The 121,896-nt window shown below is 50.7% G+C and overlaps 2 protein-coding genes across 10 annotated transcripts in view; both read right to left on the reverse strand.

Annotated features, from left to right (window-relative positions):
- Nucleotides 1–18,442, reverse strand: part of LOC121161396 (RAP1 GTPase activating protein) — a 23,067-nt gene extending 4,625 nt beyond the window's left edge. Inside the window, exons 1-18 of one of the 4 annotated variants that reach the window (XM_040987723.1) lie at nt 18,368–18,442; nt 16,164–16,199; nt 15,289–15,336; nt 14,263–14,301; nt 13,656–13,841; nt 11,477–11,580; nt 11,175–11,253; nt 10,360–10,413; nt 9,418–9,501; nt 9,123–9,223; nt 8,852–8,981; nt 7,788–7,943; nt 6,356–6,427; nt 5,777–5,863; nt 5,296–5,433; nt 3,126–3,257; nt 1,009–1,086; nt 88–197 (exon numbers count right to left, since the gene is read on the reverse strand). In XM_040987723.1, the coding sequence (XP_040843657.1) occupies nt 88–197; nt 1,009–1,086; nt 3,126–3,257; nt 5,296–5,433; nt 5,777–5,863; nt 6,356–6,427; nt 7,788–7,943; nt 8,852–8,981; nt 9,123–9,223; nt 9,418–9,501; nt 10,360–10,413; nt 11,175–11,253; nt 11,477–11,580; nt 13,656–13,841; nt 14,263–14,301; nt 15,289–15,336; nt 16,164–16,199; nt 18,368–18,442 (1,709 nt within the window). Of the gene's footprint in view, nt 1–87; nt 198–1,008; nt 1,087–3,125; nt 3,258–5,295; nt 5,434–5,776; nt 5,864–6,355; nt 6,428–7,787; nt 7,944–8,851; nt 8,982–9,122; nt 9,224–9,417; nt 9,502–10,359; nt 10,414–11,174; nt 11,254–11,476; nt 11,581–13,655; nt 13,842–14,262; nt 14,302–15,288; nt 15,337–16,163; nt 16,200–18,367 lie in introns of those variants that run through there. The other 3 variants (XM_040987724.1, XM_040987727.1, XM_040987726.1) reach the window with 3 other exon arrangements.
- A 45,291-nt stretch (nt 18,443–63,733) lies between these two features.
- USP48 (ubiquitin specific peptidase 48) lies at nt 63,734–121,686 on the reverse strand. 6 transcript variants are annotated; one of them, XM_040988048.1, is made up of 27 exons: nt 121,448–121,686; nt 104,513–104,633; nt 103,449–103,605; nt 100,285–100,412; nt 99,600–99,724; nt 99,041–99,149; nt 97,123–97,256; nt 96,463–96,545; nt 95,700–95,879; nt 94,523–94,648; nt 93,451–93,600; nt 89,197–89,394; nt 88,127–88,241; nt 87,248–87,375; nt 84,471–84,542; nt 81,079–81,203; nt 80,800–80,922; nt 80,466–80,527; nt 80,158–80,268; nt 79,049–79,179; nt 78,659–78,765; nt 76,932–77,036; nt 71,562–71,717; nt 67,834–67,959; nt 65,938–65,986; nt 65,213–65,239; nt 63,734–64,258 (listed from the first exon to the last, which is right to left on the reverse strand). In XM_040988048.1, exons 1-27 carry the CDS (start codon nt 121,579–121,581, stop codon nt 64,236–64,238), a joined length of 3,105 nt encoding a protein of 1,034 aa, XP_040843982.1. In that variant the 5' UTR covers nt 121,582–121,686; the 3' UTR covers nt 63,734–64,235. The 6 variants fall into 6 exon arrangements, with proteins under 6 accessions (XP_040843982.1, XP_040843979.1, XP_040843981.1 ...); XM_040988045.1 differs by having other exon boundaries at nt 87,248–87,378; nt 121,448–121,685; XM_040988047.1 differs by having other exon boundaries at nt 94,523–94,651; nt 121,448–121,685.
- Between the last annotated feature and the right edge of the window lie 210 nt (nt 121,687–121,896).

Consider the following 121,896-nt stretch of genomic DNA (forward strand, 5'->3'; position numbering starts at 1 on the left):
CCCCCACCCAGCACACACACAGCAGGGACCCCACTACAGTGGTCACTGCTCAGGCCAGGGAAGGGGCTGCCCGCACCCACCACCCACCTCTTCTCCTGCACCTCCTGGATGTTCTCAATGCCGATGGCGCTGCTGCGGCGTGAGCCAAACGGCCCTGACTTCTTCCTCGTGGGGCTTTTCCCGGGTACAATCAGCGACTGCAGGAGAGGCCCCGGCTCAGTGCCCACCTGCCCCGGGATCCTGGGTGTCCCCACGCCCTCCCGCGACTGTGCTTAGCCCTGAAACAGAGGCCATAAGCAGGCAAGCACAAGGGAAGATGTGCACCTCCAAGACAGCCCTCCTGCTTCCCAGAAAGGATGGAAGGCCCAGAGAGGGCCAGGGCATGTCCTGAGGTCACACAGAAGGGCTGTAGCCAGGGTCTCAGCCCAGGAAATGGGCAGGAGCTGAGGGCCTGGGGATGGGGGGAGGGGGATGGATGGCACCAGGTGCTCAACATGGCCACCCCTCTTCTCCCCCTGCCTCAGGAAGGGCTGGGGGCAAGAGCCAGGCCTGTCCCTCTGGAATCTTCCAGCTTCCAAGCACACACCACAGTGCATGCCCTGGGTCTGGGAGCAGGCTCAGCAATTGGGGGAGGCTGAAAGGTGGGTCCCCAGGAGGCCTGGAGGGGCAGACTCCAGGCTGGTGCTTGGTGGAGAGGAGTCAGGGAAGAGGGGAAGACGGTGCCCCATGGGAGCCGGCGACACCGGGTACATGCAGCTGGGCATGGGGTCTTGGGGTACCAGATGCTGCCAGAGACTGGGTGAGGGACCCAGAAACCCCTAGAGAGGGATGCCAGCTCTGGTTCAAAGCAGGTGCTGAGTGCCCTCAGGGCTGCCGGCCCCCAACCCCCACCCCCAATCCTGCACTCCTGGTGGGGAGGGGCATTTTCCCCAGTATGGCCTCCATCCTGAGAGCGAGCAGAGTGGCGCATGCAGGCGCCTCCATGGCCGGCGGCCCGCGGACGACAACCTCTTCCACGGTTCCTATGCCTATGGCACTGCCCCGGCGTCCGAATCTACTCGCGCTTTTCCCAGGAATAAGCAATGACTGGCAAGCAGCAAGGGTGGGGCAGAGAAAGAAACAGAGAAAGGGGTTGAGAAGGGGGATGGGATGGGCAGAAACAAAGAAGAGAGTGGTGGGAGCAGGGAAAGACATGGAGCCAGGCAAAGAGAGGGGAGAAGCAGGGGGAGACGGCCCGAGGACAGAGTGGCAGGCAGAACAGGGTCCATGTGCGAGAGCCAGCCAGAGACGGCATGCAAGACATGAGGGGACATGGAGGGGCCCCGATGGTGGGGTCAGGGACACAGACACAGGAAAGGGGCATAGTAGATACAGGGACAGGAGAGTGAGAGGGCAGGGGTGAAAGGGGCAGGGGCAGGGTAGGGAAGCAGAAAGAGGAGGTGATATGGAGAGGGAGAGTTGCGCAAAAACAAAAACAGAAATGGGTCTGGTTACTGCCATGGTGGTGCTGCTGGCCTGGCCCTGTCCCCGGGGCCCCTCTGCGGCCACCCACAGGAGCCTGGGCCACTCCAGTGGGCAGGAGGGGAGTGGCTGATCGTTCTTGGTTGGGGGAAATCAGGTCTGCTCCTCCCAAGACAGTGGGCATGGTGACTGCTGGGTGGCAAAGGCCCTGCTGTGCTCCCCTGGCCAGGCCAGTCCATGGGCAAGGGTGGGGGCTCCCTCCTGCCATATAACTCAGCCTCACAGCACCGAGCACAGGGCATGGCATGCAGCAGACAGTCAACAAGTAGTGAGTGAGCAGGAGGACAGAAGAACAGAGCTGGGTGGGGGATGGAGAGTGGGTTGATGACTGGGAGACAGATGGGTGGAAATGTGAGTGAGTTAACTGGAGGGGTGGATGGATAGGTTGATGGTTGGGGAGAGATAAATGAATGGGTAGCTTGATGAGTGGGGTGGGTGAATGGATGCACGATGCATGGACGAAGAGATGGTGGGGCTGAGGGAATGGGATGGATAGATGGGCTGATGGTTGGGTGGATGAATGAATGGGTGGATGGAGGGTTGGATGGGCAGGTGGGTGGTTGAGTGGGTGGATGGATGGGTGGGTGGGCAAATGGATGAATGGGTGAGTGGATGAGTGAGTGGATGAGTGAGTGGATGGATGGGCGGATGGGTGAATGGATGGGTAGATGGATGGGTGGATGGGTGGATGGGTAGGCGGGTGGGTGGATGGATGGGTTGGTGTGTGGGGATGGATGGATGGGTTTGCAGATGGTGGGGAAAGCAAAGCAGTGGGTGCAGTATCCCAGAGCTCCCACTAGGTGGCGGAAAGCAGCCAGGCCTTACTCCTATTGGCCCAATACTACCAGAGCAACAGAATCCCAGAGACTGGCAGACAGGAACCACTCAGGAGCCGCCCAATCAGAAGCCTGCTTCCCGACACCAGAGGCAGCTAACCACAGAGGCTGTGGCTGCGGCAGACAGCAGTCCAAGGTCCTCACAGAGGAAATGCCCACACAGCAGCTCACTTCCTGACACACAGTAGGTTCTCAGAGCAGCCCAGGGAAGGGCACACAGTAGGTGCTTACAGAGGTGATGCAGCCCAGGTCCTGACACACAGTAGGTTCTTACAGCAGCCCAAGGAAGGGTACACAGTAGGTGCTTACAGAATCGATGGCCACACAGCAGCCCAGGCCCTGACACACAGTAGGTACTGACAGGAACTCAGGCCAGGCCCACAGGAGGCACTCACAGGGTGCAGATCCACACAGCTCCCAGAAACCCAAGATGTGACAGCAGGTGCCCACACAGCAGCCCAAGTCCCAGCACACGACAGACAGGAGGAGATACTCAGTGAGGCTGCTCGAGAGCTGAGCTGTGAGATGCCACCCCCGAAAAAACAGGGGGCCAGAGGAGGGCAGGGCCACACAGTGGGGCAGAGATTACAGCTTTTAGCACCCCGGTGTCCTGGCTTGGGCACTTGACCCCTATGGAGAGCAGTGGCTAGATGGAGTCTGAGCCCAGGATGGGCCTGGGGATGACGGGGCTGTGGGCGGAGACCAGGCCACGCCTCGGGAGCCAGGGGAGAGCTGAGGGCCCCGGGAAAGGCAGGGGAGTGAACTCACTATTCCAGCTGCCTTGGCCAGGTCGGGGTTGTTGGGTGTGAAGCTCCCACTGTGGCTGGTGGACACCGTGCTGGACTTCTTGTTGCTCAGCCCCATGGCATCCATGGACTGGCTGCGGCTCCGGATGACCCGCTGTGAGGGCAGGGGGTGCAGAGGCACAAGTTGTGGAGAGGCCTTTCCCCACCCCGCCCCAGGGAGCCCCAGGAGCCCAGAAGTCACCTGGTTTCACAAAAGGCAGGTACCCATGGTACCCATGGGTGGGCTGAGCCCTGGCGCTGCCACTGCCTTGCTGGGTGGCCCTAGGCAAGCCACATCACCTCTCTGAGCCAGAGCCATTGGCTGCGGGGCCACTCCCAGGTGCAGAGCCATCTTGCTGTGACCATAGCAGAGGGCTGCTCCGGCACAGCCAGTAACTTCACTCCTCCCTTCTAGGGGCACCCGGAGACCTTCTCTCTTCCTTCCTATGTTGTTTCTACTCTCTTTTCCTTTCTTGTTTTTTTGAGACCAATCTATGCCATGAGTATTTGTTACTCAGTCACTTGATCTGCCTATGCTGGGGTTTCTAGTACCATGCCCACTTAACATGTGATGAAACTGAGGCAGAGGTGAGCCCAGAACTTGTATGCCAGGTCCGTGCCCACAACTGTGGCCTCTGCTGCTGCCTCTGAGATATTTAATCCCCAGGCCAGGGCCCCAGTTGGCACTCACAGACATGTGACCACTGACACCTTCCCCAAAGATCACCCTCTTCCTCCCCCCGGGGCAGAGGCAGGGGCTGCCCAGCAGGCTTCTCAGAATCCCTGGCCAATCCAGCTCCCTGCTTGTGGCCTGGGCAAGCAGCAAAGGATGGCCCAAAGCCTTGGGTCCCTGTATCTGTGTAGAAGATGTGGAAGCAGCTCCTTGCTCTTGACTTTGGATCTGCTCAGCTCCAGCCATCACAGCCATTTGGGGAGTGAACCAGCAGGTGGAAAATCCTCTCTCTTCTCTGTCTCTCCTTCTCCCTCTAAATCTGCCTTTGTAATAAAAATACATCTTAAAAAAAAAAAAAGGAACCATTGGGCAGGCCAGCTGGTCAGCTAATCTTCTTACACAAACCCCAGGGCTCCAGCTCAATGGTCTGCCCTGGGGAGGGGAAGCAGCCAACCGTCTGGCTGAGGGTGGGAGGAGGGCTGTCCTGCTTCTGTGGGGCTAAAGAGAGGCCACCACCTGGGGCCCTGCAGCCTGGGGGAAGCCCAGGACCTGGACAAGACACAGTTGCTGAGGCACAGGGGTGGGGGGGCGGGATAAGGAAGGGTGGATTGGTAGGAGGTTAGGAGGGAGGGGGTGGCCAACTGGGGAGGTGGGGGTGGGGAGGTAGGGAGATTTGCTTTCTGACTTGCATGATGCTAACCTCATTGTTTTGCAAATCACAAGCATGGGAGACAAGTCGTCACCACCCTGCTCAACAGACAGGAAGCTGAGACATAGAATGCCCACGCTGGTAGGTGGCAGAGCTGGCATTCTAGGGAGCCGGGGCTCTTAAAGTAAGCTAAACCAAGGCCACCTGCAGCCACACCAGAGGGTCTGAGAGTCTGTCAGTGCCCACTCCCTTTCTGGGATCTTTCCTCCTTTCCATCTGTCAGCATAGCAGTCTCCTCCTTTCTCTGCCCGCTGTCACCCTTGGGACCAGCAGCATCTTGTCACCCAGACAACATAATTCCCAGTGGACTCAGCCCCCACCCCGGCTTAGGTCCTACTTCTGGCCATCAACTTCTCCCCAATTAGAGCTGCACCTCACAACTCTCCCAGTTCCAAATTCTATCCCAGACACAACCCCATCCCCAAATCTAACCTCAACTTAAGGTCTAAAGCCTAGATCCTTCGGAGCCACCTCCCCACTGCCGACTCCACCTCCAACAGTGGCCGTCTCTAGCCACTGGATCCCTATTAGACTGCCTCTAGCTTCTAGCCTCACCATGCCCAAACCCCAGCCCACCCCACGCCCACCGCCAATGTCCACCTCGAGCCACGCCCCCAGCAGTCTCCACCCGCTCCTTGCCCCTCTGGCCACACCTCGGCCCGGGGCTGCGACCACCTCTAGCCACCGCCCCATCCCCAGGCTTTAGCCTCAGTCTCACGTTCCACCCAAGCCCCCGTTCCAATGCTTGCTGCTCAGGCCCCTGCCCTTCACCTTGAAAGACTCAAAGAAGCCACCACCGCCGCCGCCATTCTCCAACTTGTCCTCGTCCCCGCCCAGGCCCATCATGGACTGGCTGTGAATGTGCAGTTCCTCATACAGGGTCTCCAGGAGGGCAGCCCGGGTCCGCTCCTGAGGACCAGGATGGGGTGTCATAAGCAGCCTCCTCATTGGCCCTGCCCCACAGTTCCAATCCTGGCTACCTTCTCTCCTCAGAGGAGGATTGGGCAGGCCTCAGGCCCCAGAGGCTGGCTGGCTTCCCCCAGGTTGCTCAAGGCCCCTTTTAAGATGTAGCTTCACACTCCCACCCACCAGGCAACCCCCTGCCCGGCAACTCAGGTCACTTCCTGGCACTGTCCTCCCTAAGATTCCTCCCTAGGGAGCCCCCAACCAAGACCAAGCGGACCCCACAACCAGGCAACAGGGCAGAAGATCTGGGAGACAGGGGTTGGCTCAGCCACAACAGCTGCCTCACCTCCAGTTTGGCAAACTTCTCTGCCTTGTAGCAGGCGTATTCAGCATTGATCAGCTTTGTCAGCAAAAATTCCTGGAACTCAGGGCCCTGGGAGACCACAGTGGGGATGACACAGGGGGTGGGGGGCGTCAGATGACTCAAAAGCAAGAAGCTGACCCTGACAAGGCTGGGGACTGGGGTCCCCCTCCTCTCTCCCCAGCCTGAGTGCCATGAGAGGCCCCGGTGTCCTTCATGGCCCTGTGTGGGCTGGGGTCTGCTCCTGCCTCTGGGGGAGCTGAGGTCAAGGCCAGCAGAGAGGATAGCGGGACCCCACCCCCACAGTGGAGAAGGAAGACTTGAGCGGCAGACAAGAGGAGAGGCAGCGTTGGCTACAGAAAATAGAAAACAACCATGCAGTTGATTCTGTGATGTGGAAAAACATCCTGTTTTAATCAAGATGGACAGCAAAACCAGGCCCCAGCTATGTGGCTAGTGGGGCCCTGTGGGCTTCAGGACCCAGTGAGGCAGAACCTGTGACCCGTGGCCCCTACCCCGTTGGTCCTGTGTTGCCCACGACTGGGCCTGGGCATAGCCTCTCACCTTCCTAAACACAGCAGGGTCTGGGAGAGGGGGTCCAAAGAAGGGTACATCATCTCTCGCAGTGACAGAGACCTGGAAGACAGAGGGGCAGCTGTTCCTGTGCAGGCCGGGCCTGTTCTGTCCCACACAGCCAGGGCCCCCAGTTCCCTCCAGTCCTGCCCCTCAGAAGGGAGGCACAGCCAAGTGACTGTTGCTGGAGAAAGCCTTTCACCCAGGGGTTCCACTCCGCCACCCTTGCCTTGTGGGTGGTGGGGTGCAGTAGGGTGAGGTGGGGGAGCTTAAGGATCTTAGGGTACAGCAAAGGCAGAGGAGGCAAAGGAGGTCGAGGGGGCTTGTCCTTGGCCATACTGGCACCAGGTTCTAGTCCCACATGCTCCACTTCTGATTTAGCTCTCTGCTAATGTGTCTGGAAAAAGCAGTGGAAGATGGCCTGGGTGCCTGGTTCCCGGCCTCTCGTAGAAGAGACTTGGACAGAGTCCCCGGCTCTTGGCTGCAGCCTTGCCCAACCCCCAGCTGCTGTAGCCATTTGGGGAGTGAACCAATGGATTAAAAACAAATCTTAAAAATAAATAAATAGGACCTGGTGCAGTAGCTTTAGTGGCTAAAGTTCTCGCCTCACATGTGCCAGGATCCCATAGGGGTCCCACTTTGTGTCCTGGCTGTTCCACTTCCCTTCCAGCACCCTGCTTGTGGCCTGGGAAAGCAGTCAAGGATGGCCCAAAGCCTTGGGACCCTGCATCCATGTGGGAGACCCGGAGAAGCTCCTGGCTTTTGGCTTTGGATTGGCTCCACTTTAGCCATTGCAGCCACTTGTGGAATGAATCAGTGGATGGAAGATCTTCCTCTGTGTCTTTCCTCTTCTTTGTACATCTGATTTTCCAGTAAAATAAATAGATTTATTTATTTAATAATAGATTTATTTATTTAATAAATCTATTTATTTTACTGGAAAATCAGATTTACAGAGAGAAGGAGAGACAGAGAGAAAGAACTGTGCCAATCCAAAGCCAGGAGCCAGGAGCTTGTTCTGGGTCTCCCACGTGGATGCAGGGTCCCAAGGCTTTGGGCCATCCTTGACTGCTTTCCCAGGCCACAAGCAGGGAGCTGGATGGGAAGCAGGGCTGCCAGGATTAAAACCAGTGCACATATGGGATCCTGGCGCATACCAGGTGAGAATTTTAGCCGCTAGGCCACTGTGCCAGGCCAGAAAAAGTAAAGAAATCTTTAAGTAAATAAATAAAGGAAGTATAGGAGGTGCTACCAGACTAGGACGCCCAGGAGGGTGACTGCTGCCTTGGAGAGGGTGTACTTTGGGGACCAGAAAGGCATGATGAGAGTTTGCCCTCACCACTGCCCTCCTTGTCCCCTCTTTACAGTTAGAGAAAGTGAGGCTGAAAGGCACTCCAGGGAGCCAGAGCCCCAGCTCACCCACCTTGTAGAGGGGGCCGTCGGGACCACCGCCTTCGGCCTGCACCACCACGTAGGCGTGTAGGAAATTGGAGGCGATCATGTCAGGCACGAAGGGCGTGTTCTCATCCTGGAAGACCACCGCGACGATGTCATTGCCAATGTGCCGCTTCCGCTGCAACTGAGCACAGAGTCACAGGCCTTCACAGGGGGCCTGAGTGTGGCGGGTACCCCTGACACTGCGGGAGGGTTTGAGGCAGGCAGGCAGGCAGCACGGCTGGGGAAAGGCTAGGGAACGGCTCCCTTCCCAAAGGCGGAGTCAGCTGGCTCTCAGGTTATTTCCGTTTCCTTGGAGTAGCTGAGGGAGAAGTGGCTTCCTGGTAGGGCACAGGGCCCAGGTCTCCCGGGCTCACTCCTTTCTAGATGGCTTGAATGAATGAGCTGCGCTCAGAGAATACACCGTAGACACAAGCCGCTCAAAGTAAGCAACAGCTACTCTCACTGTGTTATATCACCCTCTGTCAGCCTGAGGGCCTGGGACAAGGCCACAGCCCCGACAGCCCCACAGGAAGTTCAGAAGAAGGTGACAGGTTTCTGAGTGCAGTTCACACAACATGCCCTGCAACCCCCTCCACCTCGGGCCCTTGCAAGAGCTACAGTCTGCACCGAGAACATTCCCCCATCTTCTCTCACTCCTCTGCAGCCTGAAGTCAGTTTGTCGCAAAAGCCTTTCCTGTTCCCCACTTCTGCCAAGTCCAAGTGCCCCACCTGACCCCACAGTGCCCATGGCTCCCCCGCAACAGCACTGGCTCTCGCTGACTGAGCTCCTGCCCTGCACCCTCCTGCAGGCTCACCTGTCAGGGAGCTGCTGTGAGCATCCCATCACCCCAGTGGGAGCTGAGGCCCTCCCAGCATCATAGCAGCCTGTCTCCCTACCCCAACCAGGACCCACTCCTGGCAGGATGGGATAGTATCCTGTGTCTGTCCCCAGGGCCAAGCACTGAGTCTGGCATGATGGACACTGAACAGGCAGGAAAATGAAAGGACAGGCGGACAGGTGGGAAGCAGGTGGGCGAGTGCCCAGGCTACCTGCTGGGCGTCCCCTTCTGTGTAGGGCAGCTTGGTGGACACGTGAAACATGATCTCCTTGTTGCGGAAGTTGCAGTACACAGACTCGGTCCCCGTCTGCCCATGGGTCACGTCCAGGCCTCCTCGGAACCTGTGCCCAGGCCCGCCCCCCCAGGGCCATGGCTCAGTCTCCAGCCCCAGCCAGGCCTCTGTGGGGCCAGGATGGGGGTTCGCTCCCTGCCCAGGCGCATGGGTCAGCTGGGGCTCTGCTTAGCCCCCCACTCACACTCACCCCTTGAAGTCCTGCAGTTTGACCTTCTGGCCAAGGAATTCCAAGAACTCCACGAAGGCAGGGCTCTCCTCATTGGTGCTGAAGAGCTCTTCCTCGGAGGTCTGGGGACCACACAGAGGTGCCAAGGTCACGTAACTGGAGCTCCCAGCAGCCCATTCTCACCCAGACAGGCAGGCGGCCAAGGGGGCACCTCCAGTGGCCCCTGAGCCCTGGGCAGGGGCTCTGCCCTGCAGAGCTCTGCAGCCCATTGTGAGAGCCAGGTGGGGTGGGGGAAGGGAAGAGGAGGGGAGCACACCTGCCCAAGCTTCTGATAAATGACTCCGAACTTGAAGTTGTTGCTGATGACATGCTCGTCGAAGGTGACGATGAGTCGGGAAGCCTGCAGGAGGCACAGAGGTGCAGATTGCAATGGCCAGGCTCCCACCCCTTCTCCCAGCCCTTACAAAATGCCAGGCACTGGGCTGGTTTCAGAGAGCTCCAGCAACACTGCTACGGGTGGCAGCCTGCTGGGTTCCCAGGCACAGGCTCACTGCTCTGGAGCTTTGCCATGAGCCCCTGCCATGCCGCCACTAGACTCTACTTCACCCTTCTAGAACAACCAAGTCCCACCCATGTGCTGTGGTATCTCACACAAGGTCTCCTTCTCATCGTGGGCCTCTCTGCTGTAACCTAGAGGCGGGACTTGACTTCCCGAAGGTTCTTTAGAACACTTGTCCTAGAGGACACCACCCCCACTCCCCAGGAGATCTCACTCTGAATTCAGCAAGGCCATAGGGCTTGCATGGCCTTCAAAGAAACCCCTGGCTCGTCGGACAGAAGCCCCTGTCTCTATCCCACCTGTCCCAGTCCCTGGCAGCCAGCATCCCTCAGCAGAGCTGGAGTGCAACAGTGTGGACTGGGGGCCATGTTTACAGACGTGTCCATTACTATCTCTCCAGGCCTATTCGAGGGTCAGGAGGAAGAGCCAGTGGATAAGCGAGCCTTCTTGGGTTTCCCCAGGCAGCATGGCGCTCTGCAGACATGACCCTCACTTTAAATGCTGTGCATCCCTTTGTAAAAAAAACACAGAACCTCTCTGTGGTTCCTCCTCCACAAACAGTGGGCCTTGCAGGGTTATTATAAGGATTCAATGAGAGAACTTGGGGAGGATATCTAGTACACAATTAGTGCCCTATAAACCTTCCATGCCCTCCTCACCCACCCACTCTCAGGCAGCAGGGCCGGGATCCAGCCATACCTTGGGGTAGAGCACAGGGTAAAATCGATCCACGTTGACGTCTTCACACACCAGCTGCAGGAGGTGAGGGAGGGGTGTGAGGTGAGGCCAGTGGGGACCGGAGGGACCTCCCGGGCTCACTGGCCAAGGCTGCGGGGGACAGCAGCAGAAAGGAAGAGGGAGGGGGCCATGCAGGGAACTACCAGAGCTATCATGGTACTGGGTGCTGGGTATGCAGTCCTGGAACTCGCTGCTGTCCAGAAGGGGTGAGAGAATTAGAGCCCCCTCGTGTCTGAGAGTGCCATAAAGAGGGCCTAAGGAGGCAGCCATGCGACACAGCGGCTAGGGCGCCTCATAGGAGGCCCGCAGCCCACACGGAGTGCCTGGTTTGTGTCCCAGCTCCCATGTTTCTGAATCAGCTTCCTGTTAATAAGCTCCCTGGGAAAGAGCAAGCATATTTGGTGTCCTGCCGCCCATGTGAGACATTCAGATTGAGTTCCAGGCTGCTGGCTTTGGCCTGGCACAGCCCTGACTGTGGTGAGAATTTGGGGAGTGAACCAGTGTGTGAAGCTGTCTCCATCTCTCTGTATCTTTCTTTCAAATGAAATGAAATGAAACCAAACAAGTGAAAATAGAAAGTAGAGTGCTAGAAGCACACAGGCAGGGGGCAGAAGCCCACCACAGCCTAGGGGGGCAGGTAGACACAGTGGGTCTGGGACAGGTGGATCCACAGAAATGGGCAGCAGTAGACAAGGATGTGCCAGGCCACATGGCACCCAGCCCTGTGCCCAACTGGGCGCTGCACCACAGGAAGCTCAAGGAAGCAGTGGTCTCACCTTGGCCATCTGGACCACATTGGGGAACTCGGTGAGGCAAGAGATGGGGATGACGTCATGGTAAGTCCGGCACTTGGTCCTGGAGGAGAAAGCCTCATGGTGAGGAGCTGGCTGATGGCAGTGAGAGGTCAGGGGAACCAGTCGGCATGACAGAACACTAGGCCTGGCTCAGGCACTGACTTGCGGTGTGACCCTGGGCAAATCCGTGCCTTTCTCTGGTGCTCAGGAGAGTGAGTGAGATTTGAGCCCAGCGGTCAGACTGTAGAACCTTTGCCCTCCCCGCTGTCTGCCATTGCCCTCACCTGAGCAGCAGCCGCAGGTGCTCTTGGTCCCCGATGACATCGTACTTGAGCGAGAAGACAAGGTGGCCGAGGGCAGTGTCCAGCGAGTAGTAATTGAAATGCTCCTGGGGTGGAGTGGGAGGGCAGGGCAGTGGGTGAGGCTGAGCCTGGAGTGGGATCCTCACCAAGCAGTAGGTGTCACAACCAGAAACAGATGCTCCAGCAGAGGGACCCACAATCAGATCCCTGCTCTGCCATCTGCCAGCTGGGCAGCCCGAGAAGGTGACCTCACCACTCTGTGCCTCATTTTCCTGGTCTCTAAAGTGGCAATGAGACCATCTCCCTTGCTGGTGGCAGGGGCTAAAGGAGATGAAGTACCTTCAGTCAGTGTCTGGCAACCTCAACCTCGACTGTCCAGCTTCTCACCCACATGGAAGCCATACCTGCACCTGCATATTCGTTTCCCAGCATCTGCTCTGCACAGGGCTGGGCATATAGCAGGTGCCCAATAAGGAAAAAACCGCCTAGCTTTCTGCCTAACGTGTGGCTCTGTGGGCCCTGAAGCCAGGGCCGTGAGAAACAGGAAGTGAAACACCTCAGTATACACAGGGCGGCTGGCCAGGCAGGTTGCCACCCTTTTGTCCCACATGGAGAAGAGGGTAAAAGGTGGGAGGAGACCAAGGGGGCATGAAGAGGAGCAGCAGCAGCAGAGATGGCAGCCCCAGAACAGATCTGTGCGACAACCCCAGGTGGGAAAGGCCCAAAGCAAGGGCTAGGAACGCAGGGAAACACCATCCTCGCCAGACCCAGCTGCCCCTGGCAGCCCCGGCCCTGGGAGTGGAGCTGGCTCCCCGGCCACACCCACCCCAGGAATCATCCTGGAAGTCAGTCCTGTTCCAACATGAACAACTGTGCTCAGAGGCAGGGCAGATAGAGGGGCGGGGTCAGGGGGGTGAGTCCTGTAAATCTGCAGGTGAGGGGTACCCTGGACCAACTTGGGCCAGAAAATGTCTGCAGCCCTGCTTGGACACAGCGTGATATCTACAGGTGGGGAGGGACAGGCACTCAGCCAGGCCAGGGCCCCCATGGAGTGGATGCCTCCTGAGCCTGGTCAGACCACAGCCCTAGACCCAGCCTGGGGCCATACAGCTTCCCAAGCCCCAAGGAGCTTTCCCTCACCCCCTAGGGACACACAGACACCCGCAGGCAAAGGACACACCCTCTCGCAGTGGGTCTCAAAGGAAGCTGGCTCAGTCCAGGCTCAGGTCCAGGCTCAGGACCGTGTGACCCTGACCGAGTCACGTCATCCCTCTGAGCTCCAGTTTCCTCTCCAGTGAGAACAGGAGCACCTGGCCTCCCAGCAGCTAACGTGGAGAACACACTGAGTGCCAGGCCTGACTCTCCATGCCACAGGTGTCCCTAAACCAAGTCCCAAAAGTTCACAGAAAATGGAATAAAGAGAAACACTCACTTTGGTTCAGATATTTTCTTTAAAAAATCCATGTGTCCTATGTTGCTATCACTCCCCGTTTTTATAGATGGAGAAGTAGTTTCAAGGAAGTTATATCATGCACTTGTCCAAGGTCACACCAGCAGGGAATAAATGGGCCAAGAATCACACCCAGGGCTCCCAGCACCCTCAATACACTCGCCCGTTTTTTGGCTGCAAACTGCCAGACACATTGCCAGTGCACACTCTCTCCTCCAGCTCCCACAACCTGCTCCGGGAATTCCCACAAACACTCCAGGCTGACACTCAGTGGACAGGGTCTCTGCTCTAGGGCTTCCATCAGCCACTACCCAAAGCTTCCTGAGGACAACGCCCAGGTCTGCTGTGTTGGCCGAGTTGTAACTGGTACACAGAAGACGGCCATGCACATAGCTGGTGCTCACTACGCATGACCTGTGAGTTTCCTTTGCTCTGACTCCTTACAAGCGCCTGTCTTTAAAGCCTTGCAACTGCCACAGGAAGTGGGTGTCATGACCATCGCCACATTCACAGAGGAGGAAACTGAGGCACAAATGAGAAGTTAACCATGCCACCAGACTGTCAATCATAATAAGTGTCTGTGAAATGAAGGAATGCTCCCTGCTTCCTAAGACCCAGAGCTGTGGGGTTGTCACCCAGGCCCAGACATGGCTTCTGCTCCCTTGTGCTCCTGGCTCCCCAGCCAGTCCCCCCGAGCAGTCACCCACTCACCTTGCCAAGAAAATGCTTCCGGTAGATGCGGGCTGTGGGGTTGCACTCTAATTTCACCTTGGCTGTGGGTGACTGCAGCGGCTCTGTCTCGGGGATGCTGGTGATTTCATGGTTGGTGCCTTCAATCCAGTAGCCCCCAAACTGGGGCAGCAGGATGAGGGGGAAGGGCCCCTCTCGCCCTAGGACCTGAAGGGGCACTCTGCTGAGAGCCACCCTTGGCAGCAGGGAGAGGCAAGTCTAAGACACCCTCCCAATTCAGACCCAGGGCCACTTTTGGCGGTGGCTAAGGAGGCCTAGGGGACAACATGGAGCCTACATGGCCTCCAGGGTGTGCATCCTGCCAACCTCCATGTAGTGCCTGCCCCAGGCCTTCCCCTGCCCCCCGCCCACCTCCCATGCCACCCCAAACCCAGACAGCCTTGAGCCCTGTGCCCAATCTGAGAAGGGCATCCCAGGCAGGTAGTGCTGGGAGCATGACCTTGGTCCACGTGGCCTAAGGATTCAAGCAGACCTGTAAACCAAGTCTCCCAGCCCCTCGACAAGGTCTGGAGCCAGGTTCCAGGGGTGGGAGAGGGATGCCTGAGATATGCTGAGTCCTGCTGAGTACCTCGTGGACGCTCGGGTAGGGAATGTAGTCCTCTTCCGTCTACAAAACACAGGCAAGGTAGAGGCTCAGTTGGGAGGTGGGGGGGGGGGTTGCCACCTGCATGCCGCCCAGCTGCCATAGCCCATGGAGTCTCATCTGCTCAATCACCCACGATTGGGAGTGTGCACAGCGTATATCCCCTTGCCTTGGCATGACCTCCAAGGCTGGGGCTGGGACCAGCCTAGTTCACTGAGTGCTGGCATCTTCTGGGGCACTTGCAGATTGGGGAGAGGAGGCAAGTTCCCTCTGTGGAAGAAACAGCTGGGCCCCTGGAGGCGGGGGCTGCTGGTCACAGCTGGCTGTGCCATAGCTGCCAGGCTCTGAGGCAGCCTGACCGGATCGGAGCCAAGAGGTGGTATTTGCAGCACGCTCCCCAGAGCCACTACTACCGCTAGGCTGGGGGGTTATGCTCTGGGCACTCGTGTCTTGAATAAATCCTAACCCACCAGCCTTGGCACAGCTGCCAATCTCCTAGTGTTACTGGGGTCCCCAATCACAGAGGACCATGTGCCCATCTGCAGGGACCCTGCCCCCTCGCCAAAAGCTGGGCCCTAAACTGGCAGCCAACAGGCACAGCTCTATCCCTGCCCCAGGGGCATCCTGCAGCAGGAGATGCTGGGTCCTCTCACTCTGCCACCATGACAGCCTTCAGGGAGAGTTTGCTTCTGAGGGTTAAGGACTTGCACTTTGGGGTGGAGCAGACTGCAGAGGCAGGGCCTGAGGTAAGGGAGGAGCTGGCATGAAGGTCCCCAGTCACTGGACGAGGAGGGGTCTTCCATATCACGTAACTCCTGGAGGATGCCCTTCACCACCACCTCCCACACCCCCGACACACCAGCCAAACCCTGGCTCCCATGGAGACTTCACTGGGAGGTGGGGAGGTTCTGGCCTCCACTATGATGGGCGGCTGTGGTCACGACTCCCAGACCCTACCCTAGACACCCTCCCCCACTCCCACCCTGGAAGCAGCTGGCCTAGCCCACCTACTTTGAGGGGTGGTGGGAAGGAGCATCGCTGTTCATCCATCCTGCTTCCCTGCAAGAGAAGAAGCACCTGTCACTCTCCCATGCCCAAGCCAGAGCAGAAAGCCCTCGGAGGGCCCTTGGGCAGGGGGCTGTGCCTTTCCCCGGCCTCCTCGCAGGGTGGCTGCGCTGGTGGTAAGCTGGGATGGTGCAGACTGTGGCTGGGGCAGGGAGCTCAGCATGGGAATGGCATGAATGCTGGCTTGTGCCTTGCTGCTGGGAACGGGGATGGTGAGACACGTGTGCCTGTGTGGGTGTCGGGGGAGGTTACTGCAACACAGAGACGGGGGTGGGGCGAGGGAGTAGAGGCAGGAGAGGGAGGGCAGCATACGGTGACCTGACATCAGGAAACACTCAGACTGGTTGAAGCTACACTGCACCCAGTCACCCCCAGCCCACCTCCTGACCAAATCCATGCAAAGAACAGATGAGGGCCTGTGAGACCAGGGTGGAGGGTAGGCAGGGTTCAGGCACCAAGACAAGGCTGTACTCCAGATACCTCCCATACGTGCAGCTCTGGCCCCTGGCATTTGTCCCCTCCTACCTGCAGGTTCTGCAGAGGATCCCATAGCATCCCTTGGGGCATGCAGGGGTAGACAGGAAACCTACCCAGGGATGGAGCTTGGATGGCTCCTGCAGCCAAGCCTGGGGTTGGGCATTGCTAGGCTCCTCCCTTTGGCCCCCAGAAAAGGGACTCTGGACCAGAGCTGCTACCACCTTCTCCTGGCCTGTCCTCTGGCTAGAGGCAGAGCAAGGGCCCCCACCTTGGCTAGCCCCCCTTCCCGCTCCACCCCAGCCATCTATGCAGCTCCCCAGGATGAGTTAGAGAGCTTGCCTCACCTGCATCTTTTCAATCATTTCAAACAGGTCTGTGTTCTGCAACAGAGACAGGGAGAGCCAGGTCAGTGCGTAGGGCTCTCGCAGAGCCTGCCACGCCCCGAGTCTCCACCCTCCCCCAGCTCTGCCCAACCCCTGCAGCACCTGTCCCAGGAGCAAGAGGGAGCCCAGGAGCCTGCTGGTAGGGGGTTCTGGGCAGGCGACCTGCCACATCTGACCAGGCCAAATGTGGGAAATCCAGAGGTCAGAACTCAACTCCTGGGGGGCCACTGCACTCGCATCTCTTCCTTGGGATAGTGTCTCCATGTCACTGCAGGACTCACAGTGCCAGCTCAGAAAAGGCCGAGATGAGCCCGAGCAGGCTGCACAGGAGCGTCTGGGGTCTCACCCATCTCCCTGAAGGAGGTCAGGCATGGTAAACCCCGACAGCAGGCCACTGCTCAGACTTCCCCCACCCAGGCAGTGTGGACTGGGGGCTCTTGGGGAGAGAAGATGCTGGAACATGCTGTGGTGGCTCAATACTTGCATGTGAGCCCACAGGCACCTGAACCAGGCTAGAGACAGCCTGTCCGGGGGCTAGCGAGGGCACACACAGGGTTAATCCGGCGTCTGCCAGCTGCTGGCAGCCCTGGCCTGTCCAGCATCAACTCCTTACCAGCCTTCCAGGAAGGCGGCATCCTTGCCGGCTGGGGCTGGGGGCTGGGCCTGGGAAGCCCCCAGAGGCTCTGGGATGGTGCCCCTCCCCCAGCACCTCCAAGGCTCAACTCAGGCAGTTCCTGCAACCCAGTGGGGGCACTGCCTGAGCTCATACACATGTGCTGTGGGGTTGTGTATCCGGAAACACACACACTCTACCCCTCCTGCTTGCTGCTCAGTAGACACACACACACACACACACACACACACACACAGTTGGCATGCTCATGCTGAGACTCAGTGCAATATGCTAACACAAAAATACAGATGCTAACACATACTACAGATGCTAGCATCCTGAGTTACACAACAGCACAGACGCACACACTCAGGTCCATGTCCCATGAGGCACAAAGGCAACGCCACACACCAGCACTCACACAGGAAGCCACTCCAACACCACACACTCTCCATGTCAGGCATTCAGAGGTTCAAGAGACACAGAGCCCCTCTCGCAACCACAAGCCCACCGTGCCCTGCGGAACAGCCATACCAGACCCCATCCCACCACAGACATGGGAATTTTGAGAAACCAGACAAGGAAGAAGCATCTGGCAACCGTGCAAATGGTCTACCTGAATGGATGAGGGGGCACAGGCCTAACCTCAACCCCCACACTCAGTGCATACCCAGAGGGGGCCCTGGTAAACCTCACGTGACATGTCGGGTGCCCCACACGTATGCTCTAAGGCACCATCCACATGGGAGCCCCAGACCGACGGGCCCCTACAGCCACACTCGGCACCCCTGTGTTTGGGAGAACCAATTCCAACAGGCACTCAGCAGATGGCCCAGACGCACCTGCAGCCCAGGCCGACCGACACACCTGTCAGCCTAGCACACTGCCTAACAGAACCCCAACAGCTGCTTCTGCGGCAGCCAGCGGCCACCCTCAGACCAGCGTAGTTCCAGCACCCCACAGCCACGGGAACCCCACGATATCCCCCCCCAAGGCACCCCATACGAGCGACCAAACCTGGCCGGGAAAACAATGAGGTACTCCTTGCTGCCCCCGGCATCACATCAACTCTGACACATGGTACTGTCACCCAGCCAGTACACACGGTACAAGCAGCTCCCACAGTTACAGCCTGCTAAGGAGTAGCCAACGCCCTCCCTGACACCCGGTGAGGGCTGTGGGTCGTGTGGGCCAGAGGGAAACATCTTACAAAGTTACTCTCCAACATTCAGTCTCCCGAAAAAGGGCGGGGGGAGGGGCGGAGAGGTCCCCACGCCAGGGCACACACATTGCCACTGTTGTCCGAGCTTCGGCACCCTACGCGTGTTCCGTGGGCAGTTGCGGAGAGAGTCCCGAGGTCCAGGACCCGAAAGCAGGGGTGTGCCCAGGGGCCGCCCAAGAGCCCGGTGTCTGCCCAGAAGCTAACACACCCACTATGACCGACCGAGCCTTGCACACCCGTCCTGGCTCAGGCGCCCAGCTCCACCAAAGTCTCGACAAGTCGGGACCCCGGGAGCCCCTAGGCCAGGCCAACCAGCGTCCGCGTCCTCACCTGCCAGACGGCCCCAACGGGCAACGAGCCCCTTCGCGGACGACCGAGGGGCGCAGGGGGCCGCGGCTGCGCCATCCCGAGCCCGGCCCGGCCCCCGCCCCGGCGGCGCTTCAGCTGGCCCGCAGGCTCCGGCCCGCACGCGCCTCGGCTCGGGCCCCGCAGCGCCGAGCTCCGCGCCCCCGGCTCTCGGCGGCAGCGGCGGCGCTGCCTGCGCTGGGCTCGCCGGGCGGCCGGGCCCGGAGGGGGCGGGACGCCAGGTACGGGCGGCGCGGGGCCGGGGCGGAGCTGCTGCCGGGGGCGGAGCCTCTGCGTCCCCGCCCCGCTGGGCAGCCGGGCCCGGGCCGGGCCTCCGGGCACTGCGCCTGCGCGCCCTGGCCAGCGCGCTGGAACCTGGGCGCGAGGTGCTCCCCCAGGGGTCCCCACCCACCACTCCTCGATCTTCCCAGATTCTGGATACTCTGCCTCGGGGCCTCAAGGACGTAGTTCTTGGGACGGGCTGGGTCCTTTGCAAATTCTCAGGAAGTACAAATGTCACCCTTTATACAGATGGGAAGACTGATTGCAAGAGGTGAAACAGAAGAAGGAAAAGCAGGCATCCAAGGAAAGGGCTGAAGCTGCGCTTCCCCCACTCCTCCCCTCCAGCACACCCCCAATGGCTGCCAGAGGCTGAGCCCAGTGCCTCCCTTCCCTGTGCCAAGGCAGGGTAGCAAGGAGGGCTCCAGCAGACCAGTACATGTGCGTTCACACTCCAGCCTTGCTTCAGCTTGCTTAGGGGCCTTGGGTGAGTGAGTCCCTGCCACTTCTCCGGGCTCCATGTCCCTCCATGTCCACAGATCCTTTAGCTGCCTCTGTGGTGAGCCCCTGGCCTGGCATGGCAGCTGTACACAGGGTCACACTTCCTGAGCTGTGACCCAGTCACCAGCAATTGCTTTGGTTGAGCCAGGGCCTCTCTGCAGCCTCTATGCCCCCGGGGCCAAGGGTTCCTGGAAGGAAGCTCCACACCTTGCTCTCCCCTCCCCAGACCTGGCCCTGGGTCAGGGCAGAGCCTGGAGAGGCGCTGGGAACTCCAGGGATCTGTGTTCCAGACAAGATGCAGCTTTGGCTTTAATAATTAACAGCAGCAAATATTGATTTACACAGCCACTTGCAGGCCTGAGCGTTTCCGGGCACCCATTGAAATGCAGCCAGAGCAACATCCCTTCCCACACCGCCTCTGGAGGAGGCGAGACCTGAGACCTGTCTGCATCAACGGAGGTGCCTGGGTGGGAGGAGCAGAGGGTGTGTGTATGTGTGTGTGTGTACGAGAAAGAGAGAGAGAGAGAGAGAGAGAGAGAGAGAGAGAGAAAGAGAGAGACTCCCAGACAGGAAGTAACTGTACACGGATGTGCTGTGTTCCACGTGAGTGGGAATGCCTAGATATGCATGGTTGTGTGTGCACAAATGTGCAGGTATCAGAGTGCACCGACACATAACATCAGTGTCTTCATAGAGGTGGGTAGCTGCGGTCTGTACAAGGGTACAGATTTCTGAATCCAGAGTGGAAAAGCCCTGGCAGGGGAGGGCTATAACTGGTGGCTCAGTGTCCATGCAAATAGGGATTTCCCAGAGGGAAGGGGACGTCCCCTCTGGGTGCTGGCCCATACAGCACCTGGGAAGACAGTGAAGCCGACAGCCATTTGGTGTCCTAGTTCCCAAAACAGTTTCCTGCCCAAGGGCATGCTGGTGAGGCAGGTAGAAAAGGACTGCTCCCTCTGAATTACAGACAGGAAAACTGAGGCCCAGAAATAGACATGGGCCTGCTAGTTGGCCCAGGAGGGAGGAGGGTCACTGACTCCTCAGAATGGCCCCATCAGCGGCACTGGGGGAGGGGCATCCTGAGCCTGGGTACTCTCAGGCCGCTGCTAACTCCTTGAGGGTCTCTCCGAGCCCCGCATACCTCTCTCATTGGAGGAAGACAGTCTACAGACTATGTCTTGATCCTGTAGTGGGAATGGGTTAGGAGTCTGCCATCTGAGCTGTGTTGGCACAAATAGAGGTTTCTAGCCGGACTGGGTGGCCAGGAAGGGTGAAGGAAAACTGCTAGAAAGCCATCCTCAGGCTGTCTGGGCATGCAGTGGGCTACCCCAAGCTCCACTTCCTGACGGGAAGGTTGAAGTTGAGGTTGTGGGAAGCTATGGTCCAAGGGCACACAGCCCCAGGTGAGCAGTCAGGCCTCCTGTGGGATGCTGTGGTGGGGGTGGGGTGAGAGGAGGAGGGTCCAGGAGCCTCATCCATGGACTTGCTTCTCGAGTGAGCAGTTGCCACCAGTTTCTTCCAGCCAAGCCCTGAGGAAGAAGCCTTGGGATGTTGCCCAGACAGGAAAGCGGGGTGGGGGGGTCTCCCCGGAAATACCCATCTGCTGCTGCCAGCACTTCCACTGGGAACCTTCCTGCTGGTGGCAGTCCCATATCTGGACACCACTGTGCTCCTGGCTGGGGAAAGGTGCCTGACCCTGCCTCCGAGCCAGAGCTCTGAGGGAGGAGCCTGGCATATCCTGTTTCTGCTATGTCCCAACTGTGTGACCTCGGGAAAACCACCTCACCCCTCTGAGCACCTGGGACCTGGGCCTCCGTCCGCAGAATGCCTGCCATCCTGGCTTCAGGAGAGGCCCGAGAGGCCTGACTGTCCATGGCATGTATTCAGAACTGCACAGTGAACTGCCCATGTGCAAGCACACTACCCCCATGCATGACAGATGTCATAAGGCCAGGCCCTCTGGCCATACCACACAGCTGCATCCAGTCCTGGCATTCACCTTATGTGCTTCTGGGGCAAGTCACCTGAGCTCTTTGAGCCTCAGTCTTCCCATCTGTAAAATGAGACTGAACTGCTCCTGCATAGTACTTAGAGCTGGTGGACAGAACCAGCAACAGTCTGGAAGGCACGGAGTACTTACCCAGCACACAGATCTTGATAAATCCGAGGGGCCTTCTCCAGGATTACTATGAAAAACTACACATGGATTTCCAAAATGCTTTGCCTCAAAAGAAACTTGGATTCTGTCCTGACCTTGCACACACTTTTGGAAGCATCCTCAAGCTAGGCTACGACTGGCTCTAAGTTCCTGAGGGCAGGCTTGGGGCAGACTGACTTCCAGCCTTTGGCCCTCAGCACAAGGTTTGGCACAGAGCAGGTGCTGGGCAAACATGTGATTCTGGTGATTAAAGCCTCATCCCCAGGGCTCTGACTTGGTGCCAGTCCCTGGACATGGACTGATTTACTGGCCCTTTTCCCTGTCATCCACACACCAGCCCTGCCAAGTGGGTACTGTCCTTATGCCTGACTTGCAGGTGCAGAGATGGGTGGCAGTGGTGAGTGGGCAGATAAGGAAGATGAACTGTATGGCCAGTTTATCTCCAGCTGCTTGGCTTAGGTCACCCTAAGCTGGGCTGTCTTGGGAAGTATCCAGGCAAGGGAGTGGCGTCCCTTGGGGGCTGAGCCCCTGAACATGCAGGGCTGTTCCCTGGTACCTCCTGGGAGAGGCCCCCAAGTCAGGAGTGCTGGAAGGGCAGGGGACACTTACCTTCAGGTAAGGTGAAGCTGTACGTGAGGGACCCAAGCCCCCTGGTGACAGGTCTAGTGCCTGAGGGAAGCGCTGGTTCTGCCCATCACTCCTCCTGGAAGAGAAAAGGAGTCTGGGGTCAGAGAGGGCCCCAAGTTGGGTGATGCAGAACCTCTGGGAGGAAGGGGTCCTGAATTCCTGGGGTGGGGCCTCCCCAGGTAGGAGTTGCCAATGAGGGTCTCCTTTCCAGAAACCAGAGAGCTGGCAAGTCTCTCTTGGCATCTCACTGGACTCCTGCTAAGAGGAGGCCCCCAGCTCATTCTGAAGCTGGGCAGAGACCGGGGCAGTGAGAGCAACTGCTGAGGGCTGTCTCCTGGGCTGAGCTGGGTGCCCAGGCCCACCCTGGCCCCCCAGGATCAGGCAGGCAGCAACCCTAGAACCATGAGGCCAGCCAAGCTGCCAGGAGCTGGGGTCTGGCTCTTCCTTGTGGGTGGCAGGATCCCAACTACTGAGCCCATCACCTGCTGCTTAGGGTGCACATTAGTGGGAAGCTGGATTGGAAGCAGAGCTTGAACTCAAACCTAGGAACTGAGATACAGGATGCAGCATCCCACGCAACAAATCAACCACTGTAGCCCACGCCAGCCTCCACTGCTGTTATTCATGACAATCACAACAGCTGACGCTCCTGTGCCCGCTCTGTGCCAGGCCCTGCTCAGCCTCTTTCCAGGCCCGAGGGCACGAGTGCCTCACCACACTGGCATTCACTTTATGGATGAGGACCTGCTTATACACAAGGGCCCCATGGTCAGCAGCCAGCAGCCAGCAGCCGTGTGAGCCCCATGCGACTTCACACCCACGCCCCTCCCTAAGGAAGGCAAGCAGGTCCGGTGAGGGTGAAGTCAGCGCTGTCAACCCAGCAAGCCTGCCGAAGCCACCTCATGGGTCAGGCAGAGCAAGTGTCTGGTACAGCCTGGGAGCGGGAGCCCAGGGCCAGGGGAGCAGGCCTGGCTTCTGTTGCTGCTGAGGGCCACATTGGCATGGGCTGGTCTCATGAGAATGAGTCACCCTCCGGATGATCCTCAGTGGCTCACGGTGGTGATGATGGCGGACTTGAGTCAGGTGGAACTGGGAGTGCCACGCCCCAGGATGGGACAGGCAGGACTCTGAGGAACTTCTGGACACTCCTTTCCAACTGCCCCTACGCCCAGAGGAACCACCCACAGTACCTGCTTCAGCCCAGGGATGCTGCCCTTGGAAAACAGGGTCTGTTCTGGGCAGTGCTGGACCCCAAAGGATGACTACAGTAACAGTTACATTGCAAGCCTGTAAGCTTCAGTGTGGAGAGACCTGCTCAAGGACCTACATTGGGTTCGGCACCCCCTCAGCCTGTATCCCTCCAAAATCCATCACTGGGCCTGGGCACCTTGGAGGCACTCACTTAATGAATATTTTCACATTCACTCACACCGGGTAAACTTAGCTGTTTATATATATATCTGTTACCCTGTTACCCTTATATATCTGTTGATTGATTGAATGAATGAAGAGTTGCTGAGGGTTTTCTTTTCCTTAAGATTTATTTTATTTTCCTTGGAAAATCAGATACACAGAGAAGAGGAGAAACAGAGAGGAAGATCTTTCATCCATCGATTTACTCCCCAAATGGTCACAATGGCCGGAGCTGAGCTGATCTGAAACTAGGAGCCAGGTGCCTCTTCCTGGTCTCCCACACAGGTGCAGTGTCCCAAGGCTTTGGGCTGTCCTTGACTACTTTCCCAGGCCACAAGCAGGGAGTCGGATGGGAAGTGGAGCAACCAGGATTAGAACTGGCACTCATATGGGATCCCAGTGTGTGCAAGACGAGGATTTCAGCTGCAAGGCTACCGCGCCAGACGTGAGGGTTTTCAAGCAAGGGACTAGCTCGACACAGTCTGCTGCAGCTTGCAAGGTGTACAGACATGGAGTGAGACCGGGAACTAGAAGAGGCAAGGGCACTGGAGAGGGCTCCAAAGAGAGATGTCCACAGCAGTCCCACTGCAGCTCCAGGGGCACTCTGTTGAGACCGTGTGCCTGGATCTTACCAAGCATGTCACACCCTCACCACAGTGCTAAAAGGTTGGTTTTATTTCTTCCCATTTTACAGTCTAAGAAACTGAGGTGCAGAGAGGTGAAGCCACTTCCCTTATCAAGTGGGTGACTCAGCTAGAATTAAAAATTTATGCTGGGCCTGGCATGATGGCTCAATGGCTAAATCCTCGCCTTGCAAGGTCCAGGATTCCATATGGGTGCTGCTTCGTACCCCAGCTGCTCCACCTCCTCCTCCTCCTATTCACCTCCCTGATGTGGCCTGGGAAAGCAGTTGAAAATGGCCACAGGCCTTGGGACCATGTACCCACATGGGAGATCCAGAAGAAGCTCCTGGCTCCTGGCTTTAGATTGGCTTAGCTCCGGTCACTGTGGCCAATTGGGGAGTGAGACAGTGAATGGAGAATCTTTCTGTCTCTCCTCTATATATATCTGATCTGCCTTTCCAATAAAATAAAAAGAAAAGAAAGTTCCTGCCATGAGTCAGTATTGTAGCATAGCATATACTGCTGCTGCCCGCAAGGCCAGCATCCCATATGGACACTGGTTTGGTTTCCAGCTGCTCCACTCCCAATCCAGCTTCCTGCTTCTGGCCTGAGAAAAGCATGGACAATGGCTCAGGTATTTGGAGCCCTGACACCCATGTGAGGGACCTAGAAGAAGCTTTGGACTTCTGGTTTCAGTCTGGCCCAGTGTCAGTTGTTTGTTAGCTTCTGGGGAGTGAACCCACAGATAGAAGATCTCTGTCTCCCCCTCTCTGTAACCCTGACCTCCAAAGTAAATAAATGCATTTTTGAAGATTTATTTAATTATTTATTTTAAAAATTTATTTATTTTTAATTGGAAAGTCAAATATACAGGGAGGAGGAGAGACAGAGAGGAGGGGTTCTTGCGTCCCAGCAAGAGAGAATCCAGATGTGATCCAGAGGACGGTGGCGAGCAGAGTTTCATGAGCAGGGTGCAACTGACAGACCAGGTGGCCATCTCAGTAAAGAACTGAGAGCTTCTTTAAAAATCCCATATGGGCGAGCCGGTTCTAATCCCAGCAGCCCCATCCAGGTCCCTGCTTGTGGCCTGGGAAAGCAGTGGAGGACGGCCCAAAGCCTTGAGATCCTGCACCTGCGTGGGAGACCCAGAGAGGATCTGGGCTCCTGTCTTTGGATCGGCACAGCACCGGCCATTGCGCTCACTTGGGGAGTGAGTCATTGGACGGAAGATCTTCCTCTCTGTCTCTCCTCTCTGTATATATCTGACTTTGCAATAAAAAATCAATAAACCTTAACAACAACAACAACCACAGCAGCAACAACAAAAGCAAGTAAGCTCATGCCCTTGGTCTAGCAGTGACAGTGCCTGTGAGGGGAAGAGCAGAGGTTGCCCAGGGGTCAGGAAGTCCCAGGATGGAGGCCCAAGTGGGGCTTGGCACTGTCTCTGCAGGCCTGGCTGCCAAGGCAGCTCTCACTCATCATTAGACAATGGCTACTGCAAGTCAACTGCAGCAGCTCCTTGATTCAGGACCCTTCCAGAACTCCCTCAGCCTCCATGTCCCTGTCCATGACCCTCAGGTCTATTCACAAGGAAGGCCTCACAAGGCAGCAGGCTCTGGCTTCCATCAGGACACTGTCCCAGGACCCTGCTACTCCACGTGCTATTAGTCAGTGCTGCCCTTGCCAGGCCACTCCACCTACAAAGCCACTGCTGAGGCCACAGGGCAGGGAAGGCCAGGAAACTGGAGGCCATGGTCTCTGAGGTGAGAGAAGGGCATTAAGGACAATAGGCCAATGTGCCTGCTCCTGGTACCACCTTGCTTCAGACCCACAGCTTCCCTCCCCCCAAGGCAGGTGCATGAGGAAATGGTGGTTTACAAAGATCTACTCTCTTACCCAAGGTCACCCAGTTCATGAGCAGAGTGGTATCTGACCCCACATTTGTCGACTCTAGAGCCAGGATGGAACTTCCTAACCAATCCTGTGCCTAGTGGCCAAGGGCACCGAGCCAGCCAGGTGTGTGTGTGTCTAGCAGGGAGGGGATAGAGAGTGAGTAGCAACCAACCAGCAGCCTCTGTGCTCCCTGCTATCTTATTGCCTCCAAGTGAGGACAGAAGGCCTGGGGGCAGGTTACTTGTCCACAGTCACACACAGCAAGTGGAAGTCTTGGGATCTGGAGCTGTGCCCTTTCCTGGGCCCAAGTGCCATCCCTTGCTGCCACACTGCACTGCACAACAGCTGCCCAGGAAACCCCACCTGCCTCCAACCAAGCCTGAGCTGTCCAGCACCCTGTAGCTCACTCAGGCATTGTCACCTTCAGGTATCAGACTTCTCTCCAGATGAGAGAACTGAGGTTCAGAATTGTTGAGGGACAAGCCCAAGGGCAAGACTGAGGTACAAATCCAGGTCCCCTCCACCACCTACGTTCCAGCTGCCCTTGTCTCTGTCCTTGGTCTCCTACCCACCACAGCCCTGGCTTTTGCAGCCGCTGCCCACGTCTCCTCTGAGTCCAGCTCCAGTTTCTCCTTGCCCATTGCCCTCTTCTACACATGAAAAGGCTCCATAGTGCAACTGCTAACTCGCCCAGGGTCACGCAGCAAACTGAAGCTTCCTGGAGTCTGCACCTGGGGTCACCTTCAGACCCTGCAGCTGCAGCCACCAGCCACCTAGCCTCACTCTCTCCCAGCAGAGCAAGCACTGATGCTTCCCAGAGCAATGGCAAAGCATGGGGAACAGGGGTTGGGGCCCGCTCCTGGGTAGGATGGGCCAGGCCAGAAGCTGCTGCTGCTGACAGCTCCCGGGTTTCCTGGCAACTGTCACATGGCACTGTCTCCCCCTCCCTTATCTGTGTATCAGGTAACAATCATCATCACACAGCAGGTGTTGGGAACACAGCTCGGTACTTCTCAAAAGCCTCTTTATCTGCTCTGGGGCTCTCCCGGAACTGGAGTCGGAGATAAGGCGGTCCCTATCTATGATCCCCAATTCCCAGCAGGGCAAACTGAGGCTTGGTTACGCAGCAAGGAGGGGAGTAGATCAGGGATGCAAAGGCAGGCCTTCCACTGGCCCAAGATTCCTGATCCCCCTCCAGGGCTCAGGGGATGAGATCCAGCCTGGGAGGGGACAGGTGGCCAGGTGCCTCCCACCTGTGCACCAGATGGTGGGAAGGTCCTGCCTCCTCTCCATCCCCAGCTTACACCATGGAGATGCCATTGCTCCTGGAAGAACCCAGCCCGGCAGGGCACCAGAAAAGAGCCAGTGTGTGTGTGTGTGTGTGTGTGTGTGTGTGTGTGTGTGTGTGTGTGTGAGAGAGAGAGAGAGAGAGAGAGAGAGAGAGAGAGAGAGATGTCCCTTCTGTCAACCAAAGGTGGAGGAAAAGTGCCCTGGAGGAAAAGTGTCAGGGGGTCTGGATCCTGCAGACCCTCCCCTTCCTGTCCCACCCCAGGCACCCTGTCCAAGCATTGTTCTGGCCTCTGATGTGGGCCCTTTTCCAGCCAAGCCTGGCTGCTTCGCACATGTGGTCCCCAGCTCCCTCTGCCTCCTTCTGTGCCTGGTGAACCATGCAGCAGTAAAATTACATCAAACAGGTGAGTCTCTGCTGGCTGCAGCAGGTGACCTGTGACCAGCAAGGAAGGCAGGGCTTGGTGACAGGGAGCAAAAGGGCTGGACTCGCGCACACCTGCAGGGAATCCAGGTGTGGCGGCCAAGAGGGAGGAGGAGGGCTGTGCCGGACAGCAAATACAGAGTCAAGGAGGCTTGGCAGGGGGTTAGCCCAGGATGGGGCCGGGAGGAAGGGGGTCTCAAGTGCATTGGAGGTTAGGGGAGGGAGACTTGGACCCAGGTACCTGGTCTCTCTGGCCTTCATGAGACCACTGGGATCCTATCTGCCTGGCCACTCATGGGACAGAACAGAGAACTCTGAGAAAGGGGTTGTGAAGCTCACCCATAGCCTGCCCACCTCCAAGGCTGCTAGAACCTGGGTCTTTGGCCACTGTGGGTGGGCATCAGGTGTGAGGCCAACTCTCATCAAAAGTCAGAGCCCAGCAGTGGCACTGGAACTGCCCCTTCCAGGGGGCCACAGAGGGCCTTTGTTTTCTGAGCTCACCCAGCTGGCACCGGCTCCCCAAGGCTTGACCCTGCCCCTGCTAAAGTGCCAGGGCAGGTGGCCAGGGTGAGCCAGGTGAGCAGGTTTCTGAACCAAGGCCTGGCTGCCTAGTCCCCTTCTCCCCAGACCCACATGGGGCTGGAGAGCTGAATTCAGACCCAGGCAGTTCATGGCTCGGACTTGGGGGGGCCATAGTGTAAGGAGTGAGAGTGGCTGCTGATGTCATAAAACCAGCTGCTACCGCCTTCACCCTATTTCAGATACGGAAGCTAAAGCCAGGGTGGGTAGCGGGGGTGATTCAAGATGGGCCAGGGCTCTCACAGCCACCAAGGGGCATTGCTGGCCACAGAGAGGAAGAGGCCACAGGCCCCACACTACATGTGTAGCGGAAGCAAGAAGGTGGCCACTGAGGCCCTCGCCCCAGCCCCACCCTGGCTGGGTGCCAAGATACCCGGATCCCGGAGCTGGGCCAGGCAGCGGCCTCCTGAGCAAACAAGGAGTTGGCAGCCCTGAGAGGAGGCCATAGGACGGACCCCGCCCGAGGCCCAGGACCCACCTGCTGCCAGGTCAGTGCCTCCCTACCCAGGTGGCCCAAGCCTGACCTAACTCCATGCCCTGTGCACTTCACTGCAACTGACTCCTAGCCTACAGCCAGGGCAGGAGGGGGTGAATCAGTGGATCCAGCCCTGGTCCTCTACCCACTGGGGAACGGCCAACTCCCGCTCCCTCGAGTGCGCATCGCAGCTAGCAGACCGCCTTCATCACAAACTCCTCAACAGTCACCCAAGGGGCACAAGGCAGGCAAAGAGCTTGCCCTGCTTCCTGGAAGATTGGAGCACACACAGAGGGTAGCAGGCCTGTGGCTCCACCCCCAGCTCCAACCCAATTGCCCGGCACCCATCCATGGCGGCACAGGACACAAGCCCCACAGCAGGGCACACCACTCACAGCCCCACCCTCAGCATCGGGGGCCCTTGGGCCCAACGGGGGACAGCATGACCCTCCCTGACCCCTGCAACCCAGGGGGTCTGCTTCTTGAGCGCCACACATTCCTCTGCTCACTCACTCGCGCCATCCCCCTCCCTCACAGCCCCCCACCTTGGCCTTCATTCCTATGCCCAGTCACTCATTCAGGACACATCTCCAGCCTGACCACGGAGCTGGGTGTTGGCATCAGAGTGGGGAGAGCCTGGATCATGAGAGCAGAGCCCCATGACAGCACTTGTCTATTCTTCCAGAAATCCAGGCTCCTCGGGCTGCATGGCCAGGAGCCTGGGTCTACCTGTGCTGGTCCCTCATGAATGCAGCCCCAGGCTATGGCCAGGTCACCGAGCACAGACCACCTGAGCCCATGCAAGAGTCCCACAGGGATGGCCAGGCCACTGTTCCTTTAGCATGGGAAACACAGCAAGGCCTGACAGGCCTAAGCCACCATAACCTGTTCAAGTCTGTTTCTCCACTGGTAATTGGGTCTTGGCCCTGACATCCTCTGCAGGGCAATGAGAGGATGCGGGAGTGAGGAGTCAGTCCTCCAGGAACCAGCCTACAGTGGAACCCTGGGGTGAGCTTCTCCCTGGGGAAGGGACCTGAGCCACCTCCTAGTGGCTAGGCTTTTCTAAGCTTTAGTCTCCTCCTCTGTGAAATGGGATGAGAAAACCTACTTTGCAGCGTTGTTGTCTGGAATGTTAGATACCTCATAAATTAGGTATACTCTGCTACACCCAGAGCTAATTATGCAGTGGGTGCTCAATAAATCACTTGCTCCAGTCTGGAGAGTAAGCCCTAGCACACAGCCAAGCTGCTCAGGTCTGAAGCCTAACTGTGCTGCTAAATAGCTCTGCGACTTGGGGTATGTTATGTAACCTTTCTCAGCCTTGGTTTTTCCTTCCAAGAGATGGATTAAGCACAAGCATTTGGCCTCCCATGAAAAAGTGCCCAAGTCAAACTTCATGCCAAGGCAAGTCCTGGGACGCAAAAGTGAGGGCCCACACCGTGGGGTCCCTTCTGCCTACAGGACAGACCCTGGTTGAATTCCCAGTGCTTCAATCACAGCTGGGAGCTCTCAAGGGCATCTGGGGAGTAACCCAGCAGGTGCAAGAACTCATATGCATGCATTCTCACTCACTTGTTCTTTTTTTCCCAGAAAAATGAGGCCAACCGCACTGCAGCTGATAGGACTGCTGCGAGGATTAAATGAGTCCAAACACAGAGCCTGGGATAAACATTAACCATGGCCATTGCCTGGCCTGGCCTTCCCTTCTTCCTTCTGGCCTTCCCCTGGAGGCTCTGGAGGACTGAGGCAGGTGGAGGTGACAATAGGGAAGATCGTGGTCCAACACAGAAGCAATGGGATCTGCAGGAGGAAGCCAGGCTACCTTATCAGGTGCTGGGCCTCCCACAGGACAGAGCTGAGCAAGCCTCCAGGGTGCAGCCAGAGAGACCCCAAGGTGTGGGAGCAGGAGCTGTGGCTGGGTGACCCCACATGGGGAGTCTGACGCCCCTGGGGCAATGTCAGGATCTCCATGGTGGAGGCAGTGGGCAAATGCCCATGCATGCAGGAAAGGGCCTCTTCCAGCCCTGCTGGTGAGCAGGGACTGCTGCCAGGCCCTTAGCCAATTGTTTGGCTACTCCTTTTCAGCATTAACATGTGCACACTCTTTGGCCAAGCAATGCCACTTCTAGGCATTAATTGTCCGGAAGTGCTTACACAAAAGCACAAAGAGATGGGCCGGGGACAGTCAGTGCAGCAGGGTTGGTGACAGCGGCCATCTGGAAGCCACCTGAGGTCCAAACACATGGAGGCACGCGCGGCCCATGGAACACGATGCAGCCAGGACAAAGAAGGACTTTCACGGGATGCGAAAGGTGGCTTACGGCAAATGGCAAGATGAACAAAGCAAGGCGCCCGCAGGCAAACCTGTTTTGTGAAAGTGAAATGTGACATGCCAAGGCGCACTTGGCCCATCTCTAAGAAGCACGGGCTTTGACGGCACTGTTTCTCTGCAGAGTTTGGACTAACATATTGATAATTCATTATTTTTAGAACTGAAAAAAGTTGAAGATGCTTAAAAAGCTGAGAGCTTGCACCCCTTGGCCTTTCCTGGTGGGGTAGCAGGAGGCCTTAGTCACCCCTTATTCCAAGGGGGAGCAGCCATGGGGTGTTGGAGCTGGGCTGACATTCTTAATCCTCGTGGCTTCTGAAGCCATAGTCTTTCCCCCTTGTTAGGTAGAAAGCAACCTGTTTCAAGGGTCAGGGAAGAGCAGGGCACAACAGCAGGGGCCCTGCGGGGTGATGGGAGACGCAGGCTGTGCCCTGCCAGCTGGGTTGTCGTGGCCCAGCAGCCAGGCCAGCCGGAGTTCACCGCACAGGAACACAGCTGTGTAGCTCATTTGTAAATGCAAACGTAGACTCTGGTCCCAGCACCGGCTTGGCCCCAAGTTGCCTCAAGCTGATACGTGCCCAGCTCCAGCTCTGCCCTCCTTCCCTGCGGACTTGGGGGTCTCCAGGCATGTGGGCATGTGCTGGTCCAGACCCCTCCCTGGCTCTCAGCATAATTTCTTGTGTGGTTCAACCTGTTTCTGGAAGAATTTGGCCTTGAGCACTGTTCATCACCTTCTCTGGACATCTGTAGGTGCTGAGTCTGGCCAGGGGACCAATGAACAGACCCCTAACTGTGTCATGTTCCACTCTGGCTGTAGGGCCCTGAGTCCCCCTCCTCGGCTTCCTCTGCTCTCAGCGGTGTTGACAGTTCCACCCTACAGTGCTCCTGGGGGAATTCGGCAAGATAAAGCATTCCCCGCGCTAGGCGCCACCTGGCACGTGGACCAGAGAGGGAGGCTCTTGCACGTGACTGCACACGCACATGAGCGTCTGCCAGTGTGGAGGCAGCCAGGGCAGGCTTGGCTGGGCTGGGGGCTGGGCCCCATGGAAGCGGCAGGTGGGGGCAGGGGTGGGTGTCTGACACTCCGGGGAGCGGCTGCGGGTGAGGATGTGGATGAGGTCTGACAGGAGCGTGAAAGGGATGTGGGAGAAGCTCGTGTCTCGGCGTGCATGCGTGCCGTGTTCACATCTGAAGGCAGCACCCACCTACCTTAAGGCTCGCACCTCCTGCAGGATGGGACAGCGACCGCCTCACATCGCCCCCCAAGGCCGAACGCTCTCTGACCTCACGGCAGCCTCCTTCCCGCTGCCCGCATCTGCAGCCCCTTGCACAGCGTCTCCTCTGTCCTGCCTCCTCCCTGCACCTCCAGAGCTGCAGGGGGACCTCTGCTGCCACCCTCACCCTGAGCGGCCTTCTAGGGTCTGTCCTGGGCTCTCAGAGATTTTGCAGTTTGATTTCACTGTGTGATTAAACCTGACCAGAACCTCCCCAGAGAAAAGACAGCTTCTTCCAGTGGGGCCTGGGGGCCTAGCCCGGACCTCCCTTAGGACTCCATCTCAGAACGAAACAAATGGGTATGTGGCTAACATGTGAGAGGTCATCTCAAAGGCTCTCTGGCCTTGGGGCTGGCACTGTGGCACAGCACGTTAAGCTGCCACCTGCGACACCCATGTCCCATATCAGAGCACCAGTTCGAGTCCTGGTTGCTCTGCTTCCAATCCAGCTCGTTGCTAAGGTGCCTGGGAAGGCAATGGGTAACGGTCCAAGTGCTTTGTCCCTGACAACCACACAGGAGATCTGGTTGGAATTCCTGGCTACTGCCTTCTGCCTGGCCCAGCTGTGGCTGTTGTAGCCATTTTGGAAGTGAACCAGTACATGCAAGGCCCTCTTTCTCTGTCTCCCTGCTTCCCTGATGCTTTGCTTTCAAATCAATAGGTAAGTAAATACTTTTCTTGGTAAAGATTTATTTATTTTTTCGAACGGTAGACTTATAGAGAGAAGGAAAGAAAGATCTTTTGTCTGCTGGTTCACTCCACAAGTGGCCACAATGGCTGGAGCTGAGCTGATCCAAAGGCAGGAGCCAGAAGCTTCTTCTGGGTCTCCGTGTGGGTGCAGGATGCCAAGGCTTTGGGCCATCCTCTGCTGCTTTCTGAGGCCACATCAGGGAGCTGGATGGGAAGTAGAGCAGCCAGGACACAGACTGACACCCATAGGGACCCTGGTAGTTGCAAGGGGAGGAGTTAACCACTGACCCATTGTGCTGGGCCCATGAATTAATCTTGATTTTTTACACTTGATCTTAGCCAAAAGGCCAAGAAGCAATTAAATCTTGATTTAAAAAAAAAAAAAGATTTATTTTGGGCCCGGCATGATAGCGTAGTGGTTAAAGTCCTCGCCTTGCACATACTGGGATCCCATATGGTTGCCGGTTCTAATCTTGGCGGCCCTTTTTTCCCTTCCAGCTCCCTGCTTGTGGCCTGGGAAAGCAGTCGAGGACAGCCTAAAGCCTTGGGATCCTGCACCCACGTGGGAGACCTGGAGGAGCTTCTGGCTCCTGGTTTTGGATTGGCACAGCTCCAGCCATTGCAGTCACTTGGGGGGATTGCAGTCACTTCCATCGGATGGAAGATCTTCCTCTCTGTCTCTCCTTCTCAGCGTATATCTGCCTTTCCAATAAAAATAAATGATAAATCTTAAAAAAAAAAAAAGTAGCAGCTCTGGGCCATGAATGGGCTGGGAGAGGCTGAGGCATTCTGGGGTTAGTACCAGGCTGGCTAGGGTAAGAGGCAGAGTGTATATAATAAGCCCCCCCCATCCATGCCCTTCCTGAGACATGCTCAGGATCTCCATGCCAGACCCAGCACACCACACCTCCACAGCACACCTCTGGGCAGCAGGGCCAGGCAGGCTAGCCAGGTGAGCTGTGTGGGTTCCACCCCTGCCCACACCAGCAGCCTGGAGGCCCCGCCTCCCGCTCATATCAGCTGGCTCCTGCAATACCTGCCCCAGCCTGGTCTCACGCGCCTGCCCACAATGGCCTCTCTGCCAGGTCTGCCCCCTGGGCAGCGGGGCCTGAGCACAGGAAAGACAAGCTTCTACCCTCACCTTCTCAGCCACCTCCAGCTGTGCTGTGAAAATGATCTGGAAAATTCCAGGCTTATGAGGGGAAGAAGGTATCTTATTCCTGCTCCAAATCCTGGACACAGCTGTGCTATGCCCAGACTGCCCTGTCCCTACACTCTCCCCCACACCACTTTAGCACAGGCAGCTCCTTGCTCCTCCCCGTCACCCTCTACCTGTCACCCACCTGCCCATTGGTTTATTCATCTGTTAACTTCCTGCACGTGTCACTTGACCATGACCGTCAGGCTCCCTGGTGCACCCCAGTTCCTGGACTAGCACTTGGTCATGGTAGGCAAATTCTGCTGCATGGACAAGCACATACGGAAGCCTCCGCAGGGACCCTGTGAGGTGAGTGCTGCCCCTCTTTGCAGGTAAGCACACCAAAGTTACAAGATAAGTATCTAGTTCAAGGTCACACAGCAAAGAGCTGGACTGTGTTAGTGTAATCAGGATCTGCCTCCACCAGACCCACAGTGCCTTAGGGGGTGTCAGGGCTGAACTTCCCACTTGACTGTCAGAACGTGAGCCTGGAGGAGGGAGACGGACATTCCCCGAGGCGTCATGGCACAGCGTGCCTCTTCCAGCCAGCCGTGCACAGCCGAGACACCAAGGCTGCCTCTTCAGAAGCACCTCCTCTGGCCTCTCAGTCACCCGAGCAGGGGGCCGCTGCACCCGGAAGGTACAAAGGCCGAAAATGAGGCTCAGCTGGGCAAGGACTTCCCAAGGTCACGCTCCAGCCAGCTGGTGCCAACGTCAAGGCCAGTGCCACAGCTGGGTGTGCGTGTCAGCGGAGGCCAGTCTCACCTCCTGCCAGGCAGCAGGGCCACTGGGCACCGCTACAACTCCGGTCTGTGAAAGTGGCAGTGATGACACAGAATTACAATAGCTGACACCTGGGTTGAGGCCCTGGCACTCACGACCTCATTGATTCCCCACAACCATCTGAGAGGCAGCAGCATCTCTGCCCTTGTTTTACTGGCTAGGAACGTGTGCCAGTCGCCCAGCCAGCTGTGGCCCAGGCAGCACCGCAGCGCAAGGCCGGGGGGCTCAGCAGCAGCAGGGCAGCGCAGGCTGGGTCATGCTCAACCTCTGCCTCAGGGCCACAGCACAGCTCCCAGAGCTGGGAGGAGCAACAGCGATTGCTTAGGGGCCCGTGGAGGCCGGGGTCCAGGGCTCCCTAGGGCTAACAAGGATGTGCCCTGGTGATTTCTGCATTTTCCTTCACCTGCCATGCCTAACTTAGTCTGGCAGCTGCCAACAACTGCTTTCTTCCTCCACGTCGCAAATCTTCCATATTCTCTCTGCGGGACATTCTCTTTCACTGCACACACACACACACATTTACCACTTGGCCTACTTCAGCTTCTGGGTCACCTCTTCCAGGAAGCCCTCTCTGACTTCCAGGTGGATCTCGGTAACCCTCAGATCTTCCCAATCTGTACTTGCCACCCTCATTATCACTGCCTGTTCCCTGAGTTCCCCTTCAGACTGAGTGCCCAGTGACAGGAGTGGCCTGGTCCACCATCCTCACCACTACTCTGTATTCAATACAGGGTTTGATCCTCAGAGGCCCTCCCCAAACTAAATGTCCACTGAATTATTTTTTTTCTAAAAAAGATTTACCTATTTATTTGAAAGGCAGTGTTGCAGAGAAAGAGGAACAGAGAGAGGATCTTTCCAGCTGCTGGTTCACAGCCCAAATGACTGCCATGATTGGTACGGGGCCAGGCTGAGCCGGGAGCTGGGCTTTTCTTCTGGGTCCCCCCAAAGATACAGGGGTCCAATGTGTTTTCCTTAGGCACATGAGCAGGGAGCTGGATCGGAAGTAGAACCTACAGCATAGCGCTGCCCCCACCACTGACCAATATGCTGGATGAGTTGGTGCCTGCCTTGGAGAAGACGCTGAGCTCAGAAAAGTCTTACAGGATCTTGGATAGCAGCCGCGTGAAGATCTCCAGCACAGACCAGTCCTTCTCAATGTAAGCACCCAGAGAGGGAGCCAGCTGCTGACACACACCCTCAATGCTTCCCTCTCAGCAGCTTTGCTCCCATGGTTACAGACGCGTGATGTTCAGAAAGCCATGGCAGCTTGGCAGGGCCACACAGCAGCTTGGGGAAAGACAGCAGGATTCCCAAACTCAGGTCTACTTTGCCACAATCCCCACATCTTTCCTTGTACCCCAAAGGGACCAGACTCTGAGCACCCCTGGGATGGGGAGGCCAGCAGGGCCACCTGATCCGGGATCTCAGGGTGGTAAGAAACCTCTCTGTGGTGCTGAGAACAGCAGCTGAGCACCAAGGGTGCGGTGTGAGTGACACGGGGGTCACTGGGTCCAAAGCCCACCCGCAGGGGTTCCTCCCTTCTTCTGAAGCTACCCAGGACCCTCCCTGAAAGAGGGAGGTCTCAGTTGAGGGTCCCATGCAGGGGGCTTCACACCCAAGGAGGGTAACCATTCCCAGAATGGGATGTCGCCTGGATGTCACCAGAGAAAGACAGGTGGAGACAACTAGAGAGGCTGGGGTGTCAGCTGGGAGGAGGTAGAAGGGGGACGGCCTGGCTATCACCATTAGGATCAGTAGGAGCAGAGCTACAGGGACACAGCCCTGTGCTTAGCCCACTGGAGGGCCACTGCAGGCGGCTCAGAGGGAGCACCTGGCTCAGGCAGGAAGGCTCTAGCCCCCAGCCCCTAGCAGCCCGAAGTGTGACTTCCATGTAGTAAGGCTCCTATTACTGGGAGTGTGCAAGGAAGCCAAGGGTCACAGCAGGATCAGTCTAGGCAAGCTGGACTTCAAGAGATCCAGGAAGCTGCTGAACATGGAAGGACACTTTAGGAGTCCTCAGGTGCTTCCATGACCCCTGTAACACTCAGGAGTCATGGACCAATTCCTCGCCAAGCAGGTGGACCCTGGAGAGAACCTCCAAGATCTCCTCCATCTGCAAAGATTCAAAAAGGCCCAAACCTTCTGAGTTTGGAGATTTTACAAAGCCAAGGGTGAACGGTTCTGCACATCATCGACAGATGCAAACTCCTATCCTACCTGCAAGACCCTGCTCCATACCCATCCCCACCTCCAACACGCCCAGCTGCACTGAGCCTGGGCGACACTAAAACTCCCAGCACGCTCTCAGCTCGGCCTGTGCACCTGCTGCTCCCTGTCTGGACACCCTCCCCCATCCCACATGACACGTATTAGCTCAGCTCCCACCTCTTCTAAAAGGTCTGCCAGAACGACTCCATCCCCCAGCTGTACGGGGCAGGGGTGAAAAGCAAATCACAGCTTGGTTAAGAGGCTGCGAGCAGGTGACTTAACCTCTCTCTGCCTGTTTCCTCAGCCCCAAGCCAGGGATAACAACAGGACCTGCCCCACAGGGCTGGTGCAGGGCCAAGGTCATGGAGACGTGCAGGGTGCTTTGGAACACAGCCCAGCCTACAGCCATCCTGGTTCTTGTTGGCACGTGGCCTGCTCTAGAACTGACTATGACTGCTGGAATCTCTTTCTTGTCTGTTTACTTATAGGCGGTCTCCTTCATCCCCCATTTCACAGATGAGGAAAAGGAGGATATGAGAGGCAAAGTCCAGGCCAAATCAAGCTTTCTGAGGACAGAGCCCGTGCCTTCCTCATCTTCCACTGAACCTGCGGCACCTGGAATCAGGCGTGGCACACCAGAGATGCTTAGCGCTTCCTTGTGGCTGAGTGAAGAGGTGACCACAACTCCACCGGGCCCCAGCTCAACCAAACACTCCATCTCTCATGGAAGTGTATGGGGACTTGAGCTGTGGACCAGCATCCATGCCCTGATCTCATGGGAGGTTCTGGCCCCAACTAGGCCAGGGAGTTGAAGTTGGTGCTGCTGGCTTGGCATTTGCCACGGGTGGTCCCTGCCCATTGGGATGGCAGCAGGTGTGGACTCAGGACGCAGCTGCGGGCTGGATCCCCTGGCCAGTGCTCTGCCAGCTGCCCTAGGGGTTCTGCCCAAAAGATGCATAATAGATGAGGGGCCCAGCGGGCCCTGGCTGCCTGGCATTTCAGAGGTATTAATGAGGCCACCCTCGTGCTTCCTGCAGCAGCACACAGGTCCCCAGCACCTCTGGCTCCAGGATGGCTAAGGGACACAATCTGGGGACAGGGACCCTGTCCAAGTCCATCATGGAGCACAAGCAGCAGCCAGGAGAGGATGGGCCAAAGCATGGGCTCAGCTGCTGGTCATCTGGGCTCCTCATTCATGACGGCATGCCCCTGTACCAGCCACTTCCCTCCATGAGTCCCAGTTTCCTCATCTGTAAAATGGGAATAATTGTCATCCAGACAGTGTAAAGCTGCCATCAGGGTGGACTGTGGTAATTCATGCAGAATGCTTGGTCTAGGACTGGGACACAGGAGGGACTTCATGCAAGTGGCTCTGTCAGGACATAGGAGGGACATAGCAGGCTGGGCTGGCTCTGTTTGGGGGTATGAAGGGTGCTCCATTTGCCTCCCTGACTGCAGAACCAAGACCCATTTCTGCAGCTTCTGACCAAGGTCCTTGCCTTAACAGCCGTGGCCTTGGTGTCTGAAACAGGACAGTGAAGCTCACGAGCAAGCCTCACGTCCACCACAGAGAAAGGCCCAGCCAGCTGCAGCACTTGGTCCCCTCTGCACTCTGCATTGCCGCCCCCTGCCAACCCTGGGTGCCTGTGTTGCCAACAACCCATATCAGAGCCCAGGTTCAAATCCTGCCTGCTCCTCTTCTGGTTCAGCTTCCTGCTAATGTGCCTGAGGAGGCAGTGGAGGGTAGCCACATGCATTCACAAAGCATTTACTAGTGGCTATGCTAGAACATTCAGGGGTCAGAGACATGATGGGATAACAGCCTGGCCTTCGCGGACCTCGTAGTGGGAAGCGGGGCTGAGCCAAGTGAGCTCCTTGCAGGCAACTCGCCGAAGCCACTGGTCAGTAGTCACCTGTTGACCATGCAGCGGGGTCAGTGATAACAAGTGACTTGTCCAGGGTCACACAAGTAGAAGACAGCAGAGGCAGATTCTAATCCAAGCCTACCAAACTCTGAGCTCCATGCTGTCCCCACGGGCCTGGGATCCATCACTAACATGAATTCTAGGGCCCGGTGCAGTGGTCTAGTGGCTAAAGTCCTCGCCTTCAACGCGGCACCACATGGGCACTGGTTCTAATCCCAGCAGCTCCACTTCCATCCAGCTCCCTGTTTGTGGCCTGGGAAAGCAGTCGAGGATGGCCCAAAGCTTTAGAATTCTGCACCAGCGTGGGAAACCTGGAGAAAGTTCCTGGCTCCTAGCTTCAGATCAGCACAGCACCGGCTGTTGCGGACACTTGGGAAATGAACCATTGGACGAAGGATCTTCCTCTCTGTCTCTCCTCCTCTCTGTATATCTGACTTTGCAATAAAAATAAGTAAATCTTAAAAAAAAAAAAAAACACGAATTCTATAGAAATGGAGGGAAGATGTGTCATGGGATCTGCAAGAACAGCACATGGTGATGAAGGTGGATACAGCAGCAAAGGACACCCTGGGGAGGGGCAGGGGTGGCAGAGCACAGAGGGCACTGACTTGGGCACGCTCCTTATGGCTGGAGAAGCAGGGCATGAGTCCCAGCTGGGAAAGGGAGGTGGAGGCAGGCCTTGAGTGCCAGGAAGGCATGCAGAACCGCCAGAATGGCCTCTTGATTGAACTCAGGTAGGGCAAAGCAAATGCCTCCTCGGGGCTGGGGAAGGAGGACCTAGGGCTTAGCACCACGGGCAGCTGTGCCAGCCGGGTAAGGCACTGGAGAACAGTGCTCCAGATGGAGGAGACCTGCCCAAAGTCATGTGACTGGTCATCCCTGGGCCCACCAACTGGACCTGCCAGTTTCTAAGCTATCTCCTAGTGCAGCTGCACTCGGGCCCTCCCTGTGGACTAGAGACACAGAGCTAAACTCTGAGCTGTGCACAGTGCAGCTCTGCCGCTGTGTGACTTTGGGTAGGTCCCTTGCCTCCTCTGGGCCTCACCATCCTCAACTGCACTTAGGGGTTAACAGTTAGTCCCTAACTAAGAGACATGATCAAGGTGACAGGAGAGGATGCAGGTCAAGTGCCTGGTGGGTGATGTCTCTGCTGAAGGAAAGGACTGCATCCTCCAGGTCCTGCCTCATCCGCCCTCACTGTACCCGGCCCTGGGCCCTCAGCACCTTGAGCGCCGTCTCAGATAAGAGATAGTCAACACTCCAACGCAATCACGTGACACTCCAACACAATCAGCGCAAGTACGGCCTGGCCTTAAAGTCTGATGCAAACTGCTCTGGCACGGGGTGGGCGTGGAGAGGCCTGGCCTATCAGAGGGCCCAGGTGCAGGTACTGGCTCGCTCTGCTCCTGACTCCAGCTTCTGGCGAATGCGCACCCTGGGAGACAGGCAGGTGTTGGCACAAGCAGTTGAGTCAGGTCCTGACCCCCCACGTGGGAGACCTGGATTGAATTGCAAGCTTCTCACTTTGTCCTGGCCCCAAACTACGGGAATCTGGGGGGTGAACCAGCAGATGGGGGACTTGTAGATGGGTCTCTTACATTTGAAATCAATAAAAACAAAACACTTTGTAAAAAAATCTAAATATCTCAAAAGATAGAAACATGTTTTCTTTTTCTAATGTCTAAATAACAAGACACCCATTTTCTTTGTTCATGAAGTCAAAGTTGGATTGTTAAGTGTCAGCTTGTGGGACAGGTACAAACCAACTGGGCACAGCAGCGGGAAGACTAACCCATAGCCGGTGGAGACTAGCTTCAAATTGCACATATAGCATCAAAGACAAATTAAAAGGCAGGTCCCGGGGCTCATCCTGGGCACCCCATGTACTTCCTGTTCCAGTTGGGGCTTCCCAGGATGGCTGTGGGGCCAGGGTGGCAGGTAGGAGTCCCCAGCAGCAGGGTGGCACTGCAGGGAACCCCTCAGCAGGCTGGGAAGCAGAAGCCAGAGCTGCTGGGGGCTTTCCTGCCATAGGGGAAGTGGCAGCAGGGGCATTCAGTTGAGCCTTGGGGCTGTTGCTGCCAGGGAAACAAGGAGAGCCTGGCTGCGGGGACGCTCACCGGGGTGCGACCGCTTTTCTGTCAGTTCTGTCTGGTCAGGTGCTTTAAAAAGCAACTTTGCCCTCTATCAACAGGCATTTAATCCCATTTCACAGACGGGAAACCTGAGGTTCCTAGAGGCTACAGAATTCTTGAAAGCTATATAGGCAGTGGCACAGCAAAGCTGTTAACTTGATTTGTGAGACTCCATGGCTGAGCTCTCTCAAAAGAGCCCTTGGGAAGACCAAGAGCGACCTGGGAAAGGTCTACCCAGCCCCCAACCTGCGGGCTTGGGGAGGTCCAGCCTGCCATGGCCTGCCAACCAAGGCGCTCCTAGGAGAACCCAGTACTCACCACACACTCCGGCGAGGGGAGAAGGACTTGTCCACCCTGAAACACAGCAAGGGGGCAGCAGGTGAGGGCAACCTCCTCTCGCAGCCTTACTCAGCCAGTGCGCCTGCCCCTCCCCAGAACACTGTCATTACCTGCCTTGGGCTGCAGGGCCCTAACGTCTGATTAGGGACCCGGGCAGCTGTGAGGCCTAAGGAGTAAGGAAGACAGGCAGGAATGGAGGCAGTGGGGTGGGGACGCAGGGGCTGTGGGGTGTCGGTGGAAAGGGGTCAGCATGAGTATTGCTGGGACAAGGTAGGGCCGGACAATGACTCCAGCAGCTTGGGTGAGGCCCAGTGTGGCCTGGCAGGCTCAGAGGGCTTGCAGGTGGAATGGAGGCAGTGCTGGCTCTGTGTGGGTCAAGGAGAACTGCAAGAACAGCTGCCTCTGTTACTGTCCCCTTAGCCGGGTCTCACCCTGTCGGCCCTAGGGAATTAGGCGGGGAACTGAACCAGCTTCTTTTCTACCTTGCCGTCCCTGACCCCCAAGAGATAGGGGTGACCCTGGACTCTGTTTCCCAGAAGGGCCAGCTTCTGAGCTATGAGGGTAGTGCTCACACCCACCGGCCTCTGAGGGCACCTTGGGGCTTGGGGTGAGCTGAGGGGACTCCGCCCTCCTGCTCCATCCTGGGCCTGGGGGTTGGGCAGCTGTTGAGACAACAAACAACCTCTGGGTCCCGATGAAGGAACCCCCAGCTAAAGGGTGTCCTTCAGGGGCAGCTCAGGTGGAAAGTGAGGCCAGAGAGGCCAGGACGTGTCCAAGGTCATCCACAGACCTGGCCCCACTCTTGGGCCTCTGAGCCCAGCCCAGGCTCAACACCTGACTGCCGGCAAGGCCCCCAGACAGGGCAGGCAGACAGGTCAGACACAAGCTGCTTGGCACACATGAGCCCAAACTTCTGGGATTCCTGTGCTGGCCAGGAGACAGCATCTGGTGAGAGTCACGGAGTCCCTTCTATAGCCTGCCTTCCTTTTCACCAAATCTCCACCTTTGGCAAGAATCCCCCCATCCCACCTCTGCACTCCTTGGAAGAAGGTCAGATAGTGCCCCTAGGATTGCCCAGCCACCACTCCCAGCAGATGCCTAGAAACCCAGGCAGTCTCAGCGGGGCAGCCCAGGTGTCCCCTGTGCCCGAGGTATCCCAGGGCCTGTTGATGGCTTCTAGGTTGCCTTACACGCTTTTCCCACGCACAAACACAGATTCATCAACCCTAAACCAGCTCAGCCTAAGGCGGCAGCGCACAAAGTTGCAGGCACATGCACACACGCACACATGTGCATGCACACGCAGCGCACGGAGACATGCGCGCACGCACACGCAGCGTAACGAGCCACACGCGCGCACCTGCGCACCTACCCTCCGTAAGCCCCGAAAGTGAAGCTGCGCTTCCGGCCGCTCATGGTGCCGCCGCTGCCCGCCGCTGCTGCCACCAACGCGCGGCCGGAGCCCGCCAGGCTGCCCGCCCTGCCCCGCCCGGGTCACCTTGGCAACGCGGTCGCCCCGCCCCCGGCACAGCCCCGAGATTGTCCGCGCCCCCGCGGGCCGCCGTCCAGCTGCGGGGCAGCCGCGCAGAAAGGGCTGCTTGTTCGCGGCCCGCGGGGGCTTCGCTGGACTTTCCGAGCGGGGGGCCTCGGTCAGGAGCGGGGCAGACACCCCCACCCTACCACCCTCAGTATAGGGGCAAGGCCTGACTTAGGGAACCGGCTGCAGATGGTTATGGGGGGCCACACCCTGTTCTGTGTCCTACTCCAGGCGAGAGACCACAATAGGCCCAGATGAGGATGTGGAAACCAGAATTTACACCCTGGGCAAGATTGCCCCTCCCGGTACCTCGATTTTTTTCATCTGTGGAATAGGATGAAGTCCACCTGCCCTCCAGACCTTGTGATGGGCACCTAGTAACACTGCTAATGCTCATACAGTCAGTGGGCACTGCCCACCCCTGAAACCACACTGATCTGCAGGAGAGGAGGGGCTAGCGCCTGCGCCCTACACCAGGGAGCCCCTCCGGTGCCTCGAGGTTCCCGTTGAGAGGAACCTCGGAGCAGGTGCAGCGGGTGACCAGGAAGGAAAGCTGAGCACAGGCCAAGCAGGGGCGCGAGCACCATGCACAGGACTTCCTAGAAGCCTTGCAGGAAGCAGGCTTACTCGATTTGCTCCGTCTCTAGCTGGAAAAGGACTGGTTTGGGCACAGAGCCTGCCAGTGGCCTCCTCAAGGCGGGCTGGGGTGGGTGGTGTCAAGGAATAGGGGTGAAGACTCTGGGTAGAGGGACCACCCAAGGGCAGTGTGGGATGTCCTGCAAGCCATGCATCCTCCCTGCCCTCTCCCTCCCTTCACTCAAGGTAACAGCGGCCCCAGGGGTCCTAGAGAGGTGGGGATGGTCTAGAACAGGGTCTGGGCTAAGTGTGGGGTGCCAGCCCCATAGAGACTGTTGCACACCCTTGGACCTGACTCAGCCTGGCCAGTCTGTCTTTTCAGGAGTAGACTCCGCATGCCCACTTGGCAGGGTGGCCAAGGAGCCTCCACATGCCAAGTTTCCCAGCTGGGCCTGGTCCCCAAGGGGCCTCACGGTGCTGGGACAGTGGGCCCTTGAGAGGAGCCGTGGGGGCTGCAGGGCTCCCACCGAAGACAAAGAGCCCAGTGTGGGCTCTGGCCTCTGGGCTCTGACCAGCTGCAGCTGCCTCCATGGCAGGGCAGGGGGGAGTCCCCGTCTCCTTGGCCAGGACACTTGCAGCCAGCGCCTAGTCCCTTGGGCAACAGCAGAATTTAAATGCGCCTTGTGAACATACAAGGCCGTCGCTTCTGCGAATCTGCCCTCCCCATCGCAGTGTGAGGGCCATGCCTTGGTTGCAGTGAGGTGTGTGGGTGGGTTCAAATCCCAGCTCTCCCACTTGTCAGCTGGGTGACCTTGGGCAAGTTAGCCTCTTCCTTTGCACCATGGGGTTGATGGAAATAACTGCTGTCAGAGGGTCTGGCTGATTCGGAAGCATGAGGCAGAGAAGCTGACACCCAGCAAGTGCTTGGTAAGTCAAACATCCGCCTCAGTGGCATCCGTATTCAGCAGAGCTATAGGAAACTGCCATTTTTGTCAGGCTAGCAATGACTTACTAGGAAGAATTCCAAAACAAATGAAATAGTCGGACCTGGCACAGTGGCCTAGCAGCTAAAGTCCTCCCCTTGGGATCCCATATGGGCACTGGTTCTAATCCTGGCAGCCCCGCCTTCCCATCCAGCTTCCTGCTTGTGCCCTGGGAAAGCAGTCGAGGACGTCCCAAAGCCTTGGGACCCTGCACCTGCATGGGAGACCTGGAGGAAGCTCCTGGCTCCTGGCTTTGAATTGGCTCAGTTCTGGCCATTGAGGCCACTTGGTGAGTGAATCATCAGATGAAAGATTTTCCTCTCTGTCTCTCCTCTTCTTGTGTATCTGCCTTTCCAATAAAAATAAATAAATCTTTTTTTTAAAGATTTATTTTTATTATTTTTTCATTGGAAAGGCGGATATACAGAGAGGAGAGACAGAGAGGAAGATCTTCCGTCCAATGATTCACTCACCAAGTGAGTGCAACGGGCTGATGCTATGCCGATCGGAAGCCAGGAGCCTCTTCCGGTCTCCCACGCGGGTGCAGGTTCCCAAAGCTTTGGGCCGTCCTCGACTGCTTTCCCAGGCCACAGGCAGGGAGCTGGAAGGGAAGCGGGGCTGCCGGGATTAGAACCGGCGCCCATATGGGATCCCGGGCGTGCAAGGCGAGGACCTTTAACCACTTGCGCCACCGTGCCGGGGGGGCCCCCCTTTTTTTTTTTTTTAAAGATTTACGGTGGTTACACTACACCATCGTGCCGGGCCCAAAAATAAATAAATCTTTAAAAAAAAAAAAAAAAGAAAGAAAGAAACAGTCATCCAGAGGAGACCAGATTATGGGCCGATGGGCCGCAAATGACGGTGCATTTATGTTGGGCAGTGTGGACGGGGCAGCTATTGGGCAGAATACGGCAGGTGTCTGTGCAGGTGGAACCATTTCATCGCACACCCACACAGAGTGTACACACATACACATGCAAGCAGTGGAAGGAGCACCTGGGGGCCGGAGTGGCCTCCAGTGATTCTGGATTGTGAGACTTGAAATGCATCATTCGGTTCCCCATGCTACTGGCCTAACTGGCCATAGCTAGGGGGCACATACTAGGTGCCTGGTGACTGGCGCTGGGCAGTCAGCCACCTCCTTCCTTTGCCCATGGCCTGTCACCTGGAGCACAAGTCCAGGCAGGTTCCCAGGGCCCAGACCCCATCTCTAGGACAAAGCTGGGCCTCCCAGATTTGTACCGAGTTGTCAGACACGTGCCAGGCAGTGGGAGGGAGGAGGGGAGGGGAGGCGGGGAGGGGAGCAGGGGCGGAGGGCTACAGCAAGTTCCCTTTTCAAGTTCACCTGGCTTTGAACTCTGGGAGTTCCACCCACCTGCCTCCAGCTTTTGCTTCCCTGGGAAATTTCCCCTGATGGGAAAATTCAAGGGCAGACTCCCCAGGGAGCTCAGGCCCACATCGAATGGGGCTGGTGGGGCTGGTGAGACCAGCTCTTCCCAGAGCCACCAGCAACCTTCTCCCCTCCTGTGCCTTTCCTAGGTATCACCCGGGCCTCCTGGGCAGGACATGGGCATTCTGGGGCCCTTGCCCCAGCATAGGCAGCTCCCGTGTGCTTCCCCCTTCTCCTCTGGGTCTCCACTGGCTCATCTCTCTCTTTGTTGGAGGAAACTCACATCCTGGGAAGATTCCTTAGCCTTGAGAGATGCCCACCAGCTTTGGAAACATCGTGCCTGTTACTTTGTTTCTGGCCGTTGTGGCCTGGCCATACCACCAACCCCAAGGAGCTACAAGCCTTGATTTTTCCTGGTTTCTGGGAGAAGGAGCCAGAGTGGGGTGGAGGTGGCAGAGTCCAGGCTCACAGCCCTCCCCAGGCAGTCGCCTAGCGTGGCTAGCGAGCCAGCTGTCCCGTGTCCCTGGCTCTGAGCCCTACCCTACTCAAGGGTTCCCGAGACCCCTGCCTACTCAGAGGGTACCCATGAGGGTCCAGAAAAAAAACCTGGCCTAGCCAAAATGGCCAGAGTAAATGTCCCCGCTGCCATGCACCATGACCCTGGGAGAACACCCTTTTGGAGACAAGGACACATGGGTGATGTGCTAGTTATTCCTTCACTCCTTCCTGCTCCCTGGCACACACTGAAGACCAGTGGTGTGTCTGCTTCGCTCTGAGCACGACAGACCAGGTCTGTGGCAGACCTGTAACTGCACCTGCACACACACTCTGCCAAGTCACGCATGGGGCACTTGCCCTTGTGCTAGGCACGGTGGGGACACGCACCTCACGCCTGCAGAGATCACAGCAAAATCAAACACACAGAGACGTGCTCACTTAACGCCAGCCCCTGCGCTGCAATCCCCCATGTACGCATGCACACACACGCCACAGTCCAACCCAGCTCACAACACAGGCTCCAGGTCAGCACACGCTCACTGCCACCCCGTGGCAGGGTTTGCACCCATATCCCAACCACGCCCAGAAGTCACCAGCCCGCAGGCCCTTCTCAGACCCCAGTCTATTCAATATTCATGCAGACACATCCCACACACACTCGGGTGCTCGGCTCCGTAGAGAAGACAAAGCAGCAGAGAGGCCGGTTGGCACCTGCCAAGGATCGGAGAAGACAGGAGAGCCATGGGGCAGGCCACTGTCGCTCTGATGGCCTACAGTCCCCCGGCCTCCCTGCCCTATGTGACCCTTCCAGCTTGATTCCCACAGCTCTGCCCAGGGCAGCAAGGTAGACTGGCCCTGAGGGGTCAGGAGACCTGGGTGTGGCCGCAGCGCTGCGGAGTCTTCTGCCAAGTTCCCCAGCCCAAATTCCTTTCCTCGTCTCACTTGTGCATCTATAAGATGGCAGCATTGGCTGGGGGGTGGGGAGCAGCAGCGGCGTGGTGTGGGGGGAACCCCTCGGTCCCTTAAGATGCCGCCCTCCCTCACGGACAGCCAGGCGGGGCGTCTGGAAGTCTCACGGACAACTCCGGCTGTGGTTGCCAGTGATGGCAGCTCTGCCCTCAGGAGAGCATCAAAGAACCAGTGAGGTCCCCAGGACAGTCTGTGTGACCCACTCCACAACTTAACTGCCACATGTGAGTCTCTTTCTGTGTGGCTTTAACTTGGAATGGGTTTACCAGAAGTGCAACTACCTGGGCCATTCTACAGGTGATAGGTTTTTCTGCTCTTAAAGGTAAAGGTGTACTTTTTCTTCTAAAGAGGGGTGCACATTGGCTCACTCCTGAGGTGTACTCACCTCAAGACATTCATTCAGAGATACAGAAAGTCCTTCACATCTCTTGTGGCAGCTTTTGAAACTAGTTGAGTAGGCAGGCTCATTATCCCAGTATGTTATTCAGGGCAAAGAACACATTTTTTAAAATCCTGTTCCAAGACGGCCCTGGGAGCCCGCCACGGTCCCGGGCGCCCTCAAGTGGCCATTACGGGAACCGCAGCCAAGAGGCCGGGCAAGCTCCAGGACCAGGGACAGCGCCTCCGGGTTGCACCCTGGGCCTCTCCAAGCAAGAGTGTGGGACCTCCAGCCCTAGGCAGAAACCAGCTTCCCCACCGCGCCCTCTCCATCCTCATTCTTTCCCACTTCTTTTTCGGTGTGGAGGCGGCCCCGGAGCCTGTCTTCTTTCAGCTCACAATGACACACCTGCCACCACAATGGTGACACCTGTGCTCCCATCAACCACATTCGTGCCACCCCTTCTCACATGTGACCCATTCTCGCACAGCAGATCATGCGCCTACGCACCCTGAGACCTCTGTGACCCCCAAGTCATGCGAGGCGATCAGGCCAGGGGAACATGTCTGCCAGGGCTGATGGGGCAACTATGCCCGGAGCTGTGTATCTCCTCTGCCCGCCTCCGCCCACAATACACACTGCTACCTTTCAGTGACAATAGCAGCTACAAATCTTCTAGGCCCTTCCTGTGCCAAGCACTTTCATCCAGCTCTTAAATCTACCCAATCACCTGCCCATTGCCCAGGCCAGAAAATTCCTAGGGCATGAGTGCTTGCCCCAGGGCCAGTGAAGGTGGAAATGCTGGCCCCTTCTCAGAAACACACCCAATGGAAGACAGCCTCTCAGACAGTACCCGCTTGACCACCTCCTCCACTCAGGGCCTGGATAGAGTGGGGCAACCAAGAGGAACCCCATCTCCCCATCCTCCCATGCTTTAGTCTTACAGGGCACCTCCCAGGACACACAGTAGGCGCCTAATAGATACTGCGGCTGGGTCAAAGTCTGCCTTCCAGGGAGCAGGGTTCAGTGGGCTGAAACCACACAGCACCCAAACCCAGCTGGGTGCTCCAACTCTCAGTCTTCACATTTGGAAAATGGACATAATGCTAGCTCTTAGTTCACAGGGTGATGGGGACGAACATGGACAACAGTGGACGGGAAAGGTCTGTGTGGTTGTTAGTATGTTACCATGCCAGGAGGCTGCCCTTGGGGTGAACTAAGCCCCGCAGGCCTCCACAGAACAAACTGGGAGCACCTCAGGCTCCACAGGCTCAAAATCAGTGCCTGAGAAATGTCCAATGAATGAATGCGTGAAAAACATCCTAGGTCAGCCAGGAACAAACAGGAAAAAAAATTCCATTTTATTTCTCTGCTAATCCAACAGCCTTGGCCTCAGCCTGGGTTTAGGTTCAGGTGCACTTATGTTTGAATCTCTGTCACTTTCTGAGTCAGGCTTATAACCTCTCAAAGCCTCAGTCCTTCCGTGTGTAAAAGCAGACAGTAATGCTGATAATCGTACTTCCCTCTAGGGCTGTTCTTAGGGCTCAGAGTCAAGTGGGGCTGTTGGTATTGTCACAGGACATGGGTCAGTGCGTCCAGAGCTCTGAGCCTAACACCACCAGGGTCTCAAGGGGAGACGGCGGTCAGGCCCCTGCCTGCCCCAGGACCCCTGTTGCCTTCCATGTACCAGGAGGGCTCTCCAAGGGTCCTTCTCCACCTGACTTGTTGGGGCATCCCAGTCCCCAAGGGCATGGCAGGCAGGGATGCCTCTTGAGAAGGGGCAGCGTGGGGCTCAGTTTATGGGGCTGGAACTCACACCTGCAGGACCTGGCCCTGGAGTTCCCAGCCCCAGATTCCATGCTCTAGCCTTGAGGCTTCCAGGGCCGGCCTGGGAGAAAAGGGGAGACTTGGCCGAGGCTCCCATGGACAGTCCCAGAGTTCCTGGCTTCTCTGAGCCTCTCTGCTGTAGTCCTGGCCTCAGAAAGGGGAGGACTCCTCAGCGTCAAGCTGCAGAAGAGCCTGCAGAGACCAACCGTTCCCACCCCTCCAACCCCTTCTTGTACAAGGACTGTGAGTATGCCTGTGGCAGCACTCCATGGGCTTTTGGATCTGTGTGGCCTGTGTGTGCCAGGCCCTTGGGGTTGGAAGGACTCTCATGTAGCAGTTTCTGTTCCCTTTCACAGATCGTAGCTGAGGAAACTGGGCTGTACACCCAGGCTCTTCCCCTAAGACTGCCACCCTCTCAAACCCCATGTGATGTGGCTTGGGGCTGCATTCTGTATTGGGTGGGCTGGTCCTGACCTAAGGGGTCTGTGTGGGGCAGACAAAGTAATAGACAAGGTTCTGGGGTACCCCATCATGGGAACCCCCAAACAGATAGAGACAGCAGGATGGGCAGAGCCCTGGATCCTCTGTTTAGAGCTGCTTGACTCTATAGGGCACAGCCCACCCCCTCCTCCTTCTGCATGCAGTGGCACCGTGTGCCAAGGTGGAGTCCAACAGCCCATGATCCACACTCAAGCCCCTCACAAGGATCAGTCCAGGTTCCCCTCTGAGCCGCTGACACCTGCACTGTGAACCGAGGCAGACCAAGCTGTGCAAGGTGCTTGGCAGAGTAGCCGCCAGTGCCTGTTCAAGAAGAGAAGCGACAGGAACAGGTGAGGTCTGACCTGGGGACTTGGCTCAGCCCAGATCCCCAGGGCCAGAAGCCCTGCAAGGGGCATCCTTCGCAGCACCTCATAACTCATCCTCATGGGAGGCAAGGCTGGACTAAGCCAGGCCATCAGCCCTGGGACGCCCTTAGTCTGCTGCCTGGGTGGGCATAAGGGCTGGCAGCTGTTTGTCAGGGGAGGGTGACTTCTCTCTGTACCTCCAAAATGAGGAAGAGGCGGGAGGGTAAGAGTCTTGTCCACCATCAGCCCCATGCAGGTGCCTGACATGGCCTACTTTAAGGAACAGAGTCTGGGTTGGCACAGCATGCTGGCACTGGATTCACACGCAGAGATATTGCCAAGGTCATTCTCCTTCAGCCACCTCCTCGCAGCCCTACGGCCCAAACTTGAACAGGTGTGAAGAGAAGGTCATCTTCTGAGGTGGAGATGGGGTATCCTCCCCACGGATTTGGGGGTCCAGATCTCAGGAGCCAGAGGTTGGATTCATATGCCTCACCTCCACTGTCCGCTCGCCCCTCCCAGCAGCCTAGTGTGGCAGGCACGAGGCTACTGTGACCCTCAGAAGGTCCCACAGCCTGTTGGGTGGCATGGAAGCCTGATCCTAATTCACTGCCCCCCACCCACATCTTGCTAGCAGCCCCAAATTCTCAGGGGAGCCTAAAGAACAGGTAGTTGCAACGAACACCATGACTCCCATAGAAACACAAACCTGAGGCTCACACAACACACTCGCAGGCATCAGGCTCTGTGGTTCAGCTACTGCTTGGGACACCCACACTCCATCTGGAGTCCCTGGGTTTGAGTCTTGCCTTCATTTCTGATGCCAGCTTCATGATTCTGTGCGCCCTGGGAGGCAGCAGGTGGTGGCCCAAGGTTTTGGGGCTCTGCCACGTAAGAGATTGAGACTGAGTGCTGAGATCCTGGCTCCAGCCTGCTCCAGCCCAGCTACTGTGGGCATCTGGGGGAATGAACCAGGGGAGAGAGATGCTCTCCTCCTCCGGTCTCTAAATAAGAGTACAAAAGAATGGAAGGAAGGGAAGGGGAGAAGAGGAAAGGAGAAAAAGAAAGGAGAGGAAAGAGAAGGGGAGACGGGAGGAGAGAGGAGAGGGGAGGAGAGGAGAGGACTAATGGCATCCACTCCTGGCGCAGACATGAACAGGACCCATGGAGGCTGGAAAGCCTGCAGGAGTTCACTGAGAGGGTGGGAACATGGGCTCTCATGTGCTGTTCAGAGGCAGCCCTGGGCCTGGCTCTCAGCAGCCAAGCGCCCTGGCACCTTGCCGCCTGCCTCGCCTTTGCACTCTTGGGGAAAATGAGATGCAGAGGAACCAGTGAGGGGGGCCAGCTTGGCATAGTAAGACAGGACAGAAGACTGTGCCCAGATGGCTCCTCTCTCTGGCTGGTGGGCTTGGCCAGGTACCACAAGGCCAACCTTGCCAAGGATGCTGGCCTGGCTCCTGGGAACAGTCCCTACTCATCCTGGAGTTCAAGGCCACTGAGACTCGGGCTTCCATGCAGCTCCCACTGACACCCAGTCCCTATCTTAGTCTTCCTATCCATCAAGACACATCCACAAAGTCAGTCGTAGGAGGGCCACCCTACATAGACAGGAAGGATAGATTCAGAGAGCCACAGTAATTAGGCCCAGGTTGCACAGCCACAGACAGTCAGTGGCAAAGCCAAAGTCTCAAGTGAAGTCAGCTTTGTCCCAGATGGGGCCACTGTCAGGCATTAGAGATAGCTTCCATCTGTGGATTCACTCCCCAAATAGCTACAAGCAGGGCTGGTCAGGAGACAGGAACTCCACTGTGGTCTCCCACGTGGGTGGCAGGGATCCAAGCACCTGGGCCATCTTCTACTGCTTTCCCAGGTGCATTAGCAGGAGGCTGGATGGGAAGCGGAGCAGTCAGCATGTAGATGCCAGCATGGCATGCAGTGAAAACCTACTGCTCTGCAACACTGCCTCCTGGCAGAGGAATTTAACAGAACAGGCAGTGCCCCTCCAGCCCCCGCCGAGCCCTACCTCCTTGCCTGAGACGCGGCTGCAGTGACGATACTAAGCTGCGGCAGAAGCCGAGGGATGTCACACTTGGTCGCCTGTGTCCCCAGTGTCTGTCACAGTCCCTGGGATGCACTATGTGTTTGCTAAATGCTCGGTGGGTGTGCACAGGGTGAGAAGGGCATGTGTTATTTCTTCCAGTAGACAAGGCTGGCTGCTTGGAAGAACCCGATGGGGTATCTTAGTACCCTATTCCCGGAGTCACTGCCTCCAAGTGCCTGTCTTTAGCCCTAAAAACAGCATATTTTGAGGGATAAAAATAGGTACAGCCGTAAATGAGCATGGCAAGCCCTGGCCCTTGGGGTTCCCTCTTCATGAAACTGACCCCAGGAGGCACCTGAGGAGTCCCAGGCCTGGTACCCCCATTTGATCTGGTGCAATGTTGAGCCACAGGAGATCCTCCAGGGCTCTGTGTGCCCCACACTGCCCAGCAGAGCCCAGCAACTGCTCACATCAGAATAAGCTGTCACTCTCCTCTCGCCTAGCTGGGCTGAACTGCTTCCCGGGCTGGAGCTTTGCCCAGAGAGGGAAAATTATTTGCCTGTGCTGCACAGCCAGCAAGAGGCAGGGCCGTGCTTGGAACGGGAGTTAGTGCTCTGGCCAGGCTGGTGTGAGCACCCGAGGCAGCATGGTGGGGCCTGGAGCCCTGTGCTGCCCCTCCTTGGCATCCGTCTGCCCTCAGGCTATGGAAGCACCTCTCAGCAATGCCTGTCCAGCAGCGCCAGTCTCTGAGAGGCACAGCCAGGATGCCAGGACCCAGCCTGGCACAGGCTCTACCAGCTAAGGTGAGTGCTGAGGATTCCTCTGTGCGCACCAGCTGGCCCCAGCTTGGCTGGGGCGTGGGGGTGGCAAGCAGAAACCAGGACTTGGCAAGGCCTCTGGTAAACACGGCAAGGGACTCCTTGGAGCCTGTCCTGTCTTGGGGGACAGCCAAGGGACAGCTGGGATAGAGGCTCCTCTAGCAACCTGACAGGTAGGTGTGTGTGTGTGTTTTGGCCGGGGTGGAGTGAGATGGGCACAGGAGAGGAGGACCCATGGAGGCAGAAGTAGCAGGAAGTCCCCCAGCATTCTCAGGGCCAGCTGAGCAGAAAACGGGGAGTGTATCGGTTTGCTGGGGGTGGTCAGGAAGGCCCTAGCCAGCCCCAGGGCAACGGGGTGTTCACATTTCACATGAGAGAAGCTGATGGAGCAGAGAAACTGGGCCCTGCTGGCAACCCAGGCGTGGGTGGGTGTGTGTGCACGTCTCCTGGGCTCACCTGGAAGAACGTGGGGCTTTGTCGTGTCTCTTCCTGCACGTGCGTGTCACGCGTGCATCCCCAAGAAGGTGCCTCTGTTGCCAGCACCCCCATCTGCTGTGTGCACAGTGCCAAGCGGGGGTGTCTCTTGGCTCCAGGTCAGGGGGAGTCGGGGCAGGGGCTTGGCCTGGGTGTGTCCTCGTAGGACAGACCATCCATGCCTCTGGTCTGGTTGGTTGTGGGTCTGCGCATGCGTACACACGGCAGCAAGCTCCTACTGCCAGGACAAAGGCCTACGTGGATGGGCAGGTGGTACGGAAGGCAGACCTGCCAGGCAAACCCGTCAAGCAACTCTGGCCCAGGGAAACTGACAACAGAGCAGGGCTGGGCAGTGGCAAGTTGGGGATGCTGAGGCCTGCGCAGTCGAGACCCCAAGCCAAAAAGGAGAGTCTGAACACTCCAAGAAGCCAAGAGAGAGCCCTGCCTGCCTCCTAGCGGGTAGCAGAGGAGTCTCCTGAGACCCCTGCCGGGCAGGCACGTTGGGGAGGACCACAGCTGGGTCCCAGGGTGGGAGCCATGTTGTGGATACCGGAAGGGTGGCAAGGCAAGCCCAGACTCTGGATCCTCCCCTCCACCTGAGCCCCTCCTGCCTCCAGCCGAAGGTCTGAGTCAAGCAGACCCTGCCTCCCCCTCTACCTTGCTGCTGGCAGGTTTCCTGCAGCAGGAGCTGGGCAATGGCTTTCAGCCCCAAGCCCAACGCAACTTGGTGACCTTGGCAGTTTCTGTAAGTCTGCCCAGTCTCAGTTTCTTCAACTGAAGACCCCAGCCCCTGCCTGGAAACAGCTGTGGTGGGGAAGGTGCTGTGCCACCTGAGGATTAGTCATCGCTCTGGAGCTCTGCCCAAGGCCACCAGAGCACACCTGCCAACTGCCAGTGGTGCTGGGAGTCAGGCAGCATCCAGCCGCAGACCCCGGCCTGGCCGGGAGATCTCAGGGTCTGAGCACACCTCCGCCACCCCTTCAGCAATGCCTTTGGCTCATTAGCAAGGAAACTCACGGCCACCCCTATCCCCAGACTGTCTCCAGCAGTCTAAGAGAGGAGGGACTCCAGCCCCTTGAAGGGGATCGGGAGCCTGGGGCTCAGCCACCTTGCAGGCAAGGTTCTTGCTGCCCTCTCTGCTCTGCCTTCCCCTGCCTTTCCAAGGAACTCAGTCGATGCCCCTCCCTCCTGCAGGTCACCCAGGGTCTGTCTGGCTCCAGGATCCTGTCAGGCTGGGGAAGGAGGAACTTGGGGTCACATCAGTGTGCTATGTGAGGGTTGCCGTGTGCTTCCCAAGCCTACCTTAGGCTTGGGTTGTGACCCCAACAAGGACTCGGGGGTCTCTGCGGGTGGAGTGAAGGGGAGTGAGCTTCTGGTGTATGGCTGCACCAGCTTTCTTCACCAAGCCCAGCGGTGCCCAAGCGCCTGCAGACCGCCTTGCAGACAGCCCTGCGAATTCCCACCGCCCTCACACGTCTAGTAAGCCAGGGGGTGATGAGGGGTTCCTGACTGCGTGGTGCGTGCGCCCTGCTCCTGGGCGGGTCAGGAACAGCGGCGGGGGACTGCGCTGTCCCTGGGGACGCAAGGACATCACTGCCTTCCGCTGGGGCCATTGGTTCTGAGGACCCCCTACTTCCATCCTCCGAGGCCTTAGAGCTCCTCTCCCTGGAAATGGGGGTGCAGGGCCCGGAGCCCCTCCCCAGACGCTGTCTGCCGGACCCCTCCTCCACGCCTCTGCCCTAGGAGCCCCTCCTCCTGTACAGCGGAAAACTGGACTCCCCATCCACCCACCCACCCAGGGGGTGGGACCCGCGCCCCCCGCCTGCGGCCTGGACCAATCCCCACAGGCGGGGGCCCCAGCCAGCTCGGCCGGGGCCTCCCTGAAGCCTGAGGCTGTGTCAGCCGGGCCGCACCGCCCCTTGCACTCCCGGGGCCCGGGTCCTCGCTCGCGCGTCCCCCGAGCCTCCCTCCCGGCTTTCCCCAGCGAGGTCCCGGAGGCGGGCTGCAGGGCACCCCGGACGCCAGCGATCTCCCCTCCGCAGGGTCGCAGCCTGGGCAGGGCGCACTCACCCGCGGGCCTGGGCCGGGGGTGTCCTGGGCTCGGCACTCCGGTGCCCGCGGCGGCCGCTGCAGCTCTGCTCGGACGCGCTCGGCGCTCGCCGCCACCGCCGCAGTTCGGGGAGGGGGCGTCACGTGACCGCCGAGCGCTCCTTCCCGGCGCCGCTCCCCCCTCACTGCGGAGCCCGAGCTGGGCGCGGGCGCGGCGGCGCTCCTTGTCCCCATCCTACAGGTGGGGAAACTGAGGACCAGAGAGGGAGGCAGGGGCTGGCCTGGGTTACCACAGTTTGGCTGAAAATCTGCGCCCCAGGGGAACGACGAAAACAACTTCTGGGGCAAGTGGGGGTGACAGAGTCTAGCGGGAGACACACCCCAGGCGAATCTGCTCTAAGGACTCGGGGACCCAGGCCAATCCTGCCCTTCTGTGGCTTTTGGAATCTCCCTGGACCCGGCAGCTCGCCCAGGAATGTGGGGGTCACAGTGGAGACAGCATCAGGAGGAAAATGAGGTCAGGACAAAGTGAAAACCCAAGTGAGGTGACTGCAGCTCCGAGACCCAGGGAGAGGTAAGACGCCCAAGGTCATCCAGCAAGGGAGCGCCAGGACCTGGGCTGGCTGGCACACCTCTGCGATGCTCGGCAGAGCCGGAGGCTCCTCCCGCCACTCCCCGTCCCCCACTTCCTATGCTCCTGCCAGCTTCCTTCCAAGTCCACAGAAACAGCATCGTGTCCGTGAGGTCAGAGCTGTGAGGGGCAAGGGTGTGGCTCCGGTTTGAGGGAGATGGGATCTCACCTTGTCCTAGTGACTGAGGCCACAGAGAGAAACCTTTCTCAGAACAAGCGGGCCAGGGAGCCCGACGGACACTCAGCACTGCGCACCTGACCAGTGCTTCGGCAGGTGCTGGATTATGCTTTTTCCGACAGCGGCAGAGACTGCACCTCGTGAGGGAAAGGATCTGAGTTCTTTAGCAGCTCTCACATCAAATTCCGGAGGATCAGACACTTGCTCCCCACAGCAGCCAGGGACCAGGGCCAGGTTTCCCAGCCAAGACTCTCACCCCAAGGGAGAGTAACAGGAAATGTCTCACCCCCATCACCCCCCCTCCCAAATGAGAACTGACAGAGGGGAAGGGGGATGCGGTGCTGGCCCTTCCCAGTGCTTCTCTGGCAGCTCCTGGAGCTGTGGGTGGCGAAGAGGCCCAGCTCAGGGTTTCTCAAACTTCTCCAAGCACAGGAGCAGCCTGGGGGTGTGGACTGCTCCAGTCCCAAGCTCCTGGAGCTCTGAGGCCGCTTCACCGCTGCTGGTGTGGCTCAGCTCCAGATATTCTGTACAGTCGTAGTAGGAGGACAAGTTGAGGCTATGGGGACAGATGGCCGGAGCACCAACTGCTCACTGTGGGGCCCCCACTCCCAGCCCATGGCAGGGGCAGGGGCTGGGCACAAGGCTTTGGATTCCTGCCCACAACAGGACCAGGACTACATTGCTGGTCGTGACAATGCAGAACCAAAGGGGAGTTGCTGATGAGGCTGGCTAAACAGAAGGGATTCAGTCCTGGGAGATGCTTGGGGTAATGGGTCTTCCCTGGGAAATGACAGGAGTGGGCCTCCAGGCCACATGCACCGGGCTGGCCTGTCTCACAGGGGTGCACACCCAGCGTCCTCTTCACCGTCGCCATCCATCCTTCAGCAGTTTTGTACCACAAGCGCTACTTACAGTCTTCTGCCTTGGAAAGAGGCTTCTTTCCTGCCTGCTGAGCCAGAGTCTAACAGGAAGGCATTGCTGATGTACACTCCACGGTTGAGGGGCTTCCCTGGAGCCAGAGGCAAGGACAGGAGGTGGCCATCGTGGTGCAGGAAACGTCCCAATCCAGGCTGGCATTGTGGCTCAGTGGGTTAAGCTATTGCCTGCAACACTGGTATCCCATATGGAGTACCAGTTGCTCCACTTTTGATCCAGCTCCCTGCTAGTGCACCTGGGAAAGCAGGGGAAGATGGCCCAAGTGCTCGGGCCCCTGCACCTACACAGGAGACTTGTTTAGAGTTCCAGGTTCTGAGCTTCCACCTGGTATGACCCCAGATGCTGGCAGCCATTTAGGGAGTTTCAAACCAATGAACGGAAGCTCGCTCTCTCTCTCTCTCTCTCTTTGTAACTGCTTTTCAAATAAATAGAAGAGAGAAAAGCATGCAGGCAGGCAGGCACCAAACCCATGATTCAGCAGTGTGACCTTCCATGGTTCCAACCCTCCCAGGGTCTGGGCCCACACACTCCATGGTTGCCAAGGACCTTGGAACCTATTAGCAAATAGAGTCCATTAGCAATGGGGGACTGAATGTGCCTGACCCTGGCTGCGTAGACCAAAGCACAAGAGCTCTGTGTGCCGGGTCTATTTCTCTGTGATAACCAAGGAGCTTTTCAATCCTAGCATTTTCTGCTTCACAAAAACCAAAACCAAACAAAACCTTCCTTAATGCAAGAGGCTTAGCATCTTTTCTGTCCTGGGGGGCACCCTTCTGAGATTGCCAGGGCCCCTGGGGAGAAGGCAGCACATGCCCCAGGGAGGGGGGCAGGGCACACAGCTTGGCATGGCACCAATTACTGAAGGGAAGACTAGACAAAGGCCTTGGAGTCTTGCTTTCCCTGTCCTATTTCAATCCAAACCACTCAGGGATGACCACTCACGCATGGCTGCCTGTAGACACAAGCATCTTCTTTCCAACACTTAATGCATTGTGACCCAGCCACCACCTCACTTCCCAAGTGCTGAGAAATAAAAGCTGGCTTAAAAAATTTTTTTTCTGACATCCAAGAAGGCTAGAGAATGACAAGGCGTGGCTCAGCAGCAACCCCCAGACAGTGCTGCAGGGTATGGAATAAAGCCCATCTGAACCCCGCCCTACCCAGCCACACTAAAAGAGGAGAGTGTGCCTGGCCTGTCCACCAGGAAAGCAGAAGACCCAAGGCCGAACGCTCTCAGGGTTTTGCCTACCAGGCACTGATGAGGTGGGGAAGGGCCTGGCAGAGCAAAGGGTGGGCTGCATGGGAACATTGAAGAGATATGGGAGGTGGCTACTTTCGTCAGGGGAGTGGAGACCCCAACTGGGTGGAAGGATCCCTGCAGATGCTGCAGGACAAACTCTTGGGGCACAAAGGGCTTTGAATCATGAATGGGAATACAGTGAGAGAGTCCTTATTTTCTGGAAGAGAAAAAAAAGAGAAAAACCAACGAGCCCGGCATGGTGGTCTAGTGGCTAAAGTCTTCGCCATATGGGCGCCGGTTCTAATCCCAGCAGCCCCACTTCCCATCCAGCTCCCTGCTCGTGGCCTAGGAAAGTAGTCAAGGATGGCCCACAGCCTTGGCACTCTGCATCCGTGTGGGAGACCTGGATGAAGCTCCAGGCTCCTGGCTTGGATTGGCACAGCACCGGCCATTGTGGACACTTGGGCAGTGAGTCATCAGACAGAAGATCTTCCTGTCTCTCCTTCTGTGTATCTGCCTTTCCAATAAAAAATAAATCTTAAAAACCACACCAAAAACTAACAAAAGAGCTCTCGCCCGATAAGCTGTTGCTGCCAAGGAGTACTACTTGGGGGTCCCAAAGTACCCACTCTTTCTGTCAATGCTACTCTGACAAGCTGAGGGGACTGTCTGGGGCATGAGGACCACTCCACACTTGCTATGACAATCCAGTTTCTGGGATGGAGTGGTTTTAGGTGTGAAGTTAAAATCCAGCCTGACACCAACTGTGGCACCCAACTTAGAAGACAAACTGGGCACACGGGTCCCAGCATTCCAGGTGGTCACAGTCCCTGTAATGCGGGGAGTCAGTGACAAAACTCAGACATAAGCCAAGTGGTTATGCAGTGCCCATGGACAATTTCCAGATACACTCGAGGTACTTCCTCCAGGACTGCACTGGCTCCTCTGTGTGTCACTGTCATCTCTGACAATGCCCACACATATAATTTCCTTTAGAGACAAGAGTGAGGCTCGAAGGGGCACAGCCAAGATCACAAAAGGCTGAGCCTGCAGTTTAGCGTTCCCTGGGTTACAAAACACCAGCGGGGAACAGGGCAAGAAAACCCATATACAATTGTGCAAAGGCCCCAGAGCCAGCCGGCAACGGTCCACCTCCGCCTTTTTGGCTTCCCTGGAGTGTCCCCCCACTTCCTGTGGCTCAGGGCCTGTCTTGCCTGGCAGCACCAGAGCAGATCAGGAATTCACACAGCCATTCAGGCTGGTGTTAGAAGGCTGGCTCCCGCCCCGTCTGGGAGCAATTTCACTTCAAAGGTCCTGGCCTACAAGTCCTGGCCAAGTCCTTGAAAGCAGGATTTCTGAATCTTTTTTTTTTTTAAAGGCATGCTACGAGGAAACAGATGATGTTCTCTATTTGAGATCAATACTGTAATTATGTAGGACAAGCTCTTAGGGCCAATTCAGGGGGAGTTCAGACAGCAGCCTCAAGACTGACAGGGTGAAAGGCCCTGGGTAGGAAAGGCCAGGGGGCCATGCAGCAGCAGGACCCACTCCTGCAGGATCCCTGGCGTCGCCTCTGTAGACTGGAACACAGCAAGCCCTCCGTTTTGTTAGCAAGCTGATGCCAGAGTCAGACCCGTCACCTTGATGAGATTGTCTCGATCCAGGGAAGTCACAGGGAGACAATTTGCATGACCTGTACCTTCCTAAAATTCAGGGAGGCTCTAAGAAGATACTTAAGCCTTACCAGTGAAGAATGAGGATCTAGTTGGTCAGCAGCATGCTTAATTTGGTAGCACTGATTCTGTGGTTTATTTGGGGAAGGGTGGGGTACACATGAAAAACACCTGTCCTGTATTCTTTTCACTCACAAACAGCATTCACCGTTTCCAAGGGTAAACAAGGACAAGTAGGATGCTCACACCAGGAACTGCCCTGAGGTGCTGAGCTTGGTCACCTGCACTGCAGGGCACCGCCTGGGGCCTGCAGAACCTCACACTTCTGCTCTCCATGTTCTCGGTAGACAATGAAAATAATGGGAAACTGCCCTCGGGAGAAGGAATGTCCATCACAAGCACCCAAATCCTCAGTGTGTTCTGAACACCTTTCAACATGTCCCTGCAAATACATATGGTGTGTGTGTACACACACATAGACACAGACACACACACACATACACTCCCTCTCTGCCCCTCCCTAAGGCTCGCTGTCTGACCACCGACTACATTGTCCTCCTGACCAAGCAGATTTATGTAATAGGGCACCCTAGGGACTCTCAGCAAAAGGTGTGGTACAAAGCTCCCAGCCACCTGGCTATGTGGCCACAAGGCCTCTTTAGGAAGAACTTGCTTAAAAAAGTTTCCACAGCTCTCTCAGAAATGCTAAGATTTTGACTTAAGACTGCTATAGAGCATCTGACCCCAACAGGACTGCCACTCAGGGAAGGAGGGCAAGTGAGGCAATGGACTGTCACTGCAGAGACGAGCAAAGGCAGGCCAAGCAACAGGAAGTGCTTCCCGATTTCAAGGTAAATGGTGGAATTATCTGCGACACAGGTGACCCAACTTGCAAAATGTGTCCATTCTACAACTGCCCCTAGTAGCTGTGCCAGCCTCCTTGGCTTGAATCAAGAGCCAGGCTGGTTTGGGAGGTGTGTCTCCTCACTGGATAGCGTTCCTGGCACAAGGTACCTGGCCAAGAACTGTCACACAGAAACAACTGGCCATTGGGAGCTGTGCCTACTTACATCTTAGTAGCACAAACCCCTATGCAATATTTCTACCTGTGCAGCATAGGAGTGTGCTAGACTGCAGAGCTGTAGCCTGGCAGGGGCACCACTACCATAGGCCCAGCGTCTTCTCTCAGGCGCCTGCACTCTGTCCTCAGTGCACAGCACTGCTGGGCCCCTGCTCCACAGCTCCAGGACAGGAAAGACAGGCTTTCCTGCTCATTTTACTTCAGCGGTTTGTTTAGACAGAGATAAACTATTCCCTGGTATTTAAAACAGGTTATTCAATCTGAGCATTAGCTTCTAATATTAACCAGGGTCTGACCAATCTCACCCATCAACTGGACAGTTAAGATAACAACAACAAAAAAAATCCACTTTGGATTAGGATTCCACAAAAGTAAAGAGACATTCACCTCTGTTTAAATCAACAGCAACGCTTCATAAATACACAGGATACTTATTCCCCTGGGAACGAAGGCATCCAAATGGCCACGTGTACTTCTGGCAACAGCAACGACGTGTGCCAGCACTGCACACTGGACATGTGACTACAGGATTAAAGATCAGTCAGAAATCAAAGGAGGAGAGCTTGAAGCGTCACAGTGCCTGCCATGGGAGACAGGTAGCAGAGCCACCCACGGGCGCTAAAGCCCAGTAGGGAGAACGTGAGATCATAGCTGAGCAGGGAAGTGGGCTCCACGTACTTGCAAATAAGGGCAAGCAGACTGAGGCTGAGTTAAACCTTGTACCTGTTCTCCCTGTATGAGGTGGCAAGGGGGTGCAGTGTGACACTGCCCTGTTGACTCTGGGTAGCTAGGAGGCCGATGCTCAGGGGTCCGAGGTCAGCGACCAGGATTCTGGAATTGCCGTTTCAGCGCTCTTGGTACCTGTGTGACACTCTGAGCAGCACTGGCAGAACATGGAAAGCTGCTGGTCAGGAAGGAGGGAGCTCAGAGGCTCTGAGGACAGACGCTGGACAGCACAGAGTTGTGCTGAGACTACTGAGCAGCAGAGATTTTAAAAAGATTACCTTGTACCAGCAGCAAGTCAGAGAAAACATTACAGAAATCTCAGCCATGTTGAGGTCAATCCCCCAGAAAGAACTCCCTGGCTCACGGGCTGCTGTGTAGTAAGGCAAAGGAAGCAGCTTTGGCAGGGACCTTGTGAGTGCTTTTAAGGCCTCAGCTGTGTGGTGGGTGTTGCTGCCCTAAGATACACAGCAGTTCTCTAGTGTGGAGGAGGAGGACGAGCCCAGCCTCAAGTCCTGGCCCAGCATGGGCACAATCCCGGGGCCCTTTGGCTATAGTGTGCAGCTCTTGCTATCCCACACAGGCTTATTAGACACCCAATGACTCCCCAGGGTGCCCAGAAGGAGCACAATGTGGGGGGGGGGAGTGTTTCAAACCAGAACTCAGGATTTCACCAACCAAGCATAATTACCCTGATAAAGGTGGTATTCTGGAGAGTTACCATTAAGGTTATAGGGCCTCGAACTGAAATCTGCCTTTCTTGTCTATTTGTTTAATTTTTCATGCAGGGTGTGGTAGGGGTGGGGAACACCAAGCACAAACCCAAGGTCAAAAAGTGTCCATGAGAGATGCCTCAACTGCCATCTCACTCAGAAACACAGATGTGTTCAACAGAAGACATAAAAATTCCACAGCATTCACAAGACTAATCGTTCCTGTTATTTGCTTCTAAGAACCATCCCGAGTTGGACAAAACAGCACACCCCATCTGCATACTTTCTCTTTTGAACCAAGTGGGCTAACAGATCCACTCAGACCAGCAGAGTTGGAGTATGGCAAGAGCAAACTGCTACCAGCCTTGTTATTTCAGTCCAATTTCCCCTTTGACAGAGCGGGCAGCGTTGTCAAACGTGCAGGTGCATCTGATTCCCGCTTTTGCACAGCAGTGCAGACTGCAGGAAGATGCTGCCTTTTTTGAAAGGCATCTAAGTAAAAGGCCTTTGAAGCCAGCTGTGCGGCACAATGCCCTGCTCACCGCAGGAGCCCCAGGGATGGGTTGTCAACGGGTGGGTGTGGAGTGGCTGTGGCTAACACACAGAAGAGTCTAAATCTGAAGACATTTTCCACAACTACAACGAGTTCTTCACTTTCATGCTTTATTGAAAGTAGAATATGAGTCAAAGACAGGTATTGGTAAGCAGGTTATTTCTCTAAAGATTTACTTTTAGATCCAAGCAGAATGTCATCCCATCTAGGTGATACAAATTATGGACCAATGTGACTGGTATGAAACTTCATCAAGGAAATATAACAGAACTTTATTCCCTCCCATGACTAGAAATCTCATATGTAAACATGATTTACTGCCACTGCTACTAAACTTGTTCAATCTTCATTTGTCCCCTCCCACCCACCACCCCCCTTAAATATAAAATCTGAAACATTTCCTTCAAGTCTGATATCCATCAGTGCAATCTGCTTTATTCGACATAAGGCATTTGGGACAGTCACTTTTGAATGGATTTTTGCCTTCTGGAAGAGTCAGGTAATGGTTTAATTCTCAAAATTCACCTTTTTTCTTTTTTTAATGCCCTAACGTGTCCTCTTCCTTTCTGGTCATTTCTTAGCAGTCAGCAAGTGTTCAAAGATTAATGTCCAAGTAGACCAGTACCTGGGAAGAGAAACACAGGTTGAGGGAGGGTTGTGAAGCAGACATTGTAAATGCACATATCCCTCCTGCCGAGAAAGCTCCGCCCTCGCCGAGCACCCAGGAGTCCCCCGGGGTGGTCCAGGGCAAGAACAAACCATGGACTTCACGCTACATCCTGTTCCTGCTGAAAGCCATGGGTTTCCTTCACCTATCTTCAAGGAAATCAGATTACACTGATGCTTTCATGAGATCCGTTCTGATCACCTCAGTGTTCCTTTGTGGCAGTGGTGTGCACACAGCAAAACTGAACCTAAGGAGCGACTCACTGTGGGCCAGTGGCTTTGCTGCTCACTTGCTTTAGCCAAGAAGCCCTGGTAACTGATGCAAACTCATTCTTTGGATTATCAGAGTGCCCCCCGCTACACACACACAAAGCTGGTAAATCTGTAAATGCCACAGTCATGCACCTGGCAATGAATATTACTGGTGTGCATTATTGCAATGACCCAGATGTAGGACGCAGCACCATCGGGTCTCTACCTGAAGCAATAGTCTCACAAGTACCTTCACTCTAAATATAGTAATTAAAGCTTTTTATGGAATCTATAATTAAGGCAAATTTTTCCACCACTAATTCTAAACAGTTACTCATAAATGGTTTTGCTCTAAGATAGGAGAAACTGAAAAAGTTTAGATACAAATCTTGGGATTCCATGTGCTAATTTTCCATCCGTCCATTAATAGGAAAAAAGAGAGAGAAATCAACATGGACATCTGACACAAGGGAAACCCAGAGAGGCCTGAGTGCAGCAAGATAATGAAGGGAGAATAATAAATGCATTTAACTAAAATTAATTTCGGTCATGAGACTCAGATTGAATTAAAATTTAAAATCAAATTACAGCCTTTACTTTAATAGAAAATTACAGTATGACTCTTGACATTCATGAACAGAACATGACAAATGTAACTTACCTTTAAACCCTTCTTCTGGCATACAAACTGGAAAAGGGGGAGGAAAAAAAAAATTCCAAGTTGAAAAGGCTGTCATGACAGACCGTAATAAGATCAATGCCTAAAGATGAAAAGGTTAAAAATAGCTTCTAACTGCCTCAGTCACCTGGAAGGCGATGTCAGAAGTTATGGATGGCGTCAATGGAAGATAGTCTTTTCTTTGTGTTTATTTTTATCAAAGCAACACACGTGCACCATTTTCAAAGGTCCATACCAGCAGGGCAGCATGTAAGGAGTGGCCTGGGGAAGACACCTGATCCCCCCTCCTGGAGAACCAGGCTCTCTCCTCCTCCCGCTTACCTTCTAGAAGCCCCTTTGACTCTTGCAGCAGTTTCTTCCAGAATTGAAAGTCTTTATTTTGAAATAGCATGCCTATAATGCTGGCCTCCTACTTAATGACTCCCTCACTACAAGGTAAGCTAATCCCGCCGCATACACCTGCTCCTAAGCGGCCCTCCTGATGTGGTGCTCTTTGCGGCCATTGAGCCACTCTGGTGGCTTCACAGGTCAAGCACTGGGGATGCAGTCTTGGGTTGGCAAAGTCACCAATATTCACCTCTCTGCTCCTTTCCTAAATTACTGTAGATACCTTTCCCTCTTTCTTTGATCTTTCAAGACAATCTCCTAAGATTCTAACTTAACAACATGCAGTCAAAATTATACAAGGAAGATAAATTCGTCCTTACCTTGCATGACATCGTCCATTGCAGCATAATCTGCAATTGGTTCATCAGCCTAGGGAGAAAAAAAATGAAGACGATTCAAAACCCCAGGAAATGGAAGCAGTGAGGGAGAACGTGCCGGATGAGCAGCACCTTCAAGTGGGCCATCGCTGCTAACCACACACATTGTCCAGTGGTGGATTCAGCTCCAACCGCAGCCAACAAGACTGGGATGGATGAGGATTGCTCTGCCTGTGGCTCTAGACCCATCACTGGAGAATTCTTGGTGCAAAAACACTGTTAGAACTGTTTAGATACCCTGAATCAGAGAGTGAAGATGTCAGGGGTGGCAGAGAGGTAAAATGAAAAGCCAGGTTGGTCTTCTCAAAACACACCAATTAGGTAAAAAGCACCCCTCTGTTTTCTGTCAGTATCAAGAACGAAATGCCACATTCCCTTTTGAGGACAGAAGCCCACAGTGAATCTGAGCTTAGGGTGAGATTAGCTGCCCTATGAAGCAGAAACTCTTTGTAATGTGGGCCTTTTCTAGGAGTTTGGACTGGGTCATTAGGCTCCAGATACTCAACAGGTTTTCAAGATCATTCTGCAAATTCTACAGCTTCAGAAAAAATGCCAAGAGCCAAGTGCAGGAGGTGGTAGGATGGCAACAGCAGCAAGGTGGGTCGGCCTTATCATTCCAGCGCCTAACTATCACAGCAGACCTGGGATTGTGGGAAGTGTGCATTTCAGAGCTTAAGACCTGACACGTACCCTGCCACCTGAGACAGCCATGCTTGGCATAGTTGGGAGCCTTTGGGCCTTCAAGAAATAAGAGGCAAGGGCAGGAGACTAAATTAGGCCCTTGGGGAGAGGCAGATCTGGCTAATGAAGCCGATTCAATTTTTCTTTGACAATGTCTCAGAAACCTCCACATTGCAAAACAGCAGCTGTACCACACTATGGGTAAAAACCCCATCAAGTCAGCTGGGTACTTACTGACCATCATGACGAGAGACCCATGTCTTACCCTTGACTGGCTGGCCATCCCTGACCCAAAATGACAAAATCCAAAACTGACATGATGCTAATAATTGGAAAATCCCACAACAGACCTCTGGTAACAGGCGGTAGTGACAATACACGGGATTACATACTGGATAAAATGACCTTAACACTGTATGTATAAGGTGTAGCAGAAGGAAGCATAAATGAATTTCATGTTTAGACATGGGGGTTCCATTCCCAAATCTATATATGCAAATCTTCAAAACAAAGCTGAAAGCCACAACCCTTGGGTGGCAGTGGCACCCTGGATGAGGGAGACTACACCACTATTCTGAACCAGGAGGTAAGGACAGGGTGCTTCACTAGACATGTGCTCGAGCAATTCGAGCAATTCAACTGAACTGTGGTTTGAAAGGAGACTTAACCCACAGATACTGTTTTAAACACAACTTCCAAAATCCCAGTGATAACAGCAAGAATTTTTATAATTGTTATAACAGATTCAGATTCTAATATGCAGAGTAAGTCACAGGAACTTTTTTCTAGGGGACAGTGCAGGAATTTTTTAGGGAAAGTTTTAGACATCGGTATCCTTAGTATACTCTTCTGGACAGCAGCTATAGTCCCATGGGCAGTTGCCTCGGCAGGGGCAGACTAAACACTCGATTAGAGGAAGCCAGCATCTTGACTTTCTGGGGACAGGTACTTGCTGATGCTGCGGGTGCAATCAGTGATGTCCTGTCTCCACTATGGCTCTTGTGGCTCAGCCAGGACTGGGGAATCTTGGAGGCCGGAAAAAGCTCACTGCAGTCTTTGGAACCACATCCTGCTCAGAATACTTGTCACCACCACCTTTTCTGGCACTGACACACTGCAGAGTGTTACCCGAAACATAGCTAAGGTGCTATTACTTACCTTTAGCAAAATGACAGATTCAGGAATGACGCCGAGGGTGCCAAGGGTAGCACAGTCATCAGTTAAAATTTTTCCATCAATGGACAAATTTTGATCAAAAGGAGCAACAGAAAATGCATGCATGATCTGTGACAATACAAAAGGAAAAAAAGTCTGCATAAAGCCAAATACTGAGACCCATAATACAGTTGAACAAAACAATGCACAGGTTCTAAACACAGAGAAAGGCTCAGCCCACGGGGAACACCCCATGGGGTCAGCAATCCTTCATGTACCTTGGGAACTTCCTTGGGGGAGGCACAGAACTGGGGGACAATGAACACTTTTTTTTTTTTGCAGGCCTCCCCCACTGGAAGGGGTGTGAACAATGAAACAAAAGGTAGGGCTGGGCCACTCGGCTCTCTAGCTAAGACTCAGCAAAGTCATCACTGTCAGCCACCTTTCCCAGATCAACAAGTCAAGCCTTCCTAAGGGCCAGGTTTAAATTAACCGGATGCCTACTGGGACTTCTCTCTTTTCTAATCTTACTTCTTTAGGCCGAGAAAACAATCTAGTCCTGGGAATTATCATGTATTATTGAACTGAGTCTTGTTTCTGGAAAACAAAATATGAATGTCTAGGGGTAATGACCAAATCTATTGCCCACCCCAATTATGGCCAAGTGCAAAAAGCAAAAAAGAAAAAGGTTAATATACACAAAGATGGTTACCCCTTTTTTGGGGGGTGGGGGTCACACTGAGAAAGGTTTCTTCCCCCATAATTGTTTTCTAGAAGACAAGCAGCCGTTGGGGTCAGAGAGGCACACAGAGGTACCTTCATAAAGTGATACTGTTCTAATACTTCAACGCCTGCAACATCCACGGTTTGGGCAGGTTGCAGCAGGGACCCAAGAACTTGAGCCTTCCAGGACAAAGCAGGCAGCAGAAGTAAAGCCAGGACTTGAACTCTAGTATGCACAAGGGAATCTGAAATGTCTGCAATGCCAAATACCCGCCGGGGTCTAACTCTTCATTTGGAAGAAAGTAACAGGACATTCACTTTATCTATTTATTATTTTAGCTATATGCTCACTGAATCTTATTCTATTATGTACATTTTATGTTTCAACGTCCTGAGGTTTTGGGAAAAACATTTTGCAGTGTTTGTACTTTGACTTAGAATGACCAAACAAGCTTGGAAAACTGTGCACCTAACACAAGCTTGAACAATGGCAGGGATGAGGTACTCTTCCCCCACTGCTGGGCCAGTCTCATCTCCCTTCTTAAAAGCACAGAAGCCTTGGAGGAGCAGGCCGGGACCAGGTACACAGAGGTCTGTGGCTTACAAAGCCAATTGCAGTGGCATCATCAAGGAGCTTCCAGTACCAAGAAGCCTATTTCTGGTGTGGGAGAGGTTTTAGAAAATGAGTGAGCCTTTGCTGGTAGAGGCATCCTGCAGGCCAACTGAGGCACATGGCACAAAACACTAAGAATACAAGCGAGCATGATCACCGTGACAGAGGTGTGCTTGAAGAGGGAGTGTTATTCTGACCTCTTGGGAAGAAGAGAACAGAAACAGTTTTGCTAGCAAAAAGGGAGGGTGAGACGGAAATCAGGAAATGCAGGAGCAATGCAGAAGCTGCCAGCCATTTAGCCTTCTAAGGTAGGCAATGCCACCCACTGAAGGCCTATCTTTGGGAAATAAAATAAGACAATTTAACACTTAGCATCTTCTGAGAAAGGAGATGAGTAAGTTGCACTTCATTTACTTTATGGCATCACAGGCGAATGAACTAATGATTGGGCAAGTTTCTTCACAGTTTCCACCAACTACATGTGGTGGATATGTCTGGAATCAAACAAGTACAGCTTTCTAAGGTTGTCATCCTATTCAGCCAGAAATGTACCATCCCTAGAGGAAAAGCTCGATCAAACAGAACAAAAGGAATCACATGCTTTGTATAAGTCACCCACCAGCAGCCAACTGAGGATCACACACATGCCCATCAGACTCCAGAGTCACCCAGGCTGCTGGGTGCAGGGTTACATCGAGGTGAAGCTTTAAAAGATACCACCACTGAGCAGAGAGGAGAAAATTATATTTCACTGCCTTTTGTCTCGACTTGGTTTAGATCACAGAGGTCCCTGCAGCCAAGAGTGGGGGTGAGAGCAAAGGCCTCTGCCAACGAATTGCCATGAACACATCTGGGAGCTGCCTGTGAACAGCTGCACCTGCCAGCGGCAGCGTGTCCCCACAGGTATCGGGCTCTCACATGGAGAGGTCATTTCTGCTGACTCCAGATTTAGTCTTCAAAAACAGTTCATAATAAAGGCAGCACAGGCTTTACCAAATGTCTTTATCCACAGGGGCCCTTTTGTAATTTAAAGGTTTTGAATGTTCGAGGTTTACCACTGACAGGCAGAAAGCCGGTGATAGAAACAGGCTTCCTTAGATGTAAAGGGTACAATAACAGAGTGAAGATATTATGCCAACACATTTATTTTCAGAACGATGGGTTCAACCAAGGGAAACACTGTGCCCAGGACAATCTGGAACACATAACACCCTCAAAGGAAGCCTGTACTTTGGCCTCAATTATAATGATAAATATCAGCAACAAGAAACACACATAACCAGTAAACGAAGCCACATAAAAGTGGAGAATACGAGAATTTGGTCAACGTTTTAGATATGTAGCAGTGCCTGAAATGGTTTAGGTGCCAGATTTTTGCCATGGACATCTTGAATTCATCAGCTCCTTCGCCTGGGCTTTAAGATGAACCACTGGGATGCTCATTTAGCACTGACACCTAGACCTAACAATACAGGAGGTATCTGCATAGGCCTGTCAGTCACTGAACTGACATGCAGCAGTGCAGGCTTCTGTAGGGATGGGAGGAGCATGCGCTAAGCTGAACCCTTAGACAATTCGGGAAACACCAATGTACAAAAAGAGCAAAAGAAAACTTGAAAATTCCAACACACAAAGAATCCCCAACTCATGTTAGTAAGCAGTCAATTCAGTGGCTGCCTTTTGACCACTCTGGAATGTCACAGCAGATCCTAGCAACTGGTTCCGTTGCCTATTAAATAATCGATGAAAAACACTGCAGGGCCTGGTGCAGTAGCCAAGTGGCTAAAGTCCTCGCCTTAAATGCGCCGGGATCCCATACGGTCGCTGGTTCTAATCTTGGTGGCCCCAACTCTCTTCCAGCTCCCTGCTTCTGACCTTGGCAAATAGTCGAGGATGGCCCAAAGCATTGGGACCCTACACCCACATGAGAGACCAAGAGGCCCTGGACTCCTAGCTTCAAACTGGCTCAGCTTTAGCCGTTGCGGCCACTTGGGAGTGAAACAGCAGATGGAAGATCATCCTCTGTGTCTCTCCTCTCTGTATATCTGACTTTGCAATAAAAATAAACAAATCTTTTAAAAAAAAATCCAAGCAAAGAAAAAAACACTACACAATATGGTCAAAACAAACAACCTAGAGCAAGGTGGACAAGGCATAAAATAAGGAGCTCACAATGTTTCTCACTGCGAGAGCTACACAAAATCACTTTGAGCTTCACAGCAAGTCTTGACTATTTGCAAAGCTAAGTCTCTTTATTTTAAAATCAATGTCCCAGTACTAGCAGAGAGAATGATCCAAAGGGCAAGACTGAGAGCAAGCAGGTTCCTGCACAAATACACGAGGGGAACAGACGCTTGCCTAACACAGAGCAGATGGGAAAGGGCATTTTCCTCACCTGGATTTTCAACTCTTTTAGTGTTTGATTAGCAGAAACGAGAAGTGCTTTCTCACCACGGACTTTCCTATGTCGCATACTCCGTCGGATGACTTGCTTGTGGTAGGCAATGTAATTCTGATGTGAAAGTTTTTGCCGCTTTGTTCCTCCGTTGCTCTGCAGGGAGGATGCAAAGTGAAGAATCTGAGATTTGAAATCTTGTATGACCCCTATAAAAGCAGGTGACACACGGGGCTCCTAGACAACTGAAATTCAAGACAATGGGTGGAAGCTAGCCAGCATTAGCTGGTTCACAGAAAACTCAAGTGACATGTATCTTTCTCCGTGTGTCAGCAGGAATGTTTGTCACAGGAAGAACAAAATGGTTAAGTTTGACTGTTAAATCAGAATACAATAAGAATGGAAAAATATAAGATTATTGAATTTAGTTACTTATTATTATTGGAAAGGCAGAATCCTAGAGGGAGAGACAGTGAGATCTTCTACCCACTGGATCACTCCCAAATGGCTGCAACAGCTGAAGCCATGTCGATCTGAAGCTGGGAGCCTTATCTGGGCCTCTCAGGATGTGGGCCATTCTCCACTGCTTTCTCAGACCATGGCAGGGAGCTGGATGGTAACTGGAGCACCCAGGACATGAACTGATGCCAATACGGGATGCCAGCACTTGCAAGGGGGCCAACCGATGTGGGGGGACCTGGATTGAGTTCTGGCTCCTGGATTCAACTGCAGCAAGGCTATGAACAATTACATCTCAATGCAACCATTTAGATGCAACAGGAACTGGAAGACATAGCTAAATAAGTGTAAAAGAATCAGATGAAGAGGTCATCACATCAAGTGGAACAATTTACTGGAAAACAAAATGGGCTCCAAGTCAATGTCAGGAAAAGAGTGAAAATGGGCTAGGGGTAGTGCTGACAGTGGCATAGCTGCTCTTGAACAGTAATAGCTCAGAGAGGTACAAAATAGCATGCACCTGATCGCTTACAGGTTTGGGAATCAGTTGCTTAAGACATACTTGATGGGGCATGTCACAGTAGCTGAAGCCACCGGCCATGATAATAACATTAGATACAATAAAAGTTGACCCTAAGTGCTTGGGACCTTGCCAACTGGATGAAGCTCCAGGCTGGCTCCGCCCTGGCTATTGTGGCCACTTGGGGTGTGAACGTGCCTGCGGGGTTGGGGCGGTGCAGGAGCAGGATGTGCCTGAGTCTGGGAGCTGTAGGACATTAGGATATTTCCGTCAGTTTTATTTATGAGTATATTGCAAGCATGAAACAAGGCACTGTCTTTGCTTCTAGGAAATGAAAGCAGAATTTTTTTTTGTTATTTATTTATTTTTATCAGAAAGGCAGATTTCCAGAGAAGGAGAGACAGAAAGATCTCCCATCCACTGATTCACTCCCAAAGTGGTCCTAATGGCCAGAGCTGAGCCAATAGCTTCTTCTGGGTCTCTCATGTGGGTGTAGGGTTCCTGGGCCTTGGGCTGTCTTCCACTGCTTTCCCGGGTCATAAGCAGGGAGCTAGATGGGAAGTGGAGGAGCCGGGACATAAGCTGGTGCCCACACGGAATTCTGGCGCATGGAAGGTAAGGACTTTAGCCACTCGGCTACTGCAATGGGCCCAGGAGTTTTTTACGAAAAGAAATCTTGTTTTAGTGGTAGGCTGTAAATCTGCCCGTACTCCACATCATTGTGCCTGTGTTTGGTCCCATTCCCTGGCTCCTCATCCAGCATCCCACAGATGTAGACACTGAGAGGGAGCCGTGGAGGCCCAAGTAATCGAACTCCCTGCCTAGCCACTGTGGGCATTTTGGGAATAAAACAGTGGATGGGAACTCTGTCCGTCTCTTTTTAAAAAATGAAAATCTTTTCCTCTGCTTAATTAAATTATGATGCACTAACCCTGAGGTTCAGGGTCTGGTTTCCATACTTGTGACTAAAGTGACAGTTGTGCAGACAAGCAGCTTAGCGATCTACTTAAGCAGGGGTCAAACCCATGGAGTGTCACGGATCTGCAGAGAGGAGCATGAGCAGGACACAAGCAGAGGAGCGCTGGCCCAGGGTGCCACCCACTGGCTGGGCACTGCAGTGGCTGAGTTCAGATTAGTCCAGAGTCTAACAGATCCACATTCAGAAGATAAAAGGAAATGAATGTAGTAAAACAACAACAACAAAACACAAACGTTGGTGCCACTTTCCTCAATCCTGACTGGTAATGGTGGAGGCTAAACTGAAACTACATTCTACAATTGGGAATGTAAGAAAAAATAGGAACAATGTGCGATTTCAACCAAAAAACAAAGCACTAAACATCACGTGACACACATCTGTTGGGACTGGTGTGAAGAAGCAGTGGCTTAAAGGCCTGAAACACCAGCTTCATCTACTTCTAGCACAACTCCCTGCTGAGGTCTGGGAAGGCAGCTCAAAATGGCCACGTGGGAGACCAGAACAGAGTCCCAGGTTTTTGGCTTCTGCCTGACCCATCCTTTGTTGTTGCAGCCATTAGGGGAATGAACCAGCAATGGAAGTTCTTCTCCTTGTTTGTAACTAAAACAGCAGGACAAATGTGTTACTAACTGATTTGAAATGGGTCTAAGGGCTTTTCATAAAATTACTTTCATAGAATTTAAATCCAAACAAAGTTATTAACCCAAATTTTACATAATGTCAAAGAACATAGGGTTGATCTAGATTAGAGGAAAAGGGATTTGTTCCTCTCCATCAAGGTAAGTAGAAATGCATCATTTTTTATGAGATTTAAACAGCATTTGTAAAAATGATCTGCACACTGAGAAACTGTGATGGATAACAATGAAAAGTTGCAAGGAGGGCGACATTCTGAAGACTGACATTCCTCAGGAACCATCCATGCAGCTGCAGAAGGAAGATCACAGATTTCTCACAAGCCAAAAATATTTAAAACATCCTAAAGTATTACAACATCCAAACAAGGAGAAGGAAGACAGAGGAAAATTATAAAGTACAGAAAACAGTACCAGCATAAAAAGCAAACGTTCCCCAACATTCTCTATCATGTTTATAAATGTGCAATCTGTTGTGATCCACAATTGAGGAGAGCAATTCCATATCCACTCTGTGGTTATGACCACAAAGAGTAAAACTAGACATTCACAAAAGTTCACTTTTCCAAATCCAAATCACTTGAAATGTTTTCTAAGCAACTCCTGGGCTGAAGATAAACTAAGGACAATAACATCTTATCCACAAGGCTTAACAAGAGATCAGAGAGTAATTAAGAGCAGGCAATAAAAGATTTGGAAAACAGACATGATTCCCAACTAATTACTAAACCACATTACCATGAGATAATAACCACAATATAGTTTTGTCAACCAATTGAGAACCAGGATAGCTATATGATTACAAACAAACACACACACACACACACACACACACACACACACACACACACATACACACACACACGGAACAGATCAACTAGCAAGCAAGTAAATTTGTTTGGAGTCATGAGGCTTGAAAAGATAGACATGAGTTGGAGACCTGGAAACAAAGAACTGACCACAGATTAGGGACAGCAACTTGACATCTGCAAGGACAAATTATCTGACTTTCATCTTAAAAAACTACCCTAAGGAACACAAAACATACACATGTTCCCATGTGTAATAAGGACATTACTTAATTATAATATCCTCCCAAAACTAAAAAAATGTGCATTCCTCGAAGATGTTATTCGATTAAATATAGATATTCGACTAAAAATAGATGCAAAAGGCCATACACAGTTAATTCAGGCTGGCTCAAATGGCAAATACTCCCCTTTCAAACGCTGTGATCCCATATGGGCACCAGGCCATATTGCAGTGCTCCATTTTCCATCTAGCTCCCTGCTTGTGGCCTGGGAAAGAAGTGGAGGATGGCTTGAGTCCTTGGGTCCCTACACCTGTGTGATGGACTGAGAAGAAGCTCCTGGATCCTCACTTTGGAACAGCTCAGTTCTAGGCACTGCAGCCTTATGGGGGAGTCAAAGAATACCAACACGAATCCAGCAGGAGCACTGTAAAAAGCTGTGGTGGATCACTGTCAGCATGGTCGTGTGCAGAACCGCATGTCATTGCTCATTCAGAGGTGTTTTAGAATTATTTTGGGAGCACGTGTTGTGGCACAGCAAGCTAATCCTCTGTCTGTAAACCAGCTGCTCCACTTCCAATCCAGCTTCCTGTGCCTAGGAAAGCAGCAGATAATGGCACAACACTTGGGCCCTGCATCCACATGGAAGACCAGAAAGAAGCTCCTGTCTTCCAGCTTGGATCAGCCTGGCTGTGGCCGTTGTGGCCAAGCGGGGAGTGAACCAGTGAATGGAAGATCTCTCTCTCTCTCTGCCTTTCAAACAGAGAAATAAAATTATGAAACAACTTGGAAAAGTTCCACAAGCTAGGAGAAACAACTGCTAACACATTCCTTGAGAAATTGCAACTAAAATTTATCTCAGGGAGACTAAGATTCAAGAGGGCTTTTCAGACTTTCAGCATGAGAGCAGGAAGCCCGGCCACCCTGCTCTGTAACACAGGCAGCAGATGGCCGTCATGACGCTTCCACTCCTTCAGGGAGCTCGCTCTCCATAAGCCAGCTGCACGATTTCAGCACTAAAAAAGCAAACAGATCACATCTCTTAAAAACGAAACTTGAAATGGAAAAAAAAAAAAGTTAACAAATGCACAGTATCTATAGAATTTCCCAGAACAGTTTTCTGACTATTTGAGAAGCTGAACTCATCCACATAACACATGAATGGGACACATTCCCACATTATTTCTTGTCCTTAAGACAATGTTCTCCAGTATCACTAGGAACAGGCAGAATATAATCAAGCAACTAAATGAGAGGGTAGAAAATCCCAACAGAAAACACAAAATAGACTTGAAGTATTTTAAGTGTGTTATAATGGAAAAGCAAAGTAATGCATCAGCTGATCTGGTCACTTGATTAACATGTTAATTAGAGACATAGAAACCTCTTGTACAGGACTCCATTATGAATGCCACTGTTTGTTTATTTATGAGAGCTTTACATCTTCCTGAATACTTTTTAATACTTAATCCAATCATTACTAACAAATGGACAAATGGGTCTTAGTGTTCTTTAGCCAAAAATGTGTTACATTGTACTTCAGTCTTAACTGCTTGATGGCAAGTTTTTGAAGAATTTGGTCTGTGGCTTTCCAAATTAGGACTGCTGTAGCAATGCCAAGACAAAGGAAAACACACCAAGCGGGCGGGCGGAGAACCAACCTCCCAGTGAGACTCCCAAGGGCTTCAGGCGGCTGCTCTTGGGAGGATTTCAGAAAGTGTAATGAGAAAGCAGCTTGGATACATACTTGATTAAAATCGGGATCTTTTTCGGAATCTGGTTTAGCTTCTTCCTTGTCTTCCTCCGTTTCCGAACCACTCACGTTCAGCTCCGGAGCAGAATCCTTCATCACCTGCAACATCACCAGGGACAGAGAGAAGCAGTCAGTCACGAGGCAGGGATGCAGACTCTGTGCTGGGAATTTTGGCAGGCAACTTGTATCCAGAGAAGAAACACCTTTATTTTTGGCAGAAAATAGAGTGGGTCAAATATCTTATTTCCTATTGCTTGTTCAACATGGGTACCACAGGTCCCAAGGCTCTGGGCCGTCTTCCACTGCTTTCCCAGGCCAGAAGCAGAGGAATTGAATGGGAAGTGGAACACCAAGGACATGCATCCTGGGGCATGCAAGGTGAAAATTTCACCACTGATCCATTGTGCTGGGCCTCCCTATGACTCATTCTTACAGTTACCTCGTTAGCCATAAAAGTGTGATGTCTCCATGGAGAAGTCACTGCTATCCAAGGGTACATGTTATTTTCAGGAAGTTCATAGGTGAATGACACAACATCAAGTATACAGATTGTTAAAACTTTTTCAAGTTATCACAGTTCAGGTGGGAGGAGTCAGGAATGAAGGGTTTGGAAGTGCTTTATTTCTAGCATACAGTAAAATACTGACACTAAACTCAAATTAGGAAGCTGGATACTATTTTACATTAGATGCGGTGACCTAGTGGTTAAATTCCTGGCCTTGAACCCGCCCGGGATCCCATATGGGCGCCAGTTCTAATCCTGGCAGCTCCACCTCCCATCCCGCTCCCTGCTTGTGGCCTGGGAAAGCAGTCAAGGACGGCCCAAAACTTTGGGACCCTGCACCCATGTGGGAGACCTGGAAGAGGGTCCTGGTTCCTGGCTTCAGATTGGCACAGCACTGGCTGTTGCAGTCACTTGGGGAGTGAATCATTAGACAGAAGATCTTCTCTGTATATCTGACTTTGTAATAAAAATAAATAAATTTCTTTTAAAAAAAGCAGTTGGTATAAATTAAAAAATAAATAAATAACATTTGCAGAAACTAGAATTTAAAACTTACAGTATTTTGGTATGAAAACTTTGGAATCCACCTAGTATTTTCCCCAAGATAAATTTACTGTACACTGAGCATCTGTACTGCTTTTCCAAGCCATAAGCAGGGAGCCTGACAGGAAATGGAACAGCCCATAGAAAAAAAACTGGTGCCCATATGGGACACTGACATTTATAAGTGGAGGATTAGCTTTTTAAAAAATATTTATTTATTGTTAAGTAAGATATACAGAGAGGAGGAGAGACAGAGAGGATTATCTTTCATCTGTTGATTCACTCCCCCGGCAAGTGAATGCCAGTACTGTGCCAATCCAAAGCCAGGGGCCAGAAACCTCTTCCGGATCTCCCACACAGGTGAAGGGTCCCATGGCTTTCGGCTATCATCAACTGCTTTCCCAGGCCTCTACCAGGAAGCTGGATTTGAAGCAGGGTTGCCAGGATTAGAACTGGCGACCATGTGGGCTCCCGAAACGTTCAAGGGAAAGACTTTAGCTGCCAGACCACCGCACCAAGCCTGAGGATTAGCAATCCCCTCTCATTTGACATGGCAATTCTGAGTCAGCTCAGTTCAGAGGACACAAAACATTGCCCTAGACTGCTCTCACAGAACACAGCAGCAGCAGCAAGCTTGGTCGTTGCTACTTGTGGCAACTACAGGGAGCAGTACCTTTTTATTATCCACAACTTTATGGACGTAGATGGTGGCTTGGGTGTATTCACGCAGGTCTCTCTGCTGTTGACACAGTAAGCCTTCTCTGCACTCGGGACAGAGTTCTAAAAAAAAAAAAGAGAGAAACCAAAGTGACTAGTGAATTACCACCAAAGAAGCAAAGAATGAGAAAACATAATTGAGAAAATGCATTTAACCATCTTTAAATAATTGTATAAAAAATGTTAAGAAAGTTCACTTAATAGTCACAAACTTGGATGTATGTGTGGTTCTGGTTCTTGCCTGGGGAGCTGGCACCACCATCCCAGCTTTCACATGAAGCATAGAGCGCAAGGCTGACGCATCCTTTCCCTCTCCCAATGGAAACACATGTGGAGGAAAACTTACTAGGCTCAGAAATATACTGCACTTCCGAAGGGTTTGCATCTCCCAATTCAGTTTTTGTGATTTTAATAACATGATCCACGACGAAGAGTTTTTGTATCATCTGCCACTCACTGGGCCATATGAGAGCTATACTGTGCAAGAAAACACAATATGCATTAAGACACATGCAAATGAAGAGAGCTAACCCAACCACCTTAGTCTCCTGAGCCAAAAACCAAAACCAGTATTTATCATAAAGCATTAGAGGAAAAGTATACATTTATCAGCAAGAAAAATGTTAAACAATGGTACACAAGCAATGAAACTGAACATATTGGAGTGATAAGAATCTACACGATAAAAACTCCAAAATCTAGGTTGATTAAAGTGAGAAGGGTAAATACAGCATGCCAGTATTTATGCTTAAGCTTAAACCAATCCCATATGCACAGCAGCCTATTTAAAGGAATAATTTCTGAGACAGAAAGCCCTCAAATACAGGACAGAAAGCATCCAGAATAAAATGGTCACATCAGGGGCATAATCCATAGCTGAGAAGCAGAGTGAAATACTGGTTGTTGATGAACTTATCTGGGCAATAATACGCTGGACTTTATACTTGGTAGATGCTTGGAATGAAGGAATCTCAACTGAAGTTGAACTGTGGTAATGCACCAAGGTGGAGGAATCCACCATGGGGGTGGGGGGGCAGGGAGAAGGGGAGGAATCCCAGTGCCTATAAAACTGTCGCATAATACAATGTAATCAATTAAGAAACAACAAAAAAATATTGGTTGTGCGAGCCTGGAATGCTGGGGTCAGCTCGGCAGCTCCAGCTTGTGACACCTGGCAGCTGCAGGGAAAACTCGCAACCAAAAGCAGGCCGACTACGAGGCCATGGCGGAGGACACTGGGTACAGCAGAGAGGGAACTGGAGTGCGCGCAGCTGCGCGGCTTTCCTGGGGAAGCAGGTTTTCTTCCTTTCTTTTTATGTTTATACAGGTAAGTGTTCCCTTCATTAATGCATTCAGCCAAGAACTAGTTTCTTAAAACAGACTGTTAACATCAGATGAGAACTTTTATTAAACATACTTCATTCATCATTAGAAACAGAAAAACCAGAAACTCACAGTTTAGAATCTTCTTTGGTCATGGAAGCAAATGTAAACATGAGTCCCCCATGGGGACACAGAAGCGCACTGTTCCCCACCGAAGACACTGGGCTACATCGTGCGGGCTTTCTATTCAGAGGAGAAAGCGGGATAAATGTAATCTTAGTGCAGGAGGAGACTTTTTCTTAAATACTAAGTAAAAGAATCATTGAACTTTTACCAAAGAAAGCATATAGTGTACAGTTAGCCAAACAGAATTCAACAACTTTTCTAATGTGTGGGAGCCAACCCAAATTGAAGGAAAATAGAAAATGTCTGATTTCTACCTAACAAATTTTCGCCATTCTTCCACAAAGAACTGTGAGACAATATACAGGACATCCGTATCCTGGAATATGAAAGCCACAAAAAAAGCACACATTAATTCATCACACATTGAACACAAACTCTTTGAGACATACACTGTGATTTCCCTTTGGAAGTGTTATACTAAAACGGAAATGGAGCTTTATACCAAGAGGCCGCCAGCTGGGGTACACCCTCCAGAGCAGGTAACAAATCAGAATGAGCTGGGTTGTTCTCACTCATCAGGAATTTAGCAAGGGTTTTTCTCAAAAAGCCAAGCTGAATTAATTCTCCCCTTCGTGGGGACCACTGTACCTCTGGCCAGTTACTGAGACATGGTCTGTTTTTGTCCTGAAATAAGTTTGGAAGAGAAGTCTTTTGTTCGTTTGCAATCATCTTATGTAAGGCTTCGTTTTCTTCACCTTCTCTTTCTAAAATCTGAAAGAAAATGAAGCAATCAACTGTCTCCTGCTGACAGCTCAGGGCTCACCTCTCCCACTCCCCCCCACCTGAAGCGTCACGTCAATTCCCCTGGGAAGCTGCTCCAGGCAGCCGGCATGCCCTTTGCTCAGATGTTAGTGGAGCTCACAGTACCTTGCACTGGGAACAACATTCTTTATGACTTGGAAATTCGGGAGCTTTCGGGAAGTACTGTTGCAGCTTGCTCCAGGCCTCTTGAGAAACAAGCCTTCTTTCATTTTCAGATGTGCATAACTCTCCTGGGTGGGGGGAATCACATGAAAGAAAAATAGACTGAAAAAGATATAGATTGGGAATTTCTTTCTTAATAAGCTGGAATATTTCTCTTTTCTAGGAGATAGTCACCAATTCCTATCTCACATCCTGGATCTAAGTTGGGTCTGAACTGCAAAAAAAAAAAAACGCAACATAAAAAATCAAGTATGTGTTTTCTCCCACTTGGTAGAAAGGAAGCACAGCAGCTTACTGCCTTCCAGGCGCGGTGGAAGGGGCTGTAGCACACTTCCTTCACCCAACATGCAAAGGCCATGATTTCCTACAGACTTCTCCCATCAGAGTGCCACTGAAATTATATTTTCAAGATTGTTACCAGCCCTCTCTGATCTGCCTTAAGTTGTTAGTTTCAAGAGAAGCAATGAAGCCAGTGCAACCATTTCTACTTCCAATTTGCTTGCTAAAACTTGCAACCTGATTCAGAGACCAACTTAGAGCTTCAAAATCCCAGAAGGCAACAAGAATAATACTTGCTATGGGTCATGACCATCTTTCTTTTTCTTGGCAGATGGCAGGAAGGCACCTTGGTGGTCCCCGCTTCAGTTCCTGCCACCCTCCATCCAGGTTTCTACGGCCTCTCATCTGCCTCTATTTCTGCTTCTAGTTTTGATTGCTTCAACTGTTCCCAAGTGGCACATTAATGAGCTACACTTACGTCCCCACATGCATCACCTCCAGGAATTGCACCTTTACATTTCAAAGCACAGATGTGTTTCTGAGCTTACTGGCAAGGCACTGATAGAGTTCTTAAACGTCAAACTGTGAGGCAGACAGACTAGATCCAAGTCACCAACTGTGGAGTAGCGCAGCTGCACCATGGGCCCCGGCCTGTGCCATCCAAGCGGAACCCATGTCTAATGGCTTGAAACGCAAGCTTAACATTCAAGCTTTCCCTCCTTCTGAACTTTTAATTATTTACATTTTGTCTCCTTTAACAAAGTCTGTACTAGAAAATTTAGCTCATAAGGCTGAATTTTATTTCCAAGCAGGTTGTTAAATATTCTGACATACACTCGTTACTCATAGCATCCAGCAGTTCTGCAGTGGTTCTTTTTTCCTTAAGAAGTCAATGTTTTTAATTTGGAAAGCACTGCTACAAACCTAGACTTACTGAAAATGCAATCAGTAACTCTGCAGACCACTAACTTAGACAAGCTTGTTTATCATCCTTATGGTGAAATACAATACAGCCACAAAAAAAGGATTCACTGTGTATCTCTTCTAGTTCAGAAAAAGAGGGAACAAAGCATGGCAACATGAACCTACCAGTGCACTTTGCTGTCTCTATCTGCAGACAACTTCAAAGACATAATGGATGTGACACCTTGCTTTTTTCTTAAGATTTACTTATTTGAAACGGAGAGGAAAAGGGAGAAAAGGAGAGAGATGAAGGAGGGAGTCAGATCAGCTTTCCAGTCAAAGGCTCATTTCACAAGGCCTGCCAACAGTCAGTCGTGGACCAGGTCAAAGCTAAATGCCAGGATCTCATCCAGCCCTTGTACATGGTTGGCAGTGGCCCAAGGAATTGAGCCATTACTCACTGCCTTCCCAAAGGTAATAGCAGGAAACTGGATCAGAAGTGTAGCAGCCAGAACTCAAGCTGGTGCTCTGAGGTTGGCTGCCCTGAGATAGTCAGCGCTGCGTAAGTGGATGTGGATTATTTAACAAATTTAATTCTGAAATCAGGAAACAATTTGAACAAGTCCTTTCGCCGTGATCTAGTTGGTAAAGGAACTTAAAGGCCTTTGCACTATTTCTTCATCTTATGTCTGTTCTCAGCTCCCCATTGGTTTAGTAACATTTAATATATCTGAATGCAGTCTGTATCACACAATAATGAACAATTATTTGTAACGTGTTGAGAAACTCAGCACCAAAAAATGTTATTTTTTAACGTTATTTCTTCAATTTCACAAAGTAACACAACTATACGTATGCTTCAAGTGATTACAAAGACTCAAGTAAGACAGGGACACACACAAGACCACGCAGAGTGCAGAGTGTCGCATGCTGAAGACACAGTACACAGCAGTCAGATAATGAATGTCTAAGAAATTAAACCATCGTGGGCCGGTGCTGTGGCATGGCAAGTTAACCCACTCTCTGTGGTCCCTGCATCCTGTATGGGTGCCTGAATGATCTGCTTCCGATTCGGATCTGTACTAATGTGCTTTGGAAACCAATGGAACGAGGCCTGCGTGCTTGGACTACTGCATCCACGTCTGGTACCTAGAAGATGCTCCAGTTATCAGATGTTTCAGCCTGGCCCAGCCCCAGTCAATGTGGCCATTTGGGCAGTGAATCACATTGATGAAATATCTCCACTGCTGTTCTCTCCCCTTTCATTCATTCTTTCAAACAAATAAAAATTTTAATTAAATCATAACTTTTGGGCCCGGCACGGTGGCGCAAGTGGTTAAAGGTCCTCGCCTTGCATGACCGGGATCCCATATGGGCGTCGGTTCTATCTATCCCGGCAGCCCTGCTTCCCATCCAGCTCCCTGCCTGTGGCCCGGGAAGGCAGTTGAGGACGGCCCAAAGCTTTGGGAACCTGCACCCGCGTGGGAGACCCGGAAGAGTCTCCTGGCTTCGGGTCAGCATAGCATCGGCCGTTGCGCTCACTTGGGGAGTGAATCATCGGACAGAAGATCTTCCTCTCTGTCTCTCCTCTCTGTATATCCGCATTTCCAATAAAAAAATAATAATAAATAAATATTAAAAAAAAAAAAACTTTTACAGAGTTGAGTCCTGGTTCTGCTTCTGACTCAAGCAGTTGCGTCTCTGCCACCAATATAGGAGATGTAGCCCATGGTAGCAGGTGACCTCAGCCCTGGCTGATGAGGAACTGGGGCAGCTACTGGCTGATGGTAGACCCGTTTCTCTCTCTGCCTTTCAAACAAATAAATAAAATAAACAAACTGAAACATTAAAAACAAATACACTGGGTCCCAGCCACATGCATGGGAGACCCTGAGAGAGTTCTTTTGGCCCCTGACTTCAGTCTGGCCCAGCCTGGGCTATTACAGCAATTTGAGTAGTGAACCAGAGGAATAAGATACCTCTCTCTCTGACTAAGCTTTTTGACTAAATAAATGGATAATTTTTTTTAAACAAAAAGTAACATCAAGCACATTGATTCACTATGGCTGCCACAGTAGATCAAGATGAAAGACAAGGCATTTAGCAAAATATGCTGAAGTTAAACTAGCAAAAGACTTACGCTTCCACCTTACCATGTGGACACAGAATGTCTTCATTGAAGTTTAACTCCTCTTCCTCTTCTTTTCGTTCTTCCTTTGATTCATCTAATTAAAAGACACACACACAATAATTACTCTGAATTGGGTATGTTTCCATTTCAAAGTAGAATATAAACTATTCCGCAGTTTCTGACAAAGAACATTTTAAAGCATTCTGAAAGTTGCTAACAACTTTCACATTTCTTTCCTTAAAACGAAAAAAATATCTCAGTGATAGTTATGTAAAAAAATGTGCCTTTTCTCAATCTGAAAAATAATTTGAGAGTACTGTGTCACAAACCAAATTAATCACCTTCATATCATTTCCTTCCACCTACTTTTAGAGCCTGAACAGAGAGCTTTAAAGGCAAACAGAATTAAAACTTAAAGAATCGAACATACTATATGACAAGAACTTTTTTTGTTCACAACTCTTTCTCTGCTTTCCCACTCTTCTACTGCATTTTACCATCAGCTTATACTGGTGTCTACCGAAGACATTAGCAAATCTTTAGTTTCAAGAGATCAGAACACTGATCCATGGATTGAACTTATACTTACTGAAGACATTCTAATACAATATATATACATTATATGCTATGTCTATACTTAATGCATACAAGTTAAAAATCTCAAGAAATGGGCAAGGCAAGGACCTGACAGATATGACTAGATGTACTTTTTATGTCTACTGAAGTGTCAGAGCTGGGTATGTATGTGGCACAGCAATCAGGTCACTGGCTACAACGCCTCTCTCCCAGCTTCATAATGCCCAATCCAGCTTTTGAAGACGGCAGATGACAACTCGGTCTCTGTCTCCCACACAGGAGACCTGGATTGCCTTCCTAGCTCCCAGCTTGTCTTTCTCCCCCAAACCTGCCCCCACAATTGCATGCATTTGCATAGTGAACAAGTAGATGAAACATCTCTCTCAGACTTCCAAATAAAATAAAAATACACAATTAAGTAGCTTTCGCTTAAACTGGACACAGAAACGAACCCCTTAAGATGCTTTCTGGAAAGTATTTAACAATAAAATCAATATGCTCAGGATGTAGCAATTAACAAGTACCAATTCCTTGATCCAGAAATTTTGGGAACTTATTTCTCTGAAACAATCTGAAAACCAGGCAAAGCTGCAGGTAGGAGGGCATGCCAAGGTGTTTACTGTTCCTGGGCTTACATACTAACTGGAAAAACTTGAAATAAAATGAATGAATGGAATATTTTGATAGGGAGTTGTACAACTGAATCCAAATGAGTACCACCATTTAAATGACTATATCTTATGTAAAGCTTAGAAATTCTTCTGGTATATTTATGCTGTTTCAAGCTTTTAAAGTTTTTGAATGAGAGAATAGCACATGGCCCTGAAAGCAGCAAGCAAAATATTTTTTGGTGAGTTAACATCAAGGCATCAGAGATATGGAGGCTCCAACAGGTAGCAAACAAATATTGAATATGGAATACAGTGCTGAGACTAACTAGAGTATGGATCTCCAAATGACAATAAAACTAAAGCTAATGGGCCTGGCATGGGGGCCTAGCGACTAAAGCCCTTGCCTTGAATGCTTCGGGATCCCATATGGGCACTGGTTTTAATCCCAGTGGCCTTGCTTCTCATCCAGCTCCCTGCTTGTGACCTCGGAAGGCAGTGGAGGACAGCTCAAGTCCTTGGATACCTGCACCCATGTGGGAGACCTGGAAAGAAGTTCCTGGCTCCTGGCTTTGGATCAGCACAGCACCGGCCAATGCGGTCACTTAGGGACAGAAGATCTTCTTCTCTGTCTCTCCTCCTCTCTGTATACCTGAGTTTGTAATAAAGTTAAATAAATCTTTAGTAAAAGATTGTGGGAAAAAAAACCCTTTGACAAAAAGAGAACTTTGAGACTACTACCCTCGAACCAGGAAAACCGCTAAATTAGTAAATATCACCAAACCAATCATCCCAATTTTTAAAAAAGTTTTAAAGGTCTAGTTTTTTATTGGAAAGAAAGATTATCAGAGAGAAGGAGAGACACAGTGAAAATTCTTATTTCTGCTAGTTCACTCCCCGACAATGACCAGGAAGGGCTGATCTGAAGTGAGGAACCAAGAGTTTCTTTGGTGTCTCTAACAAGGTGCAAGGTCCCAATGTTTTCCCAGGCTATAAACAAGGAGCCGGATGGAAAACTGATGCCCATTAGAGATGCTGGTGCTCCGAGGTGAAGGATTAGCCAGTTAAGCCAATTGCAAGCCCCCGTATTTAAAATTTCAAAATAATTTCAACGACTTTGTCTTATAATGTACTAATCAAATTTATGTTTTATTTACATTGGAGCCCTCTACTTGAAATTCCTTGCTGAATTTAAAATAATACAAGTCTGTCTTTGACATTAAGCTATTTTTGAAGAGCTTTGATTGATTAAAAGTTGCCCTCAAATACATGGGAGTTGGTGCTGGGTGGGGAGTGCCTTTGGCATAGTGGTTAAGCCATTGCCTACAATGTCCATATTCCACATTCCAGTATCTAGATTCAGGCCCTTCCTGCTGATGGCAGTATCCTGAAGGCAGCAGGCGATGGCCCAAGTAGTTGTGTCCCCATTAGCCAAATGGAGGACTTTGGAACAGGTAAATTCCTGGTTTGGGTCTGGCCAACCCCTACCATCAGAATACTTAGTGAACACACCAGTGGATAGAGTGCTCTGCAGCCCTGACTTCTAAATGAATGAATAAATAAAACAAAATGATGTGCATGGGTAGTGGGCCCACGTTTCTCTCTCAGTCCGTACCTTTGTTGAAGCTGGTACCATTCATCTTCCCGTTGCTTTGCTCAGCTTCACCATCTTGTTCATCCAGTTGCTCAAGAGCTAGCTGGCGCCAGCTGCGCAAGGAGGACTTCCCCACCCAAAACCCGTCACTACTGTGGAACAGAGAGAACGTTATATCATGCCTGTGCTAAATGAATTCACATTTGAAAACAGCTACTTGCACACAATTTCTTTATATACTTCTTTTAGTGATTCTCATACCTTGCACTGAACTGCAGGTAACTAATATTTTACTTCCATCATAAATTTCTAGCGTCTCTTCACCTCATTTGCATTTACACCATTACATCCAAAGGGTACCTTCTTTTGCTGGCCATACACAAATACATTCAGATACGTTTTTAAGCTGGTACAAAGACATTCACACACGCACAAGTGCAGGCCCATGTTGCTTGTTTGGAATGACTAGAATATTCTTTCTGGGGACAAAAAGTCAAGTCCTACCCCTACCCTATCCGACTGATTCTCTATGCAGTAGAGCTCAACATACTCAAGGGCGTACTTGAGTAGCCAATTTCAATAATGCGCTGCAGTCTCACCAAAGGGAACACACGCCCCTTCACAAGGTTGTTTTTCCCACTTCATGCAATGCCAGGGCACAGACTAATGTTCTGCCTCAGACACACACCACTGTTTCCCCCAATGGGCAGAATGCAGTTGCAAGGCGGTCTGATTTGACCTCCTTTCTCTTTGTCACAGATACAGAAATGACCCTCGTGCAGTGACCCTCCTTGGGATCTTCTCAGTCTTCATCTCTCCTGTTTTCAATGCACAATAAGCTGCTTGCCTGTTAACTTCTTCAGTCTGTTTATCGTCAACAATGCATACTGCGCAACATACCCCTTTACTGTTGTTTTGAGCAGATTGCTAACAGTTTTATAATCTTCATTTAGCTGGTTCTTCAGACGCAACACACGACATCGCTCCACTACACATTCCTTACACAAAGCTTTCACTGCAGGCCAGAGAGAAAGGAAATGAGTTCATTCACTTGACGAATTCCCATTTTACAAAACACAGAAAAGCTCTGGACAAATCTCGATGAACTAGCATACAATCTAGGTTATCTCAATGATAGGCACAAGAAGATAGTCTGCATTGCCAACTGTGCAGATGTCAAATGTTACAATGTACTAACATTTTGCTACAGCTGCTATAGGCTTAGGTGTAAACAGGCTCTAGGGAGGAGAGTACTCCATATTTCTGATGCCTACACATTTAACGACATTCGTGTAGATCTGATCCTCAAGGCACGGAAAAAGAAGGCCTAATTAAAAATACACAGAAGTTCCAGGAATTGTAAGCATCTTTGCATTATTTGTAAAACATAAGTAAATTTAAAAAGTAAAACTTGTGACGTGTCCAGAAGCTTGTGGCTAAATGCTACTTTTATTCAGTGTGTTGCACTGGATCAGAAGATATCATTTAATTTCAGTGGAGGAGAGGTGAGGGAAGTGCCTTGCGATTTCCTTAGCCTGATCTACAGACACAAGGTAGGCAGGGCCTATACTGTCAACTGCTCTGTGAAAAGAATTACGTGTCAAAGAGGAGTGGCAGACCGAAGCTCCACATTCAAGGCAGACTCAAGCAGCTTCTACAGAAGATGCCATAACACAAAGTTATAGACAAGGAATCCACCACATGAAGGTTCAAAACCATATGCAAACCAACAAATTCTACCACATGTTTTCCCTTCAAACACCTATCTTTGAGACAAGGGAGACAAAAACAAAAACAAAAACCAATGTTTCATGAATAGCATAAGTTGCTTAACTTCTACAAAGAGTTGCTAAGTGTAAGGAACACTAAGTCTGATGGTTAAGGCAAAATCATTCTGATGCTCACTCATGAGACTGCAAGACTTAACACACTACACTTTCTTAAGCAGACAAGACGACATCCGGAATTACCAGTTAGTCTTGGACCTCCTCCGTATCTACTATAGAAAATGTCGGCCGCATACTCAGATATCCTCTTCATGATGGATATTTTATCTGGGTGAAGCTTGTCATGGGAACACAGGCAAGCATGATTATCAATAGGCTTGGTAGGTGTAGATTCATCCAACCACTTCTGGAGCCATTCCAGGGAGACAAACTCATAGGGTTCTGGGGAAGAAAGCAAGGCAAAAAAATCTATGTATTTTTAGAGTTTTCCTTCTATGTGACACATTCATTTTCCTAAACAAAACAAAGAACCACAAACTGTCCAAAGTTAGCAGAAAACCATTTGATGAGCAGGAAATGGACCTCCCCCAATTACAGGAGCCTTGCAGAGTATCCCTGGGGGATACTCTACCCTAGGGGACCAGTTGGCATTGTTATCCATATTCTTTCTGCAGGAGGCAACTTACAGAAGTGTCTTTAATCAGGATACGTGTACAATTTGTAATCCACAATGGTTTGTAAAGCATGCAACCTCAACTCCTACTACATTTATTCCAACACTTCACAAAGATGTGATATATTCATACACTTGAAAGCTGAGATGCTAGACCAAGTTCTAGCACAGAACCTGTCACAAGGCTGGCGAGTTAAAATGACGGCTGTGATACCTGCACCTACCATGTGCATCGGTTCAAGCCTTGGCTCTTGCAGCTCCCTACTAATGCACTTTGGATCCTGCCACCACATGGGAGACCTAGATGGGAGTTGTAGACTCCCACAATATCCCTGGTCCAGCTCAGATCTTGTGGCTGTTTGGGAAGTGAACCAACAGAGGGATGATTTCTCCCTGTTTCCCTTTTTAACTCTTTCAAGTAAAGACGCCTTTTAAAAATTAAATCTTATTAGCCCACTGGAATCGACAAGCTTGGCCTCATCCATGACGAAGCTGATATCAACTAAGGAAAGGTGCTCACTATCCCGATACAAATCTACATCATGTTCTAGTCCATGCATTTCTGCCTAAGAAAGTAATCTACTTTAAACAGGTTCACGGATGAATAATACTAGAACTGAATTATCAATTCTGAATTGATAATTGCAAAAACCGGCCACAGTTGATACCTCAAATAAGAGGTTTAATTAGGGGAAAAAGAAAAATGGAAAAATAAAGGACCAGCTTTGATCCCTTACGAAGAGTCCCAGTGAGTCCCATCGTAAAACAGGATATCCCCCTTTACCTCAGATACAGGAAGGAAACAATGTGGAAATGGTCTTGCCCACTTTCCGTTAGCCCTTGAATCTTTTTACCCTAATTAACTATGTAAAGATTGTCAAAAATATAATAAAAACGAATAAAAATCAAATGAGAAAAAGAACACAGAGGCTGAATTTACCAGTTTGTACTGCGTAATACTGCTGATAAAATCTGAAGGGGACTTCACCACAAAATCCAATTGAAGCAACGTTCTACTCTGCTGAGCTACCCATGAAGAAAGCTAACCTTTGCCTTAGTGTAGTTTATTAAGAGCAAAATTTGGAACTGTTGACCCTGGATGTGGTGAAATGAGCAGCAAAGCCCAAGCAGAAGAGACGTGCGAGCAGAGAGCAGGGGCCAGCCCGAGTGCTGCTGCCGAGAAGGTAAAGAGCAGCAGGACACTTACGCTCTGTACGGTTCAGGTATTTTATTTATTAAACGAAGGTAACAATATTTGCCTTCTAGCTACCTCACAGAAATTAATCGCACATTCACACACCACATAAAAGAGGAAGCCTTAAATGTAATACAGGTAGCAGAGTTGTAGCGTTTCTAATATATAATAGTACTGTAAGTTACATTCCAAACATTTCCCAATTTTGTTAGCTATTTACCAAGTTTGATAAATCAGAAAGTGTACTGTGGGTACCAGGAATGCTAAGTTAAGTGATCTTTGAGAGGAAAGCAAAAGTCTTGGCATAAGCATCCTTTGCCCAAGAAGCCACAGTGATGACAATGTTGAGTGAGTAACTGAACGGCTACCAAAAATGGGCAAAGGATTGCAATTCCCTCCATGTTCTACTTCCCAAGCAGCTGGGAGGGCTGAGTCAGGTGGCGATACCTGCCAACTGCTAACTGGAAGAATAAACCACAAGCACCATGACACAGGAAACAGTCAATCCTGTCAAGGGAGAAACTTCAAACTCTCCTTCCTGTCACAGTTTACTATTCAGCAACAAGCTGATTCAGAGAGGCTTAGTTCAAGGCAGCCTTTTCCACTACACAGAATTTCCTAGAGAAGCTTGTTGTTTTTGGATAGTACAGTATGAATTCAATATAAAAAAAAAAGTCATGTACAAATTATAGTGAGAAAATAAGAGAGCAGAGACTGATTCAGCACATCTTTTATTATCGACTCGGCCAGCTTTCCAGACTTCAGTGTAGTATGCTGGGGGCCCAGGGAAGAAGAGCGACTGCGGATAGAGGTCTTGTTACATTTTTGATGCCTGTAACTACCAAGGCCTGCACTGAGAGCTCTCTCAAAGCCTCCCTGAGAATAGAAATTGAGCACAACTTTTCAAAATTCAACAGGATTTTGCTTGCGGCAAGATTTGGGTATAGCAGATATTTCTGCACTAAAGAAAGGGAGGCTCTCAGACAGTCCGTTAGCCCTTGTGATCCGGCACACTACCTCAGCATAGTGTTTCAGGTGCATGAAGAGCCAGCTATCAACTGGGAGAGAGCTATCTCATCACAAAGCCACATGTACTGAATTACAAACGCTCAGAACATGGTCAAGCAAAAAGGCAAAGGTAGCAGCTGGCACTGTGGTGTGATGGGTTGGGCCTGCCACCTATGTAACACTGGCATTCCATATGGGATGGCCAGAGTTCTTGGGCCCCTGTCACCAACATGAGCAACCTGGATGGAGTTCTGAGCTCCTGGAACAGTCCTAGCTTTATTGGCTTTTTGGTGAATGAATCAGAAAATAGAAGATCTCGCTCTTTCTACCTGTTTTTCCTCATCTCTGAAATTAGAGAGGAGTGGGGCAACAATGGCTCAACTAGTTAGTTAATGCTACAAGTAGCGCCAGGACCCCATGATGGGATGGTTAGATCGGTTTTTCATACCTGCATCCCATGATGGATCTTTTTTTTTTTTAAAGATTTCATTTTCATTGCAAAGTCAGATACACAGAGAGGAGAGAGAGAGGAAGATCTTCCTTCCAATGATTCACTCCCCACGTGACCACAATGGCCGGTGCTATGCTGATCTGATGCCAGGAGCCAGGAACTTCTTCCAGGTCTCCCACGCAAATGCAGGAATCCAAGGACTTGGGCTGTCCTTCACTGCCATCCGAGGCCACAAACAGGGAGCTGGATGTTCCCAGCTTCCGTAGAACTGCCAGGATTAGAACCAGTGCCCATATGGGATCCCGGTGCGTTCAAGGTGAGGACTTTAGCCACTAGGCCATGCTGCCGGGCCCTCATGATGGATCTTTAGTTTGATTCCCAACTGCTCACTTTTGATCCAGTTCCCAGCTAATGAATATTCTGGGAGGCAGCAAACAGCCAATGGTTTGAGTACTCAGGCTCCTGTTACCCATGTGGGAAACCAAGATGGAGTTCCTAGCTCCTGGCTGCAGCTTAGCCAAGCCCTGGCTTCTGCAGCTACTTAGGGACTGAGCCAGCAGAGGGAAGATCAATAATTCCCTCCCTGCTGCTTTGTCCTCCAAATAAGTAAGCACATCAATAAATGTTTTTAAAAAGATTTAGAGATTCAAATCAAAATATAGTACAGACAGTATCAGACTTTTAAAAACTTCAGTTTCTTCGTAGAGATACTAGATAAAGTTGAATAAAACATACATTAAAGGAATGTATTAGATAGTGCACGATAATCCAAAGAAATCAGGGATCAGCATAAAAAAATATCAAATTTTTACCCATATTTAAGAGTTCCTATTAATACTGTCAGGCACAAAGAACAAAAGAAAAAGAAAAAAGGAATAGGTGAACTGTTTCCACAGTAACCCAACACACTGTTCTTTAACACTGAAGTATCTCACAAATTACAAATATCAGCACGAGTCATGTCTGTACAGTGCTGACCTAACCTTACAACCTGTGAATCCATTTTCACAAGTACCAAGTCATCATTGGATTACATAGCAATTTGAGAGTGAATATGCTGGTTTTAGTGGGTTTTAACAAAGAGTAGGGAAAAGTCTGTTCATATACACTGTGAACATATAGAAACAAGGCACTTATGGCAACAGTGCTGTCCCAGAATATCTTACAGACCAGCTCCAGCAGGCAACCTTTGGTAGAGCTCCTTAACCTCTTCGTGCTTGGCTTTTCCTTTATCCACACTTTGCTTACGCATCTCAGCCATTTCAATACACCACTCCTCAAATTTGGAATTATCCCGATCTACCAGCTCTTGAAGAAAGGCTATTCAAAACAGAAAGACAAACAACAACTTTTATCCTGGCTTTCAAAGACGTCTAGTGAGCCATGCTGACCTGAAAATTGTATCATAGTGGTTAAGACATTGGTGGCAACTTCCTACTGTGGTCTTCCTTCCTGCTAGAGACCTCCAACCTAAAGGAAAAAGTAAACTGAAGACAGCCACTAAAGCAGTAACAGGAGCTCCCTCCACCTCACTGTCCGTAGCCTCACTGGAAATGGCTCAGAAACACACCTTCAAAAGAAATACCACAGAGCTGGAATAAGTCTTCCTTTTAGATTTTGAATCTAGGACATTTTACAAACTAAACCTTACCAGTACTCTACAAACTGAGCAAAATCCCATGTCCACATTATCTTTGCTGATGTTGCTCTTTGATGTTAATAGAGGTAACTGTCCATGGTTACTACATTTCAAAAGATTGCCACTTTAAAACAAGTTGGTGATCATTTATATAGTAATTTGTTCCAACATTCACCATATTCTATCAACCTATTATCATAAATAATAGCACTCTCACCTGTCATTTTTGAGTATGGTACTCTAAAACATTTGTCTGTAGGCCAAGTTGTGGCACAGTGGGGGTAAGGTACCATTTGCAACATTGGCATCATATATGGGTTCCAGTTTGAACCCTGGCTTTTAATCCAGGTGCCTGCTAATGCACTTGGAAAAGTGCTGAAGGACAGATCAAGTACCTGTGTCCAGCACCCATAGGAGGTACCTGGATGAAACTTCTATTTCTCGACTACAGACTGGCATATACCCAACTGCTTAGGCCACCTAGGTAAACTAGTGGCTGAAAGAGATTTTTTCTCTCTTCTGTAACTCTGCCTTTCAAATACATAAAATAAACAAAATACTAAGTAAATAAAACATTGTATACAATTGCAGAAAATATCTTACCTGGCACTTGCACAGGCGTGTTGGGCTTTTCTCGAGTTTGTAGTCTGTAAACTAACATGTAAGCATTGCGTGAACAATGTGTTCCTTTGCCACACTTGGGTTTACGTGTCTGGGACTTGGACGGTTCTGCTGAGGTGGAGAAATCAAAGCATGACTTAATTAGAATGTCCATAGTTTGTTCATTGCTTAAAGAATGGCACAGAAGGCAACTTCTAAAATAGACAAAGCTCCCATCAACAATTCAATGTAGAAGCACAGAATCTGTGACGAACCCAACATACAACATTCGCTACTTCATATTGTCATTGTATATTTAAATATTTACTTTACTTTTAATCATAAATATTAAGTAAGGCAGAATGTAAAGCAGTGAGTATTTTCTGATAACACAATAATCATGATTTATCATGAAATACAAAATGACTCCTAAATGTTCAGTACAGAATGCAATAATGATTGTCTAACAAAATTTAATGAGTAAGCATTTTTAAAATTTTTTGCTTAAAAATGGCAAATGAAAACTACAATATATACTGTATAAAACAAAACTACTGGAACAGCAGAATGGGAAAATGACAGGCCTGGTGTCTTTCTAAACCCGTTTTAAAAATTGAGGATACCCCACATACAGAAGATGGCACAAACAAGGTTTTCAGTCATATAGCACTCTAAGATAAAGACAAAACAAACAAGCCTGAGAAAAAAACAGTCCTATTAAAACCAACACCTAATTATTCACTCCTTTCAGCCGCTTTCAGCTACATCTCCATTTTCAACTTAGAAAGGCTATCACCAATTTAAAAAATTAAAACTGTTAAGAGTATTGGGTCCTTAACAACTTTACCTATCTAAGAGAAAGGACTGTAAATTCCACAATAAATTGAGTATTCATCAATTTTAGTTTAAGACTCACCATCTCCAACGTCACCTCTCCCAGTCACCCTGGTGAAAACTGATTTGCCTTCAAGCTTTACGGAAGGCCTGACTGTAGAGAAACCACCTCTGCAGTATCAGTTTATGTTTTTAAATTGCACATTACCAAAAAGAAGTTCTGTGATTGTATGTTTTACAAATCTTAAGTATTCTTGTTAGTCAATAATTTATAATAATCTATGACAAATAATTCCAGTAAAAAATTTTATATTGTAAAAGGGCACTCACAACTTAAAGGTTTTACCTAGATCTTCCTCAATCCCTAGTTGTAATTTCTTCCCCTCCATCTTTTCTATGTCTTCGTCGTTAAACTTATACCATTCGCCAGACTGTGGATCTTTCACGTGGGCGATGTAGTGGCCAGAATAAGCACTCACTCCTCTGTGGATGAGGACTGCACTGAGTTCATACACATATGACCCGCCTAGAGAAGAGAAGGGGAGATCAAGGCACATGTTGCCTAACAATACTTCTGATATCCAGAGCCTCAAGTATAATTACACGCATGCCTTGTCCCTGGCTCTAATCCTGGTAGTTCTGCTTCCCATCCAGCTCCCTGCTTGTGGCCTGGGAAAGCATTCAAGGGTGGCCCAAAGCCTTGAGACGCTGCACATGCATGGGAGACCTGGAAAAGGATTCGGGCTCCTAGCTTTGGATTAGCTCAGCTCTGCCTTTCCAATACAAATAAGTGCTCAGAGGCCAGGATTGTTGCATAGTGAGTAAAGCTACCATCTGCAATGCTGGCATCTCACTAGCGTCACATCCACCTCACCACCTCACCTTTTCATTTTTCACAAATTCTTCTCCTGGCTTTAATTACTCAGGCACTGATGAACCACCTAATCACTGTTAAGCTTTTAAACTCTCAAAACAGAAGTTAACAGCTCTAGTCTAGTCGTTGACTAATGAAAGTAAATGCAAAAAAAAAAGCAAATCCAAAACAATAAAGTGCTACAGCACAAATTGCTGCTGTACACTAGTTTTTGTTGCTTAGAAAAAAACATTACCTTTATGTTCCACATAAGGCTCCATATCCAACATTTCTGAGAAGCCAATGTAGGTATTCAGTTTTTTCTTATGTCCAGTTTGCCTGGCCAAAAGGACAGTTGATTATATTGAAAACCACCATAACTCAAAAGTATAGTATCTACTACCTTAACAAATGTAAAAAGCCAAATTTCTATACTTAGCAATGTTGATCCAAAGCATGTATGATTCAAACACAATGCTATTTTGTAACTCGATCAAATGGTATGAGTCCACATCATTAACCCCAAAAATCTAGTCCCAATTTAATGAAATAAAACAGACTTGTGCTTGTTAATAAAGGTATACACATGTGTAAGCATGGTCTTTAATTGTAAATGGTTTTACGGAAATGAAGCAGGAAGGAGTACTATTACGAGCAAAACAACCTGAAATACAAAACAGTACAGGACCCCAAGGAAATAAAGCTCCTTGCCAGATAAATTCTCAGAGTATAAGAGTCCTTCCTTTTCTGGTTCCCAGTTCCACCTGGCTAACTTAGAGATTCCATGATAAAATCCTGAAACACATTTGCTCTACCCATAATTTCCATTCTAGATCTAGAGTTTTTAGTTATAATCATTTTGCCATCTGGCTAAGTTAAAATTCTATACATAGTCTCAATGAACAATGAAAACTACCTGTCAAAGACAAAACGCATCAACTGCAAGTTTAAAGTGCAAGGAAGGCTAAGAAGTCGAATTTTCCTTGTTGCATTCTGTTTGCTTTGACAGTTTTCACAGAAGTATCTGTTGTCCCCTTCCAACTTTTCTTCCTGATCAGAAGAAAGACATCAGTTTAAGAGGGAAGAAAGAATAAAAACAAGTGATAAAACTTGATATAAAGCATAGCTTATATTCAAACTGCTTCAAAATCAAACTACTAGGGCCCGTCGCGATACTGTAGCGGGTAAGGTCCTCGCCTTGGACGCGCCAGGATCCAATGTGGGCACCAATTCCAATTCCTCTGTCTCTCCTCCTCTCTGTACATTTGCCTTTCCAATAAAAATAAATCTTTTTAAAAAATCAAAATACCAAAATAAGGGATTGCAATATTAACAGTATCTACTTAATTGTGATATGATCAATTTGCATGCAACACCATCAAAGCTGCCAAATATTTTAAGAAGTTAAAAACAATTGGGTAGAAATTATATATACATGTGTGCCTACATATAAACACTGGAATAAAAGATTGTGACTTCTACCTGTGTTTAACTTTATTAGATCATCACAAGATAAAACCAATGAAATAACGCAGAAACTAGGTTGCCGTGGCTTTTAAAACATATGTATTAGTTTCTGGATACAGACTATTATCACAAACAATGGAATACTGGTGACATCACCACCTTCCCTTGTCTTCCAGGACACCAGTCATTTATTTTCCTCTTAACAGCCAGCTCTACTCCTCCAAACTTCCTTTGCCAGTTGCTCCTTTTTCCCTGTTCATTAACCACCAGGATGTGAGGTGCAATCCTAGGTACTCGCCTCTCTCCACTCCCCTGGCGATTCTGCCCAGCCTTGTTTCCCCCTGGAACTACATCTTTCAAATGTAGCACGCTAAAGACAAACTCTTCACTCCTCTCCTAAGCGTGCTCCTTGCACTGTCTCCATCTCAGCAATGGTACCTCCTCTCTTCTTGCTGATCACAAACTGCCACTTCTACTTTGAAAATGCATCCAAGTTCCAAACATCATCTTTTCAGCTAACCCTCTTAATCACACTTTAAGTCAGCCCAGTTATCCTGTTCATACTGAAACACCATCAACAGTGACACACACAATACAACCCCTAATGCCAACAAAGGCCCATTCTGTTGGGCCCCGTTCTTACCTCTCTGACTTGCACTTCCATCAGCTGCCCCCCTGGCTTACTCACCCTCGCCAGACCGACTTCCTTGCCAGTCCTTAAACCATGAGCACTTTCTCTTCTCTAGCTCCTCACTCTTCTCATACAGCTCATTCTTTCACTTCATCACTTTAACTCAGAATGAACCCACCTCCCCCTCACAGCTACCATATTCCCCAGCACCCTTCTATGCTTTAGTCTTCCCTGCTGCACTTATTAGGGTTGACACACCTTATACTTTGCTTACAATTCTCTTACTGCTGCTCTCTGGTACCCTCACCACTACACTATGAGCTCCACAAAGGCCACTTTTGTCTGTCGTGTTCATTACTGTTACCCCCAACATGCGAACAATACCTGGTGCACAGTACAACTGGTTCTCCACCAATATTAAGCTGAATGCATTTGTTAAATGATAGCTTCTGGCATGGTGGTGGATATGTCAGGAGTAAGAAAAGCAAAGAAGGAGTAAGATAGGAAGCTGTGCAATAAGCTATAAGTTCCACATATACACAAATTTACACATAAATAACTTACAACACCTAAAAACTATTGAGATGCAACGAGTTTTCTAGATCATTAATCAGACACTTCTCACACACAAAAAAGTTGAAGTGGATGAATGTATCCACTAAATCCAAGTACCATTCAGAACAGCACTGAATTATTAATGAACAGAAGTAATATATATGCATAAAAATGTGAATACCTTCAAAAATTCCGAAATACAGTCTGTTAGCTGTTTGTGGCCTTGGATATTTAACTCCAGTTCATAAAACTTTGACAGAAGTTTAGATTCTCTGCCACACTGATTGCAACTATAATAAAAGAATGAGAAAATTATTATGACAGTGGGGAAAGTGGCAAAAGTTCTATTGTACGGCATCTGAGAAAGTTGGACAGAAGCATTTGTAACCCTTAATTTTAGCTGTCTGGCATAGAATACTCTGCGTACTAAAAACATAATTAGCAGGAGGTTAGTACTAGTGATAAGGCTTTCTATTTTATGAAGATATTTTACACATCTCCTCTTAGTGCCATAGCCAGCTCCAGTCTAACCATACAGCCAAGAAGCAAACGGCAGCAGCTCAGCCAGAAAGCTCCCAATACCTGGACCAGCTCAGCTGCCATGGTCAAGTCAGTTGTTTACATGCTGCCATGGAAACGTATTGCTATAAATATTTCAGTCCCATGATAACCCTTCTAAAGCTTTATCTTTGGACAGAACTGAAAACTAGGTATCATGAAAGAGTTGGAAACAGACTTACACAGTGACATAAGCATATTCCCCACAGAACTGCTGTTGTACAATGTTCCTCACATCTGGATTCTTTTGTTTAGACAGAGTATCTTCCAACAGAGACATAAAGAGCTTTGAAAATTCTTGGGCATCCTAAAGTACAAAATAAAAGTCATATCTTTTCATATTCCTAATACAAATAAAATTATCCTTCTAAAAAATATGTGTACAACAACAAACAAGGACTATAATTGTATGAAACCAATTTGTGACCATGTAACAGTTTTCAGAAACAGAAATGTGTAATGCAGATACTAAAAACATCCTAGCTATCTCTGCTATAGTACCATCTTCCTGGACACCTCCACGCGACGAGATCCACGTGGAGGAGGAAGCGAATTGGCAGGCTGAAATGCAAATGAAGGAAGATGCAGACAGAGGTCCAAGCAGACAGCTGCAAGAGATGGAGGAGGGAGACCCAGGGCCCGTGCAGCACAGCTCGCCTCCACTGGCTGCCTGTCTCCACAGCTGCTCCAGGCCCCTGACATCCAGATTTACTTGTCCCGGAAGAGGCCCAGTATAGGTTGTACAATGAACATTCTGCCAGCTGGAGAATCAAACCAAGGGAAAAAAAGATATTCCATAACATCTTCCTTTACAAATATCCTAAAGAATTCTTGGGTATTTTCTCTGGAAGGAAAAAAAATTTGTACCTGCTGTTGTCCGGTATCCAATCCCAAGGCTTTAACAAATCCTGATGGGTCAATATATCGCCTATTACTGTTTTGCAACAAGGCAAACAAGTACTGGAGGTGCTCACAGATCGTTTGAGGTTCATAATCTATTAAAAGAAAATACCATTTTTATAAACTACTACTTGGAGCTGGTGCAGTGGCACAGTCCCTAACTGATGATGAGAAACTAGACTTCCACCGTGACGGATAACGACATTTCCAATAATTTTTTTTTAACTTTGGTTTCTTTTCTAAAAGTCTGTTGTTACAAGAGTTATTTGCTTGGAACCAGAGCAGTGACTCAACAAGCTAACACTCTACTTACAGAATTGACTTCCGACGTGCGTGCCGGTTCTAGTCCTGGTTGCTCCAATTCTTATTATTTTCATGTTTTAATTATTTAATTTTTTCCAGCAATGGCTGGAGTTGAGTTGATCTGAAGCCAGGAGCTTCTTTCAGGTCTCCTACACAGGTGCAGGAACCCAAGACTTTGGGCCATCTTTTACTACTTTCTCCAGCCTCAGGCAGGGAACTGGAAAGGAAGGCTTCTCCACTTCTGACCCATGTTCCTGTTAATGGTCTGGAAAACCTGTGGAGGATTGCTCAAGTTCCTGGGCATCAGAACCCATGTGGCAACCCAAAGGAAGCTCCTGGCTCCAGGTCAGCTCAGTTACAGCCATTGTGGTCATTTGGGGAATGACCCAGTGGATCAAGATGTCTTTCTCTCTCTCCCTCCCCATCTCTCTCTCCCCTCTCCCTACCTCCCTTCCCACCCTTTCTCTCTGCAACTTTGCCTTTCAAATAAAAATCCTAAGGAGAAGGGAACCATTAGCACAATGAAAATTAGAGCTGCAAGTTTTAATGAGTTAGCAAGAGTGTACAATGGGGAAGGATGGATCTCAGAAGTCTCCCTAAAACAATTTAAAATAGTTTATTTTCATTTTATTTGAGAAGCAAAGGGAGACAGATTTTCCATTCACTGGTTCACTCCCCAAATGCCTGCAACAGCAAGGGCTGTGCCAAGCTGCAGTGGAGAACCCAGAACTCCATCTGGGAGCCAAGTGTTTGAGCCATCACCCGCTGCTCCCCAGGGAATGCATTAGCAGGAAGCTGGGTCAAGTGAGATTTTGGAACTTGAACTAAACTCCAAAATGGGATGCAGTGTTGTTTTTTCCGTATTAGTTATTAATTTAGGCTTCTCAGCTCCAAATCCATCCTTCTTTGCCTACTTCAAGTATTTCTCCTGTGCCAGCTATTAAGAGGCAAAGCCTCCTCAGTGGAGAGCACTAGAATATCAACTGTGCCTCTCATCCCCCATGAGGCTCTTCCTCTTGAATGATCAAGCTGTGTGTGACTCCTTCCAGAGGGTGACTGTGCAGGGTACCAGAGCTCAGCAATGTCTGTAATCATTCATATATTACTGACTCATTTAAATATTAAATATGCGACTGAGGGCCCAGCAAAGTAGCCTAGCGGCTAAAGTGCTCGCCTTCAATGCACCTTGGACGTGACAGGATCCCATATGGGTGGCGGTTCTAATCCCGGCAGCTCCACTTCCCATCCAGCTCCCTGCTTGTAGCCTGGGATAGCAGTTGAGGACGGCCCAAAGCTTTGGTACCCTGCACCCATGTGGGAGACCCGGAAGAAGTTCCTGGCTCCTGGCTTCAGATGGGCGCAGCTCACTTGGGGAGTGAGTCATCGGAAGGAAGATCTTCCTCTTTGTCTCTCCTCTCTGTATGTCTGACTTTGCAATGAAAAGAAAATAAATCTTTGAAATAATAATAATAATAAAAGGATTTATGGATGAGAATAAGAGTCAAAAGTTCCCATAAGAACTCTCAGATCGGGGCCCGGTGCGGTGGCGCAAGTGGTTAAGTCCTCGCCTTGCACGCCCGGGATCCCATATGGGCGCCAGTTCTAATTCCGGCAGCCCCGCTTCCCTTCCAGCTCCCTGCCTGTGGCCCAGGAAAGCAGTGGAGGACGGCCCAAAGCTTTGGGACCCTGCACCCGTGTGGGAGACCCAGAAGAGTCTCCTGGCTTTGGACCGGCTTTGCATCGGCCGTTGCGCTCACTTGGGGAGTGAATCAACGGACGGAAGATCTTCCTCTCTGTCTCTCCTCTCTGTATATCCTCCTTTCCAATAAAAAATAATAAAAATAAATCTTAAAAAAAAAAAAAAAGAACTCTCAGATCTGTAAAATCTTGGACACCCGTGGCACCAACTCCCAGCTATGAGGAGAACAATATGGAACCACAGATCTCCACTGCAAAAGAAAAATTTCTAAAAATAATCTAACTTAGCAAAATTATGTTACACACTACATAGAAACAAAATAATTTATTGCAGTAGAAATAATCTGAGATGAATTCTTTTGAGTGCAGAAGCATTTTGGTAGCTGGTGGTCAATTTGTTTAGATATAACTTTAGAGAACATTATCATCACTCACTTTGGGAATCAGGATAAAAGTCGGTAGCTACATTGATATACTCATTAAATTTTTCAGATTAGGCAAAATAACCTTTTCTGCCTTACTCTTTTAAGATTTATTCATTTATTTGAATGGCTGAGTTACAGAGAGAAGGAAAGACAAAAAAAAAAGAGGGGCAATTTGCATCCACTGCTTACTTTCCAAGTGGCCACACTGCCAGGGATGTGCTATGCTCAAGTCGGGAGCCCAGAGTTTCTTTCAGGTCTCCCCATTAGGGGACAGTGCCCCCAAGGACTTGGGCTGTCTTCTACGGCTTTTCTTTCTACGGCTTTTCCAGGTGTATCAGAAGTGGAGCACCAGGACTCAAGCCAGTATCACCCTACAGGGGATGCCAGCATTGCAAGTAGTGGCTTAACTCATTATACCACAGTGAAAGCCCCAAGTAATGTCTTTATCAACCAACAGAAGCTAATGAACTATAATCATCACCAAGTTCCACATAAATGAAAGCTGCCAAGCTATAAGAATCGCATGTACTTCTTGTATCAGGCTCTTACATACTTAGAAAAGAAGAAAACTATTTTGAATCCTGACTACATTTATAACAGACCTAGCCCCACGCCTGGCAGCAAGCTCTTCTGTTCCCTCCCTTTCGGTTGGTTCAGAAGTGATCCGGGTGCACAGGGGAGCTCTCCCAGATGGTCCCCACCAACCTCTCTCCTCTTGGACGCCATCTCCCATCATGTAGTCACTACATGTACTTGGACATAAGTATAGTGCTTGCCGAAGCTCCAAGTTGAGAAACCATACTTGAAGAAATGTGTTGACATAACAAGTAGCTCCAAGGTTTGTCAGACCCACAAAGGAATTCTACAAAAACACAAAGTTGACAATTGTAACATGTAAACAAGACATTCAGGAGAAGAATCATTTTAAATATATTTAAGAGGCCTCGACAAACACACCCCAACCTTAAGTCTCTCGGCTGGAGATGGGTTATAAACTGCCTGAAACCCAATGGTGCAATGACCACAGGAATGGGAAAAGCTTCAGGTTATCATCCCTGCTCGTCTCTAGCATATTGTTTTCTTCAGCCACTTCACAGCGGACTCCAGACATGCTCAGTTTTGAATACATACACCTAGGTTTTTAATTTGCTATGCCCCTAATCTACCAGCATCCAGATAAATTACTTTATATCCTGAAGATGTGGGAGATAAGATGGTAAGGATTAGCAATTTTTTTGAAACAAAGTCAAGATTCCTGAATTCACAAGCAAGGTAACTGTAATAGCAAAGTTGACTTTTGTGAATACTGAGCTCTATGGTTAGAAAGTAATGAATTCTTTAAAAAAGCTGGCCAAATAAAATATACACATAAATGTGCTCACTTCAGCAGCACATACTAAAAATATACACATATAAAATACAAGTACCAGAAATCAAAGTTGTATTATGAAAATTTGCGACCCTGAATACTATCTTCTTTGTGAAGACTTTAGAGTTCAAAATAAATAGTGCACAATGCTTAAGCAAAGAAAGAATTAGATTTTTAACTATTGTAATTAAAAGCCTGCCAGATTACATAGCTACCGGATAAAAGCATACCATTCTGAACTGTTTCAATTCAATAGTCTAAATTCTTAAATTCTACTGCCTATCTTACAGCTGCATGGGTTACCTGACATCAGTATTAATTTCTGACCAGACATAAAACAAATGCAAAAAATCAATACCAAGCAACATCAGCAGCAATGGTTTAGAAAAAGACAGCTTACCTTTTTTCTCCTCTCACAGTTAGGATCATCGATGTTATGAAAACTATTTTCATCTATTTCTCCTAACCAGATATGCTCACCAATCCCAACCAAGCAATTTGGATTTCCTTTGCAGTTTCGTCTGTTAAAAGAAAAACAATTTACCACTTAATTTTAAAATACCTGGTGGGGTGGGAATAGACATGGGAAGACTATGCAGTTTATCATACGGAGAAAAACCTTTAAAATGGATTCTGCTGACACACTGCACAGCCTGGGACAGGGGCAGAGATTTTGGGACTCCCACATTCCTTGAATTTGTTCCCCAGTCCAGCTTTCTGCTAATGTGCAACTGGATGCCTGACATTGACCAAATCCGGCAATAAATTTTGGGCAACAAAATAAATCAATGATAGGATTATAACCTGTCAAAAACAATGACAGTACCCGAATAGCAAAATCAGATATATCAAAAAGAAAAAATCAGAGAAATTTTCTTCTTGTGGCTGGTTTTCGGCAGTGACCGAATGCCAGTTGGGACATCGCATTATACATACCAGTGCCTGGACTTTTATCACAAAGTCAGATATACAGAGAGGAGGACAGACAGGGGAAGATTTTCCGTCCCATGATTCACTCCCCAAGTGGTGGCAACAGCCCGTGCTGCACCAATCTAAAGCCAGTATCCAGGAACTTCCCCAGTGTCCCACACAGGTGCAGGGTCCCAAGGCCTTGGGCTGTCCTCGAGTGCTTTTCCAGGGTACAAGCAGGGAGCTGGATGGGAAGTGGAGCGGCCGGGATTAGAACCGGTGCCCATATGGGATCTCGGCATGTTCAAGGTAAGACTTCAGCAGCTAGGCCACCGCGTTGGGCCCAGAAAAACATTTCTATGCATTGTTTTGATCAAAGTGTAAAACCAGCTCAAGGAGGCTGAGTTACAAGCAGGCAGCAACACATATCTTTATGGAATGACACAATGTTTAGTGTGTAAAATATTCTGGCTAGGCAGAGTCATCTATCATTAGCTGCCCCTGGAACGCATCTGTATTTTTCCCTCTGGGCTTAGAAATCAGGTAACTTCTCCAGTGTCAAAAGGATCCAGGACTTGTTCTAGACATAGTGCTGCCACTTACCAAAGACACGAAGTCCCCACAACCTTGAAGCTGTACCTTCAACCCATGCCCCACCGATTCTTCATTCTGGCTACAGGGGAACTAACTGGAGAGGAACAACCACATCAACCAAACATGAGGATAGCCTGCCTTCTCGTTCCCTTGGCACTCTGAGCTCATTTACTTACAGTCATGTGCCGCAATCACCATGCTCAGGTCAGAAAGCATGCAGCCGTGCAGAGGCCACGCATGCACCTGGATCTGTGGGTGGCCACAGTAAGATACACACTCCAAGACATGCCTCTCATCCTGGGGCACTAGACTCCACCTGATGTGGAGACTGAAGATCCGGTCTGACTTTGTGTGGCAGGCACCTGATCCTCAGTGCACCCAACTTCTATATGCCACTCGCCATGCCCAGGTTCTGGGTCCTCTTCTGAAGGTACAAACAATCCAACCCAACACAAACCTCAGGAAACATTTCAGGTGGGAACTGAGGGAAGAACAAACAGTTTTTCTGTGGTGTCAGCATTTCAAGGTGGTGGTGGCTACGGAGGGCGTGACTGTCCCTGCAACCTGAGGGGAAAACCATCACACCAGAGGCAGGGCTGGATTCACTCCTTACTCCAAACTCCTGCAAACATTTACTTGTTCAACACTTCCACCGACAAGGCCTGGCGCAGTAACCTAGTCACTAAAATCCTCGCCTTGAATGTGCCAGGATCCCATATGGGTGATTTGTACCTTGGCTGCTCCACTTCCCTTCCAGCTCCCTGCTTGTGGCCTGGGAAAGCAGTTGAGTATGGCCCAAAGCCTTGGGATCATGCACCCACCTGGGAGACCTGGAAGAGGCTCCTGGCTTTGAATCGGCTCAGGTTCCCAACTGTGGTCACTTGGGGAGTGAATCATCGGAAGAACTTCCTGCCTCCCCTCTCTGTACATCTGAGTTTCCAATAAAAAAAAATTGTACAAAAAAACTTCCATTCACAATAAAATTAAAAATAAACCTCCCCAAATTCTTGAGACATTTCCCTAGTGCTTGTTTCAAGCTTCCATCAGCTATACCCAAGGACACCAGCAAACACGGGCCAGGGGATTATACTTTCTACTGCCACCTTCTTACACCAAAGGCAGACATACCTCCTAATTCTTAAATGGTAAACAAGCATAACAGGAAAAATTCAAGTCTATGAATGCAAAATAAAAATAACCATGGGACCTCCTCAGTTACTGATGACTCTGCAGTGGACAAGCATATCCAGATGCACACAGGGGACACAACAGCCAGCTCATCCAGGCCAGCAGGGGACACTGAGGGTCAGAGGACAGAAAGCAGCTCTGCAGCAAGTATCTGGGTCCATGAATGCACTAAGGTGGGTTTGGTCAGCCACCAAGACCTTGGAAAGATCTCAGTCCTGGTACAATAAAGCTGAAAAAGTCTCACAACTACCAAAACCACTCAGGTAATATCCTCAGAACACTCTTCCCCACACTGGGGTCTCTTAAGGTATCATCCAAAGACCATCCCCCTGCCCTGGATGCTGATGTAGCTTGACAGCAAGAAGTGGTCCTTTCCCTTTCGCCCACTGCATTATAGGAGGGAAAAAACCACCTTCCTCCATACCAGATTCACCTCACCATAATCAGAGATCCATATGGCATGCATCCCTCTGTAATGTATACAATATGAAAAATGAAATAAAACCAACAAGGATTTTTTTAAATGGAGACTCAGTGCAAATAAATAGTCATGGGGGAGGGTGGTGCCATGTCATAATGGGGTAAGCTTATGACTATGGCACTAGCATCATATATTGGCATTGCTAGTTTTGTCCTAGCTGCTCTACTCCAGACCCAGCTTCCTGCTTCTGTGCCTGGGAAAACAGCAGAGGACAGCCCAATGCTTGGGCCCCTGCACCAACATGCGAGATCCAGATATGGAAAATTGCAGTTATTTGGGGGAATGAATAAACCAGCAGATAGAAAATTTCTCCCTCTCCCCTTCTCTGTGATTCTACCTTCCAAATAAAAAATAGATAAATCTTAAAAACCCAGCATGGAGTAGGCAGTTAAGACTCCCACATGCCTTACCTAAATGCCTGGGTTCCATATCAAGCTCTGCTCCTGATATGGCTTCTAGTTAATGCTCATGCACTGTTCTGCTGTTTTGGTACTCTCCACCCACTTGGGGCATTCGGGGGGAAGTAACCCAGCAGATGACAACACATTTGCATGCTTTCTAGCTAATAAGAAGTTACAATAAAAGATACTATAGTGAAAAATATATTCACACACAGCCATCCAGCAGCCAATCAGCCATGTTTTCATTTGTTCAACCAGTAAAAATTATCCAACATGTGGGCCCGGCACAGTGGCCTAGCGGCTAAAGTCCTCGCCTTGAACACCCTGGGATCCACTTCCCATCCAGCTCCCTGCTTGTGGCCTGGGATAGCGGTCGAGGATGGCCCAAAGCTTTGGGACCCTGCACCCATGTGGGATACCCAGAAGAAGTTACTGGCTCCTGGCTTTGGATTGGCGCAGCATGGGCTGTTACCACTTGGGGGGAATGAATCATTGGACGGAAGATCTTCCTCTCTGTCTCTCCTCCTTTCTGTATATCTTTAAAAAAAAAATTATCCAACATTAGCGCTGAGCAATGAACAAAGAACAATAACCAAACACCACCTTTGGGAGAAACTGTTTTCTCTACACTGCCACTCAGAATACTGAACTCAGATGTTGAGTTTCTGTTCCCACGCAACAATTCAACTACCAAACGTCATACAATTCAATACTGTGCAGTGGACGCCATTTATTTTTATTATTTTCTTATTGGAAAGGCGGATATACAGAGAGGAGAGACAGAAAGGACAATCTTCCGTCTGATGATTCACTCCCCAAGTGAGTGCAACGGGTCGATGCTATGCCGATCCAAAGCCAGGAGATTCTTCCGGGTCTCCCACGCGGGTGCAGGGTCCCAAAGCCTTGGGCCATCCTCTGCTGCTTTCCCGGGCCACAGGCAGGGAGCTGGAAGGGAAGCGGGACTGCCGGGATTAGAACCGGCACCCATATGGGATCCCGGGCGTGCAAGGTGAGGACCTTAACCACTTGGGCCACCACGCCGGGCCCAGCAAATGGAAATTCTTAAGGTGGACTGTCAGCCAATGGACCTTGGAAGGATTTCCTCATCCTTGGAGCAACAAAATCAGCATTTCAGAGCTTGAGTTCATTTCAGAGCTTGAGTTCACTTGAGCAGTACCATCAAAGCATGCTCCATATCGGGGAGCCTGGGATGATATCAGGTGGCCATTTCCCATCCCCAGGTATTGATACTGTTAGGATGCAGAGTGTGGCTTCTCCCTTTCTCTCCCACTTTTTCCGGATACAACAAGAAAAATAAAATTCGAAACAATGGTCTCATCTACTTTCCCCTATTCCTTAACCCTTTTCACGCTAATCAGTGGTCCACATGGGCATGCCTTCTTCAACTATGTAACATCACCAAAAATAAAATTAATAAAAATTCTGATACTGTACCTCTGGAGTCAAAGTTAGAGCCCAAAGAGTAAGGGTTCAGTCCCTTTGACTGTCCAACTGTTATATAAAGCAAGGGTTCCCATAGCCCTCTTCTTGGGTTCAGCAACCTGCTAGATAGAGTTGCTCAAAGAATGAAGGGCAACATCTTACTTGCTACAAACCCAGAGTAACAACTGAATGCTGACACACAAGGGATGGGCTGTGGCAGGGTCAGTGAAGCAGGGGGTCCAGTCCCAGCCATCCAGAACACGGATGTGTGCCAACCTGTTCTCTGGGGCCTTCATCCCCTGGCCACGGGTGATCCAACAACTTGCCAGTGGTGACTGGCTATGCATTTAGGTCTGCTTCTCCCTGGAGACCAGGGTGAAAGAATGCAAATTCCAAGCATCTAAGTGTACGATTTGTTCCCCTGGCAACCACTCACACCCTCAGATTATTCAGGAGACAAGTAATTGTCCCCCCACCCGTACCAGGAGAAATAATCATTTCAGAGATTCCAAAAGTATTGGGAACTGTGTGCTACAAATGACACAAAAACAATTTATAATCCTGCATTTCTCATTACAAATCGTAGAAGCATACAACCATTTGCAACCATTGGCCCATAGAACTGATGTCATGGTGTAGCAGGTTAAGCCACCACTTGTGAAACACTGGTGTCCCATGTAAGCACTGGTTCAAGTCTTAGCTGCACCATTTCTGATCAAGCTCCCTGTCAATGTGCCTAGGAAAGCAGCAGCAGATGGTCCAAATACTCAGACCCTCGCACCCAGATAGAGTTCCTGGCTCTGGCCATTTCAGGTAGTGAACCTGCAATGAAATATCTATTAACTCTGCCTTACAAATAAAAAAATTGCATCTTAAAAAAATAAGCAAGCAATGTCACTTTGATCAACCAAAACCTACAAAAATAATGAGGACAGCTTCACACATGAAATGGCTTCAAAGATTCCACCAAAAACAGATGCTCAGGAAGAATTACAGGATCTGAGGGTATCAAGATAAAAGACAAAATCCCAGGCATCAAAGGAGAGAATGAGGTGATGATACACAGGTAAGCAGGAGGACAACCTCAGACAAGCACTGTGGCAGCACCAGTGAGATGCACACCGCACCCGGGAAATCTCACAGGAGATGCAGGGTTACCAGCTGGGAGTCCCCCAAGGCTCAGGCAAGGGGACTTGGGGGAGGGGAAATCAAGATAAAGCTACCTAAGTAAGCCAGCGCTAAGGAGTCCCCAGCAGGCAGCACAGCACAGCTACAGGTGTGAGGTTTTGCAGAAAGCTGTGAAGGTCGACGAGGCTGGGGAGAAGCTGGTGGACAGCTCTGATAACAGAATACCTCAACTAAGAACTGAAAATATTCAGAGCGCGAGGAGCCAGTACAGGGGCTCAGATAAAAAATAAACCCGACCTGCATTTTAGAAAGATCCTCTCTTGCTTTACCAGGATCAGGTCAAGAGTCTACAAGCTTCACTTCTTCAGCAAATAGCATTTATTTACTGCTTCCTCTTTTTTCAAGTTTTTAAAATGTTATTCTTTTTTTTTAAGATTTATTTTATTGGAAATTCAGTCATAGAGGCGAGATGGCTAGAAAGTGTCTGTCTGCTGACTCACTCCCCAAGTGGCCATAATGGCCGGAGCTGCACTGAAGCTGAGAGCTGGGAGCTGCTTCTGGGTCACAAGCAGGGAGCTGGATGGGAAGCAAGGCTGTCAGGACATGAGCCGGTGCCCATATGGGATCCTGGCATGTGCAAGGTGAGATCTTTATAGCCACTAGGCTACCGTACCAGGCCCAAATGTAAGATTTTCAAAGCATAAATAAATCCTACTGCTTTCCAAAGCTTGAAGGAATGGAGAAGCCAGTTTTCCAACTGTAACAGAAAAGACATTCCAGGAAGAATCAGAAAGAGGGAGAAATGTGAAAGGAGAGCTGCTAGATGAGAAATGTGGGTCAGAAATCCAAGCCAATGGCGATGGGGTCAGAGGGAAAGACGCTTTGGGTCCAGTCAACAGGCCTTCGGGCCTCACCATGTTTGTGAGGAGAAAGGGCCTAAGAAACCATATTTTCAAATAAGTGGTTTCATTTAAATCTCTTTTTGAAGGGAAGCATAGTGATAACGAATGTAGAATGCCCTTGGGAATGTTAGCATCTGGAGTTTGAATACTAAGCATAAGATCTGAGACAAACTTGCAGCCAACATGACTGACAAGACCCAGGACAAAGGAGCCATCAGAATGTGGGCTTCTCGTCCCAAGTCATGGCCGGTTACCCAAGCAGGGACACTGGCTCTGCAGCTCTTCGTCTGAGGCTGGGAGGCAGTCTTCTTTTACTAAAAACATCTCTTTCATCTCTTAAATACCTGTGTAAGATTCAAGAAGCTACAAAACATGTCAGTGATAAGTATTTTCAGGCAAAACTTCAAAGCTCTCAGCATATTTTTAAATTCCCAAAACTAAGTCTTTTATTTATCGGGAAGGCAGGTATACAGAGAGGAGAGACAAATTTTCCGTCCACTGGTTAACTGGCCAAGTGACTAGAGCCAAGCCAATCTGAAGCCAGGAGCTTCCTCCAGGTCTCCCATTCGGGCTCAGCATGCCCAGGCTTTGGGCCATCCTCTACTGCTTCCCTGGCCACAAGCATGGAGTTGGATGGGAAGTGGGCAACCTGGACAGGAACCGGCATCTACGCTCCTTCCTGGCTCCTGCCATCGGATGGGATCAGTTCTGGCCATTTGGCCCCTTGGGGAGTGAAACAGAAGATCTTCCTCTCTCTCTCCTCCTCTCTGTATATCTGACTCTCCAATAAAATAAATAAATCTTTTCCAAAAAGTTCACTGACCGGTTCATTATAAGCTTCCCACTGTGGAAAGCTTTTGCTGCATAAAAACAACAGGAATCATGTTATGGCACATTGAGTAAAAATTCGCTGCTTGGGTTAACGTCCTTGCCTTGCATGTGCCAGGATCCCATATGGGCACTGGCTCATATCTCGGCTGCCCTGCTCCCCATCCAGCTCCCTGCTTGTAGCCTGGGAAAGCAGTCAAAGACGGCCCAATATGTTGCAAAATATCCAGAGTTTAAAAAAGAAAAGGAGGGGACAAGGAGGGGCTAGCACCGTGGTACATCAACCTAATCTTCCAACTATGGCACCAGCATCACATGTGGGCATCCCTTCTAGTCCTAGCTGTTCCAAGTTCAATCCAGCTTCCTGCTACCAGCCTGGGAAAGCAGCAGAGGAGGGTCCAGGTCCTTGGGCCCCTCCACTCAATGCGGAAACTCAGAAGAAGCTATTGGCACCCAGCTTCTGATCAGCCCAGTGCGGGCCAATGCAGCCATTTGGGCAGTGAAGCAGCAGAATGACCTCTGACTTTCCCTCTCTAGCTCTTTCAAGAAAAGATACTTTAATTATCTTTAAAAGAAGGGGTTAAAATAAATCTGTGTTGGCTTTCATTTGCATAAGGAAATCCTAAAAAGATCAATAAGAGGTAGTAATTATTTTTAAAATAGATCTTCCATATACTGAGTTACTCCCCAAATGAAAAGCCAAGATGAAAAGTCAGGACTCAAGAGTTTCCTCTGGGTCTCCCACATACTTGCGCCATCTTTCCGGGCCTTCCCAGGCACACCAGCAAGAGGATTGCATGGAAAGTACAGCAGCCAACTTTTGAACTGGTGCTCACTTAGCATGGCCCAGTAATTGTTTTAGAGCATGTGAATGGGATGATGTAATTAATGAATGGAGGGGTGAGAATTCTTAATGGGTACTTAAACTACACTGTTACTAATTGACACATAAAATGTACTTTTTTAACTGAAAAAGAAATAATCTAGACTGTAGCTTCTGGTCACTTCACATTGTTTTCCCCCTGGCAGTATTGTATCAAGGCCTCAGAAATTAGATACAATATGTAAGTGAAAATAGAAAAACAGCCACGAACAGGTCACCCAATATTTGTTGCAGGGAGAAGTTGGGAAAGCAATCGGAATAGTGAATTCTATCAAATGCAGACCAAATCTATAATTCTCAGAGAGCTTGCCAAAAGTATTGCAAATCCCTGAAGTGTTGTGTTGAATACTCAGGAAAAAAAAACTGAAGTTTAAACCAATGAGGCTGCTTCAAAAAGTTCATAAAAAAGAAATTAAAATGTTTATTTTGGTACAATGTGAAATTTACATATATTCTTCAGAGTACACATTTTCCATGAACTTTCTGAAGACCCCCTTCTACGAGATTTCAAAAATTTTTATACCCAAATGTTTACTTTTAATTCCATTTTCCAATATTTTTTTTAAAGTATACTTGCATATTTTAAAGTTTAAGAAACCAACTGGGCCAGGCAAGTGGCCTAGCAGCTAGGATCCTCACCCTGCACGCAGAGAGATACCACACGGGCACCAGTAGGTATCCCAGCTGCTCCACTTCTCATGGCCAGGGAAAGCCGTAGAGGATGGCCCAAGGAATAAAAAATCTTTTTTTAAAAAAAAGGAAAAAATATTACATTATATAATCCATTTTATTTAAAGATATTTCATTTTTTATTGTAAAGTCAGATATATAGAGATCTTTTATCCGATGATTCACTCCCCAAGTGGCTCCAACGGCCAGAGCTGCACCAATCTGCACCTATCCGGAACCAGGAGCCAGGAGCCTCTTCCGGTTCTCCCACACTGCTGCTGGGTCCCAAGGCTTTGGGCCATCCTTGTCTGCTTTCCCAGGCTACAAACAGGGAGCTGGAAGGGAAGCGGGGCTGCCGGGATTAGAACCTATGCCCATATGGGATCCTGACACATTCAAGGCGAGGACTTTAGCTGCTAGGCCACTGCGCCGGCCACCCCCACTCACGCCAAAAAATATTTTTTAAAAAATTGCATGAGGGCAAAGTGAAAAGGAAGATATCTGAAGTGCATTTATTCAACAATATATTCCAGAATAAAGAACTCCTAACAAAGAAATTAGACTTCAATACAGAAAGAGGTCAACTTCATGAGCCACTGGGGAATTGTGATTTAAAGCCACAAAGAGGGCAAAGGAAAGAAACAGACATTTTTCAAAAGAAGAGATTCAAATGGCTAAGACACATGAAAAGATGCTCAGGCTCCTTTGCTGTCAGGGAAATGCAAATGAAAACCACATTGAGATTCCAGCCAACTTCAGTGGGCCTACATTCAGAACTCGACAAAACCTGCTAGCATGGATGTGAGGCTCCCTCTACTGCTGGTTGGAGTGTAGGCTAGTACAACCACCAAGGAAATCAGTATGAAGAGTGCTTAAAGAATTGCAAACAAACTGCCATATGACCCAACTATCTCACTCCTAGGAAAATATCCAAAGGAAATGAGAACGGGATCTGTAATCCTATATTTACAACAGTACAATCTACAATAGCAACATGAAAACAATCCAAAGAGGAGTGGTTAAAGAAACACGGTACATCTACTCCATGGAACATTACTCAACCATTAAAAAGAATCATACCATTTGCAACTACATGGTCCCAACTAGACCAATATGTTCAGTGAAATAAGCCAATCTCAAAAGGACAAATACCATGTGATCTCTGATATAAGTCAGCCTTCATGCAAATTCTAAGACCAATAACCCTTTCCATACTATTTTTTGGTGCATCCCATGTGTTTTGATTTGCTTTAGTTTTCATTTCTTCCAAATAGTTTATTCTCTTCTCAAGCTCATCACTGGCTCATGAATCACATGGTGGCATCACTTTACCCAAGGGCCTTTGTATTTTCTTCACCCATGCAGTCAGTGGCCTGCTTTTTGATTCCATGGTGCTGTAAATTTTTTGTTTTAACTTTTACACCTGTTGTTGACCGTCTCATGGCTTCTCATTTAAGGAAGTTTATATTGATGGCGTAACAGAGACTATCATATTCAGGTATGAAGATTCAACGCAGTATGCATCCCTACTTCCAAAACAAAGATGGACTCCCAACGAACTCTTGGACATACCTAGACAATGGAATGGCTGGGATCACCAGAGCCTGTCTCAGGGAATTGCCCCCAAGGGTGGTGCCAGGGAGAGGCGTCAGCCTCCATGGGCACCAGTTCTTTGGACCAAGTCCAGTAGTGTGGCCCTTGCCCTGGGGGCCTTCTGGGTGCCTTTCCACACCCTAGCCAGGCTAGGGCCTTCGCCTCGTAATCCAATGCAGCCAAATAAACTTGGAAGCTGTTTCCAACGATTAAAAAAAAAAAACACCTGTACTAGCAATGTTAGGGCACACTTAATTAACAGACTGACTTATGGCTGCCAGGAGCCTCTTCTGGGTCTCCCATGCGGGTGCAGGGTCCCAAAGCTTTGGGCCGTCCTTGACTGCTTTCCCGGGCCACAAGCAGGGAGCTGGATGGTATGCAACGGCGCCCATATGGGATCCCAGGCGTGCAAGGCGAGGACCTTAACCACTGCGCCACCGCACCGGGCCCCAACTTAATCTATTTTTAAAACTGCATTGAAAAGTCATAATACGTCTACCACAGATGGACAAATTTACTAACTATACCAAGTGTTAATGAATATGTTTAGCAACTAAACTTACACACTGATCATAGGAAAATATAGTACAATTTTAGAAAAGTTATTATCCATCTAAGCTAAATACACTTATTCAGCAACACCTCGTCTGACAATATTTTCATAAGATTGTATTATCCAGTGATGTTGAAACTACCTTGATTTGTGTAAGTTCACTTGATGTTTCCACAAGAACTAAATTGCCTGGTGACATATTCCCTAGAATTTATATCTGTCATTTACTGATGCTTGACTGCTTCACTGCAAGCTTACTCTCAGTAGCCAAATACGGGTAACTCCAAATGATTACCACTTGTATAAAGGTCAAAGTATACCATCACAATAGAGCACTGAACAGCAGAGCCAACTGTGGCTTAGCAAATAAAGCACCCTATGGGCACTGGCTCCTGGCTCCTGGCTTCTGATCGGCATAGCATCGGCCGTTGCGCTCACTTGGGGAGTGAATCATCAGACGGAAGATCTTCCTCTCTGTCTCTCCTCCTCTCTGTATATCTGACTCAATAGTACAGTCAATAGAATTAACCAACAGAAGAGAACTGAGAAATAAACCCAATTTCATACAGAAATTTTTAATGCCTCCTTTCCTTCCTGCCTGCCTGCCTTCCTCCCTTAACATAAGAAACTAAATAGCTCCTAACTGCTGCCCCAAACACCTACCCCAGTAGAAGGACATCTAGAAGGCCAGGGAGCACAGGATCACAAGATGAGAATAACTGATTGGATATCGTTTGTATGAGGACACTTAGTGGGATATACAAAACAGAAGAATTCCAAGCAAGGGTGTGGAAACAATTGATGAGTCCAGTGGTTAGGCTCAATACCTCTTCCCTTATCCTATATGACCTTTGGTCTAGAAGTCTGCTGCCACCAATAAGGCTACTGACTGCCAGTCAGTAGTCCAAGTGTGTAATACTAGTCTCCGTGCACCAAGTACATACCAAGAACATACCCAAATGCTATTTCCACCATGTTAAGAATAGGAATGCTGGGCCCGGAGGCGTGGTCTAGTGGCTAAAGTCCCAGGATCCCATATGGGCACCAATTCTAATCCCGGCAGCTCCACTTCCCATCCAGCTCCCTGCTTATGGTCTGGGAATAGGAAGAATAGGAATGCTGAGGCAGGCATTGTGACATAACAGGTAAAGCCACCATCAGCAACATATGGATACCAGTTCAAGTCCTGGATGCTTCACTTCTGATCCAGCTACCCAATTATGGACTAGGAAATCTGCGAAGGATGGCTTAAGTCCTTGGCATCCTGCATCCACATTGGAGACTTGGAGCAAGCTCCTAGCTCCTAGATTCAACTCTGAGAGCTCCTAGATTCAGCTCAACTCTGGCCATTCTAGTTTTTTTGAGGCGTGAACCAAGGAATGAAAGATCTTTTTCTCCCTCCCTCTCTTTCCCCATTTCTCCTTTCTGTTAATCCACCTTTCAAACAAAAATAAATAAAATCTTCACACATACAAAAATATGAATGAGTTGGGCAGGTGACAAGGATAATTACTGTCAAGTGGTCGGGTTCATGTGTTTCCTAAGTGAAGTCAACCATCTATGTAGAAAGAAGGCTGTTTTCACACATCATTGTAACATAAGAAACCAAAAACTGACTGAAGGGGTTTCCTACGTAAATTACTACGTAGCTACTACTTCTATACAATAAAATACCACAGAGCTACCAGAAAGACAAATCTATGGATCCATGCTGAATGCCTAGATTTAACTGCTGTTGCTACAAAATAAAAACAAAGGCAACTGTGAGATGTGTCAATCTGCTTCACTCAGAAACCACTTTACAATCCACACACATCCCATAATATCAGATACTAAATTTATCTAAAATAAAGAAAAATCCATGGAAGACGTTATCAAGTAAAAGCAAACTATAAAAAATATCAAATGTGACCCTCTTGTTTTTATACAATATCAATCGTATTGTCTACCTGTCACATGATTTAAACACAGGGTATGCAGGCACTTTCATTTCAAAGGATTTTCATCCCAGTGTCACCCTGGAGTATTACCCCAAGCTCACAGGTGGTAACACAGAAATCTGAATAAATCAACTTATTTCAGTGATTACAAGGCACCCATTAGATACCCTGTTGCCCTTCACAGATACACAGAAAGAGCAAAGACCAGTTTCATTATACACACTATATGCACAGTAAGGGGGCTGTAACAGGCTGACTGTGGGCCCGGGATTAAGCAGTGTTTCCTACACATTCAGCTACCAGTTGAGGAGCAGGCCTTCCCTAAGAGTCAATGTGGGGCCCGGCGGCGTGGCCTAGCAACTAAAGTCCTCTCCTTGACCGCAGCAGGATCCCATATGGGCGCCGGTTCTAATTCTGGCAGCTCCACTTTCCATCCAGCTCCCTGCTTGTGGCCTGGGAAAGCAGTCGAGGACGGCCCAAAGCTTTGGGACCCTGCACCCATGTGGGAGACCCAGAGGAGGTTCCTGCTCCTGGCTTAGGATCAATAACATCGGCTGTTGCGCTCACTTGGGGAATGAAGCATCAGACAGAAGATCTTCCTCTCTGTTTCTCCTCTCTGTATATCTGACTTTCCAATAAATAAATAAATCTTTGGGCCCGGCGCAGTGGTTAAGGTCCTCGCCTTGCACGCCCAGGATCCCATATGGGCGCCGGTTCTAATCCCGGCAGCTCCGCTTCCCTTCCAGCTCCCTGCCTGTGGCACGGGAAGGCAGTGGAGGACGGCCCAAAGCTTTGGGACCCTGCACCCGCGTGGGAGACCCAGGAGAGGCTCCTGGCTTCGGATCGGCATAGTATCGCCGTTGCGTTCACTTGGGGAGTGAATCATCGGATGGAAGATCTTCCTCTCTGTATATCCGCCTTTCCAATAAAAATAATAATAAATCTTAAAATAAATAAATAAATCTTTAAAAAAAAAAAAGAGTTAATGTGCCTGAGGGCGGGAGTCCCTCACAATGCACAGCCCAGGGCAGTAGCTTCAAGTACCAAACACCAATGAACACACATTAAACTGCTAACTTTTAGATTACACTTGTGCAAGCAGGAAAAGCACAGGATGCAGTAAAAGGGGTTCACTGTGCCAGCCTGTTTAAAATGTACCATAAGATTTTTTTAGGACCTGGTGCAGTAGCCTAGTGCTATAAAGTCCTCGCCTTGCACGTGCAAAGATCCCATATGGCCACCTGTTCTAATCCCAGTGGCCCCACTTCCAATCCAGTTCCCTGCTTGTGGCCTGGGAAAGCAGTCGAGGACGGCCCAATGCCTTGGGACCCTGAACCCACATGGGAGACCAGGAAGAGGCTCCTGGGGAGTGAATCAGTGGACTGAAGATTTTCCTGTCTTTCCTCTGTATATCTGACTTTCAACAACAAAAACAGAATCTTATAAAAGATTTGCTTTTAAACTCAAAAATAAAAACAATTCCTCACAGGTTGGTCTGAGCATAAGGGGAACATGGCAAAAAGCTCTAAAAAAAGTTAAACCATGCTAATGCAGTAGCTCAATGGCTAACCCTCCACTTGTAAGCACCAGCATCCAATATGGGCATCAGTTCAGGTCCCAGCTGCTCTACTTCCCATCCAGCTGTTTGCTTATGGCCTGGGAAACCATTAGAAAATGGCCCAAAGGCTTGCGACCTTGCAACTGCATGGCTCCTGGCTTCTGGCTACACAGTGCCCTGATTCCAGCCAATGGAGCCACTTGGGGAGTGACCCAACAGAATATCTTTCTCTGTAAATCTGATCTGCCTTTCCAATTAAAATAAATACACCTTTAAAAGGGAGTGGGGGCTTTCTCTGGTATTTGAAACTGCTCAACTGCTCAAACTTTCAGTGATGTGTGGCTTGTAACCATACCATAGTTGGACCATAGTTGGAGCTCTAAAGGGCATTATCAAGCAAAAAGACAGCTAACAGAGCTGGAGACACACCTTTACCAGTCAAAGAATAGGAAACATAAATCCTGAGTAGGCAACTCTTGACAGCTCAAAAATAAAAGAACCCAACTGAAACAGGAGCAAAGGATTTGAACAGGCACTTCTCCAAGGAAGATACCTGGATGCAGGCTGCTCAACCTTCTTGGTCCTCATGGAGAAGGCAAAGCAAAATCATAAAAGGCAAGACCACAAATGCAAGCATGTGGTTTCTCCTAGAATTCTCCTACACTGTATGTATAGCAGGGCAGCCTCTTTAGAAAACAAATTTGACACACCCTCAAGTTGAACAAGGCTCACCCTGTGACCCAGCTGTTCAGCTCTCACACACAAACTCTCCCATTCAATTGCTGATAACAGCACTGTTTATAAAAGCCAAGAGGTCCAAATGGCCCTCAACCACAGAATGGATACATATTGTAACAAGGCAGATACAATGAAAATGGGCCAACACTCACAAGAAAAGACACTCCACTCTTTAGGAAAAGGCTCACAGAAACTACTACAGGACACCCACCGTGATGAAACACCAGGCCCTGAGCCAGGGAGAGGGCGCAGGGACAGCTGCACTGGTGTTGTGTACTGCTTGGGAGGAGTAGTATACGGGCTCATGAGCCAGCCATCCCACAGGAGAAGTGGCCAGGGGCGCTCAACAGAAATTCACGGAGCAAACTTAACAGCAGTACCATGCCCAGCAGCCAAAAGAAGCAAGACATCCATCAAAGATGCGTGGGTGAGCCAAGTGTTTCTATCCATTCATAGGAATATGACTCAGCCATACGTTATGAAGCAATAGTACTCGCTCCAACATAGATGAGCCTTCAAAACACCACAGTGCCCGATTCCGCTCAAACGAATGCCCAGACAAATCAACAGGTGCGTACAGATGGGGTGGGGGTACGGGGTGAGCTATGAGGACATGGGGGAGTACTCTTCTAATCTAATGGGTACAAGATCTTTTAACGGGGCCCCAAACTGCAGTGATAGCTAAACTGATGATACGGGGCAAAACACTAGCTTGTGCACATTTAAATAAGCACTTATGGTATGTCAATTATAACCCAATCAAGCTGCTCAAATTCGATTACACACCCACTTCCATCAGCACACGAACTTGTGGTTGGAGTCAAGATGTGCCCTTTGGGTGAGCCAGACGGCCAGAGTTTGGAAAGACCCATTTGCAAGACTTAGCTGCAAACCTTCTACCTGGGGGCTGGGGTTGGGGAGCTGAACGATCCTCCAGAGCCTGCCCGGCGTGGCCAAGTTCATTCAGCAATACTTGGGAACCAAAACTAGCTTTCCTGCAGAAGGGGACAAGGCATAGTCGCCGCGTTTGAGGGCTGAGCAGGAGGGGAGGGTGGCAGCCCACACGGCGCACACCTGACGCTCGGTTCAGCGGCGTCAGGTAGAATGGCCGGAAGGAGAAGGCTGGGGCAGAACCGGGGCTCCAAAGTGGGAGCAGGTTCTCTGGAGCTGGCAGGCACAGGTGACGCAGACGGCCACGGATTTCCTAAACCTGCTCTCTCCAAGCCCAAGAGCATCGATAGGGGACTTCGGCGTCAGCACTCAGAGGAGATATGCTGTGCTGAAAGTTCACGTCCAACAAGTTCCTTCTGAGAAAAAGGCCGGGCACTACAGCGAGCAGCTCTGGGCTCCCACATTCACCCATCTGCACCGCCATCTTCCGGACGAGCATCCGGAGCCTTCCCCACAGCAGCTCTGGGCAGCAGCATCCCCTCCGCGAGCAGCCCGGGGAGGCGGCAGACACCTCGCTGCTCCCCAGGCACGCACCGGGTCCGCCATCCTACCCCACCCCGTCCCGGCGGCCCTCACCTGCACACGCCGCGGATGCAGGGCTCCAGCCAGATGCGGTAGGCGGTCTCGATGTGCTCCTGCGACACCTCCTCGGGCCGCACCGTCTCCGCCCAGCGCCAAGCGGCCTTCTCCAGCTGCAGCCGCGGGGCCATGGCCTTGCCCTTACGAGCGCCTCCCCTGCCCGGCCGGCTCCGACACCTGCCCGGGGAAGAGAGGACCGGGCGATCCCTCAGCCAGCTGGCCAGTCAATCACCTGTGCGCGCCACTGCCGCCGCGCCCGCCCGCGCCCAGCCCGCACGACCGGCCGCAAAGCGCCGCCACCACCCGACACCCCCCGCGCCCGCGGACGTTGGAAGTGGCGCCCTTCCGCGGAAGGCGCATGCGCGCTCCCGGCAGGCCCTGCGCGGCCCGCGCCTCCGGCCGGACTGGCGGAGGAAGGGGAAGCGGCCGTCCGCAGCGTTCCTGCC

The sequence above is a fragment of the Ochotona curzoniae genome, unplaced genomic scaffold (genome assembly GCF_017591425.1).
Source record: "Ochotona curzoniae isolate NIBS_2020 unplaced genomic scaffold, NIBS_Ocur_1.0 contig_4792, whole genome shotgun sequence".
NCBI lineage: Eukaryota > Metazoa > Chordata > Mammalia > Lagomorpha > Ochotonidae > Ochotona > Ochotona curzoniae.

Excerpts from the sequence above, each read along its gene's own strand:
- USP48 (XM_040988044.1), bottom strand. The coding sequence starts at position 121,581 with ATGGCCCCGCGGCTGCAGCTGGAGAAGGCCGCTTGGCGCTGGGCGGAG. Across the intron at positions 99,150-99,599 it reads GAATATGCTTATGTCACTGT|TTGCAATCAGTGTGGCAGAG; the intron begins GTAAGTCTGTTT and ends CTTTTATTATAG. Across the intron at positions 80,269-80,465 it reads GAATGGCGAAAATTTGTTAG|AAAGCCCGCACGATGTAGCC; the intron begins GTAGAAATCAGA and ends TCCTCTGAATAG.